Source organism: Patiria miniata, unplaced genomic scaffold, assembly GCF_015706575.1.
Source record: "Patiria miniata isolate m_02_andy unplaced genomic scaffold, ASM1570657v1 HiC_scaffold_14, whole genome shotgun sequence".
Lineage (NCBI taxonomy): Eukaryota > Metazoa > Echinodermata > Asteroidea > Valvatida > Asterinidae > Patiria > Patiria miniata.
The window spans coordinates 10,000,636-10,144,814 of NW_024037052.1; the positions used below are offsets into that span (position 1 = coordinate 10,000,636).

At 39.0% G+C, this 144,179-nt stretch overlaps 2 protein-coding genes across 3 annotated transcripts; one reads left to right on the forward strand and one right to left on the reverse strand.

The window, feature by feature from the left end:
* Positions 1-8,095: 8,095 nt before the first annotated feature.
* LOC119722032 (roundabout homolog 1-like) lies at positions 8,096-63,887 on the forward strand. Of its 2 annotated transcripts, none has more exons than XM_038192014.1 (28): positions 8,096-8,570; positions 21,097-21,236; positions 30,502-30,694; positions 32,231-32,421; positions 33,099-33,189; positions 36,917-37,055; positions 37,325-37,452; positions 38,039-38,163; positions 39,083-39,245; positions 39,644-39,803; positions 40,612-40,739; positions 41,198-41,398; positions 41,920-42,069; positions 42,388-42,509; positions 43,355-43,571; positions 44,547-44,668; positions 45,127-45,340; positions 45,793-46,086; positions 46,794-46,982; positions 47,383-47,422; positions 48,142-48,389; positions 50,641-50,737; positions 51,216-51,586; positions 52,918-53,517; positions 54,128-54,226; positions 54,931-55,113; positions 57,546-57,614; positions 58,172-63,887. In XM_038192014.1, the coding sequence occupies exons 1-28, from the start codon at positions 8,468-8,470 to the stop codon at positions 58,408-58,410; spliced, it is 5,016 nt and encodes a 1,671-aa protein (XP_038047942.1). In that variant the 5' UTR covers positions 8,096-8,467; the 3' UTR covers positions 58,411-63,887. The 2 variants fall into 2 exon arrangements, with proteins under 2 accessions (XP_038047942.1, XP_038047943.1); XM_038192015.1 differs by having other exon boundaries at positions 48,142-48,287.
* On the reverse strand, positions 63,681-73,440 carry LOC119722033 (stabilizer of axonemal microtubules 1-like). The gene is made up of 7 exons (XM_038192016.1): positions 73,070-73,440; positions 69,986-70,232; positions 68,779-69,007; positions 68,520-68,645; positions 67,378-67,603; positions 66,775-66,913; positions 63,681-66,302 (listed from the first exon to the last, which is right to left on the reverse strand). Exons 1-7 carry the CDS (start codon positions 73,219-73,221, stop codon positions 65,847-65,849), a joined length of 1,575 nt encoding a protein of 524 aa, XP_038047944.1. The 5' UTR covers positions 73,222-73,440; the 3' UTR covers positions 63,681-65,846.
* Positions 73,441-144,179: the final 70,739 nt, after the last annotated feature.

The window sequence follows — 144,179 nt, forward strand, 5'->3', positions numbered from 1 at the left end:
AGACCACCGAACATCACTACGAAGTGCGCTTCTCCTAAGGTCTCGGGCCAATGCCACTGAACAAACTTGGCAAGGGCAAACAGTGGTTGGTCCAGTGCAGTAAGTGGTGTCTGGCAGGGGTTGAGGAATTGGATAATTTGCCTTTGGATCTCCATTCCATGTTTGATCATGGCAATGGTTGAAGCCTTTTCATAGAAGAGGGGCAAGAGAGCATTCAGTGCAGGAGGATCTGAAGGAGGCGGCTGTGTTGACGCATGAAAAGCAGACCAGGCAATGAAGTCTTCTTTCTCTAGCTTGTCCTTCTTTAAAAGTGGGCTAGTTTTCTCCATCCAGCAGGCTTCTGCAGCGATTGCATCTTCGAGTTTACCTTCAATGGCACTCAGGGATGTTTCGGGCACTTCAAGTTTAGAAGTCTGACAAGCCACGGCGGGAACAGTTGTATAATCTTCCGGGAGATAACACTTATTTGACGAAGGGCAGACTACAACGGGATCTCTGCAGGTTCCAGAGTTGGATACCGTGGGAAACTGGAAGATACTGATTCCAGTGCCATGGAAAGAGCCCTTGGCTGTAGTAGAGGACGGATTGTGATCTATGTTATCCAAAGCCCCCGCTGTGAACAGACCTTTTCTCAGATTTGTGGGACAGACAAGTTCGTCGTCTTCAAAGCGCTTGCATGCAGCATTTTCTAGGCATTTTTCTAGTTCAATAACACGGTCATAGCTAACACTGATGCCCAGTCTATGCAGGATGTTCATTATCTTTTTGCATCTCGTGAGTGTATGAATACATAGACCGAGGTAGAGAGGAAGGGGTGGTTCCCGTTCTTTTGAATGCCTGCTGGTTTTCGCCACAGAACCTTTGTTTTTTACATTGAAGAAGATCATCTGGGCTATGGACAGACAGACCTGGGACTCGGTAACATCTTGGTGTTTAACGTTAGGCCCATTCAGTAGCATGGCAACTAGCGTCTTGAGGCTTGCCGGTATAGAATTTTCCTGGCAGTTATGCTTGAAACTCCCGGTGAAGTTGAAGGATTCCCAATCAAATATATCTTGCCTGATCCTTTTAACGAGTTTAACCATTGAAAGAGCTTCTGATGTGTAATCTCGTAACTGCATGGCCTCACTGAGTAGTTTCCTCATCCCCTCATTGAAAACAAGAAGTGTATTTTTTCCGACAGACTGCTCTTGACACTCCTCTATGAAGTGCTCCAGTAATCGGCGCTTAAGTCTGGTTCTATTGATAGTTTTGTCAACTCCAAGGTCCCGCAGCCGACTTTCATATAAGTGGTGCAACTCGGTGAGTTTGAAGATGAAAGTGTCATTTTCAACACTGCTCTCAATGTAGGAAACAAGTTCTGCAAATACTCTTGCTTCACGTCTCTGTTCAAAGCTTGTATCTGGGCAAGAGGTTGCTCTTTGTTCACTTCTGTATCGACTCTTGTATGCAGAAAGGCAGTCAAAATGGTATTTTGCCTCAATTGCTACGAGGTCCCCTCCAGAAATTCTGGCGAGAAGTGCTGTATCTTTGAGTTCTGTGGCCATCATTCTCAGCTGATTGTCTAGTATCATGGTCGAACAGTTGTGTAATTTTCCAGATGTCTGAGAACAGAAAATGCATGATTCTTTATCTGGGGTGCCAATGGCTTTGCGTTTGGACCTTTTGTTCACCGGTTCTTGTTGGGAGTCACATTTAGTACGTTTTTTTGATTCGCGACGTCTGAGAAGTAGTGTGCGTGTAAACTTAAGACGGCAGGCTTTGTGCCACTGGGCACGATTTTCCAGAAGTTTCTCGGCTGTAACTCCTTTCAAATCAATGTCTACTGGTAAGGCTTCAAGTTCCTGGAACTCAAGTGCAATGTCAATAAACGCTTGATAAACCTCTAAACCATTTTTCTGCAGGCTATCTGCTGGGCATTTCATGTCATTACCTACTTCACCACAGATGACGCAAGATTTATCCATATTTAAGCCTGAGAAAATGAGAAATAAGAGAAAGTTTGTGGATTGAGTTGGAAAACAGACAATATATCTGTTTACTAATATGATTGACAATGGGCATACATTTCTGTACAGGCCTATACTGTGTTTGCACCCCGTTGTCAATTTTCTCTACATCTAAGTATTGGTTCTAGTGAACGGACAAAAATTGCATGCTAGTCAATATGATTATCACTACTGAACCTCTAAAATTAATCGCAAGTTTATTGTCCATAATGTTTGTACCGGTATTTCAGATTTCCAAAAGATGTCACGTACACATTAATATTATACTTCACGATTGGCAACTCCATTCGTGAATTTAAACCATATACACAAAGTTAAAGTTCGGGTTTGCCTCTCACAGTCCCCTATATACATATTTTATCTCTATTTTGGCGCCCCTCCCCTCCATGCCTTTCCCCAGATTTCTGTAAATGCGGGATTATCCAGTTTTATAAAGTGAATGATGTACAGATCCTTTACCTACCACTCTTTGCAATATCGATGGTTCTTGAAACAGGTGTATACCTCATTCAGGACGACGGCCGAGTGAAATAATAAGTGTAACATCAATCTCTTGAGGGCGTGGTGGAATAATTGTTTGATCAATATTAGATATTGCCATTTACCGATGTATAAACACTAGCTCCCTAGGGAAAGTTGGAAAAGATCAACCGGATGGAAATGGAACCCACGAGCTATTGCTTTCTAGTACAGACGACTTACCACACGACCACCGAGCAAAATAATTGTTTTAAAATAGATTTGCGATAAAACAATACAATTTCTTGGTCAAAACTAGCTGGAGTTTTCAAATTAAGAATTTGTCTACGTATCGAACACCAGACATTTTTTTTAAGTAGTGCTATTATTACACAAAAGACGTTTAAAAATAATAAATACTTCTTCTTTTCTAAAAAATAAGTCATAAAGGTAGTGTTTAATACAGTTATAACCTTTAAAATAGTTGGTAACAAGAAGAATAAACTCCCCAATCAAATGAAATGTGTCAGGAAGGGAGAAAAAATAGGTCAATAGACGCACCCTTCAATCTGTATGTGCAACAAAAATGCTACACAATATTAGCAGCATTTTATATGTATAAAAATGTTAATGAATGACTCTCAAATCAATGTGATATATATGATTTAAAGATAATTCATCAAACTATATGTTGTTATTACCTACTTTGACTTTAAAATAAGAAATAAATACTTTAAACTACATTGAATATTAATAAAGGGCTGATTAAAACACTAAATTCAAAGCAAAAGCTTAACAATTGCCGCCATTTTGGATTTATGCAAATAAGGTACCCTTCCCAGATAATTTTCAGGTGTCACCCCTTCTAAATATCTTTCCTAGGGCCTAAACAATGTATCTGCCAAGTTTGGTGCTTTGGACCAGTCGGTCACGATCTTGTCGAAAAATGGACCTAAGCCACCTGACTATTGGCTGTTTTGCAAAAGAGTTCACCAAACGGTAGCATGGGGTGACCTTGGCAAAATATTTTTTCTCCATGGTGCGTGGCCATCAAGTGTCCCTATTCTTTCATATGCTTCGCTTGCCGCCCCTGCGCCGAGTGCAACGAATACTCAGAAGGACCACACATTAGTATGCCTTGCGCGGTCTGACCAATCGAAAGTCTACACTGCGTAGTACTTCCAAGCTATGCGTAAAACCGTCGATGGCAACGCGTACTGCAGCCTGCTACACACCCTGGAAACGAGGTTGGGTCTATGGTGCTCGCTATTTGCAGCACAAGCATGTGACGTGATATAGTGCTCTGTTGCTTCCATCATGTGTTTACAGCTCCATGCATCCACCAAGGCTGACCGTTGTGTGAGTTCGCTGCCCGCCACGTATAATTCAGTGTCGCGTTATAATTTCAGGGGCCTGTTTGGGATCAACGAAGGATCGATGCATTGCTTCAAATACCGCGATCTTAAACGCAGTCACAAAAAAAATCGACAAAATAGTGTCCGACCCGGTGGAAGACACCCTCCACATTTTTCCACGGACGTGAAGCCGCGGTCTCGGATCCTTTCAGGAGCAAACATTTCTCGGAGGCCGAGTAAAACTTGCTCTTTATATAGATGGTTGAACCAACTTAAATAAAAGTTGAATTGACTTTTTCCTCCGCAGACGGTCTCGCAAATTGTAAGAAGTTCAAGTTTACGTTTGTTGAAGAGTCCAATAGAAACTTAATTATGACCTTCCTCCATGATTCAGACTGTTTGTAATTTTATGGTAACACTCAACACTTTCATTTCAAATGACACCTTCACGTTTTATTGCATTATGATTTATTGTCAAAACTGTACAATCAGCCTTCGCCCGTGCACTACAGTAACCTTTTCACTACGTTTTCCAAATGCGACTGCCTCACGAATGCGACTGATTCTATTGCTCAGAATACATGTAGCTGATTCAATTACTCCAAACTCAAAACTTTAAAAGATGATCTTCTGCTCAAATTGGTTTTAGTGGTCAGAAATTGCCTCAGATCACACCACAGAAATTGCTTTACTATAACTGCATGTCTCCCAACTATATCCCCCATTTACATTTAACTCCCCACATTTTCATCCCCAACACTACGCCCTACCCGATCTATGATCGGGTAAATCAGCTTGTGAAGTTATAATTGTAAAAAATCATTCCACATGTTGGTAAGATATGTTATCTTGTAATGAATTTCACCTGATAAAAATACATGTAAACCAGCCAAACAAACTCATCAGTGACAGTGACTGTATGTCTTATGCAACCTACCTTTTTGGTCTGATCAAAGCGCAAGGAACAGATACAATGTACATGTGTGCAGGAGTGAGTACTGAACACTTCCAAAATAAGATACTTTTACATCAACGCCGCGCCAAGGGATTTGACAACAAACAAACGTGTGGTGAGAGTGATAATAGATGAACATGTAGGAAACCATCTGCTGCTATGACATCCTGGCTATGCTCAGGTCAAATATCTATAAACAAATGCCTTGCTGCACTTTCATAATATTGATGCACAAATGTCAAATAAAACCTTAAGGCAACAAATACTGAAGAATACACCTGTACTCACCTGCTTAGCAATGCAAGGTTTTGTGGAGTGCCGATGCCATGTATTTAAAAGTTCATTCATGATTGTGTTGTCTTCAAAACAGGCGTATGAATGATGATGTACATGTTCTTTGTCTTGGATTTGCATGCATACTTACTGGCTGCCTGCACATGTAAGGAAGTGACTCTGTCTGATCAATTGAATTTTTAACCAGTCATACAAAAATGGTCTAGTTTGCTAATAAAATGAGACTTTTTGTAATGAGTTACGTGTAGGCCTATATGTCTACCATATATGTCTACACATAAAAACATTGATGTATGGCTTATATATTTTTTTGTACGGGTACTTTCCTGTTGATGAATTGTTGGACCGGACTGTATTCTTGAATATGAATTAGGCACTTCTTGCATCTTACTTTACACAAGTATTGTTATCCATTGTGCTAGGCATAAAGATTGACATACCGGTACATGTAATGTATCAATTATAAATTTGAATGTCATTCATTCAAAAGTGAAATCTTTTTACATCTCCTAGTTACTCTGGGCTGAATTTCATGTGAAATGGCCCATTTATGCTCATAACTGACAATTTTATGTGTACAGTGTTTATTTTGTAAAACTTACAAAGTACTTTTTTTGGTTTGCATTGAAATACATGTACTTGTATAATCTTTTAAGCACTGAAATATTCATTATTTGAATATTGCTCAAATTTAGGTTTAATGTAATGTGAAATGTACTGAACAGTTCATCAGGACATTTGACAGCTTTGGTGTGGAAAAGGGGATGGCGTGTGAACTTCAGTCACACAAACTATTTACATGCCATCCTTGAATTGAAAGTTGAGATTATTATAAGACAAATACAAGGGCCATTAGAAATCTGTCGCACCTTTCCAAACCAATAAAGAAATGTTTTGTACATCCACTGCTGAGTGCTGATGACATACAAACTTCAGCAATATTTTTTTACTGTGGGAGTGTGAAATAAAGTGTGAACAATTATTCAAGATGTAGATTCAAGATAAAGATCTCTTACAGTATGAGTGGTGGATGTAGTGGTTGTGACCTTTACTTGCTTTTAATGCATATTACACTGAAGGTAGTTAAACAATGTAGGCTGTTGTAATGGTAGTGTGTATTGTTTGCTGTGGTAATGGTGGTGGTAGTCATGTTAGTGATGTATACCATGTAGGTGGCCTGGTCCATGACCCCTTGCATTTAGGATTGTTCCCTTGAGCTCTCTCCATCTAGCTGACACTGATGGCTTACACAGGTGCTCCCACTCAATGCAATTTGAACAATTTGTTACAGGCACTGTGATGCACACTGACCAATCTATTAGGAAGAATGCTTTGGAAATGTGAGATATTGGTATTTATGTGTACTGATTGAAATAGGGCATAATGCATCAGTATTCATTGTCCTAGATCATGTGATTATATGTGCTCTCTATGTTCATTTGCATTAATTATCACTGTTATTCCAAATGTTCTGAGTAGTACTGGTAGTTATTGTGCACAGTCTACTCTGTCCAGGTTACGTGTGATATTCTTGAGTGAATTTTACCGACTCAATCAGAACCAGAACGTGTACTTGAAGTTGAACCACAGTATGCCACAGCCTATTGTAAATCATTAAAATGTCATCCGGTAATGTGACATTACAATCACTGGATCACCTTATCAATTTGATTGAGAGATGGGGTGTAACATCAAAATGGCTGACAGACAACTCTAAAACTAGAGGGGGAGGGGTGGGGTTGGACACCATCTGACTTACTATAGACCATTATCATGTTGCAGCCATTGATTTTTTCCCATTCAAATCAATGTAACCAAAGCGAGGCTGGAGGGGAAAATAGTCTGGTTCCTTTTTGCACAAAAACATTATCATTCAGTACTGTTATTGGATACAGGGAACATGACTAAAATGGTGGAAGCATTATATAGGTCTACTAGGGATGCTGCTCAAACTCAAAGTCAAAGTGGATGACACTGGACACTATCACCATCAGCCAGTACATGGCATCATTGGATGCGGTCTAGGGACGTCTAATTGTATATTGCTAAAGTATCAGATCCAAGTCAGCTCGTGTAGCATACGCAACATTATGAGAATATTACACAGTCACAGGTTTACTCTTTCTGTGTATTTTGTTGACAATTCAATCAAAACAACCAAGGAATATCATGACAATATAGGCCTACAAGTAATACCATAATAACTACATTGTAAAATAACTAAATTATATGTGTATTACGAGTGTAATTGTCTTATGTTCATTTTTTAGTCTTTGAATAAGGGAGTAAATGTGCTCTGGAGTGGTTTTAAAAACTCTGTTTAAAACTGGTTGGGGTCTGGATGCTGATAATTACCCGAGCCGAATCAGTTATGCTAGTTATTGTGCTTGTCAATATGTGATGCGATCAAGCTAAATAAGTCGTTTGTCGGGAACTTTCATTTGGAGATACAGGCCAAAATAGGGCCACTTCATCACATGACTTCATCACATCTCTTGGTGTTCCGACTTCCATAATTTTTAACTAAAGATGGTATCAGCGTGCGGTTTTCACTGTTGTAATGCTGAGATTGTGCTCTTTTCAAATCTCTAAAAAAAGCAAAATTGACCAGGGTCGACAAACGACTCATTTAGCTTGATCACATTTACCGATATTATTAGCAGCATTGTATATTGGTGTTGAAACAGACATGCACAATATTACAGGTAAAGTAATAGGATTTTGTTATAGTGTGGAGAGAAAACAAATGTCACGGTAAAAGCAATTTGTGGAGAGCTTTAATGATTACATCTGTAGATTAGGTAGATAAGGGCATACAGTGTGTCAGACCATAGAGCAAGGAACAATGGCATTTTGTTCTTGAAAGATGCAAGTATGCATTAGTTATGGTACCCCCCTACAAAGAAATGAGTTGACCTCATACAGCCTGGCATTGCTTTGTGCAGAGTCTTGCTCCCACACTACAGGGAGCCAGCCAGGCAGTGTAGCAGCATGCTGGGGCTAATGTGTAGGCATTTCATAGATTGCCGTGTTACTGCAAACACTCTGTACTGAGGCTTGAGAGTGGTGCCAGCATGGATGCAACTAGCAGCGCCGGCCTCAAATAAAACGCAAAACCATTTCTTTCTCTGAGTGATCATGTATGGTGTATGATGATTCTCAAGCAGAGGATGTGTACATGAACATGTATGTAGTGGAATTGTCTTGTGGAGGATTGTAAGTGGTAATGTTGTGGACTGTGCAGTAATCTGTGACAACCTAAGACTCTGTCACAACGTACAGTGCACATGAAGACAACAGACGCTAGTCCTGAGTACTCTATACCTGCAAGCTTTGTTGAACTACGGCCAGACAAGAGTCTGTGAACTAAGAACAATTGTTATTAAATCAACACTATGAAGCATCATTGGACATCTGCAAATGACACAAAAAAGACCAACAGATCAAGTCTGCTGGGACTATCTGTCTTGCTATGGAAATGTTCACTGATATCAATTGGTAAGTACAATTGGCACGATTGGCCTTAGTGAAACTGCCCTAATAATTAGTCTGAAGTGTTGTTTCAACTGCAGCCTCTTGTGTAATAGCAATGAAAATCAGCGTTATCTGTTTATGTTGTGTGGGAGCTTTTACAAGAAGAGATTATGGTCAAATTCCCCCTCCTTTTTGGGGGGTAGTGTATTAGAAGGATGATGTAAAATTCGAGAGTTTTACCTGTAGGCTGTACAGCATGTATAGCATCATAAATTGTAGGTCAATATATTTTCCAAATGTAGAGAATTAATATATTACATTGATTCATTGATTAAGGATGTAATATGTATCACTGGCTGTTGACTGTCCACATGACTACCAGAGAGAAGACAAAACAATCACATTACATCTTACGTGTACCTACAATGTAGGAACATGACCAAGAGTATCAAGAATATGAGAAGGATGCAGTTTAGATCAGATGATGAGATGAGTACACAAAGAAGTTCACTAAGTGAGGAGAAAATTCAACCTATGGAAAAGTCTTATTTGTTTTCAGTTCAGTTTTCTGTTAACTTAGTGAAAAGAGCCACTCTCTCTATGAAATCCCTGTCAATCTTAAACTTACATTAAAGTAAATGACAACTACATGTACATTGTACATGTGCATACGTACATGTACATGTACATACAATTTGGGACAATTGTGGTTTGTTGGAAACTTACAAATGTTCGTGCTATTCATTTTGGAATATCGCAGCAAATATAACCCTGTATGAAAAAAATCACTGCAGACAGTTTGGCTGAAAACTTGGTGTCTTAGATTCAAGATGCAGTTTCAGTGATAAAAATGCTAATTGTTAGAGTTACAGACATACAATGTACACTCGCATTCAGGTGTGGTCCTCTCACATAAAATGTATGGCTTTGTTGGGCACATTCAGTTGAATATGGGCCAAGCTCACAACGTAGTAGCGTTGTGACAATTTAGTCATGGACCTCATTGGTAGCAAATAGGGGTATTCGTGTATTACTATTAGGTTCCTTTCTGACAGGTTACTGTTAAATTTACTAATATTGATCATTTATTGACCTTGCTTTTCTCTTTCTTTTTGGTCTTTCTGTTTGGCATGTAGTCCAATCTTAGTAATCGGAAAGCATGTGTTATGGAAAGTTTGCTGTGCTGCTTCAATTGTTTTTAGTTCAAGAAGTCGTCCTTCAGAAGTAGATGAGCAGTGAACACAGTTAAACTTGCAAAGACCTTGAGTTTAGTGCATCCTTGACATAGATTCACAGAGGGGCAATTCCATGGTACATGTACAATGTAACTCACGTCACATTTGGAGGGGGTCTTCCATCCACTCTGTGCTGTATGCTATAAAGTCAAAGCATTCGGGGTGGATTTTTCTCACAAAAGATCCCTTGAAGTTAACTGGTTCAACTGCAAAAGAAAAAGGTTAACATAATAAACTTCTGTTGGTTTTGCAATACATTTTTTATTGGTAACTCACGTTACACAAAAAGGACATGGAAAGCATTGAAATCCCTTGCATTTAAAGGTTGTCCTCATACTGTGCACTGATGGAACAGTCTTTGTAGTGTCCTTACATTATCAGGGTATTTAGTCATATTCTACCTTTACAATATTATGAAATAATCAAGAATAAAATCTCTAGAGGGATATATTTCAGTGACTCACATTACGATAACTCACGTTACAGTTTATCTGCCCATCTTTGGTACAAGTTCAAACAGTTAAGAAACTAATAATCAAACAAAAAACTTCAATTGGCATAGATTATGAACCCTTTTCTCTTCCTTAAAAACTAAAACTCGCAATAACACAAGTTGCATTTTGCATGTGACAACAAGATGCCAACATGACTACCTAACATCCATAATTTTAGCCCCCCCAAAAAGGATTTTTTTTAAATTAAAAATACACGTAACCATATTCCATCTCACTGACACATCACTCAAATAAATGGTCTTGTCCTATTTTCAGCCTGCATTGGTCTTTGATAATCTGTGCATTATCTGGCCTTTGGGTGTTCTTAATAATGTGTAAATTATATTTAACATTACCAGCCCCTCATTAAGATTTGCTTTGTTGACTTATGTGCATACCACATTTTTCAAAATGAAGTGAATTTTCCCAAGGATTTTGATGTGAAGCAAATAGACTTGGCATTTGGTTACAGTGTTTTCATGCATTCACCTTGCACACATGCTGTATATTCTAGACCCTGAGTTGTGCTGTTCAATGCTAGTGTCATTAGGTGAGTAATGCCCAGGAGAATTTCTTGAAGCCTTGCATGTGGCCTGATTGCTAATCACATTTTGTTTTCTCTTGGCTACCTTTCTCTGCAGTCTAAACACCTGAAATCAATGTGGTTTGTGGCATGTTTTGCTTAGCTAGCCATGAAGAGACAGGTGGACTGGCTTACCTGGTCTTATGATGAGTGTGGGCTCACTAATTGATTGACCTAGGCATCAGTAGCCTGCAAGGCTGGATAGCCAACTCCCTGGTGCCTCTATGTCCAGGATTTCTGCTCTATGGTCTATCACAGTCTGCTCACATCACAAGATGTGCTTGATGCGTTCAATCTGTGCAGACTTTATGAACAAAGATTTGAGGTTGCTCTGCATGCATAGATGTCAGCATCACTGCAACTGCCTGGGTTTGTCATGAGATGTCGTACTCAACATCTGATTGTGTTTTTCCATCCACAGTCTTGGCACCTGTCACATGCTGATTTGTCTAAGAGGTTGAGGGTTCTACTCATGTTTCTAAAAGAAATAACACTGCCATTTCCATCAGGAAATGTTGGAGATCAGTGGGATGTTTTTGTACAATCACAGGACAGTGAAGCTAGAGCTTTTGTTTTAACAACCGTGTAAAGTACTGTGGCTGTAGAGTGTATTTCGTATGCGTACAACCTAAAAAAAAAGAAGCAAAAACAAAAATACAAGTGAAGAAGGGGAGGGGGAAGGATTGTACTAGTTCTGTTGACTTAACAAATTTTAAATTGTGTTTGCTTGAAATGAAATAAAGAAGATTTAAATTTGTCAAATTTGTAGAGTTAAATTCAACAGGAAAACATTATTTTTTACACAATCAAACTCACTTGTTTTTCTTTCTGTTTAATCACAATCAGATGAATCTGATCAAGGATTGTACAGTTTACTTGGACCTTTTTTTACAATGAATGACTTCAAAATTGGCACTACACGAAAGACATGAAAAATGTTACCACTTACAGGCATGCAACTTTTCCTCAGATCCGCTGATTTCCTCGATTTTTACTTCTCATGAATGACATTACAAATTGAAAAATACTGTACAAAGTATTGTGTAGTTTGGAGTTTCCTCGTTTTTTCTAAATTCCCAGTTGCATGCCTGCACTTAAGAGAAGTGTAAGAGATTGCTAAGATACCACAGGAGCCATGTGCTCATGAATGTATACAGGGATATCTTGTATTGATTGCACTAGGATGTTTGAAACAATAGGCTGAGTGCACCTTACAATCAGGAGTCAGACATGTACACTTGTAATGTCTAGGATGTGCTTGTTGTGTGCTGTGGCAGGAAGGAGTTTCATTCTCTTGTCAGCTGTTAGTCCATGTTTCAATGCAGCAAGGACAGTGGGGAACGGGGCAGACAAATGACATGAACAAGAAATACATGTACATGTACTCAAAATACAATGTAGATCTGTGACCTTACACAGGATGTACTCATAATCATATGAAGTGTCCAATATGGTTGAATAATATCTGAAGTACATGTATGTCTAGAAAACCCCAAATTTGGTTATAAATATTTAAGATGGTGGGAAAATGTACATTTGTACATGAACATGTACAGACTTATTCATGTATATGAATACATGTACAATTGTAAAATTGATTAAAAAGAATCATTTAGTACATCTCAATTTTAACACATTTCAAAGTTGCCTGATATTTTATGAACATCAAGTTATTTGCACACTTGATGTATAAGTACATTACAGTACTACAGTGCCTGGACATGAGACAAGTTTTCCCAATCAAGCGGTTAAATCCTAGGCTTAATGAGACTTGTTAAATGTGTGTACATGTAGCTCGCACTTTAAAACTAAAAAGGAAGGTTTTTTTATGGTTAATTTATCTGGTTACACTTAACTCCATTTTGCTGGATGAAGTACGGAGGTTCATACATACCGTACCATATTTGCCTCTCAATGTTACATTTTTATTGAATTCACTTTAGTCATGCATGTCAAAGTGATTCCCTTTAATCATTTAAAATGGAGAGACTTCTTAACAAACTGTAATTACTGCAAACTACCGGTACGTTACATTTTTATTTTGTACAGCAAAAACACTTAAGTCAAATAATCTTTGAAATTTTATATTGCAAAACGTTAAGTTGCTTCACATGTTGTGATGCCAATCAAGGAAACTCACTCAACCTTTTGTAGTAAATTGTGTAATATCTTGTATCCAGTCGATACTTGCACATATTCATGTACATGTAATTCACATCTTTTCTTTTTTGTTTAATATACTATTGAAAAGAATAAATGATTAAATATGAAGCAACAAGATATTTGTGGCATTGGCATTTTGCATGAAGCAAGAAAATAATGAATTATTATGGGTAAATTTGTGTATAATACTGAATGTTACATGAATTATTCTGTATATGGAATGGTCTTTGTTCTACATTCCAGGAACCTTGTGTGCACTGATAGAGTTTCCTTGAACAAGCTTATTATAGGACTAGTAATTGATAGATAATGGAATTAAACTAATGAGAGTGTGGTTGAGGATTGGTTCAGTCATTGCCTGATGCTAAGTCCCATGCTATGTGCACATACTTGCCTATGGTGCAGTGTCAAGACAGTAGGATTGACTTAGTGATGGACAATGTCAACACTTTTGTGTGAATAAGTCTAATGGCTAAGTGATGTTTAATCTAGCGTGTGGCCAGGGTACAGGTTTAGACTAGCAGTTTCTTGCAGGCCAGGCAGTGTTGTGCATTTGCAAGTGCATGACCAAATGGCATTGTACCATACATTTTATATTTCCTTCTGTTAATATAGGTGATGCACACTCACTCCCTATGCTCCTGCATGAAAATGGTCCTTTTCTGTATATTTATGGAAGTGTATGGGGAGTGGTGTGACTATATATTATCAAAACCATTTCGTAGTTATGTGGGAATTCACATTTTCAGTGCTGGTCATTAGCTGATACTAATTATTTATTAATAATTAATAAAAACAATTTGCATACTTTGTTTAATGAAGAGGAGTTTTTCTATTAAAGAAAAATTCTGGAAGCTTGGCACCGTTTTCTTTTTGAATGCCATTGACTCATGAGTCAATACTACCCCGGTATCCTTTTTGTGTGTTCTGTGCCCTATATCAGCCCATGCTGGCAGATATTATTTATGGTGGAGAGTTATTTGCCCAGCACCAGTCACAGCATGGTTCATGGCAGGCTGTAGACCTCTGCTGTGAGTTGCCTGGCTGAGCTATTTTCTGTGTTATTTTGATGTGGCAGATGTCAATGATAACCTGTCAGCTGCAACCATTGCTGGTTGCTAGCATGCTGAGTTGCATCATATCCCAAATAGCCTAGGCACCCTGCTACTCAAATGAAGGTCCCTGCCCTCATGGCATACTGATATACATCATGTACATCAGGAATGTAATCTTGAAGAAATAAGTATAGACCATTCTTAACTTGTATTGTAAAAATGAAAAGAAAAACCTAGATGCTTTATGTGCAATGTGTATTTAACAACTCTGCAAATTTCTGTTTAAAGGATTTCATCTATTCAACTTAAGTCAGGAGAACTGTATAGAAAGAAGGTTGGTTTCAAAATGCCATGTCCATTTTACATGTATGTCCCAAACCTACATGTAAGCCCAAATGTACTAAAGAACGTAATACATCTACCGGTATGCCAGCTATACATTCAAATTCACCAACTCTAACATTCAATTTCATCTGAGAAAATTTTACATACTTTGTCTTAAACCAATTCAGTCATTTACCATTCAGTTTCAAAATTTGGTCACCCTCTTTAATTAAACACCAGGTCGAGAATATGTTACACATCAAATTCGTCTAGGCTGTTGGCAAATGGCAGCATTGAGAGATCGAAATTGTCTTATAAATATCAACCAATTTAAAACTTACATGAGTAGTCAAGTGTGCTCTTGAGCAGTTTCCATTTGTCCTTGAGCACATGCCCTCATTAGGATTTAAAGGGAATGTACAACACTTGCTTTTGCTGAAATTTTCAGAAATAAATGGATTTGTAGGATCAGTACGTTATAGCAAATATTGTTAAAATGACTTGTTTCACATTTTGGGCTTGTAGATGCTGGAAAAACCAAGTAAACCATTCGTGTTCTTGTAGTCTGGCTCCCTGACCCCACCAGATGAAACGGAGCAATTTATAGACTTTGGGGAATTGTAAGGTCAGAAAATCAGTCTAGCACAGGCTTGTACCCCTTCGCAGTTGTGTAATCAATTGCAAAGAAAATGCAGAATAACTAATTATGAAAAACTAGGAGCAGTTTTTGAAAAAAGCTAGTTTTTTTCCAACGCTGGTCGGCCGACCAGCGTTGGAAAAATACCATTTTTCTTGAAAATGTCAGCACACCAGGAGCCACGATTTTACAGGATACTTTAGACTGTCATCCCTAACAATCCAGTAAGGTATTTTGTGATTATTTGATCATTTCGTTTTGTGATGTTTGCAAATGTTGTATCTTCCCTTTAATCGGAGTACTGAACTCAAAGAACAGTTACCAACAAAAGTGTAAAGATTACCATGACCAACAAAACAAAATAAATTATATAAACAAACGAAAAGAATAGGTGTTAAAATGAAAGAGGAAAATGCCAATCCATGATTTGATAACCCTTAAATCCCTTCTATAATTTGCCTAAAATATTGAGTCTAACATATTTTAAGAAGAAAAAATCAAAAGAAACAAACGTTCTTCGCAGAAACAAGGAAAGAAAAAAAGAAGTGGAGAATTAGGCCTATTATTAGCGGCCTATATGCTTTCTACTAAATACAATGTAATTTAACAATGAAGTATCATGAAATTGAATAAAATTATGATTAAATTGTGTGGCATTAGAGAAATTTGATTTCTGCATAACAAGGTTTGGCGTAGACGAGACAAAAGTGAATACTCTGGGACAAAAACGTGGGCTCATGAATTTGCTTGAATTTGCTTGAACTAAATTTGAAATTTTCTGAAAAAAGACAAAATTATACTTTGGAAGTGTACTAAATTTATATTGCTAGACGAATTTGAATATAAGAATTGGTGAATTTGAATGTTAAACGTTTTAAATTAGCCAAGAAACACAATGAACATTAACAATTTACAAATTCAGATACAGAGTGAAATTTTATGATTAATATAAAAAAAAATCCCAAAATGTCCAAACATTTCCCTGTTAGTAAGAACAATCACCGTATACAATGCATTTACACATACGGTACATACTGTGTGCACGACAAAGATGTGTACATACTATTGATGAGAATGTTGAAGCAAATTCTGATCAGTTTCGGACAACTTAGAAAGAAGTCTGACCATTGAATGGGAAAAACATTTGTATTGGTCTCACAAGTAAAAGCACTCAATATTGTTTATGTCAGTACTGATAACACTGGAGTAGGATAAACACATCAACCTAATGCATGTTCACATCCTGAATTCGCTATAGAGGCGGTGCTCTTGAAGTCAGCTGTACCAGATGGTTAAAGATGTGCATGCTGATCAGTTACGCAGTGCTGTACTTTCTGATTACCGGTACTTACGTATGCTACAGGTTCATGGATTGAGAAAGTATTTCAGATTATTTTTTAACAATTTGTATATGAGTGACTGGTACAGCTTAGTAATAAACACTTCTGTGTGTCTAAAGTCATTTAGCTGGCAAATTCAACAAAGCCATCCAAGCAGTCAAAATCAATCAAGTGACTATTTTTAACAGTTGAGCGCTCCTGCCTGCATAAAAAAGGATTGACTGGCTGTGGCTGTTTATGTAACTTGATATGGCTATGCTTTGACTATAGGTGATTGATAAGCCAGCTGTGCCTACCAGTTGCCTACTATTGTCTATTGATGGAATTTGACTAGTCGCAGTGCCTATATGAAATATGATCTGACTGTTGGTGACTAGCCTGTGTAAAAGGCATGGTAGGGAAAAAGGATTGATTTTTGGACTGTCTGTGACTGTTCAGACAGCAGGAGGGTCAATCACAAAGAGTGAACTCATTGGTATTACGCTTGCAATCCAAGTGAAAATGGTCAGCAAATGCGCTATTATATCCATGATCCTCTAGAGACTGTATGCAAGATACAATTGTATTTTGACAGTGGTCAGCTTGCATGTCAAGTGCCGGTAGTGTCATGTGGGATTAAGAGCATTGTCTGATTTGCCTCCTTTTCCCTCATTAGGCCTACTCATGATTAATACCCTGGTACGTTTACGTGACACTACAGGTATACTGTTGAACATATTGGAGGCTAGTATAATGATGTCCATTGATTTCTCAACCTTTGAATTTTTCATGAGCTGGAGCCCTTGTGTACAGTTGTACCGTATGTTTTAAAGACAAAGCCATGCATTTACATGCTCGTACTGTTTCTGGCATTCAGTTAGACTGAATGTACGATACACAAATTTATCATGGTATTTAGATCAGTCTACTGTAAGTATGGCAGGGCTACAATGTGTACATTTGTCGGTTTTAACTTGAGTCAAGTTAACTATCGATTAAACAGTAATATTAAGGAAAACAATTATGTATGTTGAAATATTCTACCCAGCATGATACATACCGGTACATTCATGTACATAAATGCCCTGGTGGTGTCATACATGTGCATAAGATTAACCTACATAAATATGTTCAGATATGCATGTTACATTTCATACATGTACGTGTGACACGTACAATATATACATGTATGCTAGTGTATAATTTCAATAGAATGCATGATAGTGTTGAAGTCTTGACCTACAATGTAGGTACTCATGTACAGGTCTACAGTAAATTTATACATGTGGAAAATGGCATCTACATGTACATGTATCACACTTTGGCGTCAGTGATGTGACATGTTCTTCTCAAGACTTCTGAAACATTTGAACCGCTAGAATCACAGATATCAAGAACTAATATTGGTTTACTCATCAAGGTTAATGCATCTTAATTTGAAAGACTTGGTGAGTACCTACAAATGTTAGTGATGGTTGTTCATATTGTTGGTTTTCAGTATCGAAGAGTAGGCCTATAGAATCCATGGTTTGTGTGATCTTGACAAAACTACCAGCAATGTTTATCATCTTATGTAATAAAACATACTCAAGAATAAAAACAATAGGTAATATTACAGTAATATAACATCAAGGTACCGGTGCTGTATATAACAAACTCAAATGCAAGATACATATTTTCAAGTAGACAAAAATCATTGATAAACAGAAACCATGTTCGTGTCCAACAGTGTGCTTGACTGAACCACTTAATACTCTTGGCAAACTTGGAGGAGATGTTTTATTAATACAGGTAGTTTATCATGACACATCCTTGGTCATGCCACAAACACGGCTGTCGTATTTGAGATGAGGTACTAGTGAGCCTGTCCAATGTGATAGCGTTGTCTTATTAGCCGACATAGCCATCTCCTGGTCTCCATTACAAACCCTGTCTCCTGGCAGTCTCCTGACAGTCTGCCAGGGAATGCCAGACATCTTCTTAGCTGCATCCTGCACCTACACAAATCATTATTTGTCCAAGTATCAGGGGAGTTGTGATCGTACCAAGATCTCTCATTCTGCCAGTCTGTTTTATGGTTTTATCAAAGTGTCTAGCAACAGACTCTCTTCATGAAAATACTGCATACTGAATGGCACTGAAATAAGACACATGTGCTGGTATAATGTCATCTTAAGCTTGAGCAAAACAAAACTACTTTGCCTGGAACATACCGGTATATAAGTTAATTTTAGTAAACAATTGATAAATTTTAAAATTTTAACTGGTATATATCTGTATTTATGTAAAGCGCCTTGAGCATCAATTTTTAACCTTGTGCTGTCATGCTGTATTGCATTAATGTGTTTGTAGGACTGTTCATTAGCCTGTCCATCTGTTTGTCTCATTCTTATTGTCTGTCTTGACAGTTTTGGCTGTCTTTCATCAACCAGAATGTGTGTCTTGTCTATGGTTATTCTGTTATCTGTCTGTTTGGTGTGTGTTTCCCACTGTTTGTGTAAGTCTTTTCTAAGTCTCTTTATCTAAGTCTCTGCTGTTCCTTTAGCTTTGAAAAAAAAACTCAGCAGTTTAGAATTTACTATCGAAGTGATTACGTAAGATCTGCCAAAACTAGTCATTGGCACAGCAACAGGATCACGCTGATGCAAACATGGCCACCACTCACTATGGACTCGTGAACATCCTGAGCATTTTTGTCTTGTTTCGTTAGGAAATTGGGTAAACATCTAATAATGATCTATGTGTGACTTTTATTTGTATTATTACAATCCGCAACGAAACAGTTGATTAATCGTGAGGCAGCATTATTGACCAATTTTCCAATCGATTTTTACTTGGCTTCAATGTGCATTACCTATGGCTGGATCAGTTGCCAAGTGTGTGGCCTGATCCATCACTAGGATAAGTCCGGTGACCTTGCTCGCTATTAATTACGTAACATTTGGATAGTGAATGCCACTCAGGTTTGAAATTACAGTATTTTGGTAAGAAATTTTGGGGTACGTGTCCCAACTCCATACTGCATTGGTGGCTGACTCAGCCATATGGTTGCAAAGGCGAAGCGTGGCCCATTGATAAGCAAAGTTAATCCGCTTACGTACTTAACAGAGCAGTGAAATTTATGTGACGCTATAACAGAGCTATAACAGAGCAGTGAAATTTATGCACCCCAAAAAACATGGCCTTTTGAACGTTGTGTTTATCAGAAAATTATGCTCAGTATGATTGAAATGTTAAAATATAACGGAAGAAGAAATTCTAAACTTCATGTCAGTGAAAAAATCGCCGTCATCGATGCCGAAACGTCAATACTGGCTACTGGTAAAGCTGACCTTCAAGACTGGAAGAAATCGTTCAAAAACTTCCCTAAATCTATGTATTTATCTCAATTTCTAGGAATCTACTCAAGTTTTTATTTCACGAGTAGTTGAACAAATATCATCTCAGTATATTCCGAATTTCAGCTTAATCTGTTGTTACAAACGCTAGTGTTACACCTTGAACTATCTCCAAGGAAAATTTCAACAAGGATTTTTTGCCTACCAAAACAACACGTGGTTTTCAGCAAAGACATTGAGCGCAGTAGGCACTATGGTTGACCGATTTCGGCCCGGCCACACAATGGACAATTGCATATTAGCATATTCATTAGCGTCACTCGGCGTGACTTGGCGTGGGTCTCGGTATCGACCAATGGAAGCTGGCAAAAAGGGTGATATTAGGGTGATAAGGAGTGTTTTATGCAATTCTTTACTGCACACCATAGTAGATAGGAACCTTACTAATATTCGTGAGGCTTGAAAAGATTGGCAGATATTGCAAACACCAGTGTTACAACTTTTAAAATGCACATAGACAGGCCTATTTTCCAATTTCAACGAAAAGTAATGAACATATCACAACGATTTTTGGCCACTTGGATCATAATAAGGAAATAAACTCTGAAAGTTGCAAGAAGATACTGTCTTGCAAACGGGAGAAATAAATGTGCTTCAATTAATTTTAAAAGACTTTGTCCACCTGTGTGAACATGTCTGTGTGCATGTAGTCTCATTCAAAATAAAGTGTTATGTAACCTTTAGAAATCGCCCTTCGCAACCACATGGCTGTACTTGGATACATTAGTTGACACTACTGATATTCTGATGGGCAAATTTGTTATATTGTACAATGTATCCAAGATGAGTAGAAGTATTACATGTGATAAATGTGCTTCATATGTGAACTTGTTATTTGAAAAAAAACTTGGCAGTTGCTACTGAATCACCCAATATTTCCCTGATACATGTATATGCTGTCCTGATCCTATAAATAAGAATACATGTACACGTACGTCTATTATACAGGAATGTGCACATGTACATTGTACTTGTACATGTACCTGTAATAATGAAGTTGTCTTCATTTGTAGACCATTACCAATTTCATGGCATTGCTAAGCACAGAAACGTACTAAGTGCAGAAAATATCTACTTGGGCAAAACAGGTTAGCAGCTAAACTGTCCATGCCATGTGCATGGTTGGACTGCCATTCTCAGCTGATTTTGGCTGAGCGAATGGCTTCCATGAGGAGTATTCTGCTTAGCAGCTGCATCACATTTGACGCTGCACGTGTACAATGCACTGGTACCCTATGTAGTTTGTGCATCTCAGGATTTCTCTTTGGTCACATCACCTGTTCATCTGTTAATCATCAGAGGTTAATAATGCAATAATGATATTGTGTGATTTGATTGTCAGTGATTGGAGGACCTGGTGGTAATAGAAGGGAAGACTATGCTCCACGCATAACTGAGCATCCACAGAGTGTGATAGTCCCCAAGGGTGAGCCTACTACACTACGATGCAGGGCAGATGGGCGACCAGACCCAACATTAACGGTATGTACACATGCACATACATTACATTTTTGATATCTATAGACACACATACCGTCTTGAAATCAGTGGCCTTGATCCATCTAGAATGCTTGTTAAGTACTTCTTGCTCTATTATTTAATTAAATTGATTCAAATAGAGTTTACTGCACACATTTCTTCTAGTATTGTTTAAAAGTACGAGGGGCTGCTTTGGTGCAAACAATCAGTTTTTTTAATTCAAGAATTCATCTTGAAGACGTAAAGATACAAACTGTACATACCAATTTCAGATGTTTAAATTTAGTCATTAAATCAATCCTGTTTTTAATTAATCTCTTAAGATGTTTTTTCCATTACAAAACGTTGATGAAATTGGTGGGTCACTTAAAGATGCCTGCCCCATGCTCTTCCAAAAGAACTTTTTTCCTTGGGAAATTTCAATTTTTAACTTTTGTTTTTATGAAAAAAACCTATTTTTTTTGCTTCTAATTTTGGTCATCTGCAACCCTCTGAAAAAATAGCTTTCATTTTGCCCGCCTGTGGCAGCCCAATTACATGTAGGCCCCCCAAAAAGTCTCCAATTTCTGGTATGGAGCTTGCCCCAAAACGCGTTTTTATTAACTGTTTTTTTTACTTTTTTTTTTTCAAATGTCGGCTGATGACTGCAAATGGTGCAAGACTAAATTTATTGCAAAATCTATGGTAGTCCAGAGAGGCCACATAAAGCTTCTTCTCGATCGTACCCCCATCTAAAAACACGTTAAAATTGTGAAGCACCAGGATTCCAGTCAAACCAGTGAGTTTGGCGGGTTTGAGACATCATTTTATATTGAAAAAAAACCTAGAAAAAAAAAACTATTTCATTTTGCCGACGCGCATGGCTATGGCGACGGCATCTAAGATGAATGTATAGTGTAATACATTTAAGTTTGCCAATTTTGATTAAAAGATCATAGGACTTTAAAGCCAAATTATACTGTGAAACAATTAACAACATGTCTCATTTCAATGTAACAAAAACGCAAGGTTTTCTAGAGAGGAACACATTTTTCTTCATAAACGTATAGAAAGTCAAAATCAGCTGTCTGTTTTTTAAACTTAATAAGGATGTACGGTTCTGTAAACCCTTAACATTATAGACTGATCATTTCAAGAGCGCTTGCTGTAACATGCTGAACACTTGGTCTGTCTATTCTTATTCTATCATTGTTAAGGCCTTACTGCTCTATCTAGCAATGTGTTCCTATGTGTATACACGTAAACTTATGTGTGAAAGTGATACTGACTATTCATCCTAATGTACAAGCCTTCAATTATAAAGCCTAGTCTTCTGTCAGGCCTTCAACCAGTCTATGAATCAGCCACTTGACAGATGAGAGGAGTGAACTAGATACTTTTGTGGGTGTCTTCCTGCACACTTCAGTTTGAAGAGGACTTTGTTCAGGTTCAAATTGTATTCGCACACGTACATTGTACAACCATGGAGCTATGGAACAACTGAAGACATACCGCTATCTCACTGTACAGCTGGTCTGTGCAACCGGATGTTGCCTTAAAATTAGTATACATGTATTTTGTGCACCAATGGTAAGAAATAAGTAACTGAAACCTTTTGTTTGATGAGATGTAACAACAGACCTTTTTCCAAACCATCTCAGAGCTCACCGGTGGACCGTTGTCACAACCTCCCCCCCCCCCCCTCTTTTGATTCATTACAGGTTTAGTAGTTTGATCAGACCGTGCCTTATGGACTTGTCATGCTGAGATGTCAAGTCAACATACACAACTGATATTCACACTTAGTTCGCACCGGGATAATTTTAACATTGACTGGACCCAGAGCCAAGATTTTTTTTTTTTTTACGAACCTTGATGCCAGACGGGTTCAGGCCGTCATCTGCGGGTAGCACACCCTGATATTTTCCGGCCTCACTGGCTGCAAGCAGGTCGCTGACGGATATTTCTGGCCTCACTGGTTACTGTGTTTATCTGTCATCCGTTCCGAATACCACAAAACCTTTGCGTACATGTCATCCGACATGAACTTGTTAATTGCTGTCTAAATATCTGTACTTATTTTCAATCTTCCTGCATCCTTTCTGTCTTGGCATGCAAAATTCAGATACACATATAAACACACATTGCCCAGTCAAGCAGCTCAATTTCTGCTGAACCTCTTAGTGCCGGGATTATTTTTGCCAAAAATCAAATTTCAATTTTTGCAAAAGGCAAAATTTCCAGCCAACTTCTGATGTACAGCCAAATGCCACAAATTACTGATTCGGAAGAGTCATTTCAACAGTATTTGTACCACATTTTTTGCCAAAACATCATACATGTTTCAATACTATAATATGTACAACAATAGGCCATGCACAGCAGTCAATTGAAGATCAGCGCACGGTCTGCCTCCACAGGCTTCACAGACTTTGTGTGTGTGCACAAAAGGCACGAGAGATTAGCGTGTTTAGACGTCAACCGGAGGTGAGTCAAGGCAATCTTGACGTCTTAACCCGTCAGCCGTGCCTGGGTATAAAAACAGCCAGTGCATGTAATCACGTCCTCAGATGCAAACTGGTTAAGATGATATCACTGTCTCGCTCATTTGGCATACATTTATAGCAAGACAAGAAGTAAAGATTTTAATGGACAACGAGATGCATTTTTGATTACGCTACCCAAAGTCTCTTGCCTAACACTTCAGTTGAAAAACAGAGAGAGTTTTGCATTCCAGGTAAAACCTATTTTTTGATGAATTTATGGAAAGGTCAAAAAGCCTGGATGGAAGTCAGCGTGCTCTACCATTGATTGTAATGCAAACAGTGCATGGATACTCTGTTTTCTTGAGACCATGCTGTGCTTGTTAATTGTTGCACACCATAAGCAATTTCAATCAACAGTTGACTTGTGCTTCTTCCATATCCCACTCAAGTCAACAGGTTCAGTGCTCCTCTCATACCAGGGGGACTTCTGGTGACCCCATGCTACATTCTTGGGGCATAACATTTATATTTGTAGCCTGCTGATGATTAACTAAACAGCTACAATGTACAGAGGACAGTCGCTGACCTTTGACGCCTAGATATGGTTGGATTTTCTCTTTCAGACTTGCAGAACTTCAAGTACCGGTACTTACGTACAGAAGTTCTTTTGTATGCTTTATACATGTTTACATATATTTTTTGTGATATTTCATCAGCCTGCAGTGTGATATTGAACAAACATACATTGCACAAATGTACATGTAAAGTTACATACATTTGGGAATAAAGTTTAGACTAATATCTGACATACATTTGTACATACATGTACATCTTGATTACATGTACATGTATTGTTGATGCTTGTGAAGGTGTGTGTGGGGTTTTATGTTGCTGGCATATTAGCCACTTGATACAATGTTCTATGTTTGGTCTATGAATTGCGTTTTCTTTTTTATTCACCCGCACTCATTTCAAATAGTTTTCTTCCTGCATTCCTGCTATTGTCTTTCCATGGACAGACTTACATTTCTGTAAAAATTCTGTTGCCCATTTATATGGAGTTGCCTGGCAAATTTGGCCATGTAAAGGTACATGTACGGTGACTATTCCTGTGTGTTATTCCTATTTACCAGCCAGTTTCTGCGCTGGATGATAATTACAACCTGGCTTTTGTGAGCCCCTGAACTGACGACAGGCAGAGCTGACCTGAGAGTAGTCCCTGTGTGTCGCCAGCTTGCAGAATCCCTATGCTATCTGTCATCTACTACTGATTTCACAGTTCCCATATAATCTCTCTGGAAATTGCTTCTGATCATGTGTGTTACTTCCACTGTGCTTGCACTGTGACTTCAAATCCAGACTTTGCAGCTAACAACAGACATGTGGCTTCAGAAATTCCAATGCATAAGATTTATGTCGCTGAAATAATGAAGGTGCTGCAATTGAAAGGAATTCCAGAAAGCATTTACTCCTCCCACCTATTAACTTAAGATCTCTTCATTGTCTTCTGTCTTCAGGTTTCTTCTGGCTTGCAAGCTACTTTGGGATTCTTGGTTTCATTATTAGAAATAAATAATAATGATAAAAATATCAAGTTAAGAATGGTATTTTTCTCCATGAAATCATGTTTCTGTAGCCCGAATAAGCCCTTTCATTTTCCCCCAACTTTTAAGCTTTTCTTTGAGAACAGGAATTATAAGTGGTAAAACAAACTTCCATTTGGAAAATTGAAATAATCCAATTTTCCAAACTTCATTCATGTCTACTTTCTGACTTTGTGAATTTGTAGGACCAGAGATAAATTGAGTAGAAACGGGCATATCTTTGTATAAGAGTCGTTGTTCCATTTGAAAGTGGTGAAGAGATGGTGACTCAACCCATGATAGACTCAAACTGACAAAGCCTTGCAGTCAACTGGATTCATACACTTATTTCTGCTGCTGGGAAGCACACAACAAATTAGGACAATGTTTTGTTTCTCAGAAATGTGTGGAATTCATGCATGATTGTATCCCCTAGAAATGGTAGGTTTCCTCTGTTGTTGCACTTGGTTCATCTGGGATATAAGTCCATTTGTGCACCATCATGTGACCTTCATGTTTGTCACGGGGCCCTGGGAACATTAATTTTTATATGAGACAAAGAAACATTCCAAGAATGTATGGTACGTCTATGGATCATTCCAAATGGAGCATGCATTGATTATGATCATTTACATTATTCACATTGCAGTTGAAACTGACCACAATATTCATCCAAAAGCTGGGCATTTCTATTAAAATTTATGCTTAGAAAGGCTCCCTGATGGCTGTGGGGTGGTCAGGCAGGAATATAAAAATTGGGTCATTGGCTGAGTCACTGCAAAATACTGATGACTGCGGTTTAATTTATTGAAGATGCATGCAATATCATGAAGAAATAATACATTTTTATCTCAATCTTTCCGAACATCTAGCATGTTTCTAAATATTTAATGTAGAGTCAAAACAGATACTTACATGTAGCAACATGTACATGTACAGGTATAGACAGTGTGCCTGTACATGACAATACACATGTGATATGTAGTGTACTGATGACAGACAGAATGCATAAACGGAATAGAGGTTTTGACATGATGGCATATTGTGTATATTGTGACCTTGGATGTGTATTTAGCAATAGACTATACAACCTGGTTGCCATAGGTAACAGGCATTTTGGCTGGTCTTTATTGTCCAGCAAGATGCTTTGCTTGCTAGCATGTATGGTAATTTGGGACATTGCTATAGAGTAGTGAGATGTGAAAAGCCAGCAAGGATATCACATCTTATCATGAGTACTCTTTCATTTCTGACTACATACGTAGTTGCAGTTAGCATTTATAACAAAGCAGATGTGGATTTTCAATGAGGGGGTTTTAATTTGAAAGTGATCTTGTCACACGCAACATCATTACTTTTGTTTTAAGAAATATGTAGAATGTGACATTTTGATTGGAAACATGATCAAAGACATCATACAATGTTGCACATGTCTATGTCATTACATGTCTATGTCATTACATGTCCATGTCCGTGTCATTACATACATACATGTACATGTCCATGCAATAGTTGTCTGCTGTGATGTTCATGGTGTTAAATAGGTTGGTGAAGGATTCCTGAGGCAAATCAAGGGTGCCTTGTTATCTTGGTCTAATAAATGGTTTTCATAATTGTGTGTTGTTGTTTTTTCTTCAGGCTGTTTTCCAAGGGAGCTCTCTGCTCAGTTCATTGTTGCTATTTTCCTATAAATTATTTCCCTTATTTAAGGAACTCCTCTATAAACATGTATGTATTGGTATACAATGTATGCATGTACATGTCCGTTCATAGAGCAAGAAACTTGCTATATGGCCCAATGAAGATATTTTAAGAAAGTAATCTACCATCACGATCGGATGAAAAAGGATGATAATTGAGGCCAAAGAGTGATTGATTGTGAGGTAGGCTGGGAAGCTGACTGTATCTTGTTGATGTGTTTGCTCAGGATTACTAGGTAAGATTAAAGAGTTGCTGTCTGCTGAAGACTAGACAGTGCTAGGGACTTGTGTGTGTGTACACAGCAACTTGAACTGCTCAAACAGGAACTGGTAGTGGAGACATCCAAACTGTAGAGTCAATAGGCATTACTTCCTGCCAAGGGATGTATGTACAAGGAGGTTGTGGATGAAATAATCAGGAAAATGTCTGCTTTGGAAACTACCGGTAGCTGCACTAGCATGCATGGAGGCCGGGCTATGCGATGCCAATTATGTCATATGCATCGACCATACATCGACTGATCAATGCACATGTGCTTTTCCATATTAAGCAACGAGTAACAATATGAAGCAAACATCGATTGGAACAACAACAAATTATGGTTCTACTTGATTTGTATGTGATTTCCTAGGTTTTAATGTTTATCAAGTTCCTTTTTATAACTCTCCATGATGCAAGTCATGCCTGTCAATATGGCATTTCATGCTGTGCATGCTGTGCTAGGCTGATTCCTCTGTTTCTCAGCTCAATATAATTGTTACTTCTAATTTTTAAAGTTAGAAGACTTTACCCGGGCAAATTTGTTTAAGTTTCGTGCAGAAAAACTGAATGACAACATTTCGTTTGAGCACTTTCGTGTCCGAATACTGTGTCTGAATACTGGGCGCACCATTACGCTAAACCAGCTTACGTACTTCAAGTGAAGTTAGGAGGAATCCAATTTGTTGAGGTACATGTACATAAAATAGTGAATGTCACAAGTTCAGTCCTCCACATCACAACATTTACAAATGTACTTTACTTTTACTTGGCTTGAAGTTTGTAGGTATGAAAAATCCTGAAGACCACTTACGTGTATAAGGTACCCGGTACATGCATGGAGACACAGGGCTACATAATCAATGTTGGTCACCTGCAGAGACTTGTATATGGGTACATGCAGTTACATGTGTAATGGTCAGTTTCTTGATTTGTTTTGATCACTTATTTTTTCAACAATTATATTTTTTTGCAACCTGTTTTGACCCTATGGAAATGAGGAAGATATGTAGAAGTTGTAACGCGCGGCTGCAAATTTCGGGCTGTTTGTCAACACTCTCTCTAAAGACAAGGTTGAAAAACAAAGGAAACAAAACTAACACGTTTGATCAATATCAAGAAATTTAATAAACTAATTACTTAAACACCAAAATAAACAAACAATTAAAATCTAAATAGTGAAATTAAATTTACTCAATAATTAATAGAAATATAAAACCAAAACAAAAATTATAGGAATTCCTTAATCAAATAATAAAACAATAACCCTCTTGTGCACAAGCTACATGTATCTCCTTTCAAATCCAAATCTTTCGAATCCAAACCAAAATCAAGTGAAATTTCCTCTTTCTTTCTTTCTTTCTACAAAATTCAACAATTCAACAATTTCAATCAAAATAGCACTTTTCTCTCAACTTTTGGTGAAACAATTATTCAACCACAATGCATGTACTAATTCGACTTGACTCAAAATCGCCAATCAAAATTCCTTTCAACAAACAAATTTATTATTTAACAACAAAGTGATGGGCCCACCACACTTGACTTATTTGTCTTGGCGAGAATCTCTCGGTGTTCTCGTCCTCCAGGTCTTGTTCTTGGTCTTGGCCAGATCTTGGGCATTTTCTTGGCCTGCCGTGTTGCAGGTGCCACTAGTTTCTCCGTCGTCTGTGATCGACGGGTGGTAGGGAGGGGGGATGGACCGGTCACAACGCCTTGGGTGCGGTGTGTGTGGGGGGGACAACCATCATGTCCTTCTATACTAGTAAGGATCCATGTCCTTCCCGGACAAGCCTGTCAGCTGGATCAATAAGTCCTCACAAATGAGCCATCTGTAATATTAATAAAAGGTCCAAAACTTTCTACGGGGTTTTACAACAAAACTTGTGTCCTTTAAAGGGAATGTACAACATTCGCTTTTGCTGCAATTTTCAGAAATAAATGGATTTGGAGGATTAGTATGTTATAGCAGATATTATTAAAATAACTTGTTTCACGTTTTGGGCTTGTAGATGCTCGAAAAAGAAAACCATTCATGTTCTTGTAGTCTGGTTCCCTGACCCCACTCAAGATGAAACGGAGGATTTTATAGTCTTTAGGGAATTGTAAGGTCAGAGAATCAGTCTAGCAGGCTGTACCCCTTCACAGTTTTGTAATCAATTGCAAAGAAAACGCAGAATAACTTCTTATGAAAAATAGAAGCAGTGTTTGAAAAAAAAAACAGTTTTCTCCAGCGCTGGTCGGCCGACCAGCGTTGGAAAAATACAATTTTTCTTGAAAATGTCAGGACACCAGGAGCCACGATTTTACAGGATGCTTTAGACTGTCATTTCAGAACAATCCAGTAAGGTATTTTGTGATACTTTGATCATTTCGTTTTGTGATGTTTGCAAATGTTGCATCTTCCCTTTAAATCAAGCTTTACATTTCCTTTCAAAATAAATCTCATACAAGCCTTCAAAATGTACCCCTGTTTAGTCTCAGAATACGACTATCTTATTCAAGAAAAAAATATTGTGATTTATCAATTTTTAAAAAGAAAACCAGAACTCTGAACGTTCTTCCGTAATCTTTAAATAAAAATTCCAATATGTTGAAATCGAATGCACTAATGTATTAATTAATGACGCCATCAAAATCTGATCTTAGAAACACGTCTCTCACGTGCAATACAAATGCATATGTTAACGAAAACGTCATAAAACGAACCATAAAACTCAAAAATCAATTGTACTAAAGATCACTGAATAAATGAATCGCAATTTTGGCGACTTCGCAGTGCGATCGCTATCAGCTCTGAGCGTTCTGTCTTTCTTGAATTTTCCCGGCAATCACGACCCATCCGTCTAACAACCAATCTCTGTCTTCGTTTACACACATCGCATAGATACACACAATAAGAACTATTTAACTCTTTGTACGTGCACATACCATGGCTCCTAACAGAAAGAAATAATTTACATAAACACCAAAGCGTTCACCGGCTCATGTTTATTCATTCTATTCAACGGATACAAGTCTACTGAAAAGTTTAATTTAACAGAAAAAACATCAGGGCTTACACTTACAGAAGTCATACAAGTTACTTTTGAGTTGCCTTGATAGGTCCTTAATTCAACAAATGTTAAACAAAAGATCAACCAGAATTTTCATTGTTCATGTTGATATTAGACGTTGTTCATTTTGTTTCATCCATGTAACGTAACAAACTATAATACAAGATACATTGTAATGAGTTTTGTTTTGATTGTGTCTGTACAGTGGTTGAAGGATGGTGAGAGACTGGATCTATTGTCAGGAGATGGACATCGCTCTATGCTGAATCCAGGAGAACTTTTCTTCCTACGTGTTATTCACAGTAAAGGCAACAATGCTGATGTAGGAACCTATCAATGCGTGGCCTCCAACTACTTAGGAGATACTTATAGCAATAATGCTACATTGGAAGTGACTTGTAAGTAAAGCATCCAGTTTGCTAGAATTATGCATGGAACGCTGTCCCTATGTGTAAATGTATACATTTATTACAAAAGAGAAAGTGATTACACATTTTTGTGCTGCATAGAAACCTACATGTATGTATTTTGAAAAACAGTTTGTAACATGCTTTCTTGAAATTGTCATAGTCACGCTCTTGACACAATTGTGACTGCTGTGAATGTGGAGAGTGTTTGCATGCAGCTCTGCCATGCTTGCAGTAATCTGTCTTATTTCTCATGCTTCAGACTGGGTCAGTCTATCTTCAGTAGCTAATCAATAGACTTCCTGCTGTGTAGTAATAGCTTCACCTTATTCCTCATCACTATTTGCTGCCTATGGAGCTGTACATGCAGCACAGCAAATCAATTTGCCTTTTGCCTTGAGACAACACTTAGCCATGGTCCCCTGTGTCTAGCATCCTGCCTTCATGCCACTAACTCAAATTAATCACAATCTGTGCAAATGGATGCCAGGCCTTTATCAAGAGCATTAGAAATTAATCCGTCTTGGGAATTCACACATATCCACCTCAGGAACAGAAGAAGACCATTTGTCAAGCCTGATTCACTCAATTAGAGGGAGAAAAGTTCAAGACACATATGCCATACAAGATTATCCTCACAGGTCATACATCTTCTGTCTATAATAAGCTCAGGACATAAGCGTGAAAGGAATCAATACAAGAGAATATATGTGGCATAAGATGGAACTACAAATATGTAGCTACTTGATTATAAAAAGGGAAAAAAAGAAAAGAAACAAAGTAACCGTAATGGATAGATCTATGTGATTAATGTCCATGATTACAGCTGCATGAATATACCGACTATACATGTGAATGTAGCTTGTCCATTGACCAAGAATATAAGATGAATATTGGTTGTGTATTGATTCTACACCTACATGTACATGCATGTAGCTACTAGTGGTTGGCCTGGTGCAGACGTTTAATGTTGATTGAAGCAGTTTCAGCGCAGCAAATTTCATTTGTCAGTCTACTGGAAATAAGACGGGTCTATAAGTCTTAAGCTATCTGTGATCTGGTTGGCTTGTCATTGTGATGGATTGGCTTGTTCTTATTATGACAGCTGTGCAATTTTCTTTTGAATGTTGTTGCAAGGCACATACCATCACAAGTTGGCTCTGTAGAAATGTAACAAGTATCAGAATGATGTGATTGAGGTTGGGTTTGGTTTCGTATCATGTGCAGTATTTAATGTGCATTAGTTGTTGAGAGTTTAAGTTAGCATCCATTAAAAATCAACAATTACATAAATCCTTTACTTTGTTTTCAATTAGGCACTGAAGTCTTCCTTAGCATCTTCATTCTGAACCTACATGTTCATGCATGTAGTTTGCACATTGCACTGATGAGGGAATGGTTTATATTGTGTCAATCCGTTTCTCACATGCCGTAATTTGCCTGTTGATAGACTGAAATAACATTTACATGCTGACATAGTTCCTTGATGTATCATGTACATGTACTTGTTATGATGCATTTGTGCAGATATCAAAGACGATTTTCGGCGGGAACCAGTATCAACTGAGGCAGAAGCTGGTGAACCTGTGGTGTTAGAATGTCAACCTCCAAGAGGCTACCCAGAACCCACTGTCACCTGGAGCAAAGATGGAGAAGATGTGATTGTAGATGGAGACAGAGTCAAGGTTCTACAAGATGGAAACCTTATGATATCACAGGTAGGAAAGCAGTCTGGATCCTGCAGGGGCAGAGGTGGGGGACTTTCTAGTTTAATACGTCCTCAATCTTTCTTACAGAGTCAGGCAATGACAGAGCATCCTTGTCCTTACATGTACATGTATGATCTCTGACATAGTGTTTGATCATTATTTCAGTATTCAAAATGCGCATTCATTGGACAGTGTTCTACATGTACATGTACATCTATGCAAGATGCAATCCTAGTGGTGTCTCTTGAACTTGTTCAGACTTATCAGCAAAATGTCAATTATATGTTTTCACGGGTCTAAGACATAAGCAATTCAATCTTCAAGGTATTGTTTTAGACATGAATATTAAATGAATATTTTCTATGTGTGTTCGGAAATATGAACCCAATTGTTCAAATTTGAATAATATTTCCAAGGTAAAACATTTAATATATAATATAAATTTTAACCCAGTTTAGAAAACTACATGTACTTACATGTATGCATGCATGAATTCATGATGAGATAAATGATGTTTTTGAACTAAGTGGAGTGCTGTTTATCCAGTACGCCTTGTAATGTGTAGCAGGTGTCTCCGTATAATGGGGCAGAGAATGATATATTGATTGGTAAACATGACAATAGTCTTGACATTGAGTTGGCCATTAGATAAATGACTGTTAATTGCTTTGCTTTATTTGGATTAGTCTCGTGCGAGTGATGCAGGCAGTTACGTGTGTACAGCTAGCAACCAGATGGGATCCAGAAGCACTGAGCCTGCACATCTCACAGTCAAAGGTAATTGCTTCCGTCACTAAGGAAGTCCTACAAGGCAGACTGTAGCTTTCTTTGTCACATCTCATTTGCCAATTTCAACTGCAAATTACCACATCACTGCACTGGTACGTTTATGTCATTCCTAGTCAGCAATGCAATAATCATGTAGGTTTTTGAGGAGTCGTTTCAGAGTGTAAAAGTACAGTCAGACATCGGACATTTCCAAGGGTAAATGTCTGGGTTTATTTCATCCTTTTATTCAGATTGTAAGGAGTTCTACATACTGCATTTACATGTATATCCTTTCTTTATCGTTAGGAATAACATTGTTTTCACAGACACAGTGTTTTTACTACAAACTACCAAACAGTGTAGTTTTCTAATCTAGTTCAATAATTTCTGATTTTTAATCAAGCCCATCAACCTTTTGTGATGTATTTTTCATTGCATTGTTAGCAACCACTCAACTTTTCATTGGTATGACAATGCAATGTCCAGGCTATGTCAGATCTGTTTATTGACCTGCTGGTCATTTGGCAAACTGTATGTTCATGACCAGTGTGCAGGAGTGAGGCCTCAGTGGTGAATGACTCATCATCAGAGGGCAGGGTTTGGAATAGCTGGCCATATGCTGTGTCCTTGGGCAAGCCACTTCACCCTCCCCCTTGCCTCTCTCATTAGCCAGGGAGTAACCTGTGATGGACTGGCAGCACATGGGGAATAGGAATATTCTCAATCATTTCATGCCAAAGGAAACCTGAGATAAATGCAGGCCTGATATATCGTATTAGTGCTGGACAGACTTGTGCAGTTACTTGCACACAAGCTTTCAAGTTACGCTTGATTGCAGTCTTGTCATCATTTACCCATACCGTATGTGAGTGTGCCCTCATTGTGCATCAACTTGATTCCCTGCATCTATGTAGGTAATTGATCACAAGACAAATTTGTTTGGTGTGATGTAGGGCAGGTTGTTTCCTGTTGACATAATTCATACACAAAAAATGTATACATGCAATGTCTAGCCTATGCAGAAATAAAATCAAAGGAACAATAAGTAATACATGTAGGTTACACCATGGAGTTGATCACTCTTGATCAAGAAGAAGTGGAGATGAGAATTGTTCTTGACATTTGTTCTGTCCTCTGTCTTGAGGAGAATGCTTCAAAGCTTCATCTCACAATAAGACAGGGAACGAGTAGTGCTGTAAATGAATGTTTTATGATGTAATATGAGGATGAGTATGTTGATCAGTTTGTCTTTGTCTTCACCTACAGTGTGATATACTGTAGACTCTATCTACATGTCAATTGCTACCGCACCTGTACATGTGCACCATACCATGAATGACTTATTCTGAATACCAGCACACATCCAACTCAATTAATATTCTAAATATATATATTTTGTTTTGCCCTTTACAAGCCTTTTTTAGCACTGCATACTGTGTAAGAGCTTGCAAGAAAAGCTTACCAGCTTGCTTGGGTTGAGTATTTATACATGTACATGTACATCTACATGTAACATCTCCCTAATGCAAAATTCTATAATGTTTTTAAATGACAGCTTTGACACCTAAAAATGAAAAAAAAAATCTCCTTCTTCTTATTGTGCTACACTGTCCAGGCTATCATAAATTTTCACTGTTAATTTCAATATTCAATCTTGTAAGCCATTTGGTTTTTGTGCTCAATATTTATGTACATGTATGTTATACTTTGGAAATGCGTGAACAATCAAATACATATATAAATATGTACACAAGTAAATAAAAATACTACATGTTATATCTTTCAAGTCATGAAAAGTTCGTTCAAATATCCACAATAAACCTGATTTAAATACTGTATTCGTCAGTTCTTAAAATATTCTCGTTCAATGTGGAAAATATTGAATGTTCGTGGAAGAAATTGTAATCAAATCTGGTTGAATCCGCACAATATTTTTCTAATGGAAATAAATTGTCTTGCGTTATGTCCTTTTCTGTGTGGAAACCTATTGGCTATATCAGCAGGTGTGTAGTAGTTTGTGATGGTGTGTAGATGGATGAGATGGGAGGCATGCAGCAAGGCAATACACCTGCCTGTATACTAACTAGACCATGTATGCCCCAAGCTATTCTGGAGTGAATAGTCATCATAATCACATTCAGCAATACACACCATACAAATTGTCTGACTGAATTCAAATCTGTCCTGAATGAGGAAAGAGTGTGAATGCTTTGTCTTGGAACATACAAAACGCTTGGGGTTTTTTAACGTTGCAAGAGGACTATAAAATTACCATTCAATGCGGACAATGGGTCTCTAAAGGGGTGCCCCCAAAAAATCAAAACTTATGTGGGGGGGGGGGGGGGGGGCAGGGGCTTGACCAGGCCAAAATGGCAAACCTGATAATGAAATCTACAGATAACTTTGACAACTGATTTTGAACTAAACAACTACTAAATTCACGTTAAAATGTATTTGATGTACATGTACATGTACATTGTACATGTGTATCATTGCACAAGCAGATAACTGCCACAGTGCTTTGCAGCTTGTCCTCTGTGTTGCATACATTGCAACCTAATACTGATGGTAGGTGTGGTCATTCATTACGGAAGGTCAAGTCATTCTATGCTTGCCTGGCTGTGTCAACAAATGCAAGGGTGGTGTTTGTCCATAATGGAAAATGTGACCCGTTCAACAGACCCTTGGACAAATTTAGCACGTAATCAATTGAGACATGTCAGTGTCTTGAAACTCTCTACTTCGGTCATTTTTGTGGTAGTGTTTCATACAGTTCATTTGAGGCTTGCTGTGTATCTCATGCCAAGGAAATAAGTCTTCTAGAAACCCATGAAACTAGTGTGTCAATGTTATTTGCTTATTAATATCACATTAAAATATTTAAGCTCTTTTACTCTGAAACCATTGCAAAAAAATAGAAATCTGGAGAAGATTGATGTTCCTGTTGTACACTTGGCAAAGGAATCCCTGCTAACCTTTGTATAATCTGCCTGGACTGTTGGGTCTCATGTTATAGTCCAAGTGACCTCAGGTCATGCTACATGTATTTGCTTGAGACACGTCAGCTGTTATGCATGTTGCGTTCTCACTTGGCAAAATCCAAACATACCTGGCTGTATTCTCTAAGGAGAGTGGGAACAAGTCCGAAATCAGTTGTGCTTGTTGGGACATCACTACATGTGTAGTACATGTACATGTACATATTCCGTGAGCTTGATTGAGTCTATCAAAAGCAAACCTTACTCTTAAAGGCCAGGCAATAGTAGTTATTGCTTACGGGCAGGCAATAGTAGCCATTGCTGAATAGGGCAGGCATCTTTTCATGTAGGTGCTACATGCTGCTAGGGCGATTTTCCCACGTTCCCACTACCCCCTTGGCGCTGGTTCCACGATTTCTTCGTAAAGCACACGTGTAGTAGACTAGCGCTGTAGTCTACTAGGCATGCGTATTCAATCTGTGTGTAAAACCTCAAGTGTGCGCTTGGTAAACAGCAAAACTAGCGGGTAACACGTGATGGTAAATTGACCAGTGAGAATTCAGCTCTGAATCATGAATATGTATGAGATATAGCCATTGCTGAATAGGGCAGGCAATAGCCAGTGATGACTGGACCAGGCAAATGAGGCAATATTAGCCATTGATCGGGATATAATATAGCTATTACGTAATGACAATCTGATGATTTTTGGAATGTTGATGGAAACAAATGATTTGTTGTGTTGTTTGTGTGTGTAGCACCACCATTATTGGTTGCTCCCGTTCAAGATACTGTTGTAGCACCTGGAACTACAGTCATGATTCGCTGTCAAGTCATTGGAGATCCTGTCCCCGTAGTCACATGGACCAAAGAAGGTGGTGAGCTACCAATGGGAAGGTGAGTAGGGTGGCTGCATGACAGTAACATTAGACATGACAACTGGACAGGGCCTCTACAAATGTCAGTCTAGAGAACATCAGTGGAAGCTAGATAGGGAAATATGCCGTGGTTACTGATCCATTGTCTTTGACCAGGTCAGTTTCCATGGAGGTTTTGTTACCGACATCACCCTTATTACTTTTTTGTTCTACATACAAACTTCATTATCCTGGGGAAATGAAAGTGTACACGTATTGATGACCTTTATTTCTCTCTGACTTCTTCAGATACACTATACTGGAGGACAACTCATTACGTATTCGTCAGGTAACTCAAGATGATGAAGGTGTGTATATTTGTGAAGCAGTCAACAGTAATGGCAGGATGCAGGATGATATGACATTGACTGTTAGTGGTAAGTCAATAAACATGCAAGCTGTAATTCAATAATGTATGCACATCTAAGTACTGCACTCAACACTTCATGCCTCTAGGTCCAGTGTATGGCAAGTTTTTGTAAATGATTATTTCCCTTGCTAGTTGTAACACTCTTTCGTCTTGTTTTTCACATTAGTATGTTGTGTGTCAATGGTTTCCATGTAACAGTACGGAGCATATATACGTGTAACCTCTGGTCTAATTGGACAGTCATGGAAGAATATATACCCCTCTCAAGATGCATCTTTTTTTTTACAAAATAATTATTGCAGCAGGTATTTGTATTACAATCATCACCCACTCAAATGAAAAATATGCATTTTATTTTATTCTTTAAATGGAAGTAAAGTTGATTTAAAATATTAGCTTTTTTTTTAATTGTGATTTTATTTTTCAAGTAAATCTTGGACGTAGGAGTGAGTTCTACATCCTAATGAATCAGTCCTAGCAAGTCTCCAGTCTTGTCTTTTTCTCATGCTCAGTAGCCAGCTACTAAGGTACATGTACATACGTTGGTTGGACAGCACATTGACGTGACCACTGTTGATGTTATGTTGTTACAGTGATTCCCACATTTACTCAAGCACCAGTGGATAGAACTGTGGAGCTCCACCACACAGCATCATTCCAATGCCAAGCTACAGGCAGTCCACCACCAGCAATCTTCTGGAAGAAAGAAGGCAGCCAGGTAGCCGTTCAGTCTCTGTGTCATATCTACCCTCTTATAATGGATAAGATATATCAATAAGATAAATCAATGGACAGGATTTGCATTCATGCATTTACGTAGCTTGGGAAATATCATCTATTGTCTTATTTAGCAGTGACCCAGCATTTCTCAGCAGGACAGAATTCTTGAATGTGGTCATTGTATGAGCTCAATTTAAAACATGCTTCAGTGACAAATACATGTACATGATATGTTCAGTGATTGATGTGTTTCATTGTTTAGCAAGCATGTTTTATAGCACTCACAGAAAGCACATGTCAAATTGACCATTTGTGTTGACACTAAATGCGCAGTGAGTTGCAGAAAGCAAGGCATATATGATTTCAAAAAACCACAAACACTGATGATCTACATATATGTATGTGGACCACTGTTGTAAAACCAACATGAACTCTTATTACTGGATCTTTGTTTCTGCTTCAGGAAATCTGTTTTATTTCTACTCTTTACTAAAGGTGAAATAATCATGCAGTAAACAATTAACCAATATATACTGATATATTCGTATTTCCATGCAACTGTGCAAGTATAAGGGATAAAGGGAAAAGAAGGGGGTGAACATTCCAGTCCATGTTGGTGGATATTCATGTATTTCATGCTGTCTGTCAAATTGATCACAGCAATCCCCCGACTGAATTATTTACAAGTTGAGTTAAGCAGATAGCAATAGTGAATCCTTTGTATGTTGAGTGCTACGCATCATCATCGGCTTGAGCATAGACATTTCTAGGACAGAATTTCAGCTGCAGCTGATTCTCTAGGGATTTCCTGCTAGAATTTTGCAGCATTTGATTTACAATGTAAATGGCCATTATGGTCAGCACTAAGCCAGCATGCATACACTCAGCTTGTGGGTATGGTGGATGATTGTTTTCAGGAGGAGCTACTGTTTATTGGCATGGAAAGTGGTCGTTTGCGAGTGACTAGCAACGGAGAGTTACATATCAGCGATGTTAGGGAAGAAGATGAAGGCTACTATGTCTGCTCAGCTCATAGTGGATCCAGTATGGCTGAAGCTAGAGCATTCCTCAGAGTTATAGGTTGGATATCATGTATCATCATTCTTACTAATACAATGAGGGAAGCGTTCTGTTTGTGCAAACATTGCCATTGTTCGTGATTTTTTGAAATAATTCAATGAGAAATTTATGCATAAATGAATGTGTTCTGGCCTGAAACAATTTCAATAGAGGGGACCTTATTGGTTCCAACATTTCCAGTGTCTTGAGTGAAAAATATCAGCTTAGGTGCTTTATGAACATGGAGGTTTGATGCTTCAATGTTTTAATCATTCTGACCGTATAGTGACTATGATGACCAGAAACTGCCCGGACTGGATTGGCTGTAGTCTGCAGTGTGTCTGCAGACAATCAGCATTTCAACCGAGTTGGTTTTGTTTCACTGACAAGTTAATTTAATTGTGTGTGTTTTATTGCAGCATCAGTAAGCCAGCCACCACCCATTATCAACTATGGCCCCAGCAATCAGACATTGATAGTTGGCACTGTAGCATTACTTACATGCGAAACAGCAGGTCATCCTGCCCCTAGTGTACGATGGACAAAGAACGGAGCACCATTACAAGCCAGTGATGCTAGGTAGGCATAATACTTGCTGCCACTTCATAGGAATGAGTTGGGTTATTAAACTATTATAACACAATGCTTTACAATATGTCACAATTTGGTATTTGGTTCAAAGACAGCAGAATGAACTGAGTCTCATATTTGAACATCATCTAAACTAAAACAAATCTCTCAATATATAAAAGCAAATTGTTTTGATATTTAAAACACTAACCCTGCTGAATCCAACAGGATCCAACTATATCGTAAGCCCGTTGGAGCCTGTTGGATTGAGCAGTAAACCCCTTGTACAAATGTACATATTCAGAGTCATATTCTGTTGCGTACTGATAGAGTTGGACAAGTTGGACTCTGTTGGATCCAGCAGACAACTAAAAATTAGGCACAGTTGGATTCTGTTGGATTGAGCAGGAAGTAACCGTTGGACTCTGTTGGATTTAGCAGGGTAGTCCTGAGGAATCCTTAGGGGGTTAGGGAAAGTGACTTTGTTTGTGTTGGACAGTGCCATGCAGTTTATTTCTACAGTATCATTCTGCTTTACCATAACGGTCACCAAAAATCTCTCTTTGTTGTGACAACAAGCCCAATAAATATGTTTTTGTGGGTAACTCATGTTACAAAGATGATTACCAAGGAACTATCATACCTCTATTTCCTTACTGCCTCATCCCAGGCTTCGGGTAAAAAAACCCCAGATTTGATCAAATTGGGTGACAGCGCAAAGTTGGTAGAGTGCTACACTATTCTGGAGGGTTGTAAGTTCAACTTTTATCAAAGTTAATCTGTCTTTATTTAATCAAGATATGATTTGAATATTCAGATTCACAGTTTTAGACACTGGACGACTGCAGATATCTGGTTTATTCCTGGAGGACTCGGGAATGTATAGTTGTATTGCAACCAATAGCAGTGGGCAGACTAGCTGGAGAGCATATCTGCGTGTCATTGGTAAGATAGAACTTGGATTGTTGTAGAATTGTTTGACATGGAAGACTGTGTAGACCTGTTAACGAACATCAGCCTTTTCACTGACACATCCATTATATTTAGTTTGTATGGACTCATAGTAACAACATATACTTATAGAATACTAGCAGCTATTGACATAACTAGAAAAATTGCAGAAGCATCACAATGATGGCTCAACCAGATGAAATCAGCACTAAGTCACCAGAGCTACTTCTGAGTTACAGGCCCGTAAACAGTTTTTGAAGAATATAAACAAATAACAACTTTTAATTTTTTTTTTTAACCATTGTTACACCATGGAATATTAAAATGACAACTAAAAATGCACTTTTTTAAATGTATCTTAAAAAAAATGAGTGAAGTTAGGGATTTTGGACTCATTTGATGGGATCCAGTCACACATACTGATTGTTGGGTTATATCTTACATTTGAACAGAGCGAAGTGAAGCATCTGGTATTCCTGTTCTGCAAGCTCCTAATATTCATGAACTGCCTGCATCTCCTGGTCAACCTGTAGCTAGTAATATCACAAGGACAGCATTGAGTTTGAGATGGTTAGCTCCTAGTAGGTCTACCCCACCTCTATCACCGGTTACTCATTACAGACTGGAATACTTCAGTCATGAAGTAGCACAAGGTCAGTCACATACTTCCCATGAGCACCTGCAACCATGGACCCCCCCTATTGCCCCTCTTTTGTTTGTACTTTTTAGAAAGACCCATATGTTTTGTACACAATTGTCAATTGTGGACCTTCAGGAATTGTGGACCTTATTGTCCTCTATTGTTCAATGTCCCCTGTTGAATGCAGAAACCAACCCACACACTCACTGTACGCTATCATTGATTGATTTGAGTAATTATATTTCCCTTTGCCCCTTGTGTTTGGTCTCTCTTGTTTTCAACAGTTGCCTTTAGTTCCCGTTTTTAACAAAACCTCATGCGTATAAAAGTAATCTTCATTCACAAATTGAATTCTTCATAACTATTTGCTTCTATTAAACTTGGATGAAATCAAACTTACAAAAACAAACTTGGGAGAAAGTCAAACACCACATGATGAGAAAACAGTTAGATTTGTTAAGTTTGTCTCAACTGAGTTGTTTGGTGTAATGACGATAAAGGTCAAGTTATTAGGATATTGTTATTTTATCGCAGAGTGGCAGATTGTACCTACTCCATGCATAGGGGAGACATGTCTGGTTCAGCAGTTACGACCAGGAACTACCTACTTGTTTCTGGTCAGAGCTGTGAATGATCGAGGGATTGGACCACCAAGTCCCATCTCTCAGCCAATCACAACCAGAGGTAAGAATCCCACCCTCATCATGTCATTATTATAACTTGTCCATGTTGGTATGGTTAAGTTTATTGGTCCAGCGTGTCGCATCTCTCAGCCAATCACAACCAGAGGTAAGAATCTCACCCTCATCATGTCACTATTATTGACACTGTGTGCATTTGTGTGCATGTATATATCGTGTCAGACATTGTTTGCACAGTCAGAGTCACAGCTATGACCGATCACATCGTCATGGGACAGGGTCAGTTGGATCAGTGTACATGAAAGAAAGCAGTTCATCAATTTCCTTTGTTTTTGTATTTGGATGTGACTATTTTAAACAGATGATATGTCAGCGATTCCTTCTGAGCAAACCACACTGATTGAGGAGAAGTTAGCAGAAACCAGAGTGGAGATTACTAATGCTATGGTGCTTAGCCAAACAGCAGTCAAGGTCTTATGGGAGGTAGGTACTCTGTTCAATCTTGCAGTCAGTTCAGGGAGCAATTTCATTCAGCTTATAAGTACAGTAATCTGCTAAGCACAGAATATATTTACTGAGCAAATGTGATGTATATTTTGCTTGGCACTTAGATGTGCGTAGCGGTACTTTCTGCTTTGTAGCACCATGTCAATATGGACTCACTGTATCCAGGGTCTGATTTCCTGACTGCATCTGCAACACACGATTCACTCCAACCATTACCTACTCTTGTCCTGTTATGCTGCTGATCTGGGCCCAATTTCACGGCTCTGCTAACCACAGAATTCTGCTGCTCTTCTGATCACCATTTTGTGCTAACCTTGCTAGCATGCGCAGAAGCCAAATTCTTCGCTAACCCGTGAAATACACTTACCGTAAGCATGAAATGTTCTGCTACAATAAGCAGGGATGTTTGGGTAACGGTAAGCAGAGCCATGACATTGGGCCCTGTTGTAAAGGGTCACTATTTGTTGGTATGTTCCTGTTTTATAGTATGATACATGTATGTGATTGTATAAGCCAAAATACCTGTTTGTGGATTTCAAGATGACTTTCTGAAGTTGTTAATAAACTTGACTATAGATGATAATGCCTCCAATTAAGGGCACTGATCAGGGTTGACAACTTGAAATCATATCTCCAAAGACTAATATACAAGGTTTGAATGCTGTATTCAGGCCTGTGAGTATTCCAAACCCTGCACATTGGTTGGTCTTGTATGTGACATTTCAGTCACATGGTTTTGATAAATGATTCTTTGTTTGTAATTGATTGATACATAATGTGTGAGATATGATGTAAACTTGTTGTGATGTGTATCTACGTAGGTGAGGCAGCATCGTGAATTTATTGAAGGCTATCACCTGAAGTATCATGCTGACTCTGGCAGTAATGGCTTCACTATGCAGACAGTGCTAGGGTCAACCAATAAAATCATCACCGGACTGATGGCAAATACCGGCTATACCATCACTCTACAGCCATTCAACTCTAGATTTAATGGCCCCGAGTCTGATGCAGTCAGTGTGGTAACCCTCAGTCAAGGTAGGAATGCATGATAAGCTATTAGGCTTCATTCTAAATGAAGTGAGACTACTTAACCCATTACATGTAGGTGTAACAACTGAGACATGGTTCAGGACATTTTTTTGGTGATGAAGCTCAAAACTTGATTAAGTCTGCACCTGTCTCTTGATTGGCCCAGAGCAAGTCTCATGGTATTTGCTGGTTTTAGTATTTTGCCATCCATGGCCCAAAAGACTATACAATGACTGCCTCGCGCCTCGCTATGTGCTAAGCAACCAACCTAGCAGCCAGCGGTCTGTGTGCACATTGCATTTTTCTTGTTTGTAATGGAGTTCGATATAACATCTCATCTGCAGGTAGTTTAGAAAAGTGCAAATAAATTTCAATTTTTTTCACATTGAAATAGAATTTGAATATAAGCCTCCATGAAGCACCTAGGGAGGCTACTTTTTCTACACCACCCGAAACAGTCGTAAATGTTTACTGGTTCATCAATCATTGTAGAGAAAAACAACTATAGAAGCAAATTAGGAATTCCTTTGCTTTTCTGATGTCCAAATTATTGGCAGATTTTGACTACCCCTCTCCCCTTCGCGTCAGGAGCTAACGGCACCACCTTATGCCTCAGGACCAGTCATTTTGCATTCCTTCCCCTCAAACCATGCCTTATCTGTACAGTATTGTTAAAAACTGTGACAGTGTGTCTTTTATTAATGTACCGATATGAGAAATGAGAACTGCACATGAGGTGTGGGTAAAGTGTAATTCGCCTAACAAAAGTAAGAAGCCATTTTTTTGGTGGTGCCGCGCCTGCGCATGCCGCACTGGATCATAAAGACGAGGTGGGCACACATTTTGGTAACACTATTGGTCAAAGGAGCCCGGAGTGCATGTGTACTACCTGAGCGTGACTCCCGCAAAGCCTGGTGCACCCAATGGTCGATAGTCCGTGCTTGACATGGCTGACCATGTCTGCGTGTTGTATTTGTACAGGTGATCAGCTGCAGGAATCTCCCATTGATAATCCTGTACTTCAAGGCAAACTGGATACCTGTGGTACATCAATAGTCAGTATAGAGGCTGTGGGCTCTACCTCACTCAAGATCACATGGAGGGTAGGTAGCAGTGCAAATACACCAGGCTAGGATCAGGTAGTTGACACAGAAGGCCAGGTGTGTCAAGTACTGTAGTAGTTAGCTTCTTGGTTGCGTCTGAATATCCAATTTTATTCTGATCCTTTTGTGCATTCTACAGAGGAATTTTGTCATAAAAATATCCAATGTGTGCGTATATCATGAGACTGGGATTCAGAAGAAAGTGCATTGAACATGACTTTCCTATGACCATTATCACAATAATCTCAGAAACTCTTCCATTCTACTTTAGATTCGTTGTTAGATTTGTTGTTATATAGTGTCACGATTCCTTGTTTGCATCTTTGTCATTACCCTACTTGGGTGTGCACTTAATACTTATAGGTGTGTTCACTCTGTAACAGTAACCACATATGTAGATTATTCATTGATTCTATGCAATCTCTTTCTACACTGATATTCTTTGGATTGGTTTGTAGGTCAGCAAGAATGAGCCGTACATTGATGGATATCACATCAAGTACAGTGTGCGTGATAGCAATGATGTGATCATGCAGACAGTAACAGGATCTAGTGTCAAGACATTGACTGATCTGACACCATGGACATGGTATAGAGTCAGCGTGCAGCCCTTTAATGGTCTGTATCTAGGACCTGAAAGCACCCATCAAGATGCAAAGACTCAATCTGCTGGTCAGTCATACATTCAGTTCTATTCATTTATCACTAATACAGTTTAACAAGGTAACTAACACTCTTTTTGGAGGTACTGCGTGTGTTATATATTTGGTTGTATAAACCTTTCTTTTGTTAATACATTGAGGGCACTCATTTACAGAATGTATCAGTCCCCATGGCATAGCATGTGACCATCCTTAGTGCCAGGACAGTCGAACACCTTGATAACAAGGTCCTTGGGACTTTACAAATTACCTTGTTATGTACCTTGTATTATCAGTAATGGAAAACAAAGGAAAACAAAGACTTGGGACCTAACATTTTGCTTGTTATAAGCAGGATGTTGTGTTAACAGTGCTCTTCCTATCAGGGCTCGACTGTAGTAGGTCTGGCTTGTTTCATTGGATTGGGTCACAAACGGTGCTGGTTAATCCCTGTTTTATTCTTTTCTTTCTTTATTTCACCAGTGCCTACTGGTGCTCCACACAACGTTCATGTGGTAACTAATGGCACAGCAGCTATTCTAGTCAGTTGGGAACCTCCCTCTGCAAGCACAGTCCAAGGAGTGATTGCTGGATACAATGTGTACTGCCTTGCCAACACGACTGCATTACACAAGAATGTAACCTGTCCAGCTGACCAGCGGTCTGTGCGTGTGACTGGGCTATTGATAGGCAAAGTCTACATGGTGAAAGTAGCAGCATATACTACAGCCGGCGCAGGACCTAGAAGCTCTGCACAGCCTGTATACATCACTGCAGGTATCTTACATCTAACCATCCTAGATCCTTACAATCCATCAGCAGCTTGTCACTTGTCATAATTCATGCATTTACAGCCAAGCCACTGTCACTTGATGCCCCTCAAAAGTACAAAAATGTGCCATCACTTTCCTACGTAGTGTTAGATTGTGTAGGATTTATTTATTTGAAATCCTCAAATAAATCATAATGTCAGTTTATTTTGTACTTCCAAATAATTACATCGTAAAGATTTTAATTATAGTCACTATGTGTTGATCACATATGTGGCAAGAACACCTTGTGGTAGTTAACAAAAACGTTAACAATTAAAAATGTACAATTCAAAAAGAAAAAGTAGCAGGAGCTGTGTAGCAAACATCAGATAAATAATACACAGTGCACACAGCGTTGTAGTCATGCCATCACAAGTCACTCAGTTTCAATTCAAGTCACCAGCTATTCAAATGAAATGTAGCCAATACATTCTATACTTGTGAAAGTACTCAGGATTTACATAAGAAAGAACTTGTGAGGGACTTGACTGTAACACACATACGGCATGTAGACAGCTTCAACATGAAGTCAAGGAGTACCTACGTTGTTAGCTGCTCCAACTAAGTTTAGAATACGTATTGTGAAATGTATATGGTAACCTCAGTTAGGGAATATGGGTGTTGTGAATTGCCACTGTGCATTGATATTGTTGTACCTAACTATTTGTGCAGGAGGCGTGATTGGAGGAGGTGACGTAGACGATGATGATAGCTCTGTCATGGGAGATAATGGCAGTATTGTCACTCAACCATGGTTCATTGCTAGCCTGGCTGTCTTCTTCTTATTGATATTACTATGTATCACCGTCTTTGTGTGGAGAAGACATGTGCAGTATAAACTGGCTGGTAATATCAGTAAAGGTGAGGTTTGCTTGCTTCTATGTGGTTTTGGTTTGAATGAGAATGTGTTAACACTGTAAGTCCAACACAGTAGTGAGAAGAGTATAAGACAGTAAAACATTACTGCAATATGTCTGGTGCCATACAAAGACGCTACAGATTTGTGCACATAGTAACTTACTATGCAGTAATAACTTACATAAGTAACAACAAAATGTCTGAGACTCATTTTGTGGGATCCAATCAGAGAGGGTGAAATGCATGTAAGACACTAAAAATGCTCAGACAAAATTGAATTAAGACAATGTCATATGCACTCTGAAGCATTTCAAGTACAAAACCTGCTCAAAACAATGTCATACCGTACTGTAATGTCATCATTGCTCTATACCTGACAGCAGTGTTGATTGCTTACTTGCAGGACCAATCAGCAGAGACAATGCAGCAGCTGCACATAATATGTAAGTATAACCTTTGACCCTAAATAGTCAACTGTTTCATTGAGTGATGGCATCATGATGTGGGGAGCTGCTGTACATCAATGTATTGAGTGGAACGTTTCTACCGATTGGAACATTGCTGGTTCAAACAAACTGATTATTCAATCAATTGTTCACTGGAAAACATGCCACGCTACTATCTCAGCTTGTTCTGGTATGAATGTGGAGTTTGGTTTGAAATACTGTGGAATGTAAAACTTCGGTCAAGAATCTTCAGCAAAAAGGTTACAAGTTACTCAGCTTTGCCGTAAATCATCACTTTATAAATATACATATTAGACGTAAATGGTTTGAGATGAATAAGTGTCTGCCCATTTGTTTGGGTCAGGAGGCACATGTAGTGAGTTGAAATTTAAGGTCAGGTGAAATTATGTCAAAAAGTCCACCATATCAAGATACATCATGTTGACAATCTGTCAGGTTTCCGTCAAATATCAGTGTTAAAGGAAGAATGCACATGCACCTTCTTCAGTTTCATAAAAGTGTGGAACAATAACCATGTAGTTCAAAAAGACTATGAAAATGTAGCCTTATCTTGCTTGAAGTTGGTGAGTATTGACTTATATATATTTATGCAATGTCTCTTATTTAATATTTAATGCCAGTCCACCACCAACCATCATCCATGGTGTATGCAGCAATCATCCACTACACTCTTTTTGGGCCCATTTCTCTTGTAGGGGTATAGGCAGTTCTGGTCAGTTCATCCCCAGCAATCACAGCAGTGTGCAGAGCAGTTTACAGCGAGGTCAAGGCTGGGTCAACCCAGCACAGCGCCCTCTACCATCCACTGTTGGTCTGCTGTCAGATTCATCCGATCACCATGGTAATAGGGCTTGTATTCCTATTGGCTCGGCTTCATCCTCACTCAGCAGAGCTGAATACTTGCAACCTAACAATACTGCATACTGGCTGCTGGAGGCTTACGGTGCGCTAACTTCATTTTATCATTCTTATCTAGAAAACCCATTAACTCTCATGAAAAACTCCTCTCTTAATGACATTCTTGCTTTGTGTCTGTTATACAAATAGAGTAGTTTTAGTTTGACTGGCCTTGTTTCCCTTGCATGACGTACAAATAATGAATGTTTATGAGTGCAATGGTAAGAATAATTTCATGAAGTGACAGATGGAATGTTCAAATGGAACATTCCATCTGTCACCTCATGAAATTATTCTTTCCATTGCACGACTGTCAAACATTCATTATTTGTTTTTTACAACACCTGAATAAATCCTTGTCATCTGATTGGTCAGAGCTGCCATAAATGTGGCTGTGCAATGGAACATCTATTTACAGTGGACTGGAACTTCTAGTTTTGTGGTGCCGCTGGGCCCTGCGTTGGGACGAGTAATTCAATGACACGTGATCAGTGTCCCACCAATCAGATGAATGTGATTTATTTAGGCATTCTATAATTCACAATATAAAACTGAGAGTGTATTTGAGCTATCTGAGTAACAAGTATTGCCTTGGGTTTCCTTTCATCCTTCTAGACCCATTTGTTCCACCTTTTTCATTCCCAGTCCTGCACAGCAAATCAAACCAGCCTCTATACCTTCCTATCTGCCCTACACCACTTGACAACCATTTCATTATATATCCTCCTGTGTGTATATTAAAATCAAATCCCGGAGCTGTTGAAGATGCGGTTTTGGTTTCTCTAAAAACTGGAAGTAAGCTGCAACTGGTACTAAACTATGACAAATCATAGTTATAGGAAAAAAAGTGAGAGTGGTACTGGGGTGAAAGATCAAAGTTGAGAAATTCAAGCAATGGTTTCCTTGTTGTAACTTGGCTTTTAGAGTAACTTTCTTGAGTTGGCTATAGGAAAAGGGCTAGCATTGATTTGGGGTTGAAATGGTCTTGGTCCAGATACCTTGCTCTCTGATATTTTTTATGACTTGTTGGAGAAACTGTCCTGAATTGTATACAGGTTGTTTAGGGTCAAGGTCACGTTGTTGATAAATATATCCAAATAGTGTGTGGATTAAAGCTTGTGTTTCAAAAGTTAGTAGCTCTTCAGAAAGGAAACGTTGGAGGTGGTTTGGGGTCAAAACTTGAAACGGTAACTGGGAAATGGTCAGTTATATTTCAGATTACATTTTTCATGAAGCTTGGTCTGTAAGGCTAGGTTTTGTAGTGAAATGCCTTCACTTTTGGAATTGACCAAGGCCAAAACTTAAGGCTGAGGGTTTTTAACAGCTTCACTGTTATGAAAGTAACATTGCCTGGAGAACAAAATGTACCCAAGATAATGTACATAGCATGAACTCCTCCAACACAAAAAGTATGTGTGGAATTATCCATATTGAAATATGTTCATGCTTTATAATAAACATGCTGTATCCTGCGTATCATTGCAAACATTCTAGCATGCCATCTTAGCTATACATACAAGCAGATATGCATAATGTGGAAATGATCTTGATCCCCGCTAACCTATTCCATTCATCATGTAGCCTGGATCTCACTAGCCAAAGTTGATTCATCATAAAGCACAGCAATCTGGTGATTCCGTACTCGATTACTTATACTTATTTACAACTTCAAATACTTATTTACAACTTTAAAAAAACATTGCAAAGAATTCACTACAATGAGCATAGTTTGATAATGTTAATATAGTGTTGGTCATGTTAATAGAGTGATTATCAATACAATTCAAAAACCAAAGATGATGCTTGTACCAAGTGTGTGGTAAAGCAGTGTTCATTATTCAGCATCGGTTTATGCTGAATGCCCCTTGAAAGCTTAAGTGGAGTGAGTATGTCAGTTGATACAGAGTGGACTTCAGGGGGAGTTCTGGAATGTTCCTAGCAAAGTTGCCAAGGGAATGAGGGTTGATTGATCGTCTGTGCAGACAACAAAATGCCTTTGCACAGTCATTCTGTACTGCACTTAGAATGCAGTACAGAATTTATTCAGACATAGATGACAAAAGGTTGGTAAATGCCTTTTTTGAACTGCATGTATTGTGTAGTCTGGCGAACAAAATAAGAAGCCATATTTGAGGCGATTCCATGAGATGTGCACGCAGTTTGGTAACGCTAATTGATAGAAGGAACCTGCAGTGCTTGCCTACTACCTGAGTGCACCACCTATCCTCTTATGTGTCATTCTGATGATTTTATTCCTTAGTAATGCTGTGTATACATGCATTATGTACGTGTTGCAGATCCTGAGTCTGGTACCCTGAGGCAGTATGATACACAACAGCTTGGTCCTGATGGCAGACGATGTCACCAGTATCATCCTAGTCATTCTTGCTATGGGTGGGTAGTCTGGTACCTAATTCACAAGTTGCATGTCCATAGATACACCATGATTTGCTTTTCATTTGGAACAGTCGACCATTGTGGATTGGCCATAAGCACTGCCAAACATACAAATAAACACTGGTTCAAACATTCTGGGGCGGGACATTTGTTTAGAGACAGCGAAAAGTTAAGGTTTCTTAAATGCATAGTGCAATATTTCATACATTTCAATTATCAAGCTATCAAAACGACACAGGTTGATATATTCTATTTGTATGAAATTGTTTTGTTATGAGTGTTGTTTAAAAAAGGCACATGTCCATCCACATTCAAACCATGTCCTGTCTGTATTCTTTTGTGCTATTTTTTTCCTTTAGTACACGTATACTATAATGGTTTAAATTTATGATGTTTCGATTAAATGCAAATAAGCAAAGGAATGTAATGACTGACAAACTTGGCATTGAAGTGGTATGTTTTCTGTTTCCTGCAGGAGTGGTGGTCCAGTGTATGCAGTAGTTGATAATGCTGATGATGAGGATGAGGATGATGATGAGCATGGTGCTGATATGATACATGGACCTCATACAGCGCTGACTCTACCCATGCCTAGATGTCCTGAACATGTCAAAGAGAAACTGACTGTTAGTAACTCCTTACCACCTCATGTGACTGAACCCTATGCATCCACTACACTGATCATGCCGTCCAATATGGTTGACATGAGACCGCCATGTAGTCATAGTGGATCATCAGAACAATCAGCAGCAAGTACTCATAGCGCTGCTAGGATAGACGCTAGAGGGCGTCATACTGCTGCTGATAATGGGGCGTACAGCAGCAGCGGAGGCTCAACGCAACAAGGTATATTGATATATGTATATAGCCAGATTTTTATTATAATAACGCGAAGTCAGCGAACATGCGTGCCCAAAATATATTGGGGTTTATTTGAGAGCTTAATGTTCGCGAGCGTGAGCGGCGAAAGGTTTTGATAAGTGGCACGTGAAATATCGATGTTTTTTTTTCAATGCAGAAGTTGATCAAAAACATTAACGGATATTGGGACAACTTCCTAATATTTTTCGGTAAAATATAGCGCAAGCACTAGCCTGTTGAAAATTTAGTTGAAGGAAACACGATTGTAGGGAAAAACTTAATGTAAAAACACGAATTAAAAATGATTGAGGAATAACACCAAATGCTGATGGCGACGTAAAAAAAAACGATTCTCTTCAGTTTAATATAACATTGTGGTTAGTTTTTGACGATGATATAAATTATGCTGGAACTTAAAATCTGGTATTATGCTATTAAAACATGGTTGAAGAAATGAACCGAAACAGGTAAGTCCATTCCGCTGGTTCAAAATATTGAGTGCAGGGAAGCCATGCAGTCCGGATCACTGGAACTTCCGTCCAGATGCCGATCCAAACCGGAAAAAAGGTGGAACAAACGGGAAGTTGGCCATTAATTGAGACCATTTTGAAAGTTTTTTTGGCCGGAAAAATGGATCACAAATCAGGTTAAAAAGTTGCTCTTTGTTTCTAAAAAATTCGACAATAGCCTTTATGACGGTGATGAGGTAACGCAATCGAAATCATTGATTCTATCAAATATATCTTTGATGAACGGCATAGAGTGACGTTGACAAAAAAACACTCACTCATGAAATTAACGAAAGTAATTGTTTGTTGAAAGTAGCTGTTCAAAGGTACTTATCCTGATTAATAACAAATACCGCCGACGCAACAAAGCCTGAATATTACCGGAGCACTGACCGGTAGCTGATTACGCGAACTCCGGATATGATAGGTTCGCGCACCTCGGGAACTCAGCGGCTGTAGCATATTAGCATAGTTTTAGCATAACAAAGGCGCATTGTCATGCGATGCAAATGAACCTGCAGAGCTTGATGTTTACTCCTAACTTGGGATCAAATTTAGTTCGCAAACTTCGCAGACCTCGCGAACAGTCAATATTGAAGGCTGCCCTTAGCATATGGAACATGAAAGATCCAAAAAAAAGTATTGTGATGTGGTTTGATACCCAGTGCTTATTATGTAAAGCCCCTGCAGACTAGTTGATCAGTTCCTTGTATCAGTAGATGACAAGTATTAATTAAAGCTTCAATGTTTTGTGCTATGTTTGCATGTTATTATTGCTAATGATGACATTTTAACCTTGTCATTCAGGTGATCGTGCTAGTAGAAAGAAACGACACAGAGGTGGATCCAAACAACCAGCACGTAACTGGACAGAGTTACTGCCACCTCCCCCTGAACAACCACCAACTGACATAGATTCACCCACAGGATCAGCCTGTCCAGCCCCACCTTGTTCTCATGCCAACGCTAATCCACATATGGATCATGGAAAGAATCGTCAGGACATGGAACGGAGTAAAAAGAAAGGACCGACACCTCCACTCAGACAATGCTGCTCATCACCACCAGTCAGTACTAGTGATAGGCAGCATACATTACCAGCTGTAGCACATAAACCACTGCCGACAAACTCAGTACCCAATCAATTAGACAGTAATAGGAGTGGCACCCCTGCTGACCATAGGCAGCAGCCTCATAGTAAAACCCATGACAGGCCTTCAGATCCTGATCACACACAACGGGGGGTACCCTACCTAGCTTCAAAGCGTCTCTTTGAGGATCCTAGGCATGAGCAACTCGGCAAGGAGTTGTTGGAGTTCAATGATGATATGTCACAGAGTGAGATACTCTCTGATAATGATGACATGGCTGGTATATCAGCTGCAACAGCTCTGAATGCAGACCAAGGTAAAGTCACTTATTCAACATTCAGCTCAGTGTAACAGTCCTTTGTTTTATGGCCTACATGTATGTGTACCATGGGCAGGTTATACATGTACATATTAATGATGTACACGGAGGACACTCAGGATGACTATAGGTCCCTGATTGGCTGAACTGACCAAATCAAAATAAGACGAGTCTTATACCAATGAATGTAAACAAAACAAGCTGTAAAAACGAAGTGTGAAGACCTTGATATCAACCAGTAGTAAACCAAGCAGCACATTTATGATGATACACAGTGTTCCCCATGATACAATAACCAAGTAGGTCCCTATGGCAGACATTATTCTATTGTGAATCCACACCATTGCTTTGTTGTATCACTCACCTCCCCAAACAAATCTGACTTGTAAAGCATTGCACCCTTGTGGTGGTATGTTCAGTTTAGTAATAAGGCATGTCAAAGGGTCTTCACCAGTGAAATTGTAATTCCATGAAGAAAAAAAAGTGAATGTTCCCTATTAATCAAACTGTATTTGTCGTTTCACTTTTTTAGTTTTAATTGATGACATAAATTATACGTGTGTGTCTGATTGGCCATTCAATCTGTATGTTTGCATTTGATCTGCAGGTTTACATGCCAATCATGGTGATTATATGGCCAATAGGAACCAACTGCCTCACATGCTACAGACAGAAGATGACACTGAGTCAGCGGATTCCTGTACAGGTATGCTGACAGTCTACAAGTAAACATCAACTACTGGGCTGTTGAACACATAACATATTCTAAAGAGTGAAATCTAGACATCAAGAGTGCTTGAAGGAAATGAAATACTTCACATCCACTTAGTCCTTGCTCTAATTTACACGGCACTTTCAGTATATAGATATTGCTCGTTTTGAGGGATAAAAACAAACTAGCCTCCCATCAATTGAGCGTCCTATATTCCTGAGGTGTAGCCAAGGGAAAATGGAACACTCAATAGATCATTAAAGGAGGTTAGTTGACTATACCATGAGTTAAGCATGCAATATTTGTTATATGCCTCACCCACACATTCTTGTTTTAGAGATATCTGAGAAAATCCACCACAGGTGTACTTTTATTTCAATTTGAAATCAGTTGAAAATGTACTTTTCAACACAACTCTCCATGATATGGTTGCATTCAACTCTGTAGCTACCATAAGTAATCAGCACCAAGCTCACGACATTGAGTTTCACTCCTAGTTTCAAAAGTATTGACTCTAACAGTCCTGAATCCTCCAAACTTTGAAATAATTGTTCACACACCCCAGGGGTTAGGGTTCAATTTACCGGTATCTCTTGTTACAAAAAAAAAGTTTTCTTGCATAATTTCTTTTGAACAACTGTTTTCAGCAGAGTGCAGACATACCTACCTTCAGTTTTCTTGTGATTGATATTTGTCAGATGCAATGTTGGGTTCGTGGTCGTCTATGAATGGCAGCTCCAGCAGTGGTCGTCATAGCAGCGTGAGTGAGAGTTCGGAGGGATCTTTCTTTACTGATGCTGATTTTGCTAGTGCAGTAGCAGCAGCAGCCCAGAATTCTGGCATGCAAGTCATTGGATCCACAGTCACAGATCCTAGAGCAGGTAAATCCACTTACAAATCTAGACACATGTATATATCTGGGTAGTCTGTAGCCTTGGGTTTGGATAGGTCACAGGATCCCAGGACCTGAATGCACATGTACATCTTGTGATATGTCACAATTGATTGATGGAAATTAGACAATATGATGATGATGTTTCCATTCATGACATCATCCATATACAGGGTGATTAAAAAAAGTCAATCAAAGTCAATTTTCTCAGAAATAGAATTTTCTCAGAAAATAACCAGCACAGCCACTTACCTCTTTGCATCCTGGTTGCCTGACATCATTGCCTGGCCGCTCTTCCTTCAACATAAAGGCCATTGAGGTGAATACACAATTTGGGCCGTTGTCTCATATGCCCGCCAGGTCTTATGTGTCCTCCTCAGGGATGCGATTTCAACGTTAATCCTGTCCCTCAGCTGCTGTAGGTTAGTGTCTATTGCAAAAACTTGGAACGGTAATAAATTGAGGACACAATGAACAAGTGCTTAAATAATCGCAATGCTTAGCTCCACATAAATGAAATTTGCATGATCTGTTCAGATTAGCCGTGACATAATTCTGGTAAAATAAATTTTGGCCACCTATATTCTATTTCTGAGAAAATTGACTTTGATAAAAAATAATGCATTTTTTTACTCACCCTGTACAGCAGTTGGATCTCCCTACATGTCATGTAGGAATACAGACACTTAAATGTTGCTTTCTACATTGAATGCACTGTTGAATTTTAATAATATTCCAAAAGCCCACCAGAACTTATTGAAGCAAACCATTACATGTCCTCATACATGTATTTGCATAAGCAATACTCGACTTCCATTACTCTGTGAGAGACTTCATCAGATATAGGCCTTATTCACGAGTCGGCCATATTGAATTGAAAGCGAGGTAAAAAATTCCTTTTTTGTAACTTGCGAATAGAAACGAAAGTAATACAAAAAGTAATTACACATTAATACCAGTGTGCTCTGATGAATAATATAAAATTTGTGATTGAACATACCCTAATGTTTTAAGCCACATTTAAAAAAAAATTTGAAAGTGAGGCTTGCAATGCATAAATAGCCTGGTACCATGCCATTCAACAGCTTACAAGGCCCATTTACACAAACGTGATTTTGTCGCAACGACTTTGATGCGCGACAATGTCGCACACGTGCATGTGTGAACAAATTTGATTTCAAAAATGGCGCGATAAGTTGCATAAATGTAAAGGCCTTCATTGATTTGTGCACTTGACATTATCGCACGACAAAATCGCTTATACGTGCGTAAATAAAATTCAGGGAACACGATCAGAATGCTTCCTAGTAAATATATGGCACATTACCCTTACCGACCTGCATGTAACAGCAATCTAGAACATGCTTCAATTCATTTCAATTCAATAGTACCATAGCTGCCAACTAGTACGATTTTTTCGTAATTATTACGAATTGTTTGTTAAATTACGAAAATACGATTTGCCACTAAAACATTACGAATTTCCCATTTTCCCAAAAATACTTGTAAAGTATCGTTTTTGACCAAAAACTTCTGGCGAAATGTCGCGATAATGGATGGACTGGTGACAAGTCTATTAAGAATGCAGTCAAGCACCTGATAGACATCAATGCAGTGTGCGCAGTGGAGTACTTGAGGACCAGACTACAAATATTTTTCAATGGTGTGTCATTTGTGTGCATCTCGTGGATGTGTGGTTGTGTGTACTGTATGTGAGTACTTTTCAGTGACGATCGTGAGCACATTTGGTCGCTTATTGCCAGGATGAGACCCATCAGTGCGAGATTTTAATCATGGAATTTAATAAGAGTATGGTTGGAATAATTGCTAATAGAGTTTGAGTTTGTCACAACGTCCAGAAAAGATAAATCAGCATGCGTTTGCAAGGTATGTTGGCGGGATATTTCTATTGCATACGGTGGCCCTAAATCATTGTGTGTAAAAACATGATACGAACTCGAAACTCCACATCGATAGCATGCATCTTAAAAAAAATATGCGCACATGTTATTGTTGTTATTATTTATTTGACTTCAACAAACAAATACAGACATTAAAACAAAATTAATTTTAATTTTTTTTTTTTTTTTTTTTTTTTAAATTATCTTTTGGCCTACAGTACATTATTATTCACAACAAGAAGGGTATGCATATGTATGTGTACATGTAAACCATGTACCTGTACTCGATGTTGGTAAAGCTTTTGATAAAACGAGAAGTTGAAAATGACCGCCCGGGTTGATTACTAATTGGGATTTTGAAAAGTTGGCAGCTATGTAGTACATTTATTTCCATACTGAAACAGTAACATAACAGAAAGCAAAAAAAACAATATTGTGGCGGCACATTCCTAATAAGCTTCATGCATTTGTTAAGAAAACAAACGTGACATGAATAGTTTGATTGTGTTGCATGTTGTAGGTAAGAAGCATGGCAGACACGATGCACAGCAGAGTCGTACAGATAGAGCACACCCAGCTACTCATACAGGTATGTAGGCAGTATTACACTCACCTCTTCAATCCTCAACAACCATTTTTGTTTTACTTTCTCACAGTTTGAGGGACTTCACCATTCCCAAATCGTGCAGTGACTGACTTGATTGAAAGTTGGTGTGCATACAAAACCATTGAAACCAGCAAATTGTCATCATGAGTAAATATCAGAATCTTTGTAATCAACAACAATCTATGAAGTCATCTTGTTAGTTGAATTGAGTAACACTCATGCCTACTTTTCCACTCACCTCAATGCTGGCTGCATTTACCTCTGCAAGGTCTGTCAAGTGCCACCCTGCATCACCAAATTGGCCTTTCATGACAACTGTACATTCAACTTTGACAAAATTGTTAGCCAGTCATTATTATGCAAGACATCAGTTTGAAGACTCATCAAGGTTAAGCATGCCAAACAACAAAACAACACAGAACAACAGAAGGGGCATTTTCATTACACACTTAAATATATTTGACTGTCCAAAAGTTTGGGATTTGAAAGCTGAATATTTGCAACCATTGATAATGATTTGTTGTGATTGGTGGTTTTAGGTAGCAAGCCATCTCACAGTATCTTGACAACATTCAAACCAATGGCAGGGACAGGCAGAGAGACAGGTGGGTCTACAAAGAAAGCCAAGACTAAACCTCTAGCAGGGACAGGCAGAGAGACAGGTGGGTCTACAAAGAAAGCCAAGACTAAACCTCTAGTACTACAAGATACCAACAACGTAGGACTGACTGTAACTGCCAATCCACTGGCATTTGCCATGGAGGATTCTGAAATGTAATTGAAATAGTATTGCTACCCTTTTTGTATTTCCTTTCTAAGCTGTAGGACTAATCATGTCCAAGACATGTATGTAATTGTATGTGGTGAGAGTGTGTGAAGCCAAGCAGTCTGTTCTTTCAATTATTAGCTGTTCAATTTTCCTTTTTTGATAAAACAAAATGTATAAATGTTTGTTACAACGCAGTATGGCTTTTGTTTGTACAAATGCTGCTTTGTAGTTGAATAAACTGCTCTTTTTCCCAGACTTATTGGGGATGCTGTTGTACAGTAAGCAAGCTGTCAATTTAGAATGTTTTGCTCCTATTGAATACACTTAAACTTTGAACATTGCTTACATGTATGTACAGAAATGCCTGACATGATTGATATGCAAATGTGTAACACTTGCAGTTGTACTGTCATTAGCAAGATTGTATTCTTGTGAATGATATTACCTGATTTATTAAGACTTATGTTTACATGAACCAAGTATTACATCCATGATCCATTAAAGCAGACGGCATTAAATGGAAATACATGCAGGACATGCTGCCTCAGGAAAGCAGATGAAGAATTATATTCACCTTTAAGGTAATTAAATATAAATAAAGCCGATTCTTTGGTATTCCACAAATCTCAATTATATAAGTCTTATCTCATCCAATTGACATTACTTACCAGTCAAACCAACCCCTGACATTGCATAGAGGCATGAGGTTGCAGCTGCAGTATTGAACCGTTTCTGTGCATTTGGATGCCTTTTGTTGTTGGCGATGTACATACACATGTGAAATATATTTACCAAACCAGTCCATCAAACTGGAAATTTTCAGCACATTTTATAACCTTTGAACAATTGATCACGTGATGTAACCAGTACAAATCAATGGGTAGTAGTGATAGCTTTGTATTCATGACCACATCCATTCACATGGAAACTTCAGAACAACTATTAAAGTCTGAGCGAAAACTCTGACAAAATGTCACCTGTATTTACCTGTAGATATCAAATGTGCTTTCATTTGAAATACAAAGCAGTCTCAAGATAAACAATAGTCAGGAGAAGAATTGTAGCATTCAGGGTTAATATTTGATGGAATGCACCAATAACGGCGGATCCATTCAATGTGTGGTTCATCACAATCACTTTCCAGTCACTGTTCATTCATGGAGCAGGGTATATATTATCTTGAAGCTCAAGGTATAAATAAACAGCAGACATTGGAAATGAGTCTACAACTGACTTCACAAAGGACTCATGCATATATCATAATTGCATCAATTATAAAACCCCAGTACATGTACATGTACATGTACATGGGGTGTAATCAGCAGCAAGGTTTTCTTTGACTTTACGTGTACCTCATCATAAAACTGTTGGAACTGAAATACCGTTTGGTAAGTACTGCCTTACTGGATGACAGTACAAGCTTGAAATACAAAGGCTGTACAATCTGATAAGCCACTTGTCTGTAGGTAGATCTAGATGAATGAGGAGTCATCCCATTTGGCGTTCCAGTAGTGACTCGATTGGACCCAAATACAGTATGGTTTCAGACAGTCAAACTTTATGTACTTATTTTTTATTGACATGTCAATCATTTGATGTATTCCAATCTTCTCAGTAATTTAGTTTAGTTAACTCTGGAATGCCAGTCTGAAATAAGGGTGTTGCTGTCAAGTTGTCATTGTACATTTGATGTCTCCAAACCAGTAGACATGCATGTGTTCAATAAGTAGTTTTCTCCAAAATGAAATTAAAGGGGGAACAGAGATACCTCTCCAAGGAAACTGGATAAGATGATGTGCTTTCCATTTTGCTTAAATACCTTAGTGTAGACATTCTTAATGAACTGGAAACTATCATGTGGGATGTGTTAAGATAATATGAATTGATACATCAGATAGTATAACATTTTATTGCATGCAGCTGTCCATGGGTGGGCCTAGCATCTGTGTTCTAGGCCTTAATAGAAATACAAGTGTGATGAAGTGAGATTTACAAGGCAATAATAACCTTCATAAGGGAGTGATGAATGTTCATGGCTCATACCTTTAACATATTCATTAACAGGTAATGATTCAGTTATCACACTGTTATTTCATTACTTGTGACCATGTGGACCACAAAACCTGTATAAAGTCACAAAGGAAATTAATTCTCAGAGCTATAGATGAACATGTGAACCTAGCACATGCAGGTATACGAGTCCACCCCATCATGTTTATTACTTGCCGTTTATCAACATGATTAATTGGGGTTAGGTTTTTGAGTTTGTTTGCTTTTGCAACAGATCAATATGATCACACAGATGTTATCTCATGCATAGAAGGAATGTATTCAGTTAATGATGTTAAGATTGAAAGATGAAAACACGTTAATCGATATTAATAAATACCTGAGAGAGTTTGCTCATTCCTATTGGTCGAAAGCCTGTCATGTGGGTGGTTTTAAACTGCCAGTAACACTGCTGCATTCTGTGCCGTATGTAGCATGCAATGTATACCATAGACATGACCAGAGGGGTGTTTCGCAAAACAGGATGTACAAATTGTTGAACAAAATCAATGGAAATTGTGTGATTTTTTTAAAACTTATTTTGAATTTGTGACTGAAAGTTATTTAAACTTATTTTGAATTTGTGACTGAAAGTTATTTGTGAATGGGAATAAATATGTGCTTGGCTGGTATTAAACTAGTACATTTAAAACCAGCTTGGGGCCTGGATGCAGATAATGGCCCTCACCTTTGGCTCGGACCGTTATCCACATCAAGCCCCCTAGCCGGTTTGAAATGTATATCGGCTAAGCACTTAATTGTTCCCTTAAAAAGATTGATTAATTGATATTCCTGTACATGTATTCTTTGCATTCTTTAATCAACATTGCATTCTTTAATCAACATTGCATTCATTGCAGTAGATACAGAGGGTTCATCGTTTGTTGTAAAAAAATATCAAAGAGGACAAAGAGCTGCTCCATCATGCTGACTGCCCGATATCTTGGGACTTGTATATAATAGTGTACATATCACTTGCTATAGTTTGATAATGGAGACAGTGACCAACTATTGACACACTTTACTGTCCTTAAGAACCACAGCGTTTATAGTTGAGAGTATATATTGTGCATTTTAAGGTAAACAGGGTAAACTAATAACTATCCGCATAGTATAGAAGTAGACAGATATCCAGCTGCAACAAAGAGTGGACTTGTTTGTTTTTTATACATGTTTTAATTTTCTAAAGCACAGTGATTTTTGCCCCTAACATCTGTTTTGATTTGTGTGGTTGAATGTTTAGTTTTTCTTAGACCAAACTGCTGATGGTATACTCTTTATTCTATTGTATGGAAGTTGTTGTACATGTTCTAAATCAGTGCCTTTTTAGTTAAGCATTGATGAAGAAGCTGCTGTTATGTATCATGAACTTGCAGAATTTCTAACAACTTGATGAAAGCAAAATGTAGTGATTTAAAAAAGATTGTTTAAAGTGGGTTACAGGTTATAATCTTTGCCAAAGTGAATGTTTTTAAACATGTAAGCATACGTTCCTGTTTGTAACAAGCAGCAACAATAGGGGATATTTTTCAGATTAATTTGTAGCATCAGTGTCCCAGTGCACGTTTTGTTGTTTGTAAACCAGTTGTTTATCAAACTTTGAGTGATTCAGCAACTTGGGTCGTATAGTAATCATGCATATTTCTTCACAACTGAAAATGCCAGAACACTATCCCCATTTTGGGGGATAGTGTTTAGTGGGTGATGTGACATGACATTGCTGTAATGGTATGCATACTATGACTTGTTAAATAACACTGTGATGTGAATTTCCTTTCTTTAGGGGACAGTGGGAGTTAATATAAAATGTCATAATGATTATGATACCCTCAATCAGTGATAGTATTCATTTTACGCAATTTAATCAGGTGATATTTTAAGTAATTAAGCCAAACGCGAGTTGCTCTTTTTTGTGGTTAAGTTTATATCATGAGCTTAGATGTGAATATTAGTGCTGCTCATACTGCATCAGAAGTGCTATATATAGCATGTATTGACAAACCCATCCTTTCATGTGTGCCAGCCTGCCAGGTCATATCTAATCACATTATTTAATATTTAAAATAGGAAACCCACCAAAATGTAAGAAATGTTTTTTGATTTTGCTTTTATATGTATTGAGTTTTGTCCATGTTACTGTATATATTGCAAGAATGTAAATATTCCATGGAAACCTTTTTGATAAAATGATTTTCAAGTTTCGTTGGTTGAATTGAGTTTTAACAAACCGAAAAATGAGTGGGTTTTTTCGTCTCAGAAATTACTGAAAACATGATTTTTTTTCTACCATATCAAGTGATGCCATTTGACTTTTGGCTACTTGGGGATTGTGAACACCTCGTTATCTTGCCATTAATTTGTACTTTTTTTAATGACATGTACCTTGAAATCAACCCATAACTTGCGTGTAGAGACATGTTCAATGTAGACACTGACTGACAAGTAGGATACAGAGTCATGTCAGATTTGATTGCCATTACATTTTGCTAACATTTGTGTATATTTTATTTGCCATTATTAATGACCTTAGCCATATTCTGTCCTGTGTATTGGATGAGTACTGACTTTTGTCTTCCACCAGACAGTATGCTAGTAACGAAGGCTCTTGCAAGCAAACCAAACTGCGCTGTATATTCTTCAAAATACAAGCTCTTTTATGTAAGACATGTAGTTACATTTTGCAACAACAATATATGTATATCTGCACGCTTTTTACATAAGTTTAAAAAAAATGACTTAAAGCATATTTATTGCATATTTCATGCAAGTTTTAGTTTCAGATATAATTGGTACTTATGAAAACCAGCTTTGACATATAGACCTTTAGTTCAGGTAACTTTTAGACTCAAGCTGCAGGTCAAGCGTGACTGCAGTCTACAGTACTCCACTGTTCACAGATCAACAATTGAATCACTTAGCATAATGACAGCTTCAAACATTGGGAGAAAACGTTGCAAGTCTTTTCTGGTTTGTCCAAATGGCTCTTTGGTTTTCTGGAGAATACACATGGTCGACCAAAATGGGATGAAAAACAAAATACAATGTAGATGCCATTTGTTCTGAGCCTGACTTAGTGTGGTGATATCCACATGTTACAGACCCTCTGTACTTACAGACCTTCTGTACTTAACAGTCTGCAAAGTGCTGGCATATTGTAAGACACTATGCTGTCTGTGTAGTCTTTCCCTGAATGACCTGAAAGCACAATCACGATTTGTTACCTGGTGATACAGTTCAGTACCAATATTTTTGTAACGCCACATGTAATTATTAACCATTGATCTTGGAGATTATTGCCTGTTATTGTTGCACCAATTCCTACTCACGATGCTGTTAATGTATCTTGTAACTGTAATTAAATGTTAACATGTAGTTGCCTGCTGGCCAAATGTATTCAGTTCAATGCTGGACAATAAAAGCACTTTATAAGCCCCAAATTATTCTTGTCAAGAATGAGTCACTGATGTATCCTGTCTGTCATGTAAGGAAGATGCTTTTTGTTCACGGGTGGTCACAATTCTAATATTTTCAACAATTCCAAGATTTTACACTCGTCAAATTTGATTTCGCCCGCAAGTACAATATATATACATTAATTGTATATTTTCATCTAGGACCACAACTTTGTTAGTGGTTTATGTGAAGTGAAGACCACGCTTCGGCTTCAAATCATCATTCAAAGTGACTGATTAAACATGAAGATTATTTGATGTGACAGGACTCGACCAATAATAGCTGGATGGAACCCATAACATGCATCTTGCATAATTCAACTAATAAGAGTAATAATACAACATAAGTACCAGTATGCATAGAGTGCTGCACCATAACGAACAATGATTTTACATCAACTGCTTTTTAAAAATATATACACATGTATATATGGGTTGAAATAGGCTACACACAAAGGACGCACATTTAATTATGGTTATTTGTACCTACATTCAGGCAAGGGATGGAAGGTATGGCCATTTAGAGTGGGAAAACCAATGCATTAAGTGTGCATCTATACAATGCCCAGCTGGACTTACACACATTTATACACACATAGAAAATGAGTACTGTACCTGAGGAGATATATACATGTACACCTCACACTAAAGCGCAGCAAATACCCACACACACAGTCTGGATTTACTTTACTACCGAAGACCCTTCTTGTTCCTTTCTTTATTTTCTGTTATTTGGACCTGCTGATGCATCAGCTGATGTTAATTCATAACAAAAAAATGTAGGCCTATACTGTCCTCTTTCTGACAACTGATTTTTTTTAATTTAAAAAATCTTGTGAGAAAAGTTTGGGTAAATAGCCAAGTCCACACATCATTTCAGGAAGGTGAACAATATACAATGTATTGTGTGGAAATATTTCACTCTGGTTCTCTTGGCGGTAGTCATTGTCACTCCCACACAATTGAAATGAATTCTTTTGGTAAAATATATACAAATACAATGTAAACATGGTTTAAGGATGGACAGCACATATGACCCCTATAACGTATCATAAAGTTCCAAGGTAGAGCGGAGGAAACTGCTTTTTCACTATACCTGTCTATTCCTTCCTCCATGACCTGATATACACGTACATGTATATTCAGTTGCTAATAACGCTGCTGTCTGTGTGCTGCCATCTTTCTTGGTAGCTAGGGCAATACATGTACTTGCATATGCACAAACATGTAAGTCCCAGGAATGTTCAAACACATGCACATACTGTACTTATATGCATTTTTACACCGAGTGTGACATTTGCGCATGCATGGATATACATATACATAGCAAAACTATTGGTGGGCAAGGGATGGCTGATTCTCATGAATATGTTGTAGGTATGGTAGGTATGTGTAGACAGATAATCATCTGTAAGTGTCAAAGCATTGATATTTCAGCTTTTCATTCTGATATGGACTCTACGCACATATACCACAGTTAGGTGAAACACTTGAATGCACTGCCATCATATGACAAGCTCACGCAAAGAGGCTAGGCAAATTACTTTTGTATTCTTAAAGCCATATGCATGAATGTGTGTGCACAGGCAGTGCCCTGCCCAAGGAGCCCTCACTGGTATAAAAACAAACAAACACAATCTACTGTTCTATACATAAGAGTCCATACAGGAAGGGACATTCATCAGCTCTCAGGCAATGTGATGTCTCACATACTACATTCAACTCTGTTCAATCAGCCTTCACTCGCTTTATAGCACTCAGCTAAGGCATGCTGGTCTAAGTGCAGAGTAGATTTATAAATGTATATGTATACAAATTGGAATACCTCAGGGTCTGAAAGCCCATATATTACATAATGTTCAAAAGTGATCTTTGTCTATTTACAAGAATGTTATATTTACAATTGATAACATTTGTGTTGAGCAAGCTGCCACTGTGTGTCGTTTAGTTAGCTGCTGTTACAGTTTGTTTTGGATCATTACTTTTGCTCATTGTTTTCCTTCGTATTAATTCTTGCTGTAGCATGTAGGCTTCTGCCTTGCATAGAGGCTTGCGTAGTCCTTTGTAGGTTTCCTTGTGCACTGTACGGAAGTCCTGTTTGCCTTGATCTTCAGCTGGTTGGGTAGCTGGCAGGAATGGACGTGTGGGCTCAGCTAATGACTTGCCATCAAAGTTAGCCATAGTTTCTGAATGGGCAGCCATATGACCTACTGGTGGTATGTAGATATTGGCCTCATGCAGGTCTCCATAGCGTATGCGTGGCTTGACTCCCCAGTCTTTGTAGAAGCGTTTGTTGATGGTTTGATCATCAAACTTGCCTGGTTGTCTGTCAGTGTTGGTCATTGGGCGCATCCGTGTGGTGCTGTAAGCATCTTTGGTGTCAATGGGCTTATAAGTCATCTGAAACAATAACATTGTCAATCAATAATCATGGCAAGTGCACTGACTGCTTTCATAAGCCAAAAGGTTGGGGATCCTTGCCGAAAGGTTTCAATGGGGACTTTGTCAACTGAAATGTTACATTCTCCAGGGCCCCATGTCATTGTTCTGCTTACCATAAATGAACACTTTACCCATGGCAGAAATAAAACTACATGTATTTACTAAAGGTAAGCATCTTCATGGTTAACATATGTACAATGTTGACTTCTGCGTATGAATACATTCAAACTAGCTTTGCCCATAATTTCTCTACTACATGTATAGTGCTGTAAGTGCAGAACAGTTATTGCAATGACTTTGGGTCCAAATTGATGTGGATTATGTGGGATAGAATATAATGCAAAGGGTAGGGACAATAACTGATACATGTAGTTGCATGTATGTGTTTGGCAAGACGCTTGAATGTTCTGTTGTGATGTTATATATCTACCTTATTGGTTGTCGTGGTTGTGAACTTTGTAGTTGGCACTGAATAGGTCTTAGGATCTTTCAGCATAAGTTCTGGCTTTGGATGTTGTCTGGTATCATGGCCAGGATACTGGTCCTGCTGCTCGGTCACAAACTCAATTCTGTTTCAAATAGAACAAGTCATACAGTTACCATTAATGAAGACAATAGAACATAAACGTTGATTTTTTTTCCTGATTACTTCAATTCTCAAATTTCAGCAGACATAAATCAAATAAACAATGTTTTAGTTAACCAATATCGATGCTAAATTTGGAATGAATTTGGGTTGATTAATTCAGGATTGTAAAACTTCCTTTTTATAAATTTAATAACTGTCACACTTACGTGACATTTTAGAAATAGCATGTGTTTTTATTGCTGTCAAATCTTGTGAAAAGAAATGACATATCCTTGAAATCACCCTAAAAGAGATACATTTGGTAATTACTTTGCTGCCTATTTTGATGACAGAAAATAAATCTGAATAGTATATTATGCTCAATGGTCACATAATAAATAGTTGGGACAATTAAAAAAAAGAGACGAACATGCTTTTGAAGTTTTGAATCTCCATTGGTCTTACCTTGAGTCCATACTAAGTCTGATAGTGGCTGGTGGGGGTGTGACAGCACGCTGAGGTAATGGCTGACTACGGTAGCCTGGAAAGTCTCGCATATTCTGGGTCTTGCCGTCAAACTTTGCCCGTTTGTCACGGGTTAGCTGTGAGGCGAACTTGATTGTCTGAGTCTTTTCCTGTGGTCCCATGTCTTGGTAGGCGTGTCTGTTAGTTGTACCATGATCAAATTCACCTGCAAAGGCAGCATATCAATACAATTGTGGGAAGATCAATTTAGTACACAAGGCAGCTTAGCCAACAAAGAGGGAAATAACTGCTTTGATCAAATAATGAATTCCATTTTAGAAAACAGTGTGAAACGTTGAGGAAGACTGTTCAGCCTATTTTCTAGCATTAGTTTGCCAACATTGATGGCCATCAATCAGTCCCATTTGTGCAAACATTGTCAACACTGGCAAATCTTAGCGTTGTTTATAAGTTGAATAACTCCAGATTATAACTGTTGTAAGACTGTGGATTATTAAATCCTGGAATGGAATCCTGGATTAAATTTGCAAAACAGAACACAGTATTTTTGCAACAAATCCATTGCAATATTATCAGCTTGTAACACTTCCACTGACTACAGACAACATGTTCTCTATACATGAATGTATACTTTGTTAACACACACTGCTAAAAAAAATCTTAAATGTTTTAATATGTGAGGCGTTCTTGCACAATGAGATGGAACCGGGCACAGGCCATAGTGGGAAAAATGCACAAAAACAAATGGGGGTGATTTGATTTCAAGTTTCAGATTTATTTATGTCAACTACACATAATTTAAACAAATAGTATAAAAATCCTGGAGTAAAAGTTGTTTTTTTTTCAGGGAATATGATCGGCATCTTTCATTTTCATGAATACAAAACGCAAAATTTGTAAAGCCTTTTTCTCAATATCTTACTTTTTTGATATGTCGATAAGTGGGGACTTTATAAGCAGCTATAAGTTGTCAACTTGTTCTGTCTCATTTGCCAGAATGCCTCACATAAATGAAAGTAATTTCCATTTGAAGAAATGCTTCTTGAATGAATTTGTTTCTTATTTAATACCATAGCAATGCATCAGATGGATGGACAAGTCACTAACTATAAGCATCATACCTTCAGTGACTATGTTATCTGGCAACTTCTTTGCAGCAATTGTAGCTTCAGCATGGTTGCCAGGGAAATCATTCCTTGTTACAGACTCAAGTTCCCCAATTCTCTGTCCTGGGTACAGAATGGATCCTGGGGGGGGGGGCATAAAACAAAATCAAGATTATGATGGCTCTCTGACTCAAGTCACAACTGTCGATGAATTGTCTTGAGTCACTACAAAATAGCAATTAACAAATTGCATATACAATGTACAATGACCAACCTGTAAATGAAGGCAGTTCACCAAATGCTGCTGCAGGGCGTGGCACCCAGTGCTTATAATGTTCCTTATTTGATGTCCGACTGTCAAACTTGGCTGATCGTAGACCTTTTCTGTTCTGCGTGGCTGGTCGTCGCATCTTAATGGCTGGGAAGGACGAATGTCCAGGAAAAGATTCACGGTACATAGTTTTGTCCTCAATCGGTGCATTACTCCGTTCCATTTTTTCCTCCTGTTTGGGAGAAAATCCCATCAATTTTACCAACCACAATTGATGTTTGTAAAATAAACTTTTTGATTTGAGAATAAATTGCTTGGACATCAAAAATAAAGGAAAAGATTAAAACCTCTCCTTCACAAATGTAATTAGTCTAGAAATGAAAGATGACTGAAATTATTTCAAAATTCCAAAACAGACATAGCCCTGACATTTACATTCTTGTAGAATCTTTCTCAAAATCTAAATGTTATTTGACATTGAACAAACGACCCAAAATGTTGCTATTAAATACCAGTATGTGGTGGTTTTTTTATGTAACTCCAGCCCTTTGTCATTCGGTAATGGTGGGGTATTTTAAGGAGGGTATTTCTAGTGAATAAATGTCAGGCCCTCAGAACTTATTAAATACCATTTTGTTCAGCAAATAAATGTCCTTTGATGGCATAATTATTTACATAAAATATTAATCGCACGTACTTGGGTTTTTTGGGCACACTTCTGATAAAGTGAATTAAACTTGTGCACACTGCAAATGAGACTCATGCTGCCTGTTATCTACCGTGGAGTCTTTTCAAAATGTTTTAATGAGAACAAATAAGTGAATAAATATGTGCTTGGCATTCTTAAGTACTTTTAAAACCAGCTTGGGGCCTGGACGCTCTCGACCAATAGGATCGAGTAAACTGTCTCAGGTATGTATGATTGTCTGTTAAAGGGAATCAGTTGATCTTTGCAATGAATTCCTATACTAGAACCAAAAACATAACTGGGACAGAAAAAAGTTTAGAAAGCTTTTTCTCAAGAATTTATTTAAGTAATCAAAACTTGCTCTTTCAACCCAATCATAAGTAAATTGCACACAAGACTATCATTTGGTGAGAAAAAGGACACAACTTTCCAAGTCGTGTCTTGAACAGAAAGAACTGCTTTTTACAGTTGACTTCAATAAACATTTTTAAAATCTCAAGCATATTTGAATGCCACTGTTACCATTTTGATCGGTTGTTGTTTCTTTGCTTGAACCCGTTGTTGGTAGTCGGAGCGTTGGATGGTATTGAAGTCCATGTGTGGAGGGTCCAGATCCCGTGGTGTAGGAGGAGGAATGATTGGTAGTCTACGTTGATAACTTGCATCTGGATGCTTGAATGTCTGCTGATAGTGACTCAGAGCACATTTGGCACCACTGCCTCTGATTCCTCTATTTTTACGTTTGCAGTTCTTGTGATGCTTGTGTCGTCTAGAAAATAAAAACCAAAACTTGTTTTAACCCATATGTACAACCTCCTGTGCCCCCCCCCATACACATCCATGACATTGTAAGCACATGTATAGAGTATAAAGTGCTCACTTAATGTTGCTATATTGCTACTGTTGTTAATTTCCTTATTGATGTAGAACATTTCAATACCTTTTTTAAAAGATATTTCTATGGGTGTCGCCAGGATTTTTTTCCAGGGGGGCAAAGCAAATTTTCCCCCCAAATTCCTTAACTTTTTCATTATATTCTCAATTTATCATTTTTCCGAGCGTCAGCAGGGGAGCATTTGCCCTACCCCCCCCCCCCCATCAAATGAACAGCAATATGGCTTTTCACCTCTTTTTCCTGTTTTTTTTCCCCTTTTCCTTTTTTTTTTTCATTTTCCGGGGGGGGGGGGAAGGGTCCCCCCTTGCCCCCCCCCCCTCGCGACGCCCATGGAAATTTTGTTTAATTACGTCACATGGGGAAATCGCCTTTTTTTTATTACCATGTTTGGTTAATTTTTAAAAATATGTTTCTTTTGTTTACTCTTTTTAACTGGTTACCCACCAGAAACAAATAGTCCGTTTTAATCTCCAAAACATAACAGGCCATTTAATTCCTTCATTTTGTTTCAGAAATTTAAAATTCAGTTTTAGTGCTATTCCAAGACAAATCGTTTAATATATCAAAATTCCAAAGAGTGTGTCATTTGGAAATGGGTCAACTCGTACCCGAGTTAACTCGTACCCGAGTCAACTCGTACCCCAAAATTGACACCCCAGTCAAGTCGTACCCGAGTTAGGTCGTACCCGAGTCAAGTCGTACCCCAGTCAACTCGTACCCGAGTCAAGTCGTACCCGAGTTGACTCGTACCCGAGTCAATTCGTACCCGCAGCTCAAAATAGTTGCCTATTTTCGAAAAGAAAATCAGTGAAACAACGGAAGATCGGAGCTGGATATGTCCGTGCAGGGTGACATCGTTTTTGCCGGGCCTGTGCCCGCACTCGCCGGTCCACGTGGACGTCCGCGCACTGTGACATCGTTTTTGCCGGGCCTGTGCGCGCTCTCATCGGCCAACATGGTCGTACCGTGCACGGTGATATCGTTTTTGCCGAGCCTGTGCGTACACTCGCCGGTCAAAGTGGTTGTGCGTGCACGGTGTTTTTGCCGTTGCGTAGTTAGTGTCGGAACCTTCGCCGTTTTTCAACGGCATTAGGCCTTGGTGTAAGTTGTAGTTGTACATATTTAATACGGGGCTAATTTTCATACTTCAAGTAAATGTTCTACCTAAAGTATGCATGCTTTTATCACTTTATTTTATTTTTATATGATACTGTGGTTTTCAGATGAACTATTTTCTGCTGCTCAAACCGATCGATCGGATGGTCTGTCACACAGTTCATGATGAATCGAATCGGATGTCAAGTTTTGAGGACGAAACCCGATTAGCTCAGTTTTGTTTAAGATAAAACTTTCTCTTGCACTTGAATTACAATTTGCTAATGTCAAACAATCTTTCACACCCAAGGATCAGCTAACAAATTGGTCCCCTAAAACTTATAGAAAGAGCATCTCTGAATGAAACGAGCCACCATTTTCCTTTACGTTTTTACTATAATTCCTTGATGCCTCAAATGTAAACAAATAATTAAAAATCCTACATTTCTGTAACCAAAATAATATTCTAGTTGAACTTATCGCAGAAACTTTATTTGAGCTTCACAAGAATTTTTTTACGACATTTACCGAACTAATTATACAAAAAAATGACCAACATATTAAAGAATCATTATAAATTAAATAACGATGTCAGTGTGACTCTTTTATGTTTCCTGTAATATATTTTCTCTTCAGATTTGTACTTTCAGGGCCCCCAATCTTCCCAAAGAGATTTGTGCCATGTGCAGTTATTATTCAATAAATGATGCCAAAAATGGAGTGAGTGAACGTTGAAAAATATTACTTTTACATTACAAAATTCATTTTTTAATAGCGACTTTCTTTTAAAAAAAAAGGTCTTAAATACTAAATTCGTAAAAAGAAAACTACGCCCTTAAAACAGGTTCGACCGAACAAAAAAAGACGTAGAAGTTCGCACAGTCACTCCGCAATCTCAGTGATCCAGGGTCTCTGAAAAAAGAAAGAAATAACATCATTACTAAGAGAAAATACTACACACATTTTAAAATAACACATCTGATGATCTGGATGAAAAGTGAAATTTACCGTTTATCAGCGAGGGCTCCGTCGACTTGCGAGTACCACACTGATGCCGTTTTGAAAATGTTCTCCGCGCGGTACCCGTCGCGATGAAGCCCTTGCCGATGAACGGTACATTTTCCCTTTTCATCCAGATTGTGAGCAACATTTGATACCACCGCCTTCAACTAATCCTTGAACTTTATTTGTACTTCTGGCGGCGTAACTACTATTTCTCAGTCGCCGTTTTTTAGGGTAAAATCGGAAGTTTTTGTAAACCATCCATCCGTACTTCCAAACTAAAAAAGGAGGGGAGTACGAGTTGACCTGGGTGCGAGTAGACCCGGGTACGAGTTGACTCGGGTACGAGTTAACCTGGGTACGAGTTAACTCGGGTACGAGTTAACTTGGGTACGAGTTGACTAGGGTACGAGTTAACTCGAGTACGAGTTGACTCGGGTACGAGTTAACTCGGGTACGAGTTGACCCAAAATCTGTCATTTAACGTCAACCTGGATCACAGTTGAGAGAGTTATCTTTCTGTGCACAAACCATCAGGTTAAAATAACGATTAAAAACGATGCTAGAAAAGATTACCGTACATTATCGGTCAAATCTAATCACGCTTCACCTACCCGCAATCACAAATTTCACAGATACAAGTGAAATTGGGGAACTGTTGTCCCATGATCTGCCTTGCTTCACTGCTGGCCGTATCTAGACGATCCGCTGAGTAATCTAACGCCATTGATACTTGATGACTTGTTATCGTCTGCTCGATTACCATGAACAACTCGCCGATCGCTTCACTTGGAAACTGAGCTGCTTGACACTACTTTTTCACTTCTATATTGCTTAATGATAATTAATTTCGCTTGTATCATTAAGTTCTTCAGTAAATTTTTGGGACGACGATGTCCGTGTCACTGTGTTTTTCTTTTACACTGAATCCCTGTACATGTGCAGTACACACCATGTATGCACCCCTATCAACAAATCAATTATGTAGCGTAGTCAACCTGTCGGGCCTTAGTTACCAGTCAACAGAAAGTCACTGGCCTTTGTACCTGCCTTAGCAACGGGATCCCCCGTCCCGTGCGACACATGCACAGTACACACCGCGTACCGGTCATGGAATTGTATGGCCCATGTGTGGCCCATTTCCAGGCTCACACATACGTACGTAGTACGTACCCCTCAGCTCAACTCAGCTATTATATAATGCAAAACCACTCGATGCCATTTCTCCTGACCCTAGAGCCAAGGGAGGGCCGTATTTTTTTCCACCCAATATTTTTGAATAGGGGAAGGCAGAACATTTACAAGTCAAATCGACTTTTGTTATTCTTCTAACACCGAGGCGAATCATTACTTTTATTTAACACGGGCACGTCTGACAAAGAAACAAAACTAACAATCTGGCCCCAAGTCTATTTTTTTATAGACATATATAGTATAATTAGCCACCACAGAAATTTGGTTACTATTCATGTGAAATTTCAGCTCGTATGTCATTTGTTTTAAGCCTTTTTTTTTAAAGAGGGAGAATTTGAGCGATTTTACGCAAAACGAAAATGAACGACACGGAATTTTATAAAACCATTAGGCCTATTCATCTGTAAATATACGACACACAAACATGTTATTTTGCTCAGTGCACACTGGAAAGTGACACACATCTGATTGTCAGGGCCTGCATCCAATTCAAGCCTACTCATTTTCGTTTTTTTTGTTTTGTTTTTTAGTTTGGCCGATTTTGAGTCCTGTACAAATCCATTTACATATTTGATTGACTTTGACACCTGCTGGGGTCCCTTGTTTTCTAATTGTAGCGAAATCAATACATGTAGACCGTTAACTTTATAACAAAGTTGTACATGTATGCTTTTATCGGTATTTTTTCTTCTACATTACTTTGTAGTTTATGAACCCAGTAATCATGAGTAAAATACAATTTCTAGACTATGTGTAGTTTGAACTTCTTTGGTCCAACTCTCTAAGAAATTGAAAAATCTTGAAAAAGTGCTCCAACCCACTTCAGACAATATTGATGCACCCTAAGTTTGGTTTCACCGACGGTTACTACGCCACGCTAGGCGGCCGAAAAGTGACACTTGCTTTTCCTGAGACAAAGACCAACTGCGACGATAGATGGTTTAACACCGGCATCTCCGAGGTAACACAATAATGGCCACTTTTCGGCCGTCTCAGTAAATCGGCTTTTCTGGCGGCTGAAAAGCAGAAAAGTAGAAGAAATTGTTGTCAAAACATTTGATCGCATTTCCCGATTTTTTGAAAGGAGAAAAGCAAAAAGCTATTTTTTCGACCGCTTGAACAAACTATGCAGTGTGTTACGTCACACCATTTATAGCTCCATGGTCACACAGGCCAGCTAAAACGTGAATGGAAAGAACGGAGAAAAAAATGTTGCAAAAAGGCGACGCCATGTACTTCCGCGATTGTGTACAAAGTCTATAGAGATGCCAAGAAAATTTTCCTAACCAATTCCTAACAAAATTGGAAATATTTCTCGGTCCCAGATTCATGTCTTACCATTTTTGCAATGAATGACCTTCATTGAAATGATATATGAAGAAAAAGTGGCGTCAGGTTGCAACTTTTTTTCCAGAACAACTTCAAGCCAAAAAGGAGGGACATAATTTGAACGAACAGCAATTAACAAGGCGGGGAAACAATGATTTCAATTCAGAGAAATTGATAAGCATCCATTTGTATTAATAATCCAAAGTCAATCAAAATCAAAGTGAGAGTATAAATGCACATTTACACAATGATAAATAAGAAGTCTGCCGATTCTTACGTATTTGAATGAATGAATGAATGCCCAGTGGACTGAAAGGAAAACAGGGGGCCGGGTTGCTCCGTTAGACCATGGAGGTACCTCCATGGTTAGACAAGCAGGGGTGGCGTAACGAGCGGCATCCTGTCACACGTCCTACCTCGGGATCCCGAGGTCCGCGTCCGACGAGGGGGCGTGGCTGGCTGACTGGAATGATCACGGGGCTTAACTGAAATGACCGCAGGGCTTGACTGGCGACGAGGTCCGCACGGATAGGGTCACGGTTGCACCCGTGCTTAAAAGCATGGTGTTTTCAATGAAGACCTGGGGTGCGTTTTGGCGTTCATAACCAAGAATTGGTTCGGTTGTTTCTTGTCGGCGAATTTCTTCGGGAATTTTAAATGGATGAGAATTACTCACGACGATGCAATACTCTAACCCCCAACAAGGGCGGATCCAGGGGGGGCCAAAGGGGGCCATGGCCCCCCCCCCCAAACGAAACCAATTTTTTTAATTTTTTATGTGACATCGCAATACAGGCAGGCAATGAGTACACCACCATCTTTTCCTCAAAAAAACATTGGTTATAGTGGTCAGAAATTGCCTCAGATCGCACCACAGAGCATCTAGAATCAAAAAAAATTTCGGGGCCCTTAAGCGGGCCCCGAACCCCACGCCGTAATTTATTTGACCCACTTTTTGGGGAGACCAAACATTTTTTTGGCCCCCCAAAAAATTGTGTTCTGGATCCGCCCTTGACCCCCAAAGCAATTAACCAAAGAGAAACAACAGCACCAGTTTTTGGTTATGACCGCCAAAACGCACCCCTGAACTTTCCAAGCCTTGAGCACGAACACGTGAAGAGCCAAGGTCGAAGAAACGGCCACACCCAAAGAGTCCAATTATCCAGATAGCTTGACCTGATATGATATGAGAGAAAAGGAACTATCAGCCGTCATGTCAGTGGTCCGCCTGCCCGTGATGCATGATATGGCTATGACTCGACTCAGCATGGGAGGGTCTACTCGATTATAGTGGGCCAGCACATACCCCGGTTCACTTATCATGCAAATGTTATACACAGGAATTTGGGGGGGGGGGGGGCCTGCAATTCCCCGAGCAAGAGAAAAGCAGTCCACCATTCGTCTTCCAGCAAAATGGATCTTTCAGTCTGTGTTTCTACTATTCAGACGGCAGAAAAGCAGACGTAAACTGTTCGTCCTCCGTCCTCCGTAGAAATGTCTTTATTGCCCTCACCCCAGCAATATTATGAAGTGTGTGTCCCCGTTTCAAAAAGGAACGTTATTCAAAATAATTGTGTTCCAACCAAGAGTTGTAATGACTCGAGTCAATGACTCGACTCGAGTCCGACTCGAGTCACAATTTTTGGTGACTCGACTCGACTCGAGTCCCTAAGGGTAAATCACTCGACTCGACTCGAGTCACTGCGAGCAAATGACTCGACTCGACTCGAGTCCTTCAAGAAGACTCGACTCGAACGAAGGCTAATAAGACTCGAGTCCCAAAAATATTAAAGCACAACTTTGCGAAAAGTATTTGCAATGACTTACGGTGCAAAGTTTATGCTCACTTCGCTTTGCGAATTAGTCATGTATAAATATACAACGTGTCACAGACTCCCACCTCATGGTTCTAGAACGCACACAATACTATCCAAGAACCAGATTTTTCGCTTCATCAAATTAGGTTTGCCCTTCACAAACGTATAAACATTGTTTACTCAGTGTGTTACCTCCCGAGTGAAATTTGGAAAAAAAATCACTCGGGTGGGGCTCGAACCCACGACCTCCTGCTTTCTAGTGCAGATGTCTTACCACTCGATCGAGCTAACGGGATCGGTTGGCTTGTTCGAATCTGATGTACATAGCAGCGGGTACTGCATAAACTATTATAAGATGTAATTTTGCGTCGGGGTGATATAAATCGATTTAGTTTGCCCTTCACCGACGTATAAATGCAAGAAGGGCAAACCTAATTTGATTTATATCACCCGACGCAAAATTCCATCTTATAATAGATTTTTCGCTGTTTCATCATTGGCTCTAGGCGATTTCTTATAAAGCTCTTGGATTCGAACGCTGGCTAAACTTATGGCCTCCTTTTATAAATTTTGGTATATAGTGTTCAAATATTTGTGACTCGAATTGACTCGAGCTATAGATTTGACTCGACTCGACCTTTCGACCTAATGACTCGACTCGACTCGAGTCACTTCTTTAAAATGACTCGACTCGACTCGAGTCACTTCTTTAAAATGACTCGACTCAACTTGAGTCACAAAAATCAGTGACTCGTTACAACTCTGGAAAAAACTTCCAACATAATGATTCTATACTCTCTTTTTTTTTCATTCCCTGCACTAAAGGTTCAATATTTGGCTCTTTGTTGCCTCACTTTTTGTTGCCCACAAATAATTCAAATAAAATAAAACATGTTTACAAATAGTTCTGGGGCAAAATGCAAGGGGGTGTGGCATGGTGGGGGTGGGAAGAGAAATCCACGAGAAATCCACGAGGAATAAGCATGGAACCCCAAAGCCCCGAAAACCCATACAATACGCCCTGAAAAGGGGCACAGGCAAACGAACTAGTTAAACAAGACATTTGAACTTGTTAAAGCACAAGACCATGAAGAATGAAGTTTGTTTTCATGGGGTATGGCGTCGGATCCCCTGGTAAGACGTTACAGTTAAGGCATAAGAAAATGAAACAGTGAATCAAGGCCACTATAGCCACCCATATTCCAGGGGTATATATATCGGAAAATCACGCGAAACTAAATTTCTCTGTTAACTTTGTAACGGGTACGAGGCAGCATTAGAGTCATAGAGATTGGAACATATAGACTATTATTTTGAACAACGGAAGTGTTTCTGAAAATGGAACGTGTATTAATTTTAATACATTTTAAAACAGAATGTATGTCGAAACATCGAACATGTATTGTTACCTGAATGCATTTTCCAAACTGAATGAATTTTCACGAACCGAAAATCTTTCAGATTCAAATGCATTTCGAAACCGAACGAAATTTTGTAGCCGTTGTTGAATGTTGGGACTTTAATTGGTATTTTATGAGGTGGTTAAATTTATGATTTATGATTTTGCATGACCTGGTTAACATTTATTTTGACATTGTATGCGTGGTGGTTTTTAATAAGACGTTTTGTTATGTATGCCTAGACTTTAAGAAATATTCATAACACAAAATTACGTAATTTCTGATAAACAGGTGTGGGTACGATTATTTTTAAACTGAAGTACTATACAGCCGTGTGCAGGGGCGGCGGAACCAGGGGGGGCTGGGGGGGGGGGCATTCCCCCCCCCAGATTTTCCCAAGTGCCCCTTTTGCGGCCATAAATGTGCCCCCTCGCCTCGAGCATACAAGTGCCCCTTCGAGATAAAAAAAAATGCCCTGAAAGTATCTTTCTATTTCTTAGAAGTAACCATTTCCCAATAATGTTATAGATAGTTTTGATATATACGAGGAATATGAAAACTAAGTCCCAAACCCATACAATACGCCCTGAAAAGGGGCACAGGGGCACATAATGCATAGTTAGCATATAATCATCAGTTTTGAAGAGCGCCCCCTATGTTGGAAGATGGTACCAGCCCCCCCCCCCCCCCCCCCCCCCCCCCACTCCCCCACTATTTGATTTTACGGAGGTCAAGTGTCCGGTGAAAAACACGTGTCGACCTTTCAGCACGGATGTGCAACAAACAAAAAATGCTGAGCAAGTGCCCCTCTTTGGTGATGCCCCCCCCCCCCCCCCCCCAGTTTTAAACCCGTTCCGCCGCCGCTGGCCGTGTGGTTGCGAACGGAAGAGCGTGCCAGTTGTCAAGCAAAGCTGCTCAGTATGATGGAAATGTTAAATTATAACGGAAGAAGAAATTCTTATCTTAATATGTCAGTGAAAAAAAATCGCCGTCATCGATGCCGAAACGTCATTACTGGTTACTGGTAAAACTGACCTTCAGGTATGGAAGAAATAGTTCGAAAACCTCCCCAAATCTATGTATTAATCCATTTCTAGGAATTTCTTTAAATTGTTATTTCAAGAATAGTTGAACACTTACATCGTCTAAGTATGTACCAAATTTTAGCTTAATCTGTTGTTGCAAGCGTTTTACCTTGAACTATCTCCAAGGAAAATTTCGACGATTTTTTTTTTGTTGCCAACCAAATCCACGTGCATGTTTTTCAGCGCCGTATATAGGCGCTATGGTTGACCGATTTCGACCAACACAATGACGAAGGGCATATTAGCATATTGACTAGCGTCACTCGGCGTGACTATTTGGCGTGGGTCTCGGTATCGACCACTGGAAGCAAAAGGGTGATCATATCAATTATTAGCTCGTGAAGGAGGCTTTTCTCTAAATGTTTACTGCACACCATAATGGATAGGAACCTTATTAATGTTTGAAAATATTGACAGATATTGCAAACGCCAGAGTTACAACTTTCAAAAATGCACGTAGCCAGGCCTACTTTTCCAATTTCATCGAAAAGTAAATAACACATGACAACGATTTTTACCACCTGGATCATAGAAGGGAAATAAACCCTGAAAGTTGCATGAAGATACGGTCTTCCAAATGGGAGAAATTAAAGGAAACATGCAGTGGAAATTCAGCTCATTTTGTTTTATGCTCATTACTATGTGTTGCAACAGTACATACAATATCTTAAAACTTGTTTTCATTGGAAGTGACAAGAAAGTGGTATTTTTTTTTCAATTATTAGCAAATCCTTTCATCAATACATGTAAGAGGGCGCTATTGTGTTTTTGTCGCACAAGGAACTCCTTGTCAAAACTGCATATATGAACAGTACAAAAATTAGTCCTTCAAAAGTACCTACAAGAAAAAGTTTGGAAGAAATAATTGCCACTACTATTGTACAAACAAGCTGTTTAACATGGTAAACAAGTAAAAAGTGGAACTTACTCCAAGAAAATGAAGAAAAGTTTGATAATATTTGTACACAAAGCTATGGAGACACTACTGTCTTGCCTTGAATGACATCACGCTTTGGTCATGAATATGGAAATTTCATCAGTATAAAAAACTGAAACGTTGAAATTTTTCCCTTTTACTGCTACAAAGGAGGTGAGAAAGTCACAGTAACATGGCAAGAAAGCTGTCTTCAAAGTATTTAAGTCACAAAAATCCTATTACTTGTTCCCTTTAATTTTCAAAGGTTTTGCCCGCCAGCGCTGTTTTTATTTGCAGCACACATCGTCAATGGTCATGATTATTCAGCTTTCGATGTATATTCATGAGAAAATAATAATAACGTCACACCATTGCTATCACTCAGTCATGCATACATTAAAGAATGTCTTTCTCAGGGATGAGTCGGCGAGGGGATGAGTTGGGGAGGGGCATAGGCGTAGCCAGCGGGGAGGGGGGGGGGGGGTAAGGCGGGAACAAGTGCCCCCCCCCCTTAGGTGTGTCTTTTGAATTTCGCGCATGTATTGCCCTGAAAAGCAGCATAATATACGTCCGTTAGTGTGCATGATCGTCGGTTTTGAACAGCGTCCCCATCGATACATGGTACCAGCCCCCCCCCCCCCCCATCGATACATGGTACCAGCCCCCCGGTAAGGGGCGAGTCCAGGGGCGGCGAAACGCTTTTCAAACCGGGGAAACACCAAAAGGGGGCACGTACTCAGAAAAAGGGGCACCTTAGGGGCGTAGCACGGTCATATTTATTGGGGGGGGGGGTAAAATTGCTTGAAAAGGGCACTCGCACATCCGTGGTGAAATGTAGACACGTTTTTTTTCTCCGGACACTTGGCCTCCGTAAAATAAAAAAGCAAGGGGGGAGGGGGGTGGAGGGGGACTGGGGGCTGGTACCATCTGTCGATGGGGCCGATGGCGCTGTTCAAAACCGACGATAATGAAAAACGGACAATACATGGTGCTTTTCAGGGCGATACAGGCGTATGATAAAAAAAAGCACCCGAAACGGCCAATGGAACAAAAAAAAGGCAGCACTTTTTTGTTTAAAGTTCACTTGTTAAGAAAATAGGGCACTTCTTTAACCCCCCCCCCAAAAAAAGGGCACTCTTTACAAATTATTGGGGGGGGGGTAAGTGCTGGTGAAAAAAAAGGGCATTTGAAGGGAAAAGGGCAGTCTTTACAAAATATTGGGGGGGGGTGTAATACGCCTATGCACCTTCCGTCGGTGTGAAAGTGGAGGAAAAAAATATGGTCCCGTTCACTTTGCTATAAACCTATATAACGAGGAACAAATAACGTTGCCCGTCTTGCTGTATGTGTATTTGTTTTTACCATTTGTTTAATCGCGAGAAGGGCACTTGTTGCTTTTGATGGCCAGTTCAGTGACCTCTTTATTAGCATGAAGAACACTATCATTTTAGGGGCCAGTTTTCCATCTTGAGAGGCGGAACAAATTTAATGTTGGGAGCGGTGCACTAATTGTGCTTTCGAGGGGCAGTTTTCAATCTCGAGAAGTTCATAATAAGAAGAGCATGTGTTTTTATGGCAAATTTTCCATCTCGAGAGGGGCACCGTTTTATTACTGCGAGAGGGGTATTTGTGCTGTCGAGGGTTAGTTTTCCATCGCAAGAAGGTGCACAATCTTGTTAATGCGAGAGGGGTACTTGTGTTTTTGAGGGGCAGTTGTGCATGACAAGGGAGGAGACAATTTTATTTGCGGCGCGATCATTATGTTTTCATACGTGTGCGTTTTAGGGGCAGTTTTGTTTTCATCTCGAGGGGGCGCGGCACATTTATAACCGCGAGAGGGGCACTTTTGTTGGCCTGGGAAAATCGGGGGGCAAGTGCCCCCTGGGCTCCCCCCCCCCCCCCCCCCCGTTCCGCCGCCCCTGGGCGAGTCGGAAATTTACAAAGGGGCGAGTTGACCTGACCCCGGGCAGTTGAACCACGACGACTCGACGATTGAAAAGTTGAACCACGACGTTTTGAAAATAGAACCTCGACGTTTGAAATTTGAAGTATACTGTTTAAGTGCGACCGGACGCTTGAAAAGTTGATCCACGACGCTTGAAAGTTGAACCACGTCGTTTTGAAAGTTGAACCAGGACGTTTTGAAAGTTGATCCACGACGTTTGAAAGTTGAAGCACGAAGTTTGAAAGTTGAACCACGACGTTTGCCTACCCGTTTTATAACACCATAAAACACAACTGTCATGCGCATTATGCAACTGTCCTGTGCATTCAAGGGCGGATCCAGGGGGGGGGGGGCCAAAGGGGGCCCCAAAAACGAAACCAATTTTTTTTTTTTTATGTGACATTGCAATAAAGGCAGGCAATGAGTACACCACCATCTTTTCCTCAAAAAAAAACATTGGTTAAAGTGGTCAGAAATTGCCTCAGATCGCACCACAGAGCATCTAGAATCCAAAAAATTTCGGGGCCCTTAAGCGGGCCCAGAACCCCACGCCGTAATTTTTTTAACCCAATTTTTGGGGGACCAAAATTTTTTTTGGCCCCTCCCAAAATTTTGTTCTGGATCCGCCCTTGTGTGCATTATGTGAGGCTAATTTCAAACCGACGGATGTTTGATGTCAAACAAAATGCATTCGATGATAGTAAAGAAGTTCGGTTTGTAAAATTTCATTCGGTTTTGGGACATACATTCGAGTCGTAAAGACATGTTATAGGTTCAAAAACTTTCGTTCGGTTTTGAGAAATGCATTCGAATCGTAAATATGTTCGGTTCATATTTCACGAGTGCCAAGGCACCAATACAAGCTGGTTTTATTTTCTCCTCTACCGTTGTGTTGCAATGGTATGAGCGAAAAAGAAAAGGTGGGGGTAAAGGCCACGCCCCCTGCGCTTTTTGCGCCGCTTTTAAGTTAATTAGTCTGATCTAAAATAATCCGTAATAACGAATTAATAATCCGTAATAACGAATTAAATAATCCGTAATAACACATACTTGCAGTGGCGCTAATGGGCTTTCGTAGGAAGGTAAACTCAGAACGGGAATATGTTTAGAGAGCTTGATGAAATTTCACTTGTAGCTGTGAATTGCTCCTAGCAAGACACCAAAGTTGAACAATCAAAGTGCGCTGTTTAAGGGCCGAACCACGTTAGAGGACATCAACAATGCTCCAGAGAAGGTGTTTGCACAGTACAGGAAGATGATGATTTTGAAGCACACCAAATATACTATAGTTTGGAGAAAAAAAGAAGGAAAAAAAATATGAGCAAAACATGAAGCTTATCATCTTTAATTGGACTATTGGCTGTAGTTCCGAAATAGCCGTTAAGAAAGTGGTTTGTAAACATCAAATTCTAAAAAAAAAACCACCAAAACTTTTGAGCACACCAAAACCTTTCAGGCGGCTTTTGGGTCTTAACCCCCCCCCCAAAAAAAATCTTCCACGTAATTTCATTTTAAAGTAAAAGAACCCTATCCGTCAAACTTCGGTTCAAGTTCGTGATCGTGGACGCGCGTACTAAAGTACGTACCTTTTGGGTGCAACAGTGCAAAAAAAATCCCATAGCCACTAGTGCTAAATGCCCATACTTCAAATTCTTTTAAAAATACTCAGAACTCTCACAGGTATTTAAGCTGCACAGAAAAATGATGATCGACATGTCATCTTTCAATTTCTTTTCATTTTTGGGTGGGTTGACCATTGACTTTTTCGAGAAATTCTCGCCCAAAGAAGACGACCCCCTATCATGAGCTCGCCGGATGGGTTTAGGCCTACTTACAGGTGTGCACCCTTTAGGGTTGGCTTGTGTGTATGGCGCCCTCAACTGTTTTGTTCAGAGCAACACGTGTTTAGTGTTTACGTCATGAGAGATCGCGGCGTTTTAAAGTTTTGGGTGATACTTGTAACTGGTGATCAGGCCAAGTTTGTCTTAGAATGAAGAGAAGGTAGATTTCCGTCTAGAAACTAATTAGGTTATCCGGATAAATGAAAACCATACAGCCATCTGTGTCATGCCATGCAATCGAATATGTTGGTAAGTTAACGAAATTATTATTTGAAGACAAACCATTTGATTTAGCTTGGGCAAACTTAGCTCTACTGAGTGGAGCGTTGAATTACGGGTACCCCTCCATACAAACGCTCCACCGATTTGCCATACTTTGGTGACACCGTCACAGTAGCATAGTCACAAACCCACGCGAGGACAAAAAGACCCCCCAAAAAACGGTAAAGAGAATACAAATGAGAGAGACAGTTATCCTGGATTGATCTATACATTCTTGACATTCCATGAGACCCCTTATATTGTTCCCAAACAACGAAAAATTTGAAAAAAAAACCAGCAAAATAGTCTGAAATCTTACAGCTCAATGTGTTTGCAGGGAGGCTCAGTTCTTGAATCGACTTGTCGAATGAGGGCGTCTGACGTGACGTCACCGTTGTTGCTCGATCGCGAAGAAAAACAAGTCGCGCTTTATCAACGACTGTTTCGTGTAATAATACGTACTCCGATCCGCGCCGCGCCGTACAACAGTATGGGCTTTGAACACACCCAAGGAGCACGTATCATTACACAAAACAGTCGTGGATAAAGCGCGACTTGTTTTTCTTCAATCGAGCAACGACGGTGACGTCACGTCAGACGCCCTCATTCGACAAGTCGATTCAAGAACTGAGCCTCCCTGCAAACACATTGACCTGTAAGTTTTCAGACTATTTTGCTGTTTTTTTCCAAATTTTTCGCTGTTTGGGAACAATATAAGGGGTCTCATGGAATGTCAAGAATGTATAGATCAATCCAGGATAACTGTCTCTCTCATTTGTATTCTCTTTACCGTTTTTTGGGGAGTCTTTTTGTCCTCGCGTGGGTTTGTGACTATGCTACTGTGACGGTGTCACCAAAGTATGGCAAATTGGTGGAGCGTTTGTATGGAGGGGTACCCGTAATTCAACGCTCCACTCAGTAGAGCTAGGGCAAACTTAGCCCCATATAATATATAGTCCGTGGGACGAGGCCTTTTTTTCGCTCGCCACGCGGTCTGGTTCGCCGAATTTTATAAAACTTCACAGACATGTAGATTATGGTGTACCATGTCGAAAAAACTTTGTTTCCCGAAAATCTGGCATAAAAATGTCGAAAATTCTACATGAGAAAAACACACATAAGAAACAGCGTCAGCGCCCTCTATTTACAAAGTCAGAAACCTTTTCTCACACAATGGCCGTACTTCGCTCACACCCCCCAGCCCTTACCAGCGCCCTGCAAACAGGGCGCTGGTAAGGGCTGATGAGCTTCACAGAATCTTGTGAAGGAAGTACAGATTGACCTAGCTGGAGTTACCCAGCCCTAAATTTTATCATTGGGTTGTCATTTAGGGCTGGAGATAACTTTTCACGTAACCCAGCACTACAGCAGCGTAGGCAGGTGCCAAATTTTTTTTTTGTCCCCGTTACACACTAATTGCAACTGCAACTCACCCCAAACTTGCCTGGAATAACCATTACACAGGTCCTTGAAGTAAAAAACGATCCACGATGAAGATTCAGCCTACAATTGCAGTGAAAACAGGAGGAATAACCGCTAACCTGACAACCTTGCAGGCATGGCCAGGACTGCAATTGGTTTGTGCACAAAAAAAAATTGTGTACAATGAATGGCGGTCGATTACCATGCACAGCGCGCTGGTACTAGTCGTTTTTGCCGGCTGTGCGCGCTGGCTGTTGGCGCATGACGTCACGCGGAAGCGTAACACCCGATGACTGTTTCATGCACTAATATGAGGTTTACCACTCGCATCACAGCTGTGGTACTGGAACGGCAACCGATAGTGCATGAAACAGTCATCGGGTGTTACGCTTCCGCGTGACGTCATGCAATTTTTTTTGGCACCTGCCTACGCTGCTTGGTTACGTGAAAAGTTATCTCCAGCCCTAAATGACAACCCAATGATAAAATTTAGGGCTGGGTAACTCCAGCTAAGATTGACCTTAGCATGCAGCTAGCGCGCGCTACGCATGATGGGTACCGGAAGCTAGTTTGTGTGACGCGTTCTACGTCACAGGTCACACAAATCTATCCAATGAGAGCTCAAATGACGTCAGCCCTGACCAGCGTCCTGTTTGCAGGGCGGGGGGTACGAGCGAATGGCCGTACGAGTTCGGGCGGTCTGTTCTTGACGCGAGTATTTTTATTGTTCTCGTACGGCGAACGGCGCAGCGGAAACTCGACCGACCAACACTGCACTTTTTAATAGACACCACCTACATGACCTAAGTATGCCTGAAATTTAAAAAATGTTATAATTTGATGCTGCCTCAGAAAAAAAAAAGGAAGCGGGTGGGCCGTTGGGGGGTTACTGGTGGTTTTAACGGAATGGAGCAACAACAAAACATGAATCAATTCTTAAAAGTACAATATTCAAAATAATAAAAACGATACTCAGCTGAAACAAAATAATAGCAGCTGCAAGCTTCCAAATAAGGGAATATAAGTTCATTTTCGATTAAAAACGTTTGCAAACAGAAAGTGGGTCCTTCAATTTGCGATGAGACTTTTGACATGTTAGGTCTATACAACAATTTATGTGATCGGTCTGTGATGTATACATTTTGTCAGTTGAAAATAAACGAGTCAGATACTCATTCAGTATGGATTGAACAAACTTATGTTATCTTTATACCGTTCTTCTTGTGTGGGTGAAAACTGTGAATGTTTTAATTGCCCCCCACAAAAACATAAATAAATGAAATAAAATTAGATTATATTAAATAAATCACGATTTGTATTTCTTTAGGTGATTACTTAAACCACATTGTGCCTGGAGTATAAAAAAAGTATTTGCAGTTATTGCCGTCATTTTATTTTGGAGTCATAACTAAACTAAACCTAAATGTGAAAATCAAAATTTGACAAAGTTTGACATGTTTTTGTACATGGTGGAAGTGTGGCCTTTATTTACGGAGGAAGTCCAGTAAATTGGCCACATTATGGGGCTAGGGCAAACTGAGTGATTGTGATAGCCCCACACAGCGCAGCAATACCGAGACCACACTGAAAACATTCTTACTCATTCTTACTATCTTAGAAAAATGTGTTTGGAAAAAATGTTGCAACCTGACGCCACTTTTTCTTCATATATCATCTCAATGAAGGTCATTCATTGCAAAAATGATGATAAGGCGAAGTAAAAAAAAATACATGTTTAGCGTCCCCGCCCGCTTCCTTTTTAGAGGCCGCCTCCTTTTTTTTTTTTTTTAAAGACAAAAATTGATAAATTTTAACGATCTCTGACGAAAGAAATCGTATTTTTAGACTTTTATACCGTGTATAAAGCTGTGGAAATAGTCAAAGAGTCCAAGTGGCGGCCATTTTGAAAAAAGCTGGTAACCATCTTGAAAAATAGCCCGGCCGCGTTGTCTTGAAAAATGTGTTGGGCGGCCATTTTGAAAAGAAAAAAAAAAAGAAAAGGGCCTCCTCCTTCCTTTTTGTCAAAGAGGCAGGACGCTAAACATGTTTTTTTTTTAATTTTGCCTAAGACATGAATCTGGGACTGAGAAATATCTCCAATTTTGTCAGGAAATACTAAAAAAATGTTCTAGACTCTCTATAGACTTTGTACACAATCGCGGAAGTGGCGTCAGGTTGCACCATTTTTTTCCACCGATCTGTGTTGGCAGCCATATTGAAGCGTCTGGAAGTCTATGCACATTAATAATGACAGTTTGAGAGTGTTGGTTTGATTCCCAAGGATTTTCAGTAAGTAAATAACTAATGAAGAAAGAGAGTGAAGAAGAGGGTGATGAAGTCCACATGTTGAGTCAAAAAAATGGAGAAACTAACAATATGATGTAACTTCTTGACGGTTCAAAACGTATTGAAAAAAAGAAGAAGTGATGTCCGTATTTGGAAACCTGTCCTCTGTAAATAAAAAACTTTACATTAACCATAGTTTTTTGTTTAAAAATGTTTATAATATTAGTTGGCCTACTTTAGAAGAAAATGTGAAGTTCTACCTGTTTATCAGGCAGAACAGTCACAGAGATTCGTGAGTCACAGCCGTTCAGGTGCTGTCAAATGTAGCTTGAGTAACTCCAGCTCATGTCAAATTTATGTCAAAATTCCTAAAAATGATGTTACATGTATTATAATTTGAAAACTGCTTTAGAATGAAAAATTCCCTTTTGAATGATAATAAACACCCTTGACTTAGTCCAAGTAACAAGGACTCTACGCATCGCCTTTTTTAACATTTGGAGATGGTCGGACTATCGCCCGACCATCTCCAAATGTTAAAAAAGGCAATTCGTAGAGTCCTATTTACTCGGACTACCCTTGACTCCAGTTTGATCACAACTAAAGAAGGGCCCTACCGGGACACTACACAATCACAGCGATGCACCATGAATGCCAATTTCCTTTTCATGGAGGAACTTTCTCTGATTGATCATTTGATACATCCAGCAAACTAGCATAACATGTAAGCCTACTAAAGCTACATATGTACATTGTATCTCAGCCAAGATGACATAGTTATCAACCATTCAAAGAAAGCCTCTGTAAAAAGAACATAATTTATTACCAAGGAAACTGTCACTGAAGGAAAAAATAATCCACTGCCTTATCTTTTGGCCTATTTATTGTCATAAATATAAAGCAAAAGTGGTGGGCAGCCGTGTTGGGCAAGAAGCACCTTGACTACTTAAAAGATAAAGGTTTGCATGCTTACTTCATGCATCACTACCCCAATCCTGGATTCATCATATTGCATATGATCTGAAGACGCTAGGCTAATCATATGGGCTAATTCACACATTCCTGACTTCACCAGGTGTTTAAAAATGTTTAATAGTCATGTGAAAAAAGCCGTGTCCGCACTGGACTTTTTTTTTGGAAGGTTTTACCGAGACGATGGTAAAATGAAAAATGGTCAAATGTGACCACTGTCCGCACTTGGACTTTCGACACGGGAAATTTTACCCCGACCGCGTGGGAGAAGTAACCGAGCTGTCACAGTGTCAGTATAATGACTCACCGTACGCAGAAAACAAATCGCCGATCACATTTTCAGCCACCGATACGCTCAGTAATATTACACACGCCATTTGCATGCATAACATAATCGTTTACACGATATTATTTCATCTTGACACGCTAAATCTTGACGAAAGGGCCTATAATTCTGACGCATTTGTGATGCACGTCGTCGAAGCCATGCCGCTGTACGATGTTCCGTGCGGCAGCAGTGCCATCAGTATTCGTTGGTTCCCATCGCATGCTTACAGAATCGAAGCTATGATGTGGGCCAGGAACCAGTGACTACGGCCTACGTACGGTACCGGACCATGATGTTCCGTGCATGACTACAGTAGCGTATCAGGACGAATTTGGATCGTAGAAAATAACATACATCGGTGGAGAAAGAGAATTTCCCTAAATTAATTCTCAGAATGTGATCTCTCTTCTCTGTGTATGTATTTGTCCGTTGAAATATATATTTTAACGAGATTTTACCGCTCGGACTTGATAATACACCGCAGCGTGTTTCTACAAAATGTTCGGCCACTGCACGTGCAGGTTCGTGCGGTCTCTGTATGCATAACAGGGCGCTCGGGCCGGATGTACGCTTTCCTGAGCCGCTTTTACCGACTCGCACTGTCCGCACTGGACTAATCGTCTCGGGAAAAGTGACTCGGTCAGTTTTCCTGGGCGCGTGGGAAGTTTTCCTGGGCAGCAGTTGGCCAGTAAAAGTAACCGCTGGACTCAGGAAAAGTAACTGAGAGGAAAACGTCCTAGGCTGTCCGCACTGGACTTAAAATGGGAAAAGTACCCATAGTCTTGGTTAGTTTGACCAAAAAAAGTCCAGTGCGGACAGGGCTTAAGTCACACATATTGTACAAGTGATGCAGAAAATGTCTTTCAAAGGTTGAGACCAAATCTCATCTATGGGTATGTACGGTATGACATGTATGTACTTGAATGTTGCAGTACTGACTTTGTATGTGATGTGTGGATATTTTATATACCGTAGGTCGGTGCGCAAAGTTTGATATGTTTCCGTTTGTTTGTTTTAGTTTTTTTTCTTTTACAATGTCAAAGTCTTAAATAATTCCTAAAGTTTATCAATAATTCCTAAGTTTATCAATAATTTCTTAAGTTTACTTGTCTCTTGGAACGTAAGATGAGAGATGCTAAAACATTGGCATTAACTTTTATGTTGAATTTAGAACAGTTGAAGTCTACTTGAATGTATGCCAAGGACTTACCACAACAAAAAGATGCAGAAATGTGGCTCAAACTTGACTTTCTCCATTATTATTATTAGCTACACATCATTTCCTGAAAAGTTGTACTTCCTGAATTTGAATTTTCAATTATCCCTAAATACTCACTATGGAAGCTACTTGCCTGGTAAATAATCAGGGAAAGTCAACAGGTCAAAAGTGCATGACCCATGACCTCAAGAAAATACTGCAGTCATTTTTGGACAAACTTATTGCTAACTTTTCCTGAAAATTACAAGAGAACTAGTAGGACATTCAGAAACCACATGCATGTGATTATTCCTGGTTAGGCCAAACAAAAAAATAGTTCTGCTGCCAATTACATGGCATTTGAAAATAGGGTAGGTAGGTAGGGACCTTTTGTGGTTGGCAATTTGTTTTTGTGTCCGATCATATGGAGCTGTCTGCGTGTAGTCAAGGGTAAAAGGTAGTAATTGATGGTTTTCATTTTTTCCCCTCATGCCCCCCCCCCCCCCCCCCCGCCAAAAAGTTAGGATAGGGGCTGTCAAAATAGGGTAACCGCAGAACAATTTTGTTGGCCTTATTAACCAGGTAAGTATGTAGCTTCCATAGTGAATGTCAAGAGAAAAAAAGACTTTCAAATTCAGGAATCTTAACTTTTCAAATTTAGCATGCATGGATGTGTGGCTCACAATAAGATATGAAAGAAGAATCCAGTACTTGAGCCACAGGGGGCTATATCACAATATGCTTGGCATTGGCCAGGACACAATGTCAGTGTTGAACTTCGTGGACCATTTAACATTTAACAATTGTTGACTGCTGTGATGTGGGATAATAATATCCTATATCACAGCAGTCAACAATTGTTTTGTTATATCGTGCCAATACAAATGTAAATAAAAAAAATGGTTGTTACTTACTGTGTGATGAATCAATTAAATCACTACGATGTAACCTTTGATAACTGAAGGTTTTGATGTGCTGTCGGACATGAAACCGGGCGTTTGACTTTGCAGTTCTAACTACGCAAATCAAACAGTATTTCAGCTGTGTCCAAATTGTTTGTTATAAGTCCACATGGCTGACATGAACAAAGGGATTATAAATATGATTTTGTTAACTTAGGCAACCCACTCTCTCCTGCCCGCCCAAAGTCAATTTGTATGGCTGTTGTTAAATGGTTAAACACAATTTATGAATACATAATGAAGAGAAAAATGAAATTTAGAAACAGCTGTTAATTTTTTTCATTCTATACTTAAAGTTCATAACTGTGCAAATTTTCCCTTTTGTTCAAATGATGCATTTTAAATGAACCAGCAAATCTGTTTTTTTTTTAGACTTATATATTTTCATCCACATCTAAATTCTTCATGTCCTTATTCCCACTTAGTCTAGTCACGAAAGTTTTAAAGTTTCCTTGACCAAGCTACATGTAATCTATTGAGAAAACCACAAATCTTGGTGATTGTAGCGGTAGGTACCGGTATACAGCCAGTAGGAAACAGTTTGTAATCTGACCAATCTATACTTGTCTGTGCTTTGTGATATACGATGCCTACAGCTACACCTGCAATGGTACATCCAGACTAAGTTCTATCAGTCTCTGTGCTGAGTGCTGGCTATACCTCCTTGCATCATATTCACACCAGTCTGCATCTGGCTTGATCAAACGTGCGCACTCTTTTGTTTGGGGATGAAACCTAAGCCTGAACATCGAACCACGCTAGCATCCCAAATCCCACCCTGAGGCAGTCTGAGCAATAATATCACCAATATTTTGATAAAAGCATTTCCATATTTATCATCTAGAATTTCCGCCAAATGGAAGGGTGCTGGTATAGGATTGAGTGGCAGCAAGTGACAGAGAGACTCTGTGGGTGTACGGCCAAGCAGGGATTGTCCAATCAATCTGTCAGACACTGTACTATTGCTCCTCCAACAACTCAACCTGTGAAAATTGATGCCTGTCCACACCAGCAGATTCTGTGAGTCATACTGGCTTCATTGTCTTGGGAAACTCGTGCTTTGTTAACAGGTCCTTGTGGATGGGTGACTAGGTTGTAATCTTGGCAGAAAGACCCCTAGGATGCAGTGGGATAAGCTTGAAGAATTCCGTGCAAGGAATAGCGTGCAACTCATGAATGTTACTGTGGTCTCATTAGTCTTTGGTAACATAAGCTGCTAGCTTCTGTACATTAGTAAGTACTGTGATGATTTGAAATTAAGTGAAGAACCAATTTTAATAACATGTGGGAGTGACTAAAAACAGAACAGGACTGACTGTCCTTTGACTGAGGCTCAATAACTTTGTATGAACCGTACATGTGCCTTTGTTACCGGTATCTATTATTCAAGCGTATTATGATGATGCATGTGTGGGTCCATTTGCCTCAGGCCAAATCTGGCCGGCTGTATGTTGAATAACGTATGTGCAGGCAGTGGATAATGAAATCATGAAAGGGGATTAAACTTGATGTATCTGCACTTTAGAAATTAATCCATGGCTGGGTTGGCTGTCTGTCTGCCAATCTATCCGGTAAGCTAGTGTGTATGAATAATGTTGTATGGTGACAGCACAGATAGACATTACAGTGATAGATTGAAGTTGATTTGCTGTTCCCTATACCAATGCATTACCGTTATGTCATTGCTGTGACACCTAAGCACATCTACATTTTAAACAAAAATCTGCTTTGTGATTTGTTTTGACAATTTCTAAATTACCGGCATATAAAAAGCTTGGACTGATCATGTTTAATAGATTATCACAGTGAAAAATTGACAGTAGGCTTTATTGGACAAAAGTCCCCTTGATTTTTTACAAAATAGTACTTTTCCAGTGATTTTTTTTAATGGATGATTTTTTAGAGAACTTACAAAGAAATTGTAATTCACATTCTGTAATAATGATGTCCCTACACGTAGGCCTGTACCAAAGGTCTGAAGCGCTTCACAATTATTACCCCTGTTCATCAGGTCATGAGACCCCTTTTTGCAGCAGCAGCTTGAGATAAGCCCAATCTGGTCTGTATACTAGTACCTGCATGTAGTTTCCTTGATATCCCGATCAGAGAAGGGCGATGTAGCATGATGCTGGCCATTTACTTGTCACATTGTGTTAACTTGACATCATTGTGTTGGTTCTAGTCAGCAGTGATTCATTGTTATACCACCAGTTCTCCATATAACCGTTTAAGATCAGACTAAGCACACAGGCTTTGTTTCCTTGCTCTATGGTGTCATCAACTTCTACTCATGGTAAACTGTTGTTTGTTTGTTGATAGTTTGAGCTTGTGGTTTGGTGTAGGTGACTCTCTGTTGGGGAATGTGTGTTCAGTAGACCATGATACTGTTTGTTAAGCTTGAGTGGTCATGTGATGGACATATGTCAGTTTAATGTGTGTCTAGAGTGCAGAATGCTTACTGTAGGAAGATGCCTTTATCTTTCTAGTAGGTACTTGTGTCAAGTTAACTTAAGTTGCAATTGGTCAGTGAGTGCTTTCATTGTGTGTGGATGCTGTGTGTGTTGATTTATAGAGGGATTCGTGTAGTTTTCAGTGGAGTAGGAGCTTTAGCCATCTTGAGGCAGATCCTCTGCTGTCTCTGGCAAACAGACAAGTCTGATAACTGCAATCATCACACTGCCCAAGGTATGTAGAATTCATATACCATTTCACAGTGATACACTTTTCTGCCATCTGCCATGAAGATATTTTATTGAACACCTTTTTGAGTCCTTTGTTTTCCATTTCAGAATGTACACACATGTATTAAAGGTCAATCTTAGTTAATATTTTAATGTTGCTGGGTAAAAACATTTTGCTCAAGGCAAACATAATACATTGTAAACAAGATTTGTCTGTGGTGCTATAATTATTGTATAATATAATTTTTACTTTTTGTTAATTTTTTGTTTAACAATACATGTTGTAATCGACTTAAGATGTAGATTGTAATTTCTGTGTTTTGTTTTCCATATTGAGCTGTTTCTATTCATGTAATTGTTTAGACACATGATGATTTTAGGGAAACCATTTGGTTTGTAGTAACACAGCTTTTCTAGTCCGGAAAATAATTTGTGAGATTTTTGTGAGATATGTTTAGGGTTGTGCATCAGAACCAGGTATCCGAGTACCCGACCGTTAATGTCAGGAACCGGTTCCAGATTACGGGATCGGGTACCTGTAACCAGCTTTACAAATTGAAATTACTTAGTAACTTCTCAGACAATGAAAAAGGAAGGTTTCAAATGTCATTGGTGGGGAAATTTCAAAATGAAAAACAGGCTACATGGAAAAACAAAACCAATTTCACATTTATGATGCTAGCGAAAGTTACAGTTTTCACCATAAAGCTATTAGAGCTCACTGCACACACCTGTATCTAGCTGTATTGCCGCACCAATGTGGTAGTATTATCATGCGGACCTTAATGAACAATCTGAACAGCAACTTCCCAGATTTGAATGTTTGGCTTGGGTTTCTTTAACGGGTACCCGCATTTTTTTTCATTAGGGTACCTGGTTCCTGTACTACCATAAATGCACACCCCTAGATATGTTTTGAGCTGAAAAAAAAGGCTTTGTAAAAAACAGATGGGCAAAGCACAGAACCACATCTTTTCACTTTTGCTTAAATTTGACTAATTTTACAACATTCCATAAGCAATTGACTTACATTGGTGATTGTTGTTTCTTTATTTTACTCATGGAGAAACCTAGACATCTGAAAATGGGCTGTGTATATTACAGTCTACGTTACAGAAAACATAGATTCATAAATTTACAAAAATCTACTTTAACTTAAACTTACATATTTGCAGAACAAAATAACTAAACTACTAAGCCACAAAGCAAAGTAACTAGAATACTCTAAAACTCTGATGATTTATTTATAATTCAACTTGAAAACCAAAATAGTATTTGGTACAGAGCTCAGTAAATGTGGTCCACTTGAATGGTATTGCTTTGCCTGCATTGTGAATTAGGTGACTAGGTCCTACAAATAATCTGTGCTGTGGACTTTCTAATTCACTGGTTGGATGAGGAAAGTAACTGTAGACTCTTGCTAATTGCTAGTCTTTATTGGATGGCATGGGTGGCATGGGTGGCTTGTGCGTAAAGCGCTCGCCTCGCACCAAGGTGACCACGGTTCGAATCCTGGCCGTGGATCGCATGTGAGTAGAGTTGTGCGTTGGTTCTCTCCTGTGCCATGAGGGTTTTTCTCCGGGCCCTCCGGTTTTCCTCTCTCCGGAAAAAATCAAACACTTTCGATCTCAGGCTGTGCTCCGTAGTCATGGGCCGATGTGGCCGGCAGCCCTAGGCGCCTTTACGTGCCAGCGGCCCGACCACGTTGTAGCCGCGCCCTTCGCAATTCAGCATACCAGCTGCGAGTAAGGATGATTAGCCTCCCAAATTATTATTATTAGTGTCAACTGATGCAATTTGGCCTTTATACTAGTTAGGCCTAAATGAAGTCTTAAGGATTTGTGATGTCACAGCATATAGCTCCATTCAATACATTTCTTTTCAGTTCTAGAAATATATTTCATCAGTGGTAATTAATATATTGCACTAGGGCTGTCCATCTTCGAATAATTTAGTATTGGATTATTCGAAACTGCGTTTGACCGAATATTCGACACCACTGATCAAGTTGACAAGCGCCAGCTGCAACTGCATGCCATGCCCGTCAAAAGTTGCACGCAAAGTGCGCTGCTTAAAATGTGCATGCAGCGATCGATGTTATGAGCCGCTGTAGTGCTTTGCAGTAAGTACTGAGTTGATGATCACATATTTGGTATATTCAGGACAGCCCTATATTGCACATGTTATGGACTGTATTTCTTATACATGTAGTTCTTTTGATCTGTATGCTTGGGTAGAAATCATGGTGAAACATGCCACGGCTGTAGTCACTCGGTGATGAAATTGGAAAGTTCAGTTACTCTTGACATCAGTCAACAAAGCTGTATCTTAATGCATAAGTTATGTTCATTCGGTAAAAGTTTTATTTCTGCTCAATTAGGTTTTAGTATCTGCAGATTTCCCCTTTGCTGTTATTGAAGCTAACAGTGTCAACAAGTTTGTGATATTTTGTAATTTGTTGCGTTGGCATAATTTTGGGGCTCAGCCCAGTGGCTGTGGGTTAATGAAAATGGGTGTTGATAATGGTACCTGCCTGGGGCTATGCTGAGGCCTGGCACACTTGATGTTTGTATTGTCATTGGATGATTCATGGTGTAGTATGGGACAGCTGAGATTTCACTTCATTAATTCCCTGCATGCGGCTTCTTTGATGCTTAATCCCCATTGTGTGGATACAGTGCAAACTGCCAAGTATTTGTTAATTAGTTTTCTTTGTATAGGGCATAAGTGTGTGTTTTCTGGTTTTCCCTTGAGCAACAAGTTGAGTAAAGTGGAGCAATCCCAGCTTGTGGTTGGCATGTATGATTTGGCCACGGTCCACATCAGGAACAGGGTACGCTTCTTATTATTGTATGCCTGAAGAACATCCCTGATTTTGAGAGTGACCCAGCCAGCGTTGTACTCCCAGCTACTTGTGTTTTCATTAAATGCAAAGAGAGTTCTTAATGGTTACATAAAGGCTGCGTCTACAGACTTAACAGCTGAACTGACCAAATTTGAAGGGAGTAGTGGGATTTTGCAACACCTTGTACCTGATTCTTCATACACATGTAAGTTAAGTCTTAATTACTTCATTTGTTCATACCATGGAATACAAGAATTAGTTTTAGGTAAATGTGGGCAAACTGGTTGCGACTGTGTGTGAGAAAAATACACCTAGCCGAGCTGAGCATACGCAGTTGGTGCCAGTGACACACAACTCTCCTCAATAACAAATCAGCTAAGTAACTTGTGCATATGAAAGTTCAAAGGTTGGAAAGTTTTGTATATCATCTTGTATCTAGCCCACTTCTAATCAGGGGGACCGTTTTAGCCGATTTTCGGCTACTTTGACAGAATTTTTGTAAAAAACCGAGTTTGACAGAAAATTTGACAGAATGGATTTTTTTGGGCAGATTTCTGGCAGAATTCTGCAAAAATGGTTATTTGACAGAAAACCAGCAAATTTGAACATAAATGTGTACATTTGTTTAAAAAAGCTTTAATTCTCTCTAACAAACCCTTGCATAATGGGACAGGTTGGCTGGTCTAGGTGCTGAAGTTCACTGGGAAGCGGACTTCGTCGTGGCCGGATCCGCGTTGCCGGAAATTTACCAATAATTTCACATCTTCATGTGACTAGATTGTTTATTATGATTGTTTATTAATTTGAATCTTAATTAAGGCAATGCAACCAATCTGCATGTGATTTTAAGTGTTTATAGTGTATTTCGAGTAATTCTGGGGAATTTGGCAGATTTTTGCTGTGCGTTTAGCAGAATTTGGCTCTGACCTTACTGTTACCCTGCTTCTAATGTGTTACGCATTGTTTAGTTGAATGGTCATACAAGGCTTCAAATGTGAGGGCAGTCTCATCCAAACACGCTCAACTTTCAGCTGCAGTTGGTTAATATTTCATTCGCTTGCATACAGCTCCAAACTGAATTAAAAGTAACAAATAATGAAATGCAAATTACTACGCTGTGATGTGTGGGTACCAGTTGTCGGTTGCTATGCAATGACATCACCTGATTGTAGTACTTGTTTTCGTACTTATACTTGTATTTGAGTACATTTGTACTCGTATACTCATGAGAATGTACTTGCAAAGTACTTGTGAACGGAGTGGATATAAAGCAAGAACCCCCCCCCCCCCCCCACCACATATGCTTAGTCTGTTAAAGGGAATATACAACATTTGCAAACATCGAAAAATAAAACTACCAAGTTTTTGCGAAATACCTTAATAGGATGTTGGTAAATGACAGTCTAAAGCATCCTGTAAAATTATGGCACCTGGTATACTGTCATTTTCAAGAAAAGTGGTATTTTTGTATCAATTTCCAACGCTGATCGGCCGATCAGCGTTGGAAACAACTGGCTTTTTTTTCAAATACTGGCCCCAATTGACCATTGCACTTGTTTGCAATCGATTACAAACCTATGAACGGGTACGAGCCAGCTAGACTGGTTCCCTGACCTTACAATTCCCAAATGTATGTAAACTGCTCTGTTTCTTCTTATATGGAGTCAGGGAACCAGACTACAGGAAAATGATCGTTTTTCTTGGTTTTTATAGCATTTTCGAACCCAAAACCTCCAAAAAGTCAGTGTAACTATATTTGCTTTATATTTCCAACCCCCCAATTCCATCCATTTCTGAAAATTACAGCAAAAGCAAATGATGTATATTCCCTTTAACAAACTGTTGTCATGGAAACTATTGCCTTGTACTTCTATTCAAACTCATGGCTAGGAACTCACCAGCGAACCTGCCTCCCCACATAGCGGGTCAACCGAAGCCTTGTGTTTATTATTCTGGTTCTTGATTAATTGAATAGATATGAACTTAGGATGTGACGTTTATACATTTCAACGAAAACAATTATAATTCCATTTTCACATTTTCCAAAACGTTCAAACGAAACCCGAATTATAAAAAAGGGATATGATCATGCGATCATCTTTTGAGTTAAACATACATGTACATTGCACAAATAATTAACAATGTTCCAAAGCTATTTAATTTACAAAACCTATTACAAGAAGCACTGCAGTGCTTGATTACATTTGGCGTACACATAGTGAAGTTTTTACTTTTTCAGTGACTGCCTTCTATTTATTATGTCAGTCATTGTTGATATATCATGTCAATCACGCTGGTCTGTAGCCATATGAAATGGCTTAGCGTTTAAACGTTTAAACATTTACAAAATTAAATGCAAGGTCCCATCCTTAATGTGAACTTAATTTCTGTTGTCTCTGTCTCATTCATTTTGTAATCTGTTCATCATGTTAAGAGCTCAGCTGTTGTTCTATCCGTAAATTGCTCTGAACAGACAGCCTCTACAAGTTTGCTTGTGCACACATAATTGCACTCAGCAACATGGGCATTTGGTGCAAGTAGAGATTATAGTCGCCACAATAACAAGTTTTAAAAGAACGAAGTAAGAACACATCAGTTTCATTATGTTCTTTCTGGTAATGAGTTGTGTGTTTGAGTGCTACAACTACGAGTTAGTTCAGGGGAGGACCATTAGTGGACTAGTGGTTGATTTGTGGCCTAACTTAGACTTGCGCACTAATTGAAACACGTGACCTCTAGTCAAATGATGGTCAAAACGTCATCCCGAAACTTCTTGGTTCTGATGGGCGTTGCTATTGATAACCAGCAATGCAATCGTGCCCGTGGTCCTGTTCCAAATTGACTCAATTTATCAGAAACCAAGTGTCTCTTTTTAATGCATGTTTCTTTTCCAGAGGTAAAACTCCTCGTTTCCATTAAAAGTTGGACACCATAATTGTTACTAAATGGCTTTTAAATTACATCCACAATGCCTTCCTCCTATCTTGAAAACCTTTTTTTCAGCAGAAATGCTGAATACTGCCCTCTGTTGGCCAAAGATGGTTTAATTCTGCATGTTCAATTGTTGATATGTGCCAGTTTTATGCAGCTGCTTTGAGAAGAAAGTTGTGCAAACTTTTGAAGAACAGTTCAACAGTGTCACAGATCTGTGAGTGGTTTATTTTCATGCTTGTAATCTATTGAATGCTGGTAAGGTACTTACAGATTTTCATGATTGTGTTTGTTGTACTCACTCATCATGGGAGATGGTTTTGGTCCACCCAGTGATATTGAGACCAAGTTTCATTGCTCTACTTTAATATCACAAGTGAGAGATGTTCTGCTTACTACAGCAAAACTTCTGCACTTATGCAGCACTTCTAATCGACAAGCAGAAAACATTGGCTAATGCATGGGTATAAGTAATGATTACATGTCTGTGTAGAGAGGCCGCAAAATGTCTGTGCTAGAGCTGTAATAAGTACAGAGTAGTGAACATTATAGTTGCAGCCATTTAATTGGATTATGTATCTTTTTTATGAGAGAACACTCCTTACAGTCTCTCTGTTGGCACTTATTAATATTGGGCCATACGGTCTATCTTACATGTAATTAACACTCCTGCTGTTGAACTAGTCACAGACAGTCCAAATTCACTGTCACTAAGCTTCTCCTGCTATACTTTTAACAAAACTAGTCACCAGCAGTCAGATCATGTCCAGCAAGCACTGTGACTAAACTGGGTCAACAGACAAAGCAGGCAAGTTGTGGTCACAGCTGTTTCATCACTCACCAGGAGTCAAAACATAGCTGTATCAAGTTACTTAAACAGCTCCAGCCAGTCAATCTTGCTTTATGTGGGCTGGGAATTAACTGTTTAAAACAGTCACTAGATTGATTTTGACTGAAAGGACTACTTGGCACAGAATGTATATGTTTTCATGGGAGGGTTATTTAATAACATACATGTAGCGCTCACAATATAAGTAATATCCCCACTGATGGCAAATATGATGCAAGTAAACCATTGAAGTTAGCCATTTTCTTAAATATTTTTTTTTCTTCAAACTAATAAGGCATGTAAAGTCTTGCAGCTTTTGAGGGAGCTGTCACTACATTTGTTTATTGGTTTCGAAAGATGCTTCAACATTTCTCTGTTTTTTTATTACTGTGGATGAGCCAGGTTCTCTTGAGTACATTCATCATTGTAAATGTCATCACTATGCAATGCTATGGCCAAGAATCCTTGAAGTTAATTTAAGGACTATTAAATCAAGGCAATATGCCAGCAAAGATGTATGAGCCCCAGAGTACTGGTATTCTATCTATGGATGCAATTTCAATGATCAAGTTAGGATTGTCTCTCCTAAGCCACTGCAAAAAAAGCACTGTACCGTTTTAACGTCTTTGCTTTTTCTAATTGCGTACACAATTCACTTCAATTTCAAGTCATATTGTCACTTAAATGTGAACTGTTGTTTCTCAATCTGTGAAAATACACATGTAAATTTGTAAAAGAGACTTGTTTATGATCTTTCAAAGTTACCAGTAAAAGCATAACACACACAGAAACACAGACATGCATTACAAACCAAATACATCAATTAAAAATCAAATTAAAGCTGCTGCTATCTGCTTAATTCCGGAGCTCTTGAAATTGAAATTCGGCCAGATGATATAACACAGATTGAATATCTTGCACAAGCGCATTAGCATATTATTAGGAATACATTGGGTATACTGTATCACTTAAGATAAATAGATAGCAAGTGGATGGATGGAATGGAGCAGGCTTAATGACAAGGGCGTCAGTAGGGCTGTGCTGATACTCAGTAGTCTACTCACACATTGTATGTGGACTAGTCTACCCTCATGGGATCATGTAACTCTACAGTTATCACTCTGTAGGACAAGCCATCAACCATGCACATGCACCTCAGAAATGCATCCAACTATATCCTGTACCTCCTCCTGCAGACCCTTTTCAAGTAGTCCATTAAGGTAGCATCTGCTAATTTGTCTCATCTGTTAGTTTGTCCATTTTGTTTCCAGATGAGGTATTATATAGGGCCATGTGCCAACAAAGAGGGTGCTTTACTAACACTTTCAAGAGCCCAGTAGAAAGGACACACCACGTGAGTGTGCTGGTTTGCTAATAAATGTATAGCACAAAAAAAACACCCACACAATTTATTCTAATTGTGCACCAAGCATCTAGCATCTTGGCATGAGCATCAGGTGTCATCAGCAGTGCGTTTGAATGTCCCTCCCGGGGGTCTTGCCTAACTCTCCAGGTTTCTTACCATTGAGGGGGTACTTGTGCTTGCAGCCCAAACCAGTTTCTAAAAGCCTGGCACAATCAGGCTGCGTCATCAGTTTTCTGAAGCAGCAGCTTGAGATAGTGCAATCTGGTCTCCACCCTCACAGGTAGCCATTTATGGTCCTCGTTGGAGCTGTGGTTGGAGTGAGGCAATTGTGTAGTAAAGTGTCTTTCCCAAGAATAGAAATTCTATGATATACACGTATGTCCTTTTTTTGGAGACTAATCACATAAACCAAAATAGAGAAGCCGATTAGGTGCATTGTAATAATTATAAAGTTGGCCAAAGACAGAGATACTGACAAATTGGGAAAACTGCCAATATAAGGCTGGATAGCTCAGTTGGTAGAGCACCCAGGGTTTGACTTTAGCGGTAGTCCGCTAGCCGAATGCTAGTCAAAAGAGCGGCGGGCTAGTCAAACCATTTCTTAAGTAGCCCGGCTGGCAAGTCAAAAAAATGATTGGGCTACGACAAAGATGGAAGGACGGGAAGAAATAAATCATTAAATTCAAAAAGCAAGCCTGTGTCTATTTGTGTGTAATTTTATTAACTATTTTGGTTGAATGATCTGTTTATTAAAAAACGCTGACAAGATTGCCTCAGGTACACGTTTTACATGTATGCTTTATGGGACACCCTATAAAAGAAAAATATGCGAGCCAGTGAAATTGCCTGAGGGCTAGTGAAGAGTCTGTTTCAGTAGCCCCGCTGGCTAGTGAAAAGAAAAGTTAATGTCGGACCCTGGCACCAATAAAGTAATCAAGAGGTTGCAGGTTCAAACCCTGCTCCAGTCATCTTCTTTGTTCAAATTTATAAATTTTAGAGGTGCCAAAAGGCAGGAATTACAAGGACATTGTCTTTGAGCAGTAATACCCCAAGTGATGTTTCTAAACTTGGGTAGGTTGCAGTTTGTTAAAAAAAAATTTGCCTAAAGGTTCCAAAGTTAAGGGTGAATAAAAGTTGCAGAATCCTACAGAGGTGTACACTTTACAACCCGGTACTCATTTTTGGAACAGTTGCTACATTGGAAATGACTTGGAATGCACATTAGGTTTTGTGAAGCAAGCTGTCATTGAATTTGGAAAGTGCTGATGAAGTTGATCTATTTCAAAAAGTTTTATTTTTAAAACTACTTGACATACCAGTGTCTCACAGGAGTTTATACAGGGTGACCCACAAAAAATGCAACCCTGAAACATTTGCCTTCTGTGAATATTTATGTTTTGGATATATCAGATTAAAGCCCAGAGCTTTTTCTTTCAAATACTGAAAAAATCATGAAAACAGCACATTGGGTTGCTGAGAAAATGCAAAGTATGTAACACAACTCATTTTTGGTCCATTCCAAACCTATTTGTGCATGAAATGCATGTGGCGTATTGTGTACTATTAAATACAAACAACACGGCACGTTACATGACCAGAGTACAAATGAATTTGATGAAAATCCCTTTTATTTTCTACCTGAACAGGTATCCTATCCTTTTTAGTTCTATTTTAAATATTTTCAGCATCATAAATATGTCAAAATATTAATTGCAGAAATTGCACAAATGAAAGACAATTGCACAGTGGACTTACAGTAACATGTTTCACTGTTTGAAGCTCCTTTGGAAAGGATGAAAAATCACTTCTTTCACATAATTTGCATAGTCTCAGGAACTCGATGTTCTGTTTTCATGATTTTTTTCCCAGGATATTTGAAAGAAAAGGCTCTCAGCTTTAATCTGATATCCAAAACATAAAACTTCACGGATCACGTTTTTGAAAAAAAGGCAAATGTTTCAGGGTTGCGCTAAAGAGCTTGACTACAGTACATCACTAAACAAGAGCATGTATCAGCACATAGCCTGGTTATTACTGAGTTGGATGCTTGATAAGAAGCTTTAGCATTGCTAAAAAGTGTGACAGTTGGTATACTTAGCCAAGTGCCTGCAGCTCTAGTGGTTTCAGTGTAGTCTGTCATCCCCCCTGAATACTGATCAGCCGGCTGGCCAACAAGGACAATATTCCAGCGATGGACATCAGGAATATGAATGCAAAACTAGAAATCAGTGCAGTATGTACAGGACAGCCAAGATGGCTTGAATATTCAGCCAGTGTAGAGTAAGTCTGTCCATCCATCATCTGGCTCAGCTTAAAGATGTGTCACTACTCCCCTGGCTCTAGCCTGTTCTCGTTGAGTTCTGACATCAACAAAGCCCCAGCTTTAGCTAACAGACATGAGACTCTGACTCCAATCATCTTTCCAAGCCATTTGTACTTCATTCACACTAAACCTGGCCGCTCTCCTAACCTACATGAAATGCCACAAGTTCAGACCAATATACTTGTGTACATGTGTGAGTGTCAATTTCTTTGGATGTTGCAGTTCCCCTGATTTCAGCATATGGTATTGTAAGGGAACTGGAAAGGCTTCATCTACACTGTGTCAGTATGTAGTTTTGGATTAAATGTAAGAATGATGCAATAATTGCATTATATGTCATTCCAAGTTATTTTTTTCACAGATAATCAGTTAGGGAATAACAGTGTGAGGACCTGGTCTTCACTGCGTGATAATGCCTGGGTTGGGGGATGGTCGCTGTTATTTGGCTCGGTCCATTAAACAGCGGCCATCCCCCAACCCGGTCATCATACAGTGAAGACTGGGTCCTCACACTGTCATTCACATTAATAAATACCGTGACTTTTTAATGAAATAGGAAACAGTTGAAACGCTCCGAAATTTGTGAATTTTCTTTCGGCGATATTTCCAGACTTGTTGTGTTCCTGTTCAGGGGCCATATTTTATCTTATGTGTTGTTATCATCACTTGGACAACGTCTTCCATAATGCTGGTTAAACGCTGGTTCAGGGGCCATTTATTCGCTTGCTCTTGAAGCTGGTCTTTATATCACGTGTTAATACACCCCAACGTGATCGAGTCTTGACCAATCAGATGCTATCAACTCTCCAAGGTCTTTATTAATTTCAAATAATCATAATCATGTTTGATCTGTAATGCTTCATAATTAGGTTTCATTTAGACAGTAATGTAAGAACTTTGGTTTTCATTTGTTGACTCGTACAGTATCTAAGGGGACATTCAATTTGGTATTTTGTGATATATCAAAGATGCTTGATTGTTGATGATGTTTACTCCATGTTAAAGAAAATCACATACATGTACGTTTTCAATAAACAGAGATCATTTGACTCTGGACACGCCAGGGTTAAATTCATAAAGCTGGCCACTAAGATGAGAAACTATTTGCTGAGCACAAACAATTCCAGCCAAAACGTCATAGGGTTTATGTATTGCTTGTGACTGAAACTTAAAAGATTCTTATTTAGTACATGTGCTAAGCCCTATTTCTGCTTAGTACATAGCTCCATGAATGTGGGATGTGTAATTGATACTGCTGGTCATGTTTACCAAGGGTTGCTTGGTATAGTATCAAGATTTAACATGCACACAGTGTCAGGGGTAAGTAGTGTTTGCTGCAGGATGATTGTGTCCTGGTTGTGCCTTTAGTTTGCGCTAGTACTTCAGCCCAGACATATTGACTGCATTTGTATGCCTATTTGCCATGATACTGCATGGTGAAAGATACCAGGCTGCATGACCAAGGTTTACTTGCAGACCATTCCTTGGCATATTCCCACTAGACATGGTATTTTCAGAGGAGCTTGGTTGTGAGTTGGACAGAGGAAAATAAAACAGGCACCGAAAAGGCACAATTATTACAAACAAAAAATCTCAATTATATTCAGCCAGCTGAGGTTAGAGAAGGCCCATAGTTATACACGTATGTAGGTATTAACCATTGAATGCTTGCACTTGGCTCTCAATAACATACTACTTCCACTCTTTTGTTCACTTCTTCAACTTTTATCTCACATTTTTCCTCTTAACTGTTTATTGCCGAACATTCCAGACTCCACTCTTGAAGTGTTTGTTTGTATTGTCTTTTTTCAAGCCATTTTTCTTTGTGTGGACTTCAGTTTTCTGAAGTTAGCTGCAAATTGACTTTGTTCAAGTGCACATACTATTCACTATCTGACCTTGTGCCTCATCACTATAAAGCTACATGTATCCCTTCACATTGTGCTGCTTTAATCTTTTGCAGTACTGATTTCCAGTGGTATGTTTGTTTTTAGTAAACTAAATATCTAAATGACGAAGCTTTAATATTCCCTAACTTACAAGTTACTCGCAATGTTGGTGTGTGGCCGTATGCAGAATCTACCACAAAATAAGGAATGTGTGAACATGTAGACAAACTACACCTACAGTCAGTATGTATAAGGCTCTACTAAAAGGCATGATTTTATTATGCATCATTACAAGGTTAGCTTTGACATGAACTTAAAAGAAATCTAAAACAATTCTTTTTTTTGGATCCCAAATGGTTTATGGAGTTAATATTGAATAAAGATGAAATATTGAATCTGTCTTGAAGGATTACAAGAAATGTATCTCAGCTTTGCTGGACATGCCTGCACCTTTAAGACACAATTAAGTCAAAAATTGATTCATGAAATTCCTTGAGAACCGGCAGACACTGACTGAAATATAAACCCTGAGAAATTCCTGGCATACATGGGTCAGGATTTGTCTGATCATAGTCTGATTCATTGCAAATGAAATATGTTAGCTTCCCATCGCAGTACTGAATCGGGCTCACAAAGAGCTGTTTTCTTGCTTATTTGTACATCTGTGTCTCACTAATGCATGCCTGATTGTTTTATAAAGAAGCTATTCATTATTTTGAACATTACATATGAGTGAGATGCTCTAGAAGTCGGCCAAAGACAATGTCGGTAAGTTCTTTGTAAAGTGTAGTTTGATATGTGACATTTCCAACTGACTACTCCAGGCTTCAACCATTTAAGTTGCAGGGTGGGTTGAAAACCGATGCAATCTACGTAACTATGTGTTTGGCTGAATTGCAGCAGAATGAAAACACTCTCATTTTGTGCCGTGACCTTCGTATCAAATTTGCTTCCAAAAAGCTTAGAATTAAAGTTGGTTCATGTGTAATTGCTCGCTAGCCCTGGATTGCTATACATGTACATGACTCAACCTTCGCAAAGCTGAGAGTCTTGAAAATTTAATTTTGTCTTCTTGCTTCAGTAGCATGGCTTGACATACTTTCTTTGAGGGAGAAATCAGGTTAAAGCCATTAGGCTGTGGCAGATATGCCTCGTCAAAAAGTAGAATAGTAGTTGCTACTGCAGCAGTGGAAGTAGGCAGGAAGTAACATCAATATCAAGATGGCTCATTCATTTGTTAGGCAGGTTGTCTATGCAGAATTCAGCTGGATTGGTAGTTGTCATTGTATCCAGATTTTAGAAGCAGAAAATATGGAGCTGGCAAATGGACTTATTCGTAACTAGAAACCTTTGTGCTTTTACCCAAATCCACCCCTTTGTAGGAACCAATGCCATACTTTGTGCCTTGCATTTCTGAAATTACAGGTTTTTGGTGGCTGGGCTAAACCTTCCAAACTAAATTCTCCCACCCAAGTCCTAACAAATTCAGGAAGGTTTTGAAGGAGCTGGATCAGTTCAAATTAATGGTAAATATTATAATTCAAATCAAAGATGAAAAAAAACCCCAAGTCTCTGAAGAAAAAGTGGAGAACAGTTCATTGACAACTGATGGGGCTACCCTGGTAAAATAACACGAAATAAAAAGGAAATGATCTGGTTGATGATGTACTGAAGCTGTTCTGTATGCAGGCTGATCAAAGCAACACATCGACAACTCAATCATCCTACTTCGTCTAAACCTGACTGCTCTAAAGGCCCAGGCCGTGTGTTGTTTCAAAGCTCAAAATGGAACAATGGGTCAGGAAAAAGCAGGTCATGGTGAAATGGTAAAAAAAGCCTGACTCAAGGGGTTTGTTTACTGTGGATGATGGTATGCTTCATATAGACCAGTGACAGCAGAATGGATCCGGAAATGGGGGGGGGGGGGGGTGCAGAATATCGGTATAACTACAGGGCCACTTGATTTGAAATCAAAATAGAATTAACCAAATTCACATTTTGAAATGGAATTTAGCTTTTCAAAGAAACAATCTTTAGTACTGTGAGTGCATAAAAAGAAGCACAAAACATTAATTTTCAGGTGTTGGTAGTTTTGCTCATCTTAATTCTGTTGCAAATTAATTCACTGTAATCTTTGTGTAATAATATTCTGTTGATATATAGGCCTATTCATGATAAATGATAAAGTTGAAAACACATTTTCTGGTACGGGTTTGTGGTTGAAACTATCATCTGATGTGGAAAACTGACATGTTTTGAAATTGGAAAGCACAGTTTCTATTTGTTGATCCAAAAAAAGCAGGGACCCATATTTTGTTAGTTTTCGAGAGGGAGTTGTGATTGGGCTCAATTCCTCTCACTTGCTCCCAATGTCACACCATTGTCATAGACTATACAATTAGTGTATGTAACATGGAAATTACCAGTTTTCTCAGCTTGATCTTGTTTTCTCAGCCCTTACATGTATGTAAATGTACTGATCTGTAAGGTACATTATAATAAGTTCTTTACTCGAATGCCCCAGACTTTAACCCTCGCATTTCCTGCATCCTGTCCAGTCAGTATTGGAGTGGCATTTTCTGAGTATTTGGGGGTTCTTGGCTTTCCTTGAGAGGCACACTAATTGAATGACTGACCCAGCAGCTGGATTCATAAGTTTACTGTCCTCCTCTGCAAGTGGTCAGTTCGTGTGGCTGGTTCAATATTACATTGGGCTGATTGGGGTGAAATGACCGGCATGGCAAGTTGGAGTAGCATGTGTGAGGGGCGATACAAATCATCTTGCTCCAGCTGATGAGAGGAGGTTGCATAGCCTCCAGGCACACTAGCTAAAGTTTCATTATTGAAGGTGGGAGGGCAAAGTCCTGAGTAATGAACTTAATCCATGCAAGTGTGCTTCATAGGACGGGGAGTGTGTTAGGGGGATGGGGTGGGCAGGGTGGGCAACTCACAACAGGTTATGGAATCGGGAGGGTTTGGGGTCTGTATGTATGCACAGTGTTTTGTAAATTGTATCCTCCTGATTTATACATGTACTAATATAATACCTAACAAACAACTAGAAATAATGTCAATAATAATAATGATAAACAATAGACTTTACAGTCAAAATGCACGTACAATACCTGTGGTATGATGAAATACATGTAGTCGTCTAAATGAAACGATTGCTCAATTAAACTTAACGTATAAGTTCTAAAAATTTGAACACTTTTCCTTGCCCTTAAAAAAATTAACCAATGTATTTAAATGCATCCATTAATGTAGTGAAATCCATGAAATATGTTAGCAAACAAAAATAACTACATGTACAGCTTGCTACTAGACAATCAAAATGCTACAGCTACATTGCAGAGTAGATTGAAAACACCATTTCATTGAATTTTCATGAAAGACACCGCAATCCAATAATTGGATTCAATGCTAAACAACCACAAAAAACATGGGAGCAATTGCTTGTATTTAAATAATAGACAGGCATGATGAGAATTTTCCTGTTTTTTTTGTTGCCTAAATTTCCGTGTTTTCATTTGTTTTGAGCCTGTTTTGGGGCTTTTTTTGCCTGGTTTCACTTATTTTTCCTGTTTTTGCACACATTTCCTGTTTTGTTCATTGGAATCTATTCTCATGCCTGAATATAAAATAATATTTTACATACTATGTACATCTATACAAACGTGCCATTACAGATTGACATTGGAAATTTGGTATTATGTGTGCATTCTGCATCTGTAGGACAACTCCACACGGGTTGTGCTGGCCCATCTTTGTCCGAGCAGTTGCAATTGCATGCTCTGCTTTGTAGATCTATGTTTGCTTAATAAATACCGTATGCTTGAATTTTGACCCAACTTCACAGCATAAGAAGACTGAACCTCCAATTTCCTGCAACAAGCCTCATTTTATTTCAGTGACTTCATGCAGCTGTTGTATACAGACCCAAGACTATGTATGTGTGTATGTGGGTTTATACCGTGAAATTGCTGTTTTTCAAAGGGCATTTGCTCATTGGGTCGTGTGCGTTGCCATAGTAACATCTATTGTCATGCCATGGCCGTCCCCACCATGGTTAATCGTGGTCAACACATTTGTGAGTTGGGATCAATACAATGAAGGTTAATTTGCTCTGCATCTTCAAGGCTGTTCTTATTTTGCATGAAATTATGAAATGAGGACAGACGACTTCTTTTGTTGATCCGGCAGAGGCTTGTAGTAAGAGTTCTGGGTTGACCATTGTCACACCAACGTTACAGTTTTGCAGTCATACCGTGAGTATCTTATTTGGACCTCATATTAAGTCTTCTGAAGACTCTTCTTTTTAGCTTAATTTCTCCTATGTTTCCTGGAGGCAAATTATATTTTTTTGAGGTACACACGCTTTCACAAAGGGTTGATGGTGATATTGTTCCTATCAATATTGAACCTTTTGAAACAGAGTTTGCTGTACCAAAGAAAGTGAAGACGGTAGGAAAAAGATGTATGCGCAGAATCTTTGCACCACAGCTTCATCAAGTTGAAATACATCTACATGTACCTAATTTTGTTTAGAACTGTATGTTTATCAAGTGTTGACTTGGAACTTACCAGAAGAAAATCACAAGGTTACTTGAGTACATACTTAATAAGTTAATAGTTCTTACATCTTACCAATCTACCACTGAGCTTGCTGCAGTTGGCTGGATGTTTGAATCTAATGAAGATGTACAGTGTGGAGCGAAAGAATTTAGACTCCTGCGATAACACGCATACCACGCTATTTACATTTTATCACTAGCTAGGTTTACCGCGTGTTTATCGCGCTAATCACGCGTGGTTATCGCGTGTACGCCGCAGTGTTTTTCACATGGGCACTGACAGAAAGACGGAGAGCGGCTCCACGCGATAATCACGCGCGGGAAAAATATGCCGGAACGGATTTGGCGCTTTGTCCCACGCGTGGCTCCACGCACGGCTCCACGCGCGGGGAAAACTATCCCACGCGTGGGGCCGGGGAAGACAGACCGCACACCGCCCCGGAATACCGGCTGGGCTTTGCGCCTGGGACGGCCGTCTTTGCGCCGTTAATTTCCCGCAAGTTAGCGGCTGAATGATGTCAACTCAAGGAGGCACAAGTTTTTACACCTTAAAAATTCCCGCCCAGTAAAAAAAAGTCGGCTCCTTCTCAAGTTCTATGAAAGAATACTTCCCAAGGCAGTACTGCCGTCCAATCAAACACAAGTGGGACGAAGCTGAATGTCAGAACGACAAACGACGACCAATCACATCTTGCCATCTCACAAATTCCTACTTTAATTGGCTGCAGACCCGTGTCCGTGTAGAGTTTCTTTGTTGACTAATGGTCATGATGACCATTAGTCAACAAAGAAACTCTACACGGATGTAATTCGAGAAGTCAATTGGACAACAGAGGCATGCTGCCGACGACACTGCTATTAGTTGGCTGTCAATCATTCTTTGGGAAGTGTTTTTTTTTATTCTCCAGAGCAGATTATTATGAAAGATACTGGCCCTTTTTTAACTGGCTCTGTTCATATTCCTCTTTGAATAAAAACATGAATGAAAACTTGCAACTTTACCACAGCATCATTTTTTTCGTACATGGATCCGAAGAGATCTTTCCCCCTCATGTTATAATAGTGTTTTCCTGGTTTGCGAGAATATTTTTCCCGCCTAGTTTTTCTCGGTATAGAATATTCTGTTCCCTATATCTTCAGAGAATTTATGTTCCAAATATTCTATTCCCATGCAGGAAACTTGAAATGTCCAGTCCCGAACAAAGACTCATTTCGTTCTTCGGAATAATACTTCTTTCCTTCATTTTGCCATTTCTGTCATGTCCGTCGAATAACCATCACAACAATATGCATTTTCAAAATTCTTTGTGCATATTGCAATGAACCACAGTGACTCAACATGTACTGCCGTGTTCATATTGAAATCTATGCACAACGTGCGGCGTGATCCGCGCGCTAACCACGCAGACATTTTGTGTGTTGTATTGATGGTTTCTCAAATGTATTACATTTCTGGGCCACGCGGTAAAAACTGTGCCAAAATCAGTACGCACTAGGACGGTGCGCGCGTGTGTGGTACCGGCTTATATGTACATTTGTGTACTGTGAACTGTAACGACAGCGCTTGGACAATTTATTGCACTGCGCTATGTGTTTTTAGTTTTAATTCACTGGGGGAAGCCGTCAGCATGTCTTACTCAGATTTTAGTCTGGAAACCAAAAGACGGCGGGTGATTTGTTTGTTAATTTATTGTTCTGCACATTTTCAAAGTGTTTTACCTTGCCATATGAATGACCCAATTTACGTTAAAACATTGGCGTCAGTGCTGTCCGGAGTTGGAGATCGCATTCGAATTTAACACTTGCAATACTAGTACTTACCGGAGGTGTTAAACTCCGTAGCTTTAACTCACATTGCAGGATCGACGAAACGCCAGTTCCCTCAGCTCTGAGTACTCTGTGCACAATTTGCAACAGTGGCTGGCGTAACAAAAATTGCGAAGGGCTTACTTAAATCAGTTTATTGTGATTCGCCTGCAAAAACCTATACGCCATTTATCAGGCATGCAACTTGTCCTCAGATCAGCTGATTTCCTCCTTTTTTTTTTACTTCTCATGTGTGCCATTGAACACAGAAAAACACTGTACAAAGTCTGTGACAAATTTGAATTTCCTCTTTCTTTTGTGATTTCCCAGTTGCATGCCTGATTTATATAACCTGATACATGTACATTTATTACTTTTGATTTATTTAATTTACCCCGGTTCTATTTTTTTTTCGCCACTGTAATTACCTGAAGAACGGGATTCATGATCAATAAATGGGTAGGTATTTCTGGGGGAAAATTCACTCTTGAATATAACTGTTGTGGCGTTAATATGATTTCTTTAAATATGGGGTGTGTAGGGCACTACATGTACACTTCATTTCAGAAACCCAGTTATCAAGTACAGTGTTTCACACGTTTTTCCTGTGGAAAGTTATATGAAAAGCACCTGTAGGAAAACAAGAAGGTTCCAGTAAATGTAATTTTCTTTCTCCTGTGGTGGTATTTTTCTTGTCCATTTTATGCCATTGTTTTGAATTTAATTGCCTTTAGACTGTTTTGCTCTTAGAATTTTTATCCGGGTTGATTGGTGTTCTAATTTGGATGTTTCAAATTTGTTTTTGTTTTCTCCAATTTTTTTTCGCTGTTTTTCTTTAATTCGCCAACGTGTTTAATATGATTTTTTATGATCTTATACAATGTAGTTAGTTACACTGTAGGACTATAATTTTTCTTTTCGTCTGACACATCATCGCCGTGACAGTTTTTACAAACTTTTGCCTAAACCAGGAAACGTTTTCTTTTTCTTTTGAACACCGAACGTGGCCGAGTTAACTCGTGGCTCAAGTGTAACAAACGGAATACATGTATCTCCAAGCGCAATACATGTACATAGGCCTAACTTGGAACAGCTCGTAAACTTGCTCGCACTGAGAATGTTGAAGTCGGCATTGATCATATTACCTTGGGAAAAAAGAAAGTGTCTTTAAGTACTTGGGAGTCTTGGATGATAGTAATACTTATTGCCAAAATCATGTCACAAAGACAGCGTTAAAATTAAAAACAAAAGCTGTTTATTTTAGAATTCTGACTTTCATAGGTTCCTGATTTTATTGTTCGTTGTCAGTGTTTTGTTACAGGGCACACCTCAGACGGTAACCGCAGGGTGATGGTTTCGTGTGTAGTAGCATTTGATCGCCAGTACAATCAACCGAGCACAGCTTCGCATGTTTTCAGCAAACCCCAAGTCCCGGCAAAACCAATGCCCCAGTGACAAGATCGTCATCCAATGGGTTTAAAAGATCAATTCTCGCGCGCCATTTGGTCTCTTTTAGCGCCGCCTCAAAAGAATTTCCCCTGGCCTACTTTTTATCTCCGAAAAAGATACACTGTATTACAAATGCAAGTCGGCTGTCAATCATTGACTGGAAGCCCAAGCTTTGCCCCAAAGGAATTTATTTAAAAGATACTCGTAATTTTATTCCCCGGATGAATTCGCCTTTTGGCCCAAAACCCTTATTCAACCTGTTAATCCCAAGAAACAGGGCCTAACATATTCAAAATAACTTCATACGTTTGTTCTTTGTCCACTTGTAGGAAATTGTACTTGAAAATTAATTTAAAAAAATCCACTACCCCATCAATTCCAAAATGACCTTAATAATTTCCAAACACATTTTTTCTCGCTTTCACATAGAGAAAAAGTTAAATTATTTTACCAGCCCATTCATTTAAAGACCTCAAAAACTCAACGAATAGATTTTGGTGATTAATTTATTGAGTAGTTTACGGTTTATCAATTTAGACAATCTAAAAAAAAAACTTAGTCAATTAAATTTACGGAACTCCCAAACTCATTCACGACAGATTCCAGGGGGAAATTTTATACGATTTATGTCTGGGTTTTCATGTATCAAATATAAACAAGTGATCTATATATCCATGGAAATTAAATTACAGGCCTTAAAGAAAATCTTTACTTTACCCACATATTACGAGGTGAGAATAAATACGTAAGAATAAATCAAGATACTGTGTACTATGATGAATGTACTATGAAAAACAAAGATAAATCCTGAACCTTTTATAAATTTACCCCAGAACAGAATACATTGTAAATTCCAGTGGTTAATTTAATGGACCTTTTTCTGATTCCCTTGTTTTTAAACAAAAAATGGCAAGGGGGAGTTTCAATGTTGCTTTTCTGATCTCCTACATATTTTCCCAATGGATTTCAAAGGGAGTTCTCTGTTTTTCTTGTTCGTGATGAAATGTGAATATTGCCCACAACCATTTAGTTGACAAGAATTATATTCTAAGGCTCAATACAAATATAAACGGTTTTATAAAATAGTTCTTAAAAAGTCAAAGCTATACACCACCCCTATCAAACCTTGGTCGGTTTCCTTTGATTAATTCCTGTTGTTCGAGAACTACACATCGAGGCTCTTATTGGTTGTTCGATAACGACGGTTGTCTTCCAAAGGATTCTGATTGGTGGAGTGTCTGGGCCGGGAAAGACTTATAGCGATTTATATCAAACAGCGGGACGCGCTCAGACGTATGGTCTGTCTTGAAGCGGAACAATTTAACCAGTAGAAGGTTTGCGCAAGCTGACTTGGAATTCTGTAGCGGACAAAGGTAAAGGGCGGACTCCTTCTGACCGAAAATTCCAGAGATCGTCTTACGGTCTAATTTGGTCGTGATGGGTGAAGGTTTTCGAGAAAGAATTTATTTGAAAGACACTCGTACATTTATTCCCCAGATGGACTTATTCGGGCTCTCTTGGCCCAAACCATATTTCAACCTGTATTTAATCTCAAAGACCGCCTTACATGTCAAAGTAAGTAAAATTTACAAAACGCATTTTTTTTCTCAGCTCGTAGGAAATTGTGTCTTGAAAAAAAAAAATAATCCACTGCAGTAAAATATTCCAAATAAATTTTAGGGGTTATTTACCACATATTATATGGCTTTCTAGACACTTTAAGAAAAAAAAACATTGTTTAACCAGCCCTTTTGTTTAAAGACCTCAACAAGACAACGGATAAATTATGGAGATACAATTAATGCCTATACCATTAATGTTCCATCGCTTTAATTTAAAAACTTTAAATTTTACAGAACTCATAAACACGTTCCAAGCATATTCCACGGGGAAATTTAATACTATCCATGTCTGGTTGTTCTTGTATCTAACAAAGAGTTTATAATAATGCACAACTGCAACTCTTGGCAATATTATAGCAGATTGTTCCCGCCCGAAGCTGAAAAGTGCATCATACCCACATAATGATCATTACGAGGTAAGAATATTAAATAGGTAAGACTAAATCGAGGAACATGTAGTATAAAATCCTGAACTGTAGTTCACGGACATGGAATAAATTCCAGAGGTTAATTTAATGGAATTTATTCCTGGTTCTACAATTGTTTTTAATGAAAACGGGGAATGTATACTTTAAATCTTAATTTTCTGAGGGGTTTTGGAGGGGTTAATGTAACATAATTTATGTCTAGTGCTAGTGTTTGAAGGAGAAAATATTTTAATTGACATGAGCCCATTAAAACCGGGAACTCAACAATTTTACGAATTACATCCAGAGTTTCTAGGTTTATTATTTTTAAGTATTTCATCTCCGGTATTTTAAAAATAATAAGTGTACTGCACACAATAGATCATTGCTTGATTCTGGCGGGGCCGACAGCGATGTGGACAGTCTCTTATTCAAAAAAGCATGTTCCAAAATGATAACACAATCGAATTTTTTGGTTGTGACTGCTGCACTGGCACCGCTTTAATTTCTCACTGTGCACATTGAGATCCTGCTAGGGCAGTTAAAGTCATGGAGTTCAACACCTACTCCTGGCAGTAACCAAGTAAATAATGCGGTCTTACTACACACAACACGCGAATAATAATTTAGCATAAATTGGGTCATTCAAGTAGCAAATTAAAACACTGAAATGTACGGACTACTACAGAACAATGCAATTAATAATCAAATCACCCGCCATCCTTTGTTTCCGTAATAAAATCATAGTAAGACCATGAAGCTATAAATCGGAGTTTCATAACTCTATAGGCTAAGACATTATCCTGACGGCCTCCCAGTAAACACATGGGGCAGCGTAAATTACAAAATGTCTGAGTGTTGTTTCTCAGTACAACGTACGTGTACCTTATATGCGTTAAACATGTACAAAACCCAAACGTATGCGCTCTGCGTGTTCATACTGTGTGGCCGTTGATCGTATGCGTATTAGTTGATCTCCATTAGATTATATCAATGTGTGTGGCCATGTGTGCGGCACAGAAATGTAAACCGATCGATAAAAAAGAATGTTTGCGCGTGCCGCGCGCGCGCAGGTCACACAGAACGTAGTGCGTAGATTTCAATGTGTAAATGGCCATCCAGACTTTCATCTGTGTCATAATTCCGTGTGGTAATGAAAGAAGGAGTTTTGTACATGACACGTACATATATAATGTACATGTAGTAGGCTATGGGGCATAAACCTCAGAAAGCCCCCTTTGCTGTTCACCCTTCCTTTCAGTTTCTAGACACAATAAAGTGGATATGTAAGGTCCTCGAGAGTCGTAAGTAAAATATCTGACTGAATAAAGACCTACGAATGTCCAAATTATGATAAAAAGATGAGCAATGAAAAGCTATTTCACGAGGAAGGAAAAATACCTGACAAAAGATAAAATAATCCGCAGAAAAAAATATCCAATTATTTTGAAGGAAGCAAGCATCTACATGGATAGCGACGAAAGAAAGAGTCTGCAATCAAGACTGGAAATTTCACGCTTCCTGCAGGGGAACAGAATGCTCTAGGGATAAATTCACCGCAGAGATAGGGACAAAATATACTAACTGGCGAAACTGTCGGTGGTTGGGGGGGGGGGGGGGGGGGGCGGGGCGTAATCTCCTTCCATTTTTCCGAAAATTCGAACTCATCAATTGAAACACGTTGTGCTTTAATGACAAGTTACGATTTTTTATTCAAACGAGGAATGAAATCTTGGCCGGTGAGAAAATGGCCAGTATATCTTTCAAAATATTACTGTTCTGAAAAAAATAAAACCTCTCGAGTAATCGCTGACAGCCAGATGATAACAGTGTATCTCTTCTTTCACAAAGAGTCGGCAGCATGCTTCTCCTGTTGCATCCATGAGGAAAGTCTTTGACGATTAAGAGGAGAAGTACTAGGCCCCGCAAGGCAAAACCTCTCGAAGTATAGATGAGGCAAAACAAATGCTCTTCGGCAAAATGATTTTTTTTTTCAATGTAAGATGATGTCTCATAACCGCCAAACCTACTGGTTTGCTGGAATCCTGCTTCTGCATGCACAATTTTAACGTGTTTTTACATAGGGTTATGTTGCCTCTCTGGGCATTCATATATTTTCCACTAAATTAAGTCGGGCACAATTTACAGACGGTGTTGTAATTTTGTAATTGTGCGTCAGCTGGAAGCCAGACTGAGGGAGCGATGGTCATTGTATCTGGAACCTCTAAACGCTTTTAATAAATTAGTAATGAATTATCACAATATGTAAGGGAGCAGACTGATGACCAGCCTGGCCTGGCAGCGCATACACGATGTCAATTTCGCTTTATGGTCTGACGTAAAACCAACTGCATTTTTGAACCACAAATTCAAGACAATGGTGCTCTGTGATGCGTGATCCTGGAATGTAAGCCAAGGTATCATTAAAAAGTACAAAGCTTCATCTTTAACATGATACTAAACTTTTTGCTAGTAAACGTATTGTCTGGCCATAATAAACCTTTAAAGTAGGATTACTTTTTTTTCTTCTTCGACACCCTGCTGTTTATAAGTAAGTCCGTAATCTAAATAAATAAAGAAGAAACTGAATCGTCTGCAAGTGTTGTCAAATCAGGTGTAACTTAATTAAAATAAATCTCAACGCCTGAGGAAGATATTTGCATTTTTTTGTTTAGCTCCGAGTTTCTTTTAAAAAAAACACACCTTTCATAGAACAACGGAAATGGAAAGCGGCAGCATTCTCGAGCAGCTGCAGGCTGCGAGTATAATAGTCACATCCTCTGTCTCTTAAACAAGATTTCTGGCTACGCAACTGGCAGTCCCGGACATCGCAGGGAGCCTCCCTAGCAACAGTATTTCTAGGCAACCGGGTTGGAATGAGACAATGGTCACGCTCCCGTGGCTCGAATTACAACGTGATTGGCAATCACTCCGGTTGAGCGTCGGTGTGAGGAACGTCCTATATGAAAGCAACCAATGGCGGATTTATTTGCCGGGAACCGGCTCATTTAATTGGCTGATATTATCATCACTGTTCACCAGCAAAGAGCCCTCCATTTACTGGCGGCACTCCAGTTGAGCGTCGGCGTAAGGAACGTCAACAATTTATGAAAGCAACCAATGGCGTAATTATTCGCCGGGAACCGGCTCATTTAATTGGCTGAGATATTATCATCCCTGTTCACCAGCAAAGAACCCTCCATTTACTGGCGGCACTCCAGTTGGGCGTCGGCGTAAGGAACGTCAACAATTTATGAAAGCAACCAATGGCGTAATTATTCGCCGGGAACCGGCTCATTTAATTGGCTGAGATATTATCATCCCACCAGCAAAGAACCCTCCATTAACTGGCGGCACTCCAGTTGGGCGTCGGCGTAAGGAACGTCAACAATTTATGAAAGCAACCAATGGCGTAATTATTCGCCGGGAACCGGCTCATTTAATTGGCTGAGATATTATCATCCCTGTTCACCAGCAAAGAACCCTCCATTAACTGGCGGCACTCCAGTTGGGCGTCGGCGTAAGGAACGTCAACAATTTATGAAAGCAACCAATGGCGTAATTATTCGCCGGGAACCGGCTCATTTAATTGGCTGAGATATTATCATCCCACCAGCAAAGAACCCTCCATTTACTGGCGGCACGTCACAAATTCGGGTTTCTTACAGCTGAATTCAAACAAGAGATGTATTGTATCAATTTCATTGAATAATGTCGCTACCAATCATTTTCTGGAAGGCTATTTCGGAGCTGAGCTTTGATTTGAGATTCTTTTTTCAGAAACCGGGGAAGATTTTGGGGGATTAATATTCCTAGTCAAAATAATTTATTAAATGTTGCGCCACGTTATGTTTGGCGGTTTTTTTTTGTCGTAGTAGATTTCATTCTTTGCTCATTAAAAAAAACGTTTGGCCTGCAATATTTTGTGTAAATGTTGCTCTAGAATATAATTATTTCGGAATATATTTTGACATTAGGTATTAGGTGAAAGGGTTTTTGTTAATCTTATTCTTATTCCTTTCAAAATTATTTTCCAAACCTATTGCATCATTTGTATTATGATAATATGATCCCCCTTTATCTACAGAAGAATTAACTGAGACTTAATTCAGAAAGTAATGCATGGGCAAGGGTGTTTGAAATCGTTTTACTTAAAATTAAAAAAAACAATATAAAGAGAATGAGACATATTATATCACATTGAAATAACTCCTATTTATTTGTTGTCTGTCTCTAGCTCTCTGCGGCCGAGACGATTAAAGGGGTGACGATTTTATTCTTCGTTTATTACAAAAAGCTGCATGGCCTACATTATTCTGTTTAAATATTCTACTCTTGAATGTATTTTGGAACATGTACACATTGCTTTTGACGTTCAGTATTAAATTTAAGGGCTATTGTTAGTCTTGATCATATTCATTTAAAAATTAAAAAAAATTAAAAGTATTATTCGTATTAAATTTCTTCTGGAATTTACAAAAGAAAAACTTAGAGTTCACAATTTAACGGGCTGGGGTTTTTGAAACTGTTTTGCTTTAACAAAGAAAAAGAAAAGAAAACAAATCCCATAAAAATACGAAAACCCGAGCCTACCTCGTATTAAATTTTCCCCTGGAATCTACAAAACAATTAACTGAATGTTCAAAATGTAACGGACTAGGGTGTTTTAAAAAAAATAGAGAACCAGACGTAAATCTCTCTCTGAGAAAATAATCTCTCTCTGAGAAAATAACAGGGGCTGACGATTTTATTCCGAGTCTATTTTCAACAACAACAACAACAACAAAAAACTTCCCAATAATGATTGACAGCTATCTGATAACAATGTATCTCTTCGTTCACAAAGAATTGGCAGCATGCTTCTCTTGTTACATTCACTTCTTGTATTACATCCGTTGGAGATTCTTTGATGATTAAGTGAATGTAAGAACTGAAAAAGCATGGCCAATCAGTCACTGCCCTTTCACAAATTCTTATTTTAATTGGCTAAAGACCGTAGCCCTAGTTTCTGTTCCGCTTGTGTTTTGATTGGACGGCAGTTACTGCATTTGGGAGTATGCTTTCTAACAAGGTGCCGGCAATTTTTTTTTTTTTTTGACTGGGGGAGGGGGAATTGTTCAGGGTGTAGTGATTCGTTTCACCTGGATTAGCCAACTTGTGGGAAATGAACGGCGCAAAGACGGCCGTCCCAGGGCGAAAAGCCAAGCCGGTATTTCCGGCGATGTACGGTCTGTCTTCCACACACAGGCGTTCCCCACTCGTGAAGCCACACGTGGTACAATTCGCCAAAGAGGAGCCGACTTTTTTTACTGGGAGGGAATTTTTAAGGTGTAAAAACTTGTTCCTCTTTGAAAGGACATCATTCAGCCGCCAATTTGCGGGAAATTAACGGCGCAAAGACGGCCGTCCCAGGCGCAAAGCCAAGCCGGTATTCCGGGGCGGTGTGCGGTCTGTCTTCCCCACGCGTGGGATAGTTTTCCCCGCGCGTGGAGCCACGCGTGGGACCCAGCGCCAAATCTAATCCCGCATTTTATTCCCGCGCGTGATTATCGCGTTGAGCCGGTCTCCGTCTTTCTGTCAGTGAAAGAAGTATTATTCCGAAGAACGAAATGAGTCTTTGTTCGGGACTGGACATTTCAAGTTTCCTGCATGGGAATAGAATATTTGGGACATAAATTCTCTGAAGAGATAGGGAACAGAATATTCTATACCGAGAAAAACTAGGCGGGAAAAATATTCTCGCAAACCAGGAAAACACTATTATAACATGAGGGGGAAAGATCTCTTCGGACCCATATACGAAAAAAATGATGCTGTGGTAAAGTTGCAAGTTTTCATTCATGTTTTTATTCAAAGAGGAATATGAACAGAGCCAGTTAAAAAAGGGCCAGTATCTTTCATAATAATCTGCTCCGGAGAATAAAAAAAAACACTTCCCAAAGAATGATTGACAGCCAACTAATAGCGGTGTCGTCGGCAGCATGCCTCTGTTGTCCAATTGACTTCTCGAATTACATCCGTGTAGAGTTTCTTTGTTGACTAAGGGTCATGGTCTGCAGCCAATTAAAGTAGGAATTTGTGAGATGGCAAGATGTGATTGGTCGTCGTTTGTCGTTCTGACATTCAGCTTCGTTCCACTTGTGTTTGATTGGACGGCAGTACTGCCTTGGAAGTATTCTTTCATAGAACTTGAGAAGGAGCCGACTTTTTTTTACTGGGCGGGAATTTTTAAGGTGTAAAAACTTGTGCCTCCTTGAGTTGACATCATTCAGCCGCCAACTTGCGGGAAATTAACGGCGCAAAGACGGCCGTCCCAGGCGCAAAGCCCAGCCGGTATTCCGGGGCAGTGTGCGGTCTGTCTTCCCCGGCCCCATGCGTGGGATAGTTTTCCCCGCGCGTGGAGCCGTGCGTGGAGCCACGCGTGGGACAAAGCGCCAAATCTGTTCCCGCATATTTTTCCCGCGCGTGATTATCGCGTGGAGCCGCTCTCCGTCTTTCTGTCAGTGCCCATGTGCAAAACACTGCGGCGTACACGCGATAACCACGCGTGATTAGTGCGATAAACACGCGGTAAACCTAGCTAGTGATAAAATGTAAATAGCGTGGTATGCGTGTTATCGCAGGAGTCTAGATTCTTTCGCTCCACACTGTATATAGTGGTGGGTACTGAATATCTTCTAAAACATCACTGAGCTTATTAAAAAAAAGAAGAAGAAAAAAAAAATATTTGCTTGAAATACTGGTTGGCCAATGATGCTACATGTTCTATTTTGAAGTATTTTCTCACTGTTACTATTTAAAATTCAGCAGAGTTCATTTTGGAAACCAGTGGAGAAATGTATATGTAGGAGAAAGAAACGTGCAGACCTCGACGTGAAAATTGCACAATGTCTTTTTAACATGCCGCTAAAATATTTTGCATAATTGCAATACATACATATGTGTGTGTATACTGTACTGTACCGGGTATTTTGTGGAATAATGATGTAACACAAAGATTAAATGCAAATTAATGTCCCATATTTGCCATTAAATTTGAGCTATTTCTTGTTCTAACAACATACAATGTATGTATGTTCTGACTGGCAAAATGTACGTGTCAAATTGTGTGTGTACATTTGTAGATTACCAGTGTCAGTGAACTGAATTTGCAATTGAACTGGTGATTGAGTGGACAACTCAATATATTCCTGCAGTTCAATATTGTACATGGATGTATGCACATACACGCAGCTTGAGTTATTCTTGATTAAACCCATTCCTGATTGCCTTATACTTACACTCCCATCTCTCTGATTGCTCAGCTTCACACTCCATTCCATTCGCTGTTTAAACAGTTGATTCCTTCGGAAACGCACAAAGGTGTTAAATTCACCAGAACTAATCTAAAGTAACGGCGGCGCGTTTGAGCCAGTTCACTCCCACAGAATGTTTAACCAGTAGAGATTAGCATTTTTTATATTGCTGACGTTGCACTTTGTATGTTGCGCTGTTTCAAGTTGACAGATCAAGTGTATGCCCAGACATCTAAATTGATCGCGGACCATCACGAACCATTCTGCAATTTAAAATCAAGGAAAAACAACTTCTTTTAAGACAGAATAGAAAAACAGCGGCGGACAGTGTTATTTTAGAATTATTGGCTAGAGATGGCTGCCATGGAGACCAAGCAGTCCACTCGTAGATTCCCTAGTAACCAAGACTTCTGTTATGCCATATTTGCTGTTAGATTCAATCAGACTTGGCTGTTTAATGGCGATGTGTTATTGGTTATGTGCTAGCAATTTCTAGGCACTCTAATTGGCTTTCAGCATCAATATAAGCTAGGCTGGTTTTGTTTTTGTTTTTCAGAGATATTTTTTTTCTTTTTATTTATCGTGTTCATTATATTTTGCTATATTTTCAGTTGTTTTTAGTGAAGCACTCAATTGTAACAATATTCATATTTAAGTCTATGTCTTTACAGTGTAGCTGGGTTTACATTTAGGAAAAAGGACAGTGGGCAGTTAACATGTAAATACCTTTTATTTGCCTTTGTTGTGTTTCATAGATTAGCTGTTTACCACCATCTTACCTCCCCTTATCTCCTTGAGCAAAGATCTTTGTCATTTGGCACTTGAATACAAACGTCAGCTTTCTGCACACACAATGCATCCTGGAATATGAATCTCAGGTATGAACACTTGTCACACACCTAGAGACACACAGTGACGTAATGCTGGGTCAAGTACTGTACATACCACAATCTATTCTGGTTGATACCGGTAGTGCGTCTTATTTGACGTAATGCAGTATTGCAGTTAAACATAGTTTCTACATGCATATTGCCATTGGTTCAGCCACGGAGACTGACAACCAGGTATGCCAGCATTTCTCAGAACCAAGCTATAAAAGAAACCCAAACCAAAACAACAAACATTTAAAACAAACAAACCCTCTTTCTGTCATACCTATTATTAAAGTGTAAAAAAACGCAGCCAACTTTTGTATTAGATTTATGCTATATATGTATTTTTTAAAAATTGTATACACTAAAACTGGATTTGAACTGTGGCTTTAAGTTACAATTGGCTAGATTTGTGGTTTATACTGATTGGTGTTTTTGTGTGCGTAATTTTTGCAATAAATAAATTGAAAGGAAAGAGGCCTCGTTTAAAAAGGAATAGTGAAAATGATTAATTAATTATTGCACACTGGGTGAACTTATTCGTGTCTAATTGAGCTTAGGTTGAATATACACACACACAAAAGTTGGAAACACATAAGTGAACGTAGGATCCTTAGAAACACACACCTTAAAAGTGTGAAGAACCTGCATGGGTTGCTTGAGGAAGAGTAGAAACATCTGACAGCTGGCAACACACTGCTCCTACTAGTGAGTGCTGTAATTAGTTAATGATTGACAGCAAATAAAGATGATATGAAATACGTGTCAAATCACTGACGTTGCAAACAAGACCACTCAGGATGAATGCTGGATGGATAGTGCATGCATATTGAGGCTGCTACTATGACCCACTACACTGGGTATCAATATTATGCAAGTTGCATATATTATAACAGTGATGCAACTTTTGCTGAGAAAAGAGAAAAATTGCATGGGCTCTTCAAACAATTTCAAAAAAATGTTTCAAGCACAATTACAAAATGGAGGTGAAATATGAGTGTTAAGATGTTTGTAGAGTTACATGTAAAGTTGTAATGTAGCTGTACCACTGAAACTATCTGTCATTCATGTTTCATGTATCTCTTTTATCTTGTAACTGAGCAGAGAGAAAGGTTCTATTTTAGGAAAATAATACAAAAAACTTAGAATACCACGATTCAGTTTGTTCTTTATCATGTGTGTGAAGTTGATTTCAGACATGTAATGTCTGTTATGTTATAATGTAACGTCCGTAACAACAAAACATGATGTATCCACAACATCAAAGTACCTTTTTGTAAAATGTCATTGGTGGTTTTATAGCATGAACCAACATCTTTATTTCATTAACTTCTGGCAAGAAACTTCACAGATTTTTATCAATGCGTACTGAAAATAAAAAAGCTTATGTCTCAAAGCGTAATGTATGTTATGATTGCTATAGTACAGTGCTTATATCTCATTAATTCAGCTAACACTACTCTTGCATGTTGTACATTAAGACCTAAAACACAATTTGCTTTCACTGTAGGTAGTTTATTTTGTTGCTTCAAATTGGTCTGAGGCTCTGAATATGACGTACGTAATGATTGAATTGCTCATGAGCAGCATGCAGACTGAGATATTAGCATTCATGGAACAAAGCAATCAAATAAAGCAAGTTAAATGAATTCTGAAAAATTGAAAAGAAGCTCCCAAAGAAAACAACTTCTTTGCAGCTATGGCAAGTGCACTTTATGTGCAACCGCACTGTAATTCAACCTTTTAAGTGATGTAGTTGAATGAATTGCGCTTAAGGCAATGCAGGGAGCAGTTTATGTGACCAACAATGAAAATAGGAATTTCAGATATGATATAATGAATGCAAAAAAAAAGCAGTTAACTCTGACCAATGTCACAGCTCTATGTGAAATTTATAGACAAAACATTGGATGTCTATATGTACAGGACTGAACAGTATAGCTACACACAAGGGCGTCAATCACTTCTCAAAAGTTGGAGTTTGGTGGGTGGGGTGGACACTAACTTGATCAGAACTAATGTGAGCGCGAAACCCTAATGGCGTAGGGTCGAAAAATTTTGGATTCTAGACGCACTTTGGTATGATCTGAGGCAATTTTTGACCACTTTAACCAATTGTTTGAGCAAAAGATCATCATTTAAACATCATTTTTGAGTTTGGAGACATTGAATCAGCTATCGTGGGCTATAAAATCAAAAGCAGGCTACAATATTTATTCAGAGATGAAAAAAAGGGGGGGGGGGGAAGAGGCAACGATATGATATCCCCCCACTTTAGCAAGCAGTTGGGGGGGGGGGGGGACATGTCCCCCTTGCCCCCTACCGATCGACACCCATGGCTTACACCTTTAATATAACATGTGGAAACTCACTTTTCAAACTTTTTCTTCAAAGGTGAAGAGAAAATATTAATTTCACAAAATTGGTAGTCTAACAGTATTAGTCGATTTTCAGTTGCTGTAGTGAATACAGTAACTGAACTTGGTCATGCTTTACAATGGGTTGTAGCACATGCTCATTCTAGTCTAGTGTATCTTTCCAATTTTTATTGCACAGTGTTTCCTTGTCCTTTCATATTTGAAGGTTGAATATTGAATACATTATCGTAGCTTCACTCTCTCCCAGCGGTAGTGGTCATGCTTATTTTGATTTTGTGATAGAATCATCTGAGAGATCAAAGAATTCCAGTATTCTGTGTTGTGTTGTGAGCAAATGAAATGAATCGGCATTGAAGTTGAACTGTACTAGAGAGCTGGATTGAGCTATGTATAGATCTGATCATTAAGCTGAATGTAGCCACCTGACTTGCCCCCTAAGGGTTACACCTCAGTCTTTTCACAATACTTGTGACCCCCCTGTCCAATATGGCAGGCTGCACTTACAGATCCACTAGTTGTCTCCAAAGAGAGTGAATATAGAGTATAGAGGATCCATAGGCGCCTGTAATCTTAAGAGCTGTGGTCGATGTTACTGTGTTGCCGTGGGCAGCGTGTTGCATGGCAGTAGTGTTGCAGTCAGCTACAAGTAGGATGGGCTGATGTTATGATGCTACACACCTTGTTGACTACACCTTCACTTTCATAGTTAAGTTGGGATGAAACTTGATATACTATATTCTATCAAATACGTTTAAACAGTGTATTCAATTCATCCATATTTCTTCAGTAAACAGTAAGTGTTGTCCTGCATTGATATTCCATTTGTCCAAGAGTTACATGCTGAGAAAACGTGCAGTTGTGGGCAATTTGGTGAGTTGTGTCATGTTAGACAGGCGACACATTGACTGTAGGCCCGCCGTTGAAAACTAGGCACTTAGACATTCAGGAATCACTCACTTGACACATGGTGAGAATTTCCACACTTGGCGGGGAGCTAGATGTCCAAAGTAAGTTTTAAAGTCTTCCCCTAGGTCATATCCAAATACGATTTTTGAGGGCATCAATATCTGTGTACTTTCCTCTTCTAAGCTGATCTTTACAAGACTGTGACACAGATACATATTGCACTGTCTAAATTTAAAATAATGAGTTCGTAAGACAAATATGTCTTTGCTTTTTGTTGTTTATTGATTGAAACTGTGTAAATTGAACTATTTGCTTTAATCAATGACTATGGATGGAATGGACTGGGAATTGAATCATCCATACTGACCTTGATGAGACTTTCCAAGTGTCAGGTAAGTTGAATGGGAACATTCAATCACAGCTTGTATTAAAGGCTATCGATGGAGTTTGAATTGTCAAAGAGATGAGGATGAAACTCCAAGCTAGTATGCACAGTTCTGTCAATGAAATGATGCAGTATCTTAATGATGTTTATAGATTAAGGTGATTAGTTTTTGAGGATATAAGGCCCTGTTGCGATGCTCGATCTGTCTTTCTTAAATATGCAGCCGGGCAAATTAAACCGCATCACATTTTGTATGCTGCTTGCACCAAACCCTGTAATTTAAAAAATGTCCTCATCTTGAGTGATGGTACAGTGAGTTTACCAGGGGGAGGAGGGATCTGTGAGGGGAGTATGTAAGATGGCCTGTGTGCCTCTTCTACATGTACTCTCTGCAAGAAGGGTGTTTCTACAAACATTATTCAAACTTCTATTCCACATGTGTCATTAGTCCAGTATCAGAAGAGAATGTCAAATAAAGAAACTGTAGGCCTATTGCCATTATTCCATCCAGTTGACTATGGCTGATGCTATACAAGGCTACAATGGACAATCAGTCAATTTTTGGTAGTTATAATTTGCTTTATTGTCCAATAACCAATTTGCTCCAAGACAGGTAACACAATGAGCAAAACATTTGGCTATTTCTGTCTTTCTCCAACCAAAGGAATAGGTCAAAAATGCAAGGGCAATGTTAATGCACTGCATGCATTCTGAAATACTTGATGCCTCATAGTCTCGACCACGGTTCCACATTTCCATGCCCCAAATTAAACCTGAACATCATCTTCATATTTGCTTGTCTTACTTTAATTCTAGAGGGCTTTTATAAGCTTTTATAAGCTTGAAAGTAAATAATAAATGTAGTTTCTAAGTAACTACATATTGTACCTTGGTTCAACTAACCCCACCTCATGTTTCAACCAGGGATCCTCTACCATACAAATATTGAGTGGCTCGGAGTGGAATGGGAGGAATATTATCGCAAGGTAAAATCTGGACTTTTCCATTTCACTCGGCTTCGCCTCGTGAAATGAAAAAGGTCCAGATTTTTACCGAGCAATAATATTCCTCCCATTTCACAATTTAAAGCCACTCAATATTTGTTTTATATAACTGAAATATAGATCCTTGTCATTTGATTTACAGTTAAAATGAACTTCTATTTTAATACAAAATTGGTAGGAAATGAATTTCTCTCTTCCAAACACCCCCCCCCCCCTTCACGAAAAGTTTGAACCCAATTCTGTAGCTACTGGCTCTTGGGAACAAAACGCGCTACGTGCAACGCTCAACGCGCACGCGAGCATGCATTTGTACACAAATACCACTCCATGGAACAGGGATGATCCTAACCGTTGAATAGTAAATCCCATTCACCATGGGCGAATGGGAGTGTTTGAGCCCCGGCGTGAATGGGAGCAATTAGGAAAGTCACATGATGTGAGTTCCACCAATCAAATGACAAGGATCTGTATGTCGGTACAAATATAAACAAGGATAAACAACTCATCTGAGCTTGTGTACAAAATGTACGGAACGGATTGTCTACATGGGTGATATGCCACGTCCGCGCATAGAATAGCGAATTGTTGAACAATGCGCGCGCCATGATCGCCGACAGCTGGCTCCCTGACAGAAATTTGACCACTGAAAGACTGCAGTTGTGCGCAGTCTCGCGCATGTGCACACATGACGCGCAAGTGCCATATCACGCCTCTAACCAGAAATATGGGGAAGTCGTTTATCCTTGTGTAGAGGATCCGTGTTTCAACTAACCCCATAAGTGGGGCAATTCAGAACAGCTGAGGTGGTTGTGTCAAGCTGGATTTTTATGATTGATAACCCTCAACAAGTCTGTCACATTTGTAACACAGTTTAATACACTGTACTTGTCTAGTGATTGTTTCTTTTCAGCAAAAGCTGTCAGGGTTATATGGATGTTTTTGTGAAAATTCTTCCAACTAACACCACTGTAGTAATCTCTGCTACTGATCGCCAGACTATTATTTTCCCCATACAGTGACTGTCATCTGGTGGGCTGTACAGTATATTGATATCAATTAGTCACAGTTGACTTGCAGTGCATCCATTAACAATATACACACAGTGTGAAACCACAAGATTGGTGGGTTATTATAGGCTTTGTCATCATTCCCAAGGGCATAGGGCCTGCATTAATACAGCCTTTTTTTTTTAAAGTCATGGAGCCCTGTGGTCAAAAAGTTAGAGTGCACAGCATTAATGTATCTAACTTCTTAGATGGGACACTTAACTATAATTTGCTTCTCCAGTGCAGTACAGTGTAGCATAAGTATAAAGGTACATGTAAAGGTTGGCTCCACAATGCGCTGACGTGTGACCCGGAGCTGCTGAACTTCAAACACTTTTGTCATTTCTTACCTCAATCATGCATGCCTTAATTAATTAATGGTTATACCCTCATGGTGTTACTGAGCAGATGAGCAGCCATGATAAGGGATAAGTGCCTCTCGGGGGGGGGGGGGGGGGGGGGGGGGGGGGGGGGGGGTCGAAGGCAAGATGTATCTGCACATTTTGAAAATGTTTTGGGTTTTCTTATATATAAAGTTTCATTTGTACATATTGCCTAACACTCAATGTATACATGTACAGTGTACCTATGTATGCGTTACTTGTTCTAATATTCTAAGTGAGAAACCAGTGATTCTGCGTGGTTTGGTGAATGTTATTAGGCTGAAGTTATCAGTTGAAGGGTTCGTTTTTTCACACTGAAAAACATATAGGTAAAAAGCTACAATACATGTTTTCCGGTTTTCAAAATTTGTATGTTTAATAATTCAGGAAATGTTGAAATATGGAACAAATTTGAATGCTATTTGAATGCTGTTTCAATGTAAATGTAGTCAACAAAATAGATAAAGATTTGCCGTGCTTGCTCTTCAACTAATTTGATTTTTTTTCCCGAGTAATTATTACAACTTGTATCTTTTAGTTAAAAACTTATGTGAGTAGACTGATCCTGGTTAGTACATTATTGGGGAGGGGGGGTCTATCCCACAAGAATTGACTTATTGTCTGAAGGGAAATAATTAGAAATCTGTAATTAAGGTAATTATTACATAACTAAATGTTGGCTTATTTTTATAAAGATTTACAAACATCTATTTTTCGAAGTGAAATTAAAAAGCAAAAAGTACGGACAGTGCTTAATGGCAGCAACAGTCCTTTGAAGTTGCCACAGAGTGGATACAATTACACATAAGGCTTTTATTAAAACAATTTACACAAAAGTACATGTATGTACACTGTTATGGGCTCCGTGCGCTTACAAAAGAGGGCACGTTTTTACCACTTTTGAGATCGTTCGCGTGTGAAGTACGCACGACTTCCTGAATGTGCCAAAGATGTTAGCCAAAGCGTATAAGCATCAGGCGTCGTTGGCGCGCGAATACGTTCAAATTTAACTTGTGATGGTCTTCCAGACTAATCCCAGCCCCCAATAACTTTGGAGCATTCAAAATATGCAGTGGATGGAACGGGAACCAGTCTAGGTCTCCCCCAACTCTCCTTTTCTGGCCGTTGAAGGGGTACTTGTGCACGGAGCCCATAATTGGTCATTTTACAATTGTTTATCATATTACTCTGATGTGCTCTACAAATAATGTCAAGTTCTGCATTCTACAGGTAAGTTAGTGAAGGAAATGGAGATACATAGTTCAGTATGTCAGAGTAAATTCCTAATGTCACACTCTGTAAAATGTCTATTTCCATTTGGATCTGGAAGTCATGTCATCAACTACAAGGGATTGACTTGGGTAGTCTACATGTATGGCTGACCATTTAAAGACTAGCACTATTAGAGTGAGTGTCTGAGAGTCATATTTCATCCTGCTGTTGGCTAATTGTTGCATTGATTGCACTAATTGATGGGTGTGCGTTTGATGAGACCGACTGCTGAGCCAGTCATCCACACAGTCCTTGTAGGCATGGTCAGAAACACAACAATACGCGCAACGCTGACACAGTAACCTGCAGTGATTATGGCAAATGCTGGGGTAAGTTGGACCACAAAGCTGACCATATTGCTTGACCTACTTTGGGGACCACGGGCCTGAGGGTGTGGCACTAAGAGCTACGAAACAAGACACCTTCTGACACTACAAATTGCTATGAGAACTAGGCACATGAAATTGAAGACGCCTTCACCAGTATGATGTTACTGCCTCTTAATTGAGGATTAGGCCAGGCAAATTTAATTCCATGTTTCAGCCCCAGGACTGACATACAAGTGTTTCTAGATTGATAAGGATATGTCTGAATGTTCAGAGGATATAAAATATCATGCGTTATGAAGCAGCCTGTTATATCATTTGAGTTTAAATTTAATCAAAGATTGGAATTCAGTACAAAAATGAAATTTAATTATTGTAGAAAATGTGCTTAAAAATGAAGATTTAGTGTGCCCTAGGAACAAGACTTACCGCGGTAAGTGGAGGTGAGATGGAGTGATGGATGGGCACTAGTGCTGACAGGACCAGTGATGATGTAGCACAATGGAACCCTCAGCAACACACAGGCTCAGATTACTACTGTTGCTTTTGTCCCTCTTGGATAGAATTCACTGCTTTACTTGTGTGCATTCTAATTGCAGGGATATTCCTGCCGACAAGTCTAGTGTCTTTGTCAGTAGCTGAGTGGAACAGATTGCTTACTAAGCCCGGCAGAGTCACTGACATCCAGCACACAGGAGATTGTAGATAGGAACTTAGTTTGATAAGATGCTATGCAAACTAACACCATTCAGTGATGTTCCCTTCACTTGTATAAAGCGATGATGGATGGGGAGTGTTGTGGCTTTGTATGGGCCTTTTGTTGGCAGGTTGCTGTCGTGGATGGCTAGACACCAATGCCAAGTTGATGTTTGTGTATTCTGTGGCTAGTTTAATGGTGTTGCTGCCTATATTGTACACAGTTACCCATGCATTGCAAATATTGATGTATTATTACAAGGTGATTGTATTTATATAAAGCTTTTTGGCAAACTTGTTGGAAATCAGATCAGTGTTGACACTTTTGGAACGGAATGCGATGTATCTTTTCATCAGTCTGACCTGTTGTGAGATGACAATACTGCCGACATCATTTCACCTTGCCTATATGTCTCATGATTATATTAATGGTTGATTTATTATTCAACACAACAACTCTCTCAGCCAAAGGTTAAATTGTGGTCTTCATAAATGAAACAGATCAAATAGTTAAAAATTACAACAAATACTGAGAAAAGACATGTGGACAAAAAAAAAAAAAACTGTGTGGGGAAACAAAGGATTGTAAGACTAAAAAACCCCAGAACAATCCATGTATTGTGCAACTTATTGCACATGTATACTTAGTACGTGGCATCAGTGCTGTGACATGGTTTGCATGGGGATTGAGTATAGCATCACAATGTTGATAAACATGTCTTGAAACCATTCCCAATCTTCATAACATCACTGGCATGTACAAGGCCTGTATGGAGGTATACCGCAACCTGGCATCTGTCATTCAACGCTGAAAACTGTGGTGAAAATCACAAATGTAAAAAGGTAACCAAAGGGACAGAGGCAAATGAGATGTGTAGAAACTAAGTTGGTATTTGATACTGAAATATGTATTTACATACCTTATTGTGGAATCAAGTTCTTTTAATAACAATTTACTGGTACATGTACTGTGATCTACTCAGGTAATATTAGATGTGGAGCAAAAGTGTATGTCCCATCAACCTTTTCCCCCATTCTTCCACAGATACGTGTTATTTACGTGTACTTAAATGCACGATGCACATGCCAGTATTCACATCAAAAATTAAAAAGACGTTAATATTTATAAATTGCATATCTTAGAAGTGTACACTTTTTGAGTTTCATAGTTTTTAGTTATAAATATTGGTATCAGGCAAGTTTTATCCACTGAGGTATGTTCCAGATTTATATGTATGTATACGAAAAAAGTTTGATTTATATAATGAGTAATTGGAAAAGCAAAGCAATTCACTCACCACTGGCCAGTATTTAAGGGGAATGAATGGTCAGCTGTCAGTATTATCTACCTGGGGAGTGGGTTACACTTGAAGTCATCCCCTAATGTTGGGTAGAATGCTCAATGAATGACCTTCCCTGGTATCATGGCCCTTTGTTACCACCAACTGTGTTAAGCAGATCACTAAGCAGATCATCTAGTGTAGAATAAAAGACTCATCAATCTCAGTGTCTCCAGTAAGGTAACATGCTGCTGAAAAGTCAATAACTTGCCTGTCATTTATTGTACCCTCTTTAGTTATTGATTTGTACCAATTTAAACAAGACTAGGGTTGTGAGGACATGTTTGACCACCCCTGCGCAGAGAATGGACACGGCCGTTGTAATCTTGCCATTCATTCCCATTCATTAATTTCTCTGTGGGCACACTTTGTGTTACACTCTCTGCAGATTCTGACGTTGAGCTGGCACAGCCTACCAGCAAACTAGTCCGGGAGAGAGTCAACGTGGGGCAAGATACAGCTGAAACACACTGCCTAGGAAGACCCATCAATGTTGGTGTGGAGACATAGCAAGAAGGCCGGCTAGCTGTTTGTGGATCTAGCTCTTGAAGCTTGCTGCTGCTGTTGTTGCTGTAGATATACATCATCCAACCAGCATTCAGGATGACATACTGTGTATGGTTGCTACTGATCTCTGTCACTAGTCATTATATTCAGTCAACTCAGGCACAAGGTAGGATGTGATTGTATTGTAACAAGATGTAGTCATACACCTAGTACCACCAGAAAGTTTGAAGTAGTGCACTGTAACAAGAACTTACGCTGACAGGTTTTGAATAGAACATCCTGAGAACCCAGATCGTCCTTGTCAATCTCCTGGGTTAGTTCACTCTTTACTAGTCCACAAATACACATAGACATTTTTTATCCCTTGGTTGCAAAATCAAACAAAAAGAAAAACAAAACAGTCCTGCAAATTGCTGGTGAGCATACTGTTCACCTGTGTGTATATTGGCTTTTGGCTTTCATGATTTGTCAAAAATATAATTCCTTAGTCAACCAGGTTTATTTGTAGTCTAAAATATAACACAAAGGATTCAAGTATTAGTGCCATGTAGATTACATCGTCTGCATGAAATAGGCTGACGGTGATTGCTTTTCTCTTTTTCCGGGATTAACTGGGACAGTGTTTTTTTCCAACTCTGTTATTGATTTCTATATTATCAATAATCCCATATGTCTGTAAAATGACCAGTCTACTCCAACTTAATCAGAAAGCTCAGGTCTGTGATGCCTGCCTGTGCTAGTTACTCTGTCTCCTGTTACATAGTGCAAAGCTGCAGTGCTGAATGTTTTTGTCTAATTTTCTGGACATTTTTTTCATAGTGCCATATTGAATATCTAGTGCATTGACAGTGTTGAGAAGTTCACCAGTTGGAATGTGTAAACCGAGCGTGTTGAACCGTATGGGGGAGGGCATCCCTGAGAACCTAATCCTGTAAAAATGGATTGCGACAGTGCAGCATTGTCAAAATTGTTATCTCCTGTGTCAGTCTGTTGGACGTTCTGCATGAAGGGATAAGTTTAGAAAAAGCATGAACAAAATGGACATAGACCTGTGATTCTGTATCAGTAAGTAATTTATACAGACTCCCTCCAAGATTTGTCTGCACTGTTTTATTATTCATGGTTGCACCTGGTGTCTTTCATTGCTGACCCCCAGCCGCCCCCCCCCCCCCCCCCGAAAAAAAAAATCAATGTTAACATAAACTTTGCATATGTTCATGGAATTGGAGGCTACAAGTATTTGTACTGATGAAAGAGCATTTTGTTCCCCTCAGAATTTTGAGTCATAATAGGACACTAACAACTGAAATTTGTACTTAGACCTCCTCTTTTGGAGTAGCAGTTTTTGTAATTTATTTAAAACAGAGAAAAACTGACCTGGGAAGGCAGCGCCTTCAGATTGCACTTGAACTGAACAAAGGAGAGAAGAGTGAATGCAGGAGAACTGTCTCTTGAGTTTCTATATGTCTTGACCAAAGTGGTCTTGACTACTTAGCAACTGATAAGCCTCTTACACAGGATTACCATTAAGATTGGAGTGTAAATGCATTTACATTGTACTTCATTCATTTCCAGGCTGATGAGAATCACAATCCCAATGGATTGTGATTCTTTCACCAGAAATTTGAACTCAGAAAGTGAAGAAAAGTGACGGAGAATATCAGCAGTATTATTTTCTCCCATATAGTTTTTGATGCACAAAAATGTGATGTACATGTTTTTAATTGCCTTTTATGGGATGAAATGGGAGGGCGATAGGTTTGTATTTCATGTACTTTCAAGATAAATGAAGGGAAGTTTACTGTGAAATGCGTATGTATAGATTGAGTATGAAATCCTGCAGAGACAATTGAGTGTCTCTTTCTGTTGGAACACTATGCGCATATTCTGTCTGATACAATGCTAGATACTGGTGTGGCTAATACCATACGTATATGCTGTGTATTGCATACATGTATGGAGACCTAGCCATAAATATTAAAAAAATGATGTATGAATCTTTAGAAAATTAGTACCTTTTAACCAAAACAGCTAGTAATCGCAAGAGAGACATGGCTTGAAAACACATGTACATGGGGATATTGTCTAGTGCTTTTTTTTGTTGAAAGTCTGGTCAAGTATTGATCTTAAAACCTGTACTTCTTGATGAAACCTTCCACTTACATACATCTCTTTGAGTATGGAATTGATTGCGTACTCAATTGCATGCAATTTAAAGCAATGCAGGATGACGTTTGAGATGAGATATTGTCCCGCTGTCTCCATAATGATCTATAATCAAAGAGTTATGGGTCATTCTATAACTTGAGGGTCCAAAGTATGACATGTTTTTTTCCAGTCCCTGTCACCTCGGTCCTAAATTTGCCATTCATCTATTAAGAATGACTTCAAACAAAAACTTGTTGGGTTGGTAGTTTGTTACTCATCAACCGAAAGACGACTGCTTTAAGGAGTGCATCAGAATGATAAAATCACAGATGTCATATGTAACAGGGACAGGAAAAAACAGTGGACCCCAAATTTATAAAATGGCCCGGATATATTTTACTTGATATTTGAAGTTGTTGAAATGTTACTGATGCATTAGGCCTATATTTGAAATTTGTTCTGGCTTTAAAGCATTAAGGTTCCTTGATATCGGTATCTGTGATGGGACGTTTTCTCTCAGGCTTTTAGGAGTGATTGCGAAGTCGACTCATAATGCTTAAACTCTTGATATACACGGACAGAATTTCTGAAATTTGGTTTACTGAAGAATATATTAACTTACAAGAACCTGTCGCCACTGCAATTTATCTTGTTAGGAAAGTGAGAAAATTTTTCATTTTTGAGCACGTTTCATACCGGTAGATAAGAATAGTTCAAGAAAAAATGTAAAGAAATTGATGAAAATTCAGTAGATATTGCAATAGGGCTGTGCAGCAATTGTCTGTAGCTTTTTGCCGTCAGGTAGTCTGCTTGTCATCATCAGACGCCTTCCTAATATTGGACTCGTTCTCAATGACCAATGAGTCACAGACTATATTATGCTTCATTTCACATTGCCCAAAATATGTCACATTATATCCATGCAGTTAGATTTGCAGCTTTACTCATGCATCTAGAAATGTTCACTGTCATAAGTTTGAGTAATTGTAATTATTTATTTGTATGGTTTTTCACCAAAGACTTTTTCCCAGAAAGGTAATTAAATGTATCAGTTATGTCATGATTCTGCTTTGTGAATACTTTAATAACTTGATTTTGTTTTGGTAAACACTGTAAAGAGTGAAGACTTATGATATTTGCAGAATATAAATACAATGAATGTAATTGGAAACGTGGTCTGTTAATGTGACCCAGTAGACGTAGCGGGAATAGCAATGACCCAGGGGTCTGAGCTGTTACAACAGTTGTTTTGTTCAACATCAGCGCCGCTAGTTGCCCCTAGTCATACTCAATCTCTGCATAACCTGTGCCTTAGGCAGCTTACCCATCGGTCAGATCTACTCATTTACATGCTAAAAAGCTGCAAGTTGCAATTAATAAAACATACTCTGCCTTGGGTGACAAGCCGTGCCTAGCATGTAGGCATGTGATACCACGATCATAATCCTGCTGGACCATCAGTTTTTTTGCTAAAATAAGCTCTACCGGGTACTTTTCATTTGCAAACAACACTGATACATGTGTAGCCTGTAAATTTGACTGGTCTGTTTGTGAGCCAACGCAGGAGAATACACTGAGACTATTTTAACATTCCGTACTAGTTTTGATTCTAAGTCAACATGCTGCAATATTGATGGTACCATAAGTTATTGAGTCTTCAGTACAACTCACATAGAGCAGAGTGTCATATGTATGGCATCAGCTGTACCCAAGTCAGGCCAGGGTTTATATTAGGTCAGCCTCACTGTGCTCTCACCATGTCCACCAGGTCAAAGACCAAGAAAATACCCCAGGTCTGGCAGTGATCAAATCAACTCATGTGTAGCCAGCTAGCTGAAGCAAGTAGGAACTCAATTGATTGGAACGCTGAGGCTGTTCCCTTGTGCACATTGTTAACGGAAGAAATGATATCGCCCAACGAAAGGTGGTGTCTTAGCACTAGCAGTGAAGGAAGTATATTAAAGAGAAATGCAATGAAACAAAACTATGTTAGGTTTCAAACTTTTGTCAGGTTATGTGTGTCAATGACACACCTACATTGTTTTAAAGTGTAGCTGAATTTGAACCAAACTTGAGTCATAGATGCAACATGGCAACCTTCATATGATAATGATGTCAAAGGGCACATACCAGGGTCAAAGGTCATCTGAGGTCAAGTTGTAAAATAGCCTGAAAATGTAAAATTGGTCTCAATTGAAAAGTTGAAGTTCAATTGGAACCAAACTTGAGTCATACATGTAGATGCAACATGACAACCTTCATTCTGTTGAGTCTTTACTTCATGCTGCAATTCAATGTAATGTTTCTATAATTATTAGCAGTTCATACAATTCCTACGTCATTACTACCCACAATTATTTCTACACTGATCAGGGCCCTCTCATCCTCATTATACTACCCCTTGCCATTGCCACCTTACAATGCACACCAAGCAGTTTGGCCCTGATTAGTCACGCTTTCAAAAAAATCAAAGAGAAAACAGGCGAGACGCATGGTTCGAGAAACACCTTGTTCACATTATGTTTGGTTCCATTTTGTCATCACTTGGTTTAAGTTTTCATTCTAGAGATTATTGTACGTGCTACATACCGGCGCATACATATGTACATATCTTTCTTCTTTGTATAGCTTAATTTACATACTGGTAACTACCTTAAAGGGAAGATACAACATTTGCAAACATCAAAAAAACCAAATGATCAAATTATCACGAAATAACTTACTGGATTGTTAGGGAATGACAGTCTAAAGCATCCTGTAAAGTTGTGACTCCTGGTGTGCTGACATTTTCAAGAAAACCTGTATTTTTCCAACGCTAGTCGGCCGACCAGCGTTGGAGAAAACTGGCTTTTTTTCAAAAAGAGCTCCTAATTCTTCATATTAAGTTCGTCTGCATTTTCTTTGCAATTGATTACACACCTGGGAAGACGACAAGCCTGCTAGACTGATTCTCTGATCTTACAAATCCACAAAGTCTATAAATTGCTCCGTTTCATCTTAAGTGCGGTCAGGGAACCAGACTACAAGAACATGATTGGTTTTCTTGGTTTTTCCAGCATCTTCGAACCCAAAAATTGAAACAAGTTAGTGTAACAATATTTGCTATAACAAACTAATCCTCCAAATCCATTTATTTCTGAAAATTGCAGCAAAAGCGAATGTTGTACATTCCCTTTAAAAATCGATGCTTAGTCAAATTTGTTTACCTTAATTATTCGTTTATATGTAAATTAATAAGAAAAACACAAATAACACAAGCCAAGGAATACATAAAAGACTAGCCAATAACCTGAACAACAATTATATGAAAGGATGTCATCTGTGGTGTAACATAAGAAAGTAACCTGAATTCATAATGTTGTCATTAGGGTTGATGTGATATTGAGGTTGTGATGTTGACAGCAATTCCCTCACATATTGCGGCAACTTTGATTGCTATAGTTGGTGGCATTTTATTAATTGTTGTGTTCTTTTGTGCCACAGCACTCGTGATAGCCACTGGCAATGTGTTGTCACCTGTGCACTCGATTGCTTTTTCTCTATCCAGTGAATAAAATAGAAGTGATGCCCATATTTCCAACGTTTTTGTGAAATAAAAGAGGAGATGAAAATTGAGTTTCCTCATACTCAGACATTTTTTAACACGTATGCTTGAGAGTAAATCAGGGTTTTATTTGTTGTTATCTGTGTAATGGGCGGGGTTAGAGATGGTCGCTTGTTAGGGTTATAATTACGAAGACCAAGCATTGGAGATATAATCAAGGTAGTTAGTTGCCCTTGTGCAGTGTACGTGTGGCAACACAAACGTAATCAGTTAATGAGAGGAATGCGTGTGCTTTACTGCAAACATGTTATTGGAATACAAAGAAACGTGACTGGAGTCCTGCAATATCCTTATGTAATCAGAATCTAAAAGTGTGCTCGGTCTGTTTGATTCTTGTACTGATTGTTTTTCTTTGTGTGTATGCAATTAAGACGAAATGAGCAAGTACTCTGACATTAGAGGGTTCAAAGATTAAAACAAAAAATGGTTGACTATTTTCATTTCACAAATGTGTGGCTAAAAGATCACATTATCATGCAGGCCACCATGAAAACAATAGTTACGGAAGATCAAAGTTAATGTTCTCAGCATATTAAGGAAGAATGCAAAATTAAACAAGGTTGAACTCAGAAGTTCCCTGTAAAACCGTCACTCGTAAAACCCAGAGGTAAACCTATACCCACTGCTTAGTTGGGCATTCTTCCCATATTGCTCTTAACACAGTATTCTTTCCATAACTATGATAATTTCACAACCATTCTTAAATATGTACAAGGAGAAACCCTTACATTTTGCTATCACTGTACATTTTGTTCTGCTAATGGTAGTTCTAATGTGAGCTAATGTATGGTACTTTTTAACTTAATTCACTGAACCTCAGATGCGTGTATGTGTTCACCGGTATATATCATAGAAATTGTTGACACAGATATTGAATACCCCATGTATTGATGTTATGGATTGAGTTGCAGAGACTGTGAAATTGGAACACGATATTGAGAAATTGTGAGCTTAGATTTTGATGAGGACAGAATCCAGTTCTTCCTGTGTCCTTCTCAGGACAGCATGAAGAGTGTTGACGTAAGCATGGCTCGTGTGATATGCAGTCAAGCTCTGACAAATCTACATCTTTTGCGCCACAACATTTAGAGTATGAAGTGGCTCACTATGCACAGACCAAGAAAGCTGCAATGACTGATGGCTTGGCTGGATACAGCTACAGAAAAAACGTCGTCGCTTAGCCCTGTTTGCAGTCAAAACATTGCCAAATCCACACAGTTTTCTGTGTGGAGTGTTTTCATTAGATGGGACTTGTGTGCCTGGAATAAAGCTGGCAGGAAATTTGGGCGGATTCTAGTAATTGAGTGAATCTGATTGGAAATTGCAGAGTAAATATTGGGTAGCTTTAGTGTGCTGGTGCCGCTACTATTGATTCAGAGGTGGATGAGTACGTGCTTTAACTGTGCCTAGGTGTTTAGAGATGACACGATGACAGCAACAACCCATAGTCTGAATCATGCAAAGTACTCAATCTAAAAACTCTCAATATGTACTTGGGCCAATTTCTTTGTTTCTTTGAACATGTAAGAGGGATCTCAACTCGGAATATCTGAAATAAGCAAAATATATTAGAAATGTCAGTTGAATCAGCTGTTGGGAATGTTGAATTGTTGATGCAGTTAAAGGGAAGATACAACATTTGCAAACATCACAAAACAAAATGATCGAATTATCACGAAATACCTTACTGGATTGTTAGGTAATGACAGTCTAAAACATTCTGTAAAATCGTGGCTCCTGGTGTGCTGACATTTTCAAGAAAAATGGGATTTCTCCAATGCTGGTCGGCCGACCAGCGTTGGAGAAAACTGGCTTTTTTCAAAAAGTGCTCCTAATTTTTCATAATTAGCTATTCCGCGTTTTCTTTGCAATTGATTACACACCTGTGAAGGGGTACAAGCCTGCTAGACTGATTCTCTGACCTTACAATTCTGCAAAGTTTATAAATTGCTCTGTTTCATCTTAAGTGGGGTCAGGGAACCAGACTACAAGAACATGATTGGTTTTCTTGGTTTTTCCAGCATCTACAAGCCCAAATCGTGAAACAAGTCATTTTAACAATATTTGCTATAACATACTAATCCTCCAAATCCATTTATTTCTGAAAATTGCAGCAAAAGCAAATGTTGTACATTCCCTTTAAGTTCAAGGGAAATACATACACGATGTACTAAGCTAGAAGTCCATCTTGGCCGTGTTCAACACTAAATATTGCCAGGAACATCAGATGAATGGTATCAAGAAGATATCAACAAGATATCAACAACATTTTGCTGAAGATATTTGTTTCTCCAGAATTCATTCTTGTCAGGCTGACTCAAGCTCTTATTTAGTGCCACATACAATGTATCATGTTATACGTGTAAAACATTTGCCAATGATATTTTATTGTCAACAAGAAAAACAAAAACCAAATTGTATGAAAATTGATACCTGTGTGAGGCATTCTTACACATGGATAAATATATGGATGAAATGAAATGGAAAAGAAAGGAAATGGGCAGACGGGGCTTGGGTGCAGGAATCCATTACGGTCATTGTCATGCCGCATTTAGTAAGACTGTTGGCTCCACGCTGTCTGGCGTGTATCTTGCCTTGAGTGAAGGCCATTACCAGACCTACACTAGCTTTGACATGCTTTGTTATGCCTAGCTCTTTTTTTTACCTTGTCAATGCCTGGCACTCAGCCCTCAAGACGCTCTCTCTAGCTCTGACATTGCCAAGATTGGCTCCAAAATCCATCAATTCCCACAAGATTCAATGAATATTCCAATTGAGTTGTGACTCAACCAGAGCAAGGTCTAAATCCCCGGAGTGGTGGCCACTAATCATTCTGCAATGAAATTAAGACCTTATTAGTTTACACACTTCCCTTGCTCCATTTGGCATGCTTCATCATCCAACCCAAGCAGGAAATCTCAGCCTCATGCTACTTCTTTGTCTGTCACTTGGAAATTACTGTTGTTTTGAATGCTTCTTAAATCCATCTACATGATTTAAACTGCAATAGTCTGAGGTATTGTTGGTAATGGCCAAGGGATGATTGCTGTCGTAAAAATACACCAGACATAAATTCAAACGTGTCTTCAAAATATCAATCTCAAATGAAAACGTCACAAATAAAGAACTTTTGAGTGTGCCTCGTTTATGTACAATAAAAGCCTTAACTACAGTTCTAGGTTTGTGAGAATGGGTAGATGTGAGATACATGTACAATTTTTCTTCTTCAAAATTGCATACTAAAACCACTTGTGATGTGAAGTGTTTCATCGTAATCTGAATGTTATACCTTTAATGTGCAGTGAGCATTTGGCATCTGCTGCAGGTCTATCCTCTGGAGCCCAATGAGTGAAGGTAGATTGGGCCTGCTGTATAATGCAAGGTGTAAAACTCCGTCTGTCATTTAGAGTGTGTAGATTAGCCCCAGGCTGAGCATTGGGGTGGCTGGCTGAACCCATAGGGGCTTGTTGTCTGACCTGCTTCACACATTGAGCGGTGCTTTGATCAATCCTTGCACATCAGCAACGAGTTGGCTGCAATAATATCAATTGGGCTGAAACTAGAAATCCCAGTCAATGTAAAGCCTTGTGTTCACAAGTCTTATTTCATTTGTCTGATAGCACATTTGAAGATTCAACTATTCTTAAAGCACAAACTATCAGTTTAACTTTAAAATGATTGGAAATGAGGTGTGGATGTGACAACCTCTATGAACAGAGTAAAGTGAGAACCAGAGATGTTTCAGAACCACCTTGCTCTGTTTAACTTTAAAGAGTTTGCGGGCACAAAGTGTATAGATCTGCAAATCATTTCTTTTAGATGCGTTTTCCACCATTTAAACCTCACCTTGCACACTGCAAAGCCTGAACATTGCTACAGTCATA

Coding starts and splice junctions, on each gene's coding strand:
- LOC119722033 (XM_038192016.1), bottom strand. CDS start 73,221: ATGGTAATCGAGCAGACGATAACAAGTCATCAAGTATCAATGGCGTTA. Junction 68,646..68,778: donor TGAACTGCCTTCATTTACAG/GTTGGTCATTGT, acceptor CCCCCCCCCCAG/GATCCATTCTGTACCCAGGA. Junction 66,303..66,774: donor CAACCACGACAACCAATAAG/GTAGATATATAA, acceptor TTATTGTTTCAG/ATGACTTATAAGCCCATTGA.
- LOC119722032 (XM_038192014.1), top strand. CDS start 8,468: ATGAAGCATCATTGGACATCTGCAAATGACACAAAAAAGACCAACAGA. Junction 40,740..41,197: donor AGCATATCTGCGTGTCATTG/GTAAGATAGAAC, acceptor ACATTTGAACAG/AGCGAAGTGAAGCATCTGGT. Junction 45,341..45,792: donor TGCAAAGACTCAATCTGCTG/GTCAGTCATACA, acceptor TTATTTCACCAG/TGCCTACTGGTGCTCCACAC.